Source organism: Ochotona princeps, chromosome X (genome assembly GCF_030435755.1).
Source record: "Ochotona princeps isolate mOchPri1 chromosome X, mOchPri1.hap1, whole genome shotgun sequence".
Lineage (NCBI taxonomy): Eukaryota > Metazoa > Chordata > Mammalia > Lagomorpha > Ochotonidae > Ochotona > Ochotona princeps.
In genome coordinates this window covers 59548017-59692195 of record NC_080865.1, presented here as the reverse complement: position 1 = coordinate 59692195, position 144179 = coordinate 59548017, and the positions used below count along the sequence as shown (strand labels likewise).

Sequence of the window (144179 nt, the reverse complement as noted above, 5' to 3'; positions counted from 1 at the left end):
ACCTATATATATGTAAGCATTATATATGTGTGTAGATACATATATATGTTTATTTGTTTATTTGTTTATTTGTTTATTCATTCATTCAAAAGGGTGAGAAAGAGAGAATTTTTAAGAACTGGTTTACTTCCCAAAATGGCTGCAATGACCAGGGCTGGCCCAAGCTGAAGCCAAGAGACTGCAAATTCACTCTGGTCTCCCATATGGGTTTAAGAACCCAAACACTCGTGCAATTTTTCTGTGTTTTCCCAGGCACATTAGCTGGGAACTTTATCAGAATTAGAGCAGCTGGAACTGGAAACTGTTCACATGGGATGGCAGCTTTGCACTTGGCAGTTTGGTCTAATATTCCGTGGTTTCGAACACAGTCTGTAGGTACAGATCACATTCAGTGTGTCAATTTTCTTTCCTTGCTATGGCCATGTATAAACCTTAATTTTAGAGCAACTTACATTTTTTTCATCAAATATAATTACATATACTCATATAATTAATTTGTTTTATCATTAAAAGGATATAAATGACAACATAAGGTGTAATTGCTTGTTTTCTTAATTTTTATGAACGTCAGCTACAAAATGTGTAGATACAGAAATTCAAAATGGATCAACATTACCTCTAATAGAAAGAATTATTTAGTAAAAAAGGCTCCTCCCAAAATGTACTAACCAGAACTGAAAAACACTAAATGTTCATTTTTTCTAGATCTTCCTTACATTTCCTTAAAGGATTTCATTTCAAATTTGAACAATCGTTAAATAACCAGTGCTTACTTGTAATTAGTTTCATTTTATCCCACATTTCAAACAAGAGCTTATATCCTAGGTTGTAATTTCAAAGACATTGTCCCTCTGCAGTACTTTTCATTTCTAGTCCTTGGAGAATCTCTGCTACCATTTATCATTAACCCCAGAAAAGAACCACAATTTGAAATTCAAAGAATGATTTCCACTGAATGTATATTTTGCACCAAAGTCAAAAATATAATAAATCAAATTACCATGAGAGATTTTTCTATACTCGATTTTCATGAGAATGTGCTGAACAGTCACTTTATATCTACTTTGTTAGTAGGCGTTGAAAATGAAAGTATCTTCTTAAAGCATAATTTATAATACCAGTCAGAATGTAGAATGCACATGTTCTTTTACCTTCAATGGGAGACCACCCAAATAAGTTATAGCACATATAATTAAGAATGAAAGTACTCAGCCACTAAAAAAATAAGATAAAACCAGACTTGCTAATTCGGTATATGCTCAAAAGGAAAATAAATTGCTGAATACTTTCTGTTTGGAAAGTAATCCTTATGTTCTTAACCACTGGGAAAGGATATGGTAGCAGATAAGTATGTTTTACTCTGCATTTTTCTGCTACTCTTTGTGTAAAATCTTCCTCTTGACCACATAGAAACTTTATCGTTATTTAAGGATAGGGTTGGAAATTATCTTGATGCTACAGTTGTTGGCTTTTTCTTTTCCTTTTGATGAAAAAGTGAACTGTATAATATCATTAAGCATGCAAATCCTTGTCTTTCAAATCAAATTAAAATAAATAAATAAATAAACTCTAAAATTAAGATTTTTAATTTACCCTTGAGACTTTAGCTTGCGGACAGATAATACTGAGCCTCTCTGAGCTTCTCCTTTATTTCTGCGAAGTTGGGATAATAATAGCACCTATAAGATTGTGTGAAGATTAAAGTAAAATAAACTTCTTAGCAGATAGCAAATGCTAACATGCGCTATCAACCATTAATATTCTTATTAATGTGGGTTAAATCATAATAGCTATTAAAATATTCAGCTGGTTAATTAATTAATTTTTATTTTGCGAAAGAAATTCATACTTTCATTTATAATGCTGTTACTATCTTTAATTCAAGTCTTTAAAAAAAAGCAGTGAACATAGTTACCTGGAATGAAATTATGTATCATTTATTTTTTGGAAAAATGCTAAGATATGATGGGTTTTTACATATTCAATTGGATACAGTTTGTTGGGGGATTAAATCCATTAGCCTAGCACTCTAATTTTCATACTGAGATGATTTTAGAGTGAGTCGTGAAGGAACTCCTTGCATACATTAAGACATCACCCATTTTTCTCAGGTAATAATGTGTAACTGTATATGCCTAAAATGTCCCCGTCTATTTACGACCTGGTAAAATCCTACTGTTCATTTTAAACTTAGTTCAAATAATTCTTTTGAAATCCCATTCAACATTCTGTGACACAGTGTTTTTCAGTCCATCCAATTGCAGTCTACTAATATCCATGTGATAATACTTAGCATATTTTTACTGTAATTAATCTGCTTGCATGTCTGCTTTTGCTCACTGCCTATGATATCTCTACAAAAGAAATTTTGTCTTATTCATTGTTGATTCCAAATCCCTCATGGCATTAATATAACTTGGAATTTCAGCTCCTTTGCCAAGAGATAAAGAAAATGGAAATATTTTTGTCCTTAGAATCAAATGAAAGAATTATATCCTGGATGTAACTGGCAATTTGTGAAATTTATCAAGGCATTTTTTGAACAAATAATTAAGTGATGGTGTAGAAATACTGACTTTTGGGTCAGAAAAAAAGTCATATTGGACTTCATAGGACTTTCTAATTTGGCCTTTAGGGTTGGCATCCTGGTTCCACTGCTTAGTAATTGTATACAACTTTTGGAAAGTTTCTTAATATTTTTAAAACTAATGTGGAAAATGAAGATCTTAACTGCATAAATATTTAAGAGTTTCTATTTGAAACGGTAATGAGAAAATAATGTGTGTAGTACTTATCACAATGCCAATACACCAAGTTCATAACAAGGAAATTTCTACTACCAATTTTGCACCTCAGCTTCTTCACTGATAAAACAAGACTATCAGTAATATCTCATTTATGCCACTGTTGCAATAACTAAATAATGAATTAATGCGGAAATCTTAGCACAGTTACTGGCAAATGTCCAGAACTCCATAAAATTTCATCATTATTATTATCATTATTCATGCTATCATCATCAATGAGTAAACAGAAGGATTATAACATAAACTTAGGTAGAATACAAGCAATACAAAGAATCAGCATAGAAAACTGAAGTAGTGTGGGATAAGCATTTGGCAGTGTGGTTGAGTCATCACTCGGGACTGTTATGTTCCCTTTAAGAGTGCCTGCTTTAAGTTTCAGCCAGTCAGCTGCTCATCCAGCTACCTGTTAGGGAGTACCCTGAGATGAAGCAGATAATGACTTAAGAATTTGGATCTTGTATTTTTCTAAACAGCAGCTGGCAGCCCATTTCTAGTCATCACATCGACTGTCATACACTTTTTAAAAATTTTCATTTTAGGACCATTTTTCTACAACTGAAAGGAAGAGGGATGGAGAAAGTATGAAGGAGAGAGGGAAAGGCGAGAAAGACAATCTTCCATTTTCTGGTTCAGTGCCCAATCACCCACAATAATCAGGGTTGGGGCAGACAGAAGTTAAGAAGCCACAGTTCCATCCAGATCTCCTGTATGATTGGCAGAAGTCTGTGTTCTTCAGTTATCACCACCATCTTCCGCTTTCCAGGTTGCATTATCGGAATGCTGAATTAAAGTTGAGTATCTGGGACATGAACTGGCACTCTGATACGGCATGAAGGTGTCACAAGTGGCAGCTTCACATGAATGCCAAAATGCCTCCATTTTGCTTTTTAATGAAATAGAACAGGACAGGATAACATAGAGTTAATTAGTTCACAGTTCACCATATTCAAGTGTGTTAAAATGAGTGAGTGCATGTGTGTGTATTGGGCCACTACATAAAATAAGTTTCTTAGTGTGGAATACATTAGATATTTTGAAATTTACTTTTCTAGATTATGGTGAATTCAATTAATTCTACCTTGTAAGGAAACTTTCCTGACAACTAGGCAATCAACCAAATGATTACTAAATTCTGTGTTAATCTTACTGAAATTTTACAAAGCAAGACAACACATAGTAAAACTAAAATACGTGTCCATTGAATGAAAATGAAAGAATGTGTAATATGCTGACTCAGGAGAACAAATTAAGTAATATGGATTGAAAGTCAGCTGATTAAATTAATATTATAGTTTTATTGAAGACCAAACTTGACCCTGGGTTTCCTGACATGAAAGAGGAATCTCCCACCCCCACCACTAAGAACTTTAAAATTTTACCTTTCCATAAAATTGAATACTGCAGAAATATCTGAAGAGTCATCATAAGGAGAGAAAATGAGTATAAAAATGTGAAAATTGGACCTCTCTATCCTATTGTAATGATGTTTGCTTGTGATTCTCCTATACTTGAAATTATACACAATATTTTTTCAAACACTGCAATTAACCTTGCAGCTTTCCTATACTTACATGCCCAAATTGGATAGGACTGAAAACTTTAACTGGTGTAAAACTTGTGCCACACACTGTTCTCCTGATGAACTATGCTCTTAGAACGCAAAATCCCAAACCCTCTTCTCATGTGATATTAACCTTTCATGAATAGTAGAAGCATTATTGGTACATTATCCTCAGTGAGATGCCCATAAGGAGCACTGAGACAATTTATCTTAAAGTCAGTCTCAGATGTATATCAAAAACTTAAATGGTTTTTTTAAATGCAAAGACTTACACTATGGAATATATATGTATTTTTCTATGCAATATATGTTGTATATTATATATCCCGTATTTATACTACGGAATATATCTATCTCTTCCTTTCTTTTTGTCTCTCTGTCTATATATATATATATATATATATATATATATATATATATTTTTTTTTTTTTTTTTTTTTTTTTTTTTGCTAGTGTTCAGTACCCTATTCCACTTGCTTCTATTATACTCCTTTGGGCTAGTACAGACTTTTTACTGTTTTGTATCTGGATGTAACATTTTCTTTCCTTCAAATCTCTCCTGTTAAGGTGTCCTGCTCTTTCTACAACACACATATGTATCCTTCATCATTCAACATTTCTTCCAGGTTTTCTTAATCATATGTCTTTTCTCAGAGTGTAGTGACTGAAAAGGCGTATAAGTGTGGACATACCATGCTTTTTTGCAGAATCAAAGAATTAAGGATAGTGTTTCCATTTTGGTTTTCAACATTCTTTCTTACAAATCAGCATTTTTCTGACTTTTTGTACTTACACAGTGAGCTTCACTTTTATAAGACCAAGAAAGCTACCATAGCAAATGTTTTGTTCCCACCTAAATTTCCCTTGATTCATCTAGACCTAGTTTTGATGAGATAAATCAGTCTTTCAACTTATTCATTTGATGTAAGGATGGAATTTAAAAGTTGTACTCTGTAGGATCTTTAAAGGCCCAGAATGTCATTCTTTCATATTAATTGAGGATATTTACACACCACAGTAGTGAATGAATGCTGTATTATATATTTGTATGTTGAGAAGAGAGAATGAGACTTAATGTTTGTTAGTCTCGATTAAATACCTGTATATTCTGATATACTGACAATAAGCATATATTAAAATGGATTAACTGTAATAGGATTATATTGAATAAAAGCAGCTGAAACTTTCTATCAAGTGTCTAGGATTTGTAATTATGCAGACATTTTCTTACTATACTAGCTCATAATTTTAATTGAAACTAGTTATATCTCTAAACATATTTTATTCTCACTCTTACCTTTGAAAATGCTTCTGTGGACATGTACTCCAATATGTATAAATAGATTTCTGTGTTACACATATAAATTAATAATGCAAATACAAAACTATGACTTAACAATGCAATATAATTCTTCTCAAGATTTGCATTTAGCGTTATAAATATCTTGCTATACTGAAATATCAGCAATAATTGTGAGAAAGTATAAACAAAAAAGCCACACTCTATACAACTTAAAAAGACTCCAACTATATATTTACAAAAAGACTTAACAAAGATACAAATGAAAAATGCGCACTTTGAAAACAGACACAACTCAATATAAGTACAGTAAAGTTGCACAAAATACATTGTCTTACTATCATTTTATTAAGATAATACAGCAATTATAAATTGCACCTAAAAGTTTCAACATAAAGAAAAATTAATCGAGTTAAAGTTAAGATAAGCAAACCAATATCAGTGGCATATTTTTAATCTATCTCTTTTAGCACCTCAGTAACATAATGGGCTGCAAAACTGTCAGTAAGAATACAGAAAATTCAAACGGTGTGATTGAGAGCTAGCCCTCAAGGGTAACAAACAAATATAACTCTATGGCAATGTACATTATTTTCAAATGTATGTGTATTACACAAAACTGACAACATCTTTGGAAATGTAAACACTTTTGCACATTTTTAAAGAATTGAAATAACAATAAATATTTTCCCTATTGCAAATGCTAAAACAAAACTGATAACTAGAAAAAAAGCATAATTATATAAATAAAACCAAACACATTTATGTAAGCCATAGGTGAAAAAATAATCAATGGAAATTAGAATATATATTAATGGGACAAACATTTGGTAAGTCTTTCTTCTAAGATTTATTTTTTTACTTTTATTGGAAAGTCAGATATACAGAGAGGAGGAGAGAAAGAGAAGATGGTGTTTCTTCTAAAACACTGCTGGGGATTCCTACATCTGGAATCAAAATATCTCCACGCCAGAATCCAGCTTTTTCCAGGTCACACCCTGGGAAGCAACAAGATGGCTCAATAATTGTGTTCCTGTCACCCACTTCAGAGACCTGGATAGAATTATCAGTAATTGCAAAAACATGGAAGCAACCAAAATGCCCATCAACAGAGGATTGGATAAGAAAGCTATGGTTCATCTACTCCATGGAATACTACTCAGCTATTAAAAAAAACAAAATGCAGTTCTTTGTGGCCAAATGGGCCAAACTGGAAACCATAATGTTAAGGGAAATGAGCCAATCCCAAAAGGTTAAATACCACATGTTTGCCTTAATTTAAGATGATATGATGTTATGTATAACATGTTATGTTTTGAATGTTATATGTTGTGTATAAACTAAAATTGAAGTATAGGTGAGGTGGTCACAGAAGGTGGCTGGGAACTCGCATTTACTTTTAACATATTGGTTACTCATTACTATGTCAATTAATTCCATAATGATGTAAATTTTTGCTGATATGTTGGAGCTTTCAATTGACTGGGATGATACTCTGCTGGCTCTGTCTTCAGACCAGAGAGGGTATACCTAAGAAGCCGTTGAACTTGACTGGACAATAAGATGCTGGACTCTATGTTTAGTATACGCTTGCAATGGGGGAATCTCAACTGAACTTGAGCTGTGGTTATGCAACAAGGTGGAGGAATCCACCATGGTGGGAGGGTTTGGGGAGGGGTGGGGAGAACCCAAGTATCTATGTAACTGTGTCACATAATACAATGTAATTAATGAAGTTAAATAACAAATAATTAAAAAAAAAAAGAATTATCAACAGGTCTTTGGTCTTGTCCAGTCCTAGCTGTTGTGAACACTTTGGGAGTGATATATACCAGATGGGAAAATGCATTCTATTCTGTGTTTTTCCTCCTTTCTCTCTCTCCCTTTCTAATACATTTAAAATATTTTTTAAAAATCAAAATACTTTGAAAAGAATGAAACAGTAGCATTGACTTTTGTGAAATGCAGTGAAAGTCATGCTTGGGAGGATAATTGCATTTATTAGAAAAAAATGTTGAAAAATAAGTCTAAATATGCACCTCAAGAATTTAAGGAATGAACAGGAATTGAAACCCAGAGAAAGTAAGAAATGTAAAATAAAGGTAAAATCCCAAATTAATGAAATATAAATGAAATTCTGTAAGGAAAATAAACATATTAAACTGTTTTTGAAAAGATGAATAAAAATATTAACCTCTAGTAGACTGGTCGATAAAAGAAGAAATATATTAAAAATGACAAAGGAGACATAGCTACAGAACCTATAGCAGTTGTAAAAATAATGTTTTCTATAAATGGTGTGAGAATCAGAGCAGGGAAATCACAGGGGACTAGCAGAGAGACTGAATGCTGAACGTAACATCATGCAGTCCTATTCAGTGCTGTACGTATGAAAATAAAATTGTTTTTATGCACCTAAAGATCATTTGATGGTCATGACCTCAAAATGCTGATTGTTTCTTGTGGATCAGTTTGTACTCTAATGTGTGAGGATACTTTCTTGAGCTGATGGCAATATTGTAGATTCTGATTGAGGTGTTAATTATCTTAATACATTCATTTGTCAAAATTTACCAAAGTACTTTGTTACAGCATGCAATATCACACTATTTATAAAGCATACTTAGCTTTTAAAGGTAGAATGATTTGCCATATTTCAAAATCAAGGCAACATTAACCAAATTAATTGTTTACTCTTTTTCCAGTTTCTCATAATATTTGTATAGGAGAGGGAATAGTGATTTCTTGGTAGTTGATGAAACTTGGAACACATTGAAATGTATTTGCTAGAGAAGGATGTTATTTACCTATTAATTTTATTTCATCAGTGCTTTCTAATTTATTTCATTTGTTTTAAATGATCACTTCTACTGTAGGAAATGTTTGTAGTTTAAAATAATATAACATAATACAGTAAATTTTTGAATTTATTGATATTGCTTTCTTAATATTTAAAATAGTTTTGATTTTGATCATGTGACCTTTGTATATGTATAATCTCTGATTTTTAACATCCTAGAATGATTATTTTATCCATTCTATTTTCCTTATAAAACTTTGATATCAGAATAATGTTGATCTCATATAATGAGTTAGGAATTGTTCATTATTTTTAGTCTCTGGAAGATGTTACTTAATATGTAACGGAATGTTGGAAGCAGCTGTCTTTCCATATTTATGTGGTTTCTTTCCCTGTTCTTGTAAAGCCACCAGTAGTCAATAATTTCAGCTCCACTCTAAAGACCTAATCCAATGTAATGAATTTCAAAGGCCTCTTCTCTAAATAGCACTGTCAAATTTTTGCACCCTTTAAATAATACCAACATAATATTTTAAACATTGGGGTAGTAGTGCCATCATCTCTTCTGGGTGATGATTCCAGTCTCAAATCTTCCACTTCTTCTTTTTTTAACAACTTATTTATTTTCATTGGAAAGGCAAATCAGATTTACAGAGAGGAGAAACAAACAGAAAGATCTTCCATCTGCTGCTTCACTCCTCAAATGGCCACAATGGCAAGAGTTTGGCCAATCCAAATCCAGGAGCTGGTAGATTCTTCCAGGTCTCCTACATGGGTGCAGGGTCCCAAGGCGTTGAGCCATCTACTACTTTTTCGTGAGACAATAAGCAGGGAGCTGCTTGGGAAGTGGAGCAGCTGAGACAAAATGGGATGACCATATGGGATCCAGGTGCTTGCAAAGTGAGGATTTAAATAATTGAGCCATCACATTGGGCCCAAATAATCCACTTCTTATCCAGTTCCTTGCTATTGTTCCAGAGAAAGCAGCAGTGCTTGGGTCCATGCACCCATGTGGCTTACTGTGAAGGAACTCCTGGCTTTTGGCATTTGCTTGGACCAGTGGCAGCACATGTGGACATTTGAGGAGTGAACAAGTGGATGGAAGATCTCTGTCTGTCTCTATATGTGTCTCCCTCTTTTTCTGTCTCTGTAACTTTGCCATTCAAATAAATAAATGCATCCTTAAAATTATTTTTAGATTTTGGAAATTAAACATTTACATAAATTCAAGGTAAAAATGCACAAATATATCCTATCAAATTCTTTTACTTTCTATTTTATGTGATGCTGCTTTTATTTATTTTCACTGTATTTGAATAACAGGTACATAATGAGACAGACAGAGATTTTTTACTGATTCACTTTCCAAAATACCCACTGATAGCCAAGGCTGGACCAGGCTGAATCTGGAGCCTGGAGCTCAATCTAACCTCAAATATGAGTGGTATGGACTCCAGTAAATGAGCCATCATCTGTTTATCAGCATGTGTATTGGGAGGAAGCAGGGGCAGATGCAGCGCTAAAGCCAAGGCTCTCCCTGCAATAAGTGACACAGGCATTTCAAGTGGAATCCTAACTGCAGTGGCAAATAACCACTCTATCTTGCTTCCTTTTATTTATACTTTTATTGCCTCACATTTCACATATACAAAAATGCTACAAGACATATTTCAAATAATAAATACTCTGATTAACTTATGTACTATATCAATACCTTCTATTATTGCAATTCACGTATTTCTGCTAAATTTGTTACTGCGGAAAATACACTGGTACATAAACAATGAATTTCTTCTTTTTGCATTGTGAAAATGGCTTTAGTTTGTTTACTCATGGACAAAAGTTTATTTAGCATAGATTCAATTGCTATTTTTTATTAGTGTTCCAAACGTATTAAATCATTATTTCAGCATAGATATTTACTGGCATGAATTTTTTTTCTGCTCCATCATGTTTATTGCAACACTATTAATAGCCAAGAAAAAAAATCACAAAAATGCAACCATCAGATGAATGGAATGGTCTTCAATGGCACTATAGCCAATTTCATGTCAAATGAAATCCTGTCATATGCAACAAAATGACTCAAACTATAGGACATTTTTCTCATTCTTTCCTTATTTTGTTGTCTGACTTTTAATTTCTATGATTATGATTATGATCATGATTATTTATGATACAATTCTATAGGTTCTGGGAATTCACACCCCCTACAGAAGTCCCCCGCCCATACTGTTAATTTCCCTTCTAATATTACGATGGGTAGTCCTTCATGAACAGTCATAAGTCTATCGTTGCACTATTGAAGTGTTTCCCAATATTGTAGGCATGGACAATGTCAAAGAGTGCACTATCCTACTATCAGGGTATATTCAGCAGTTTCACTGAAAGAACATCTTTGGTCTGGATGCAGAGAGACATAGTACAATATTTCTCCACAGCTGGACATGTCAGTCTCTGCTACGCTTCTATTATACATCCCCACACACAGTACATAGCAGTGAGAAAAACAGAAAATTTGCATCAACATGAAGTTAAGGAACATGCTACAAAGATATCAATGCATGGCTAGAGTGATACAAAAGAAAATCAAAAACACTGTTGTAGAAATTGATGCTACTGCAAGACCCATGTGGTAAAGAAATGACAACAAAATCAAGAACATCAACGCCAAAGAGATGTAACAAAAATGGTGTTGGAAGGGACACTTACAACATCAGGCGCTTACAAACACTCAAAATGTCTCATGCAAGTAATCTCTTAGTGATTCACAGTGACTTCCTGAAAAAGACACAAATGAATAGGAAGTGCGAAAAGGTAACAGTCGCAGGAAGAGTAACTGGAAAAGACACCAAAAACACTACAGATTGAAACAAGTGTCATTCCCTAAGATGAACAAAACAATCCCTCAGCCATATTAACAATGAGCGTCACAAGAGAACAACCATTTAAAATCAGAGATGAAAGAGAAATGGTTTTTATGTGGATCATTACACAGTTGGCATAGGCAATAGCAGAGATTTTAGTTTTTTGTTCTCTAGGTATATTTACAAGTTTCATTGAGAGTCTATTACATTGCTTAGTAGAGGAACATTTTGGTTGATTTTCCTTGATTCCTGATACTCTGGTCTCCATTACATCATTTGTTTCTGGAATTAAACCTTTGTATTTATACTCCTTTATTTATTTCTTTACTTTATATATTCTATGTAATTTGTCTTATACTAGAGTTAACATATGATATATGTTCTTTTGGGTTTGGCTCACTTCACCTAGCATAATGTTCTACAGTTGGGCCCATTAGATTATGTCAGATTAGTAATCATGTGGTTTTTTATTTCTCTGATACCTCTGAAGTATTGTATTTAATCCTTGATTCTCTAAAATTACATCAATCTGCATCTGGGCCAGTTAAAACTGTATTGATCATTCAGTGTGGAGTTCATTTTCTACCTGGCAAACCACATCTTCCTTTAATTCAAGAATTTTCTTTCATTTTCTTTTTAATTATTGCATTTTGTCACTGTGTTTTCCTTATTCCTCTTTTCTAAATTTAAGACCAATTTCTTCCAATAATTTCCATTTCATCAATTATTTTCTTCATTATGAGTACTTAGCCTTTCAACATTTTAACACTTAACCTGTTAAAAAATCATATTTCCATAAAATAAATGTGTTATTTTTCTTTGAATGATGTAAAATAGTGATTTCAAATTTTTCCAGTTTTAAAATATACATCTTTGTTTGCTGTGTTACTTTTTTTTCTTTACCATACCTTGTTTTAGCTGGGTGCTTTTAAAGTAATTTTCCAGTGGTGATTGTACTTGTCTTTTTTCTTCCAAAACAACTTTATTGAGAAGTAATTTACATACTATAAAATTGGCTATTTTAAAGTTTACAATTCAGTGACTTTAGCAGATCTCCAGAGTCATATAACCATTATTACTCTGTAATTTTAGAATATCCTTGTCACCCAGAAAAAAAATTTTGTACTCACAGCCAACTCCAATTATCCCCTTCCCTAGTCCCTGAAACTATTGACTTATCTTCTGCCTCTTGGCCTGCCTATTCTGAACATGTGATGTAATTGGAATTACATAATAGGTGTTTTTTGTATCTGGCTTATTTCATTTAGGACATTGTTTTCAAATGCATCTGTGTTGCAGTAAAAACAGTACTTCAGTCTTTGTTTGGTTTTTCTTAGTGTCAAATAATACACTCTATTTTGCTTTATTCTGCTTTGTAGGAATTGTACATTTTCAACAAAAATCTTTGGTGAGATTGCATCAAGCCAAATCAATTCACATTTATCTAAGAACATATGTTCAGTTGGTGTCTTTCCATCACATTTTGGTTATTATAGCAGTATTTCTATTTTATTTTCCATCATTACAATCTCTGTAACAATGAGAGTGATCGATGTTGAGTGATTGTCAATATTACTAATGGGATTGGCTTGAGCAAGACAAATCATGTTCTTGTAAGAGGATAAACTTGAAAAGTATGTGCTCCACATGCTAGCCATCCCTGCATTCTCTCTTGCTTTGGGGCTCCTTATATCACTAGAAAAAAGAAATACTGAAACTAGGTCAGTTAGTAACTGTACAATAACCTGAAAGTGATCAGGTGAAACTGAAGCTTGTACATCTCTCGCTTTAAATCAAAAGTCAAAAATGATTAGGTGCAGTGAGAAAGGCATGTCACAGCCAAGATAGAACAAATTCAAGGTGTCCTGTTCCAGTTATCCAAATTGTAAATGCAAAAGGGAAAGTTCCTTAAAGAAACTATAATTGTGACTCCAGTGATAAGGAAGTGAAATCGATTTATGTGGAAAGACCAAATAAGCAGTGGCATTTTCTTACACCAATCTATATAAAAAGAAGGTAATTTTTCCATTGTATGAAAGCTAAGGGAAGTTAAAGAATCTGTCAAAACTTATCCCTAAAATTAGAAGTTTGAAACTAGCAGTTTCGTTCATGCAATTTTAGAAAATAAGTCTTCTCTGTAACATAACATTACAAAATGAAAAAGCAATTGACATAGATCAAACAGCAATCTTGACTTTTACATGTTTCTATTTAAGAAATGCACTTCATAAATCTATGGGTGTAACAGTTAATGTAAGACTGCTTCATATTTTATGGAAAATCTAGCTAAGATAATTGATCAAAGTAACATCAATAAAAACAAATTTATATAGTAAAAGAACAATGTTATAATGAAGAAAATACCTCTAGGATTTTAGTAGCTAATTTCAAAATTTTTTTTAAAAATCTTACTCTATCATTAGGATCTAATGCTTTGAGTGATACTAAATCCTCCTGTAAGTGGCCTTAGGTGATCTGCAAAAATGATGCTCTACTAACTTGACCCAGAAATCCCTGCACTATCATGATAACCAAGAGATTCAAAATTTTTTGTTAACTTTACAAACACCCAAGAACCTTTGCAGACCATCAAGTGTATGCACATCTGAAAATTTACCAAAGATCTTTAAGGTATCACATTAAAGAAGGAATGTGTCATTCCATCCTTACAATGGTGAAATTGGTAGGTGTTTCCGGGCTAAGCAGTGGGACTGGACACAGGATTAGTGGCCCAAAAAGAGTGCTGAATTCCTGTTGCAGATGGTTAAAAATGCAAAGGGTAAATGCTGAACTTAAGGTTTGTATGAAAACACTCAAGTCATTGCACACAACCATGTGAGCAAAGTCTCCAGGACTTGCTGTGGCACCTACAGAGCCCCTTGTTGGATTGGCTCAAACATGAGCTCCCCATGCCTCGATGGAATGATCCTCACTAAAAAGAAGCAAAATGTTCTTTTATTTTTACATGCTTTTTCAAAATTAATTATTTTGCATTATGTGACATTTTCATAGGCTCTGGGAATCCCCCCACCCCTCCCCACGCCCCTCCCCCATGGTGGATTCCTCCACTTTGATGCAGTATTACAGTTCAAATTCAATCAAGATTCTTTCCTTGCAAACGTATACCAAGTGTAGAGTCCAGCTACTTATTGTCCAGATGGATTGAACAGTTTCTTGGGGAGACCATTTCTGGTCCGAAGTTAGAGCTGGTAGAATATCATCCCAGTCAATTAAGAGTCCCAATATAACATCAACAGCAATTTGCAACATTATGGAATTGACATGGTTTTGAGTAACCAATATGTTAAAAAAAAAAAAAAAAAGCAAGTTCTTAACCACAACCTATGATTAGCTCATTGACATTTCAATTTTAGTTTATATACAGGACTGGCTGCTATATACCTTAAAATGGCTATAAGGTACCATTCAGCTGTCTCGTGTCTATTTCATTTTAGTATTTAGCCATTTGTTGTGTTGAAGTATAATTTGAAGCAAATTGTTCTTAAACCAGATGAGGATATGGCACAGGAGAAAATCACATCGCAGAACAAATGAAAGAAATAAAACCAATACCCAAGAACAAATTCAGTGTAAAATAAATGCAACTTAAAAGAAAAATTAAAGCTAAACATCATTTCTCAATCCAAAATTTCTAGAGCTCTTAAAAAGTATACTAAATCAACCCTACCTATTCTCAGCAGATGGAAAAATAGAAGGCTGAATGACAGACACTGCAATTGCTTAAAACACACTTTACCAGATGTTTTACATCGACTAATGGGAATTATTGTTAAAGAAAGAGAAAGTTTCCTTTCAAAATATTTTTACTCATTGGCAATGCACCTGGTCATTGAAGAGCTTTTTTAGAGTTGCACAGTGCAATGGATGTTTGCTTTTACAGCTACTGAATAATGTCCATTTTGTAGCCAATGAATCAAACAGTAATTTTGAAATTTTAGTTTTACTGTTTAAGAAATGCATTTAATAAAACTGATTCATGCAGATAGTGATTCTTCTGATATCTAGCAAAATAAACCAAACACCTTCTGAAAAAAGTTCATCACTCTAGATACCATAAAGGATATTCATGATTCAAGCAGAGATAAAAAAAAATCAAGATGTTGAAAAAAGTTCATTCAAACATTCACAAATAACATTGAAGAATTAGTGGAGAAAGATATGGTGCAAATAGCAAAAGAATTAGGGTTACATGTGGCTTCTGAAGCTGTGACTGAATTGCTGTGCCAACATGATAGAACTTTCCAAGATAAGAACTTGCTTCTATGGATTAGAAAAAAAAATTGATTTCTTAAAATGAAATATATTCTTGGTAAATGGGGTGTGAATGCAGTTGAAATGGCAATAAAGGATTTAGAATATTACATAAATTTAGTGAATAATGCAGTTTCAGAATCTGAGAAGATTGCCTCCAAATCTGACTGAAGTTCTTCCATGGGTAAAATGCTTTAAAGGAACCCCAACTACTTCAAGATCAAAATGGGGTAAAACATGTGTTTATTTTCATGCAATTTTTAAATATTCTTTCATAGTTTTGTCCACATTATTTTCCATAACTATTTCTGAAGAATTTCTCTGTGCATGCATTTCAAGATTCTTTGAGGCAAAACGAATACATCTTTTTATAATGTTAACTATGAATTCATTGTAGAATCTCATATCAAACAGCATTATGTGACACAGAGAAAATTTCTATGGAAATTTATGGTCATCTGTGGCATACTCCATTGTTATCTTATTTTACTAAATTCCCACAACCACTCAAAACAACAACAATCATCACCCTCATAATCAGTAGTCATCAACATTGGGGAGCTCAGAATCAAATCCAGGCAGGTGTCCCAAATGGTACCCTACTCATCCAATAAATGCCTGCCTTCACAACATAGCATTTTAGTGCTTTATTAGATCAACAATTCATACAACTCACTTTATTGTATTATTGCAGAAGTCTGGAAATGAACTCAATATTTTCAAAGTATGTCTTCATTCTGCTGCATTAATATATATGACATTGGTTTTGCTCATTCATCAATTGATAGGCATTTGAGCTGTTTTCGTCTTATGACTTCTGTAAATCACAGTGCCATGAGCATTCATGTGCAAGTTTTTTCTTGGACATATTTTCAAGTTCCTAAAGCACATATTTAGGAGCACAGTTGTTCAGTCACTGCATCATTCTATGTTTGGTGGTTTGAAGGATTGTCAAATATTTCTGTGTTAGCTATTACTTTTGATTGTACCAGGCAGGAATGAGGATCCCAAATGCATTTCCATACCTTTTTTATTTATTCAGCGCATGTGAAATAACAAGATTTTCATTAATTTTAAAAAGATTTATGTATTTTTATTGGAAAGTTGGGTATACACAGAGGGAGAGAGACAGAGGAAGATCTTCCATCCGCTGATTCCCGCCCAAAGTGGCAATAGTGGCTGGAGCTGAGATGATCCAAAACCAGGAGCCAGGAGCTTCGTTCCAGGTCTCCCCTATAGGTCCAGGGTCCAATGGCCTTGGGCCGTCCTCAACTGCTTTCCCAGCCCACAAGCAGGAAGCTGGATGGGAAGTGGAGCAGCTGGTGCACAAACCATCACCCGTATGAGATAGTGGTGCATGCAAGATGCGGACTTTAATCATTAGGCTACGATGGCAGGCTTGCTTTTCATTTTTGATTTACATTTTGCTGGCTGGTGATATTGACCATTTTTCATTTGTTTACTGGTCATATAGTAAATATTGTTCAGTGAGGTGTCTATTCAAATTATTTGAATCTTTTATTGGGGTTGACTGACTTATTTTTGAATTTTAAATATTCTTTATGTACTGTGGGTAAAAATCTCATATCAGATATTTTATATGTACATACATTGCCCCATGCATTAGATTGACATTTTGTTCTCTTCATGATATTATTTTTAAAAGTTTCAGGTTTTAATCAAGTGCAACTTATCTATTTTCCATTTTCCATTTGGGCTTTGATGCTGTGTGCGGGTAACAGTGATGATGAAGGCGACCTTGGTTTATGTCTAACATGGAAGAATAATTTCGATGTGAGCATGGCAGTGAGCACAGTAATGCTTTTTTATGATGGAAACCTCTTGCTTCAACACTTAGTACAGGAGGATCCCAACAAACAAGACCTGCAAATTTTTCAAGGTGGAGTCTTAAGCACTATTTGTATGAGCATTCTAAGAGCCAAAAATCAGTCAGAGGGGGGAAAATCATTATAAGGCTGGAATTGAAATCCTGTCTAGCCTGCTCATGATGGAAAAGAAAAACGTAAATCAGCTTTCTTACAATAAAAAAAAAACTAAGAGGAGTAGAATCTGCACTTTTGTCTGGCCAAATGTAGCTTCTGGATAGGAGCAAGCATCTTGTCCAGTCTTAAAAATGCTTCCATATTTCTCACGCCAAAGAGACGTGACCTAATTGCCTATGAGTTCATCTGTTTCTCCAGAGTCATATCTAAGAAACTATTCTCTAATCCAATGTCAAGGCAAATTTCACCTGTGCTTTTCCAAAAGTATTTCACTGTTTTAGTTCATATGTTTGTGTGTTTGATCTATTCTGAAGTATTTTTTATGTATGGTTGGAGATAATATCCAACTTTCTTTGTTTTGCACTAAAGAGCCAGTTAATGCACTATGGGATTAAAAGCCAATTCTTGGCAGTATAGTTTTGCACCGTTTGTTTTTGATCGATTTCTGATGCTAAGATGAAACAATAGCACTGCATATTAGAGTGCCTGGGTTTGAGTCCTGATCCTCCTTCAAATTCCATCTTCCTGCTAATGTGCACCATGAGAGGGAGCAGGAAATGGCTCCAGTGGTTTTGTTTTATCCATTTCATTAAGGTAGGAGATCTAGACTGAGTCGTGGGCTCTAGGCTTCAACTTGATCTTGTCCTAGTCGTTGTTTGCCAGTGAACCAGTAAGTGAAAGTAATCTCTCTATATGTTTCTGTCTCCTTTTCTGTTCCTACAACTTTCAGATAAATGAACACAGATTATAAATATTGTAAAGGAATGAAACCAATAACCCTCAAATGCATTTTCCTAAACTCTCAGTTCTGTACACTGGTCTTTATATGTATTTTCATGCCAGCACTGCATTGTCCAAATTACCATTCCTTTGACCTGTGGATTATAACTTGAGAGTATGAACTCTTAGACTGTATGAACTCTATTGGGGATCAAATCTTGAGTTCATTTCTTAATGAATTTTAAAGTGTATTTAAAAATTAACCTGTCATTTTATGTTTAAACACGTACAATATTATGCAGTAAGCTATATAGATTCTGTAGATACATTTTTGTGGTGAGATCCCATAACATCTACTATCTCAACCCTTCAAGAGTATAGGGTATCATCACTAACTAGAGTTACCTTGGTATTCCATCCATTTCTTGAAATGTACTCATATTTAAAAGTGATTATATATGCTTTGGTAAATAGCTTCTTCTTTTTCATAACCACCATTCTACTTTGTACTTCTATGAAATGAACTACAGAAGTCTGATAATGAATATTCTAATTTATATCACTTTTGTAAAGGTTTATTTATATATTTGAAATTTAAAAGTTGCAGAGAGGAGATAGACACACAAAGAGGGAGAGGGAAAGAGAGAGAGAAAAACAAAAAAGGGTGCTTCCGTCTTCTCATTCAGTTCCCAAGTGGCCTCAAGAACCAGGACTGTATCAAGTCTAATCCATGAGCCTTGAAGTCTCTCCAAGTTTCCCAAATGGGAGTCAGGGAACTGAGTACTTGTGACATCTTCTGCTGCTTTTCCCAGTTGTAGTAGCAGGTATTGGCATCAGAAATGAAATAGCTAGGAATAGAAAAGGTGCTCATATAGGATGTCAGTATTAATTTTATTTATGAATGAAATCAAGCAGTATTTGTTTTCCCTTGACTGACTTAACTCACTTGGTAAAATCTCCTCCAAGTCCAGTTGTGTCATCGAGGATATGTGGATTTTATTTTTATGTCTGAATAATATTTCAGTGAGTGTGCATATGCATATCACACTCTCCTTTTTAAGTCACCAGTTGGTGAACACTTATGTTTATTTCATGTCAATGCTGTTATGAACACTGCTGCCATGAGCATGGCTGAGCACATATATCGTTGACATACTGATTTAATTTCCTTTTGGATATATACTCAGTTCTGAGATCCACGCATCTGATGGTTCCATCTTTATGTTTCTGAGAAGCAGATCTTCTTCTCCCATGGAATTACACGATTTTGATAACCCCTGGGACATCCTTATACTGTTTTTTCTTGGTTCAATACAACTGATTATCTTGGAGGATAGTTGCTTTTGCATTGTAAACCATATGCTCTGCCATAGTATGGAAATTTGTTTCTGCTCTTAGTTTACTAAATATTTTTTTTTAAATGTCATCTCAGGCCTGGCGCTATACCCTAGCAAATAAAATCTTTGCCTTTCATGCCCTGGGATACCATATAGGTGCCAGTTTGAATCTCGGCAGCCCCATTTTCCATCCACCTCCCTGCTTGTGGCCTGGGAAAGCAGTCAAGGATGGCCCAAAACCTTGTGACTGCGCAACCCATGTGGGAGACCTGGAAGAAGCTCCCAACTCGTGGCTTTGGATTGGTTCAACTCTGGCTGTTGGAGAGTGAGTCAACAGATGGACGATCTTCCTTGCTGCCTCTCCTCCTCTCTATATATCTGCTTTTCCAATTAAAAAAGTAAATGAATAAAATTTAAAATAATAACAAAAATTATTCTTGCATTTTAATTTTTCTTTACTTGACACTTCATGTAGTTATTACAATCGTGCTTTCAATACCATTGCTCTGTTTATAGATTTCAAAAGGATTCTTTGCGATTCTAACTTCATGAATGGTTAGAGTCTCCTTTCTTGACTCCATTCTACCACCCATTACCCTGTGCTTAAAACACTTCTAGGACACCATTCAGACACATTGCATTTGTAGAGTCCATACACAAGGACAATTTATTCTTCAAAATAAGGGTGTATGTCTTCCTTTTTGTTCTCTGATTTAGTCACTAAAATTTTTCATCACAACACTAGCTTCTCCCTCACTTCTCCCAGGGAAGAATTATTTAGTCTTCTGGAAAAAAAAAAATACTGGTTCTGAAAGCATGCAGGAGAAAATTTTCTTCTGACATTTAGGTTAACTCTTCCATTTTACTCTTGATCTCTGCTTTACTGTAGGTCAGAGGAAGGAAAATATACGATGAGATACTGTTGACAGAGAAGATGGTCAAAAGAACCTAGAGAAAATGAACAGATTGACACTTTGAATTGCAAGACTAGATTTATATATTAGTATTTTCTCAAATTTATGATGGGTTTACATCCTGAAGTATCTTTCTTAAGTTGACAATATTGTAAGCTAAAAGTAAATTTAATATATCTAACCTTCAAATTTTAAAATTTTATTTTCTAATTAATTCAGATGGCATTTGCATCATAAAGTGGAAATATCTTAAATAAAACGTTGTATAGGGCCCAGAGCAGTAGCCTAGCAGCAAAACTCCTCACCTTACACACTCCAGGATCCCATACGGGTGCCGGTTGTGTCCAGGCAGCCCCACTTCCCATCCAACAACCTGCTGGTGGCCTGGGAAAACAATTCAAGGATGGCCCAAAGCCTTGGAATCATGCAACCTGCATGGGAGATCCGGAAGATGCTCCTGACTCCTGGTTTCAGATAGGCTCAGCATCGGCCCTTGTGGACTTGGGGCACGTATCAGCAGATGGAAAATTTTCCTCTCTGTCTCTCCTCTTCTCTATATATCTGACTTTCCTATAAAATAAATAAATAAATCTTAAAAAAAACATATATGATGCCATAGGCATTAAATTAAATACGGTGAATTGAACACATGTAGTGGCCTGAAGACTTGAGCCAGCCTCTGCTACTTTCCCAAGCCACGAGCAAGGAACTGAATCAGAAATGGACCATATAGGACATGAATGGTACCACAGGTGGAGGCTTATGCTATATCAGCCCTCTCAGGCTTTCCTAACCAGCAGGCCGCACAACCATTAAGGAGATGAGGCAGTGATGGTGTTCCTCAGCAGAAACCACCAGAGAGTCGGCTTGAACTTGTCCATTTAATTTAAAGCAAGCACAAATTTATACATGCTAATAAAGGGGAAAGGCAAAAAGATGGCTCCCAATAATGCTCCCACCCAACAAGGACACATATTGTTCTGCATCCCTATGAACCCCACATAGGCCAAGCAGGCAGAGATCCAAGGGTGATTTCCCACACAGCCTCGGTTGATTTAATTATTTTAATAGTATTTAGAGGGACTTAATTCATTTTTTATTGGTAACCTGTTTTGTTTAGTTGAAAGGCAGAAAAACACACAGAGTGACAGAAAGAGACTCAGGAAACTCTCTCATATTTTGGTTCACATTCAAAAATGCCTGAAACTGCAGTATGTGGGCAGAGCTGAAGCCAGGAGCCAGGCCTTAATTTGATATTCCGTGGCGTATCAGGGATCCAAATACTTGAGCCATCATCTGTTTCTTCCTAGGCAGTACAGCAAGAGAAATCTAGAATCAGAAGAAAACTCTAATCTAGGTATTCCAATGGAGTCATCCCAAGTGCCATCTCCATCCTGTGGTGAACACTTGCCCAAATATATTTTTGAGTATGTGAAAATTTTATATGGTTCAATAGAAAATTTTGCAAATTGTCAGACTATTCCTTCCTTATGCCTTCTACTCTGTTCTTGTGCATCCTTAACAGAGTATCATTGTTATTCATTGCTGTTTTATTTTTCATGTGCTTTGCATGGTGGTGGCAGGAGGAGAGGAAAGGAGGTGAAGACAAAAACATATGCCACCTTTTGTTAACTTGTAAAGATAATGTCCTTCAAACAAATTCCTACTATTAGCACGACAATGTCAAAAGATATATGTATAAGGTATTTTTTTTAGTATTACCATGTTCATTAAGAAAAGGGTAACAAATGATGGAATGATGGCCAATACTGCATGTAAGGATTTTGAATTTAACACCATCGTGTCTTTTAAGACAGCTTACAAGTCTTATGGACCTCTTCTTCATATGTGTGGGAATTTTTAAATGGCTGGAGCCAGGGAGCAAACTGCATTCCCTATGATCTTGAAGTAATAGGACAAATAGGGCTTTCTCCTTCTCAGTATCTATAATGGAATATGTGAACGAGTGATATGGCTAAGGAAAAAAAATATAATCCTATGACCAGCAGGTTGACAACTTCCAAAGGGGGCAGACACCAATGGACTTATGATATGTTGGTTGGAGAGGGGCAGTGAACTACTACAGTGCAGCAAATACAATTAACTCAAGCTGTGCTCACGAATGTATGGGACACAATAGTTTGTGCATGGGAGAAAATTCAAAGTGCTTCTGAATTTGCAGGCAGTTGTACAAAAGATATTCAGGGAGCTAGAAAAGCTTATGCTGATTTTATAGGACATTTGACTGCTTCCAATGGAAAAACAAGTTGGAGGAGACAGCACTAAGAAAATGTTATTAAAGCAATTAGCCTTTGATAATGCTAATGAAGACTGTCAAGCTGCTATTTGTCCTATAAAAGAGACAGAAGATCATATGGGTTATATGAAAGAGACATTCAAACCGGCTGCTGTTGCTCCCTACGCCCCAGAATTCTTTTCAACATGAAGTAGCCAGAGCAGTTTTCACCCCTTGTCTCTAACAGCAGTTGAGGTCTATTATTCTGGGGGAAGAAATGTTGTAGAGTCAGATGAGATAATGGCAGTCAGGGTCTCTGGTCCCTGCTGAAGCTGTTTTTGTAAAAAATATAAAGTCTTACTTCTTCCCATTTCTTGCCTTTCCAAGAGCATTTTTCCCTAGCTACATCCCTCAGGCCTTGTTTACAAAAGAGAAGGAGGATCTGTAGGTGACAGTTCATTATATCTGTAAGGAAACAGCTGATCAAAAGGAGGACATTAGGAAGTCTTGCCAGTGTGGAGCCATGGCTATTTACAATCTTGTGGAGAAGTCTCTGGGAACAGTTAATATGGAAATGAACAGGGAAGAAATTCCCTAATCCTGAGGTTTAAATAACAGATCAGAAAGGTGCTTTCTCTCCAAGGCAGAGGAATAGGAACTAACAGATCAAGGAAAGGCATCTGCTAGACTAACAAATCCTTTACTATTAAACTCCCTCTTGCTGTTGATATATAAATTCCTCAAACCCTCCTCTCTTGTGTCTGACACTCTTTCTTCAAAAAGTCTGTTGGTGCTAATAAACTTTGGTTATTGAGCATCAGTTAATAGTCCATGTGTGTGATTATCAGCTCCATGCACCAAGTCCATTGCTGTCAAACAATGAACAATATAATTTTTGCATACTCTTCTTGATTTTAGTATTTCTATATTTGAGGCATTTAAACACAAACTATTTTAGTTTTATGTTGGGTTTCTAAAATTTATTGTGATTTTTTTTTATAACACAAGGTATAGTCAGTTTTTATCACTACCCATATATACTTGAGGAAAAGTTATATTTCCTCTTTGAAATATAAATGTTATTGCAATACTATGACAATTATATTATCAATTTTATCCAATAGTCTTACTTATTTTTCTCATCTACTTAACCTTCTTTTACTTAGATCAGCAATATTGTTACATTGAATTATTGGTAAAAATTAATCTTCACACTGTTTTAACATTATACATTCACATCACATGTTTAACTACTGAGCAACTGTTGTGCCACCTACTGTGAGTAGTGCACATGTCCTCATTCTCCTCCTTAATGTTAGAGTTGGCTATGTGACACATGTGAGTCTGGAATATTTGTCAATGTAAGATTATTATAATCTTTAACCATGTTTTCATGGTATGGCTTGCTCTTTTGCATATCTCTGATCTTCCATGAGAAAGAAATGCTGCAGGCAGTTTACCAGTCTCTGCAAAAGTGATTTTTTTAAAGCTCTAAAATAAAGAAAAATGGAACAGATCCATGTACAACTTATAATTTAGATCCAGGGCATGTTTTGTCAGTTTGTGACCTTGTAATATAGTGTTGTCATTGTTTAGGGACTCTTTTTAAATTTTTGTTTGCTTTAGTGAAATCCAGCAGGATAGCGAAGAATGTATGTGATCCCAGGAGGTACACTGGGTAGCAGAGCACACATGCTTGGGTTCTGGCCCATAGGCATCAACAAGACGCATTCCAAACATTGGGCTTATTGTTTAGTACTTACATGACTTCAGCAGTTTGAGACACAAGCTGGGACTTGAGCCCAGACTAGTGACAGCGACCAATGCACCAGCACCATCAGCAGTGACTGTAGGAACTTAGAGCATTCACAAAGAGGCAACATCAAGCTTTTGTGGAAGGTTGGCTTTATTGTCTATCCTGGAAACCGGCTGCTATGGCATCTGCACATATATGAGCTCTTTGGACTAGTGCTCACGTAGAAACTGCCAAAAGATAGACAGTAAACGTTCTCAGTAAAATATTGTAAAATGCAAATGTAGACATGAACATTTGAATAAAGAAAATCAATAAATGATCCGAAAGTATCAAAAACATTTAATTCCAGATATTGAAAACTGCAACATTGAAAAGTCCAACATCAGTGGCTTTTAAATTGGATTTATATTTAAAAATCATTGCATTAGATAAAAAATAGAAGCTTTCATATGAAGTTTAGAAAGAAATAACTGTTAATTTTTAATGACGTTTCCTTGTAATGGAAATTACATAGGAGGATTTCTAAATAGATTGAATTGCACAGATACCATGCAATCATTTTGACTTTCATAAATGAATTCTATAAGCTGCAGGAATTGTCAAGGAAATATTAGACACCCATTGTATTAAATCCATGCTTATGTGAAACTTGTTTATATATATAATCACAAATTTTTAATGAACTATTTTGAAAAGCTCATATACTACAATTTGTATTTTAAATAATTGGGTAGAAAGTATGCTGATGTAGTCACAGTCTATGCAATACTCTTAGTATCAGTGATAGTTGAGTCAGTGCAAGTATCTTTAAACTAATAGAAAACAAAACAGAATGCATTTGCATCTCACCTTAATTCAAATCAAATGATGTCAATTATGTTTATTGAAATGACATTTTCTAAAACTGTGCATTTTATGACATAATAAATTTGCAGAATGGTTTACCAAAATATATTCTATTATTTATAGATGCAAAATTATCCTTATTACTGATTATATAAAATTATAACATCAAAGTATTCTGTAAGACTGGATTGCTAGTCATGTTACTATTAACCCAATTTTATCTTTTAAGTAAAACAAAGTCTTTATAGAAATAAAGATTTTAAAGGAAATTTATTTACAATTCAGTAAGTTCAATATAAAAATTTCCCCCTGGTTTTTAAACAAGGAGTCTCACATTTTCATTTTGCACTGGTTTCTACAAATTATGTAACTGGCCCTACCTTTAGCAGTCAAGTCAACCAGCAACCTGAAGCAGAGTGCAATTAGCTACTGCAGAGGTATAAGAAAGAAAATGTGTAAAAACAACTCTGACTTTGGAATTATTTTATGTATAGCATTGTTGAAAAAATTACTCACTTGTTATGGGTTTATTGTTATTGTGCTTTAATTTCTTCTGACATGGCATGTCATTTCTGCTCTGTAGAGGCTTTTGTTATGTTTAATATATTTTATCCTGAGTTGTTCTTGGTATGATACCAGAATCATAAGCATTTTATAAAATTACCTGATATATCTTTGCTAATTTTAGCTATTCAAAGCTACCTCCTGGCAGATGTTTATCTTAGCAGTTATGGAACTCACATTCAAAATACAGTGTTTGAATTTAATATACAGCCCAGGTCTTAGACTCCAGAATCCTGTTAATGTGAGATAGGAGTGCTAGCTCAAATGGTTGGGTCCCCTGTTTGGGGACCTAGACTGAATTCTTAGCTCATGGATCCTGCTTAGGCCCAATCCTTCCATTTACAAACATTGGGTAAGGAACCAGCAAGTGGAGATCTAAATCTATCTATATGTCTTTCTGCTTCTCAAATAAAACTTCAATAATTTTTGTTAAAGTAAGGTGCTGGCACAATGGTGTAGCAGACAACACCAATATTTCATATCAGAGCACCAATTCAAGAACTGGCTATGCCATTTCTGATCCAGCATCTTTCTAACGCACCTGAGAAGTCAGCAGCAGATTGTCCACCCGTCACCCACATGGGAGACGTGGATGGAGAGTCTGGCACCTGGCCTCAGCACGGCCAGTCCCAGCTATTGTCTGGGGAGTGAACCAGGAGGCAGGATCTCTATTTCTCTCTCTTTTTTTTTTTCTCTACCTCTTCTTCCCTTCCTATTGCTCTACTTTCCAGGTAAGCCAACCTTATGGGAAAAAGAGAAAAAAAAAAAGAAAAATGAACAAAATTATTTGGTTTCTTATGTTCTTAGAATGGGCAGTGTTTTATTTTGATTTGTGATCCAACTGGAAAATTATTTCAATCAGGATAGTAAGACAATTTACACTTGTTGATTTGACCAATATTTTCATTTCAATCCACATTATTTTATATTGTCCTACTTTCCATGTTATCTTCTATTATTTTTGTATTTATTATTAAATTTTATTTTTAGAAGTTATTCTTATAACTAGCAATGCTTTGTATTCCCTACTTGACAGCATTAAATAATACAATCTGACTCCTACCTTCATAGGTGGCATTCCCTACTCTGTGTTTACCCCTCTCTGTCCTTTAGACCTCACTTGTTTAATTATGTTATTTCTGTTAGAATATGCAGATAAAATACTTTAATGACTTCTCTATGCATTCATTTCAAAGACAGGGTGGAAGAAAGAAGAGAGAGAAGAGAGAGAGAGAGAACTTTATCATTTGTTCATGCATTACCCAAATACATAAAATAGCCAGGGTTTAGCTAGGACCCACAGACTCCATCTGTGTCTCCAGCCAGCATAGGTGTCATAAGCCCAAGCACCTGGGGATTTGCCTTTGCTTCCTATATGCACTAGCAGGAAACTGGATCTAAAACACAGAATATGGGCTAGTGTGTGGCACAGAAGGTTAATCTGCTAATTGTGAAAGCAACATTCCATACGAGAACACATTTGAATCCTAGCTTCTCTGCTTTAATCCAGATTCCTGCTAATGTGTCTGGAAAGTCAGAAGATGGCTCAAGTAATTGGACTTCTGCCCCACATATGGCAAATTGAGGTGGAGTTCCTGGTTCCAGGCTTCAGTCTGACCCAGCCCTGGCCATTAATAGCAATTTGGGGACTTAACCTGTAGATGGAAAACCTCAGTTTTTCCTCTGTCTTCCCTCTTTGTTATTTTCTTCCCTCCCTGCTTTTTGTGACTCTGCTCCCCAAATAAACAAAGCTAAATCTTTACAGAAAGGAAATGCGAAGTACCTGGGATTCGAACTGGCAGTCTTATATGGGAATTGGGTATTCCAAACAGCAACTTAACCAACCATGCTGTACTTGTCAAACAGGAAATACATTTTTCCTGCCCATTTATCTTCACCAATATATTCAAGCTTTGCCCATCAGTTCCTTTGCTGAATTTTCCCCTACTCATGCCTTGCTTTGTTGTGGGGTAGGCAGCTAGGGTCATGAGCTTGGAAGCCACTCCCCCTACCACCTATGCGGTCCCTTCTACCCAACTGTGATGCTCATCTATCATCACCTGGAACCTGAGAGGGAGCAGTATTGCATTGTTATGTAACCACTCCCATCATAAGCCCTCATAAAGACTCATGATAGAGAGTGACTTGCTCTCTTGGTCGTGTGCTTCTATCACTCTGGCACTCTGAGTCCTGACCTCACCAGTATCTGCTTGCTCTCTCATTTCACATGGACAGACTTCCTGTATGTCTGTGTCCCTCACCCTCTCTTCAATTCTTGGGTGGGACAGTAAAGATGTTAATGCTAAGATGCTTTGTATTTCTAATTTTAGTGCTTTGTATTCTATGTATTCTAGATGGACTTCATGGTAAAGACCATTTGTAATTTCCAGGGTTTTGACTCAGACTGTGTTACCAGAACAGCTTGGTGTGTTCTTTCTTCAGCTTAATATAGAAATAAAAAAGGTAGGAACCAGTTGCATGCAGGGAAATTTATTTGCCAAGTGACCAGATGAGTGAGGAAGAGAAGGGAAGGGGAAAGCATCTCCCAAGAGAAAGCTGGGAGATAGGGTTCCACTCGAATAAAGATGAGGAGAGACATCAAAGGTTTGAGGAAGGGTCTTGAGGTTTTAAGCCTTCGTTGACCTCACCTTGTTGGGCAGGAACCTACAGGTAGAAGTTTCCCCATTGGTGGTCTCTTAACCAGTTAGGAATTGGTGGGCAGTACTTGTGCCACCCAGGCCAAGATTTTAGGAGGTTTGAACCACCATCAGGCATGGACCACATCCTACTTCTGTAGGGGTAAGGAGCTATGATATCTTCTAATTACTGCCTGCTGAAATGAGGCATCATTCAGGTAAAGGACCCCTTGAGATGTGGAACCAACAGAGCAATGGTCTGGATCATTCAAGTAGCTGTGACATAATCCAACCAAACATAACCCCAAGAGAACAAATGGTCATTACCCCTAAGTCCATCCATTAAGCAGAATACCTATGTCCTAGCTTTCCCAACAATTTAAGTTATCCTAACAGACATGCAACAAATAATCTGTACACACTTACAAAGCTGCAGACATTCACCTTTCTCTGGCCACATTACATTACTGCTAGGCCTCACCTCTCCTGCAACTCCTGATAGCACACAAGCCAGAAATAACATTGCTATATCCATTGTTCCATCTAAGCAGCACACAGGGACCATGCTGAGGGGATTACCTGTCCTGGGTCAGCCAAGATTCGGGGTGCCAGAGTAATGGAAGCACCTGACCAGAAAGAGAGCGAGCCCCTGCTTCATGAGCCTTTTAAAGAGGCTTATGGGGGGCATGGTTACACAATGCAATAGGCCAGTCACAGGTGGGCAGGAGCAAATACCTAGGTGGTGGTGGGGAATGGCTGCAGATGGAATTAACATTCCCTTGCTGTTAGGACTCACTTTCAGGACAGAGGGTAGGGCACACAGCCACATTCCATTTGCCCACTGTGGATGCGTGCTGGCTATCACTGGCTGCACCCCATAACAAGCACAGAAACAAAAGGTTGAGACTTGTGGCTTCCTTCTCTCATCCTAGTGATAAGCTCAGAACTAACGTGCCATTCCTTTGACAGTGACCCAGAGATGAGATTAGTGTGGGCCAGTCTCCTTGCTTTTGATGTGACAACAGCTCTAACAGACAGGGATTGATGTGTTGATTCTTTCCCTTTGTTCTCTCCTCAGAGAGGGAACATGCCATAGGATGGTTATGGAAATGAGAAGCATCCGTTTTACATTTTAAAGGTTAACTTACCAGGGACTGAACATCCTCATTGCCTATTATCCTGACTCCACACATTGATGCTCTGTTTTTCCTGAGAATTCTTGAATAATACACTTCACCTGTAGACACATCTTTCCAGTCATTTTCCACCTTCATCTTCATAGAGATCTCTTCTCTGTCTGCTCATTTATGTGTCATGTCCTCTGCTTATAATGGACATCAGTTATAAGGAATTGGACCCATTCAAATCCATTATGATCTCATACTAACTTGATATATATTTGCAAAGATGCTTTTTTTCAAATATGGTCAGGCTTGTAGATACCAGGGTTATCATTTCAACCTATTTCCATTAACCTGTCTCCTTCACAACTAAAAATGAATAAGCTATTATGCTTAGTAATACTTAATAAAGCAGTCCCCCAAAAGATAAACATCATATTTTGCCACATCTGTGCTTACATAGAATATAAAAACATGAAATCTACATGAGTAAGACTGACTTCTTGAGATTTGATTATTGTTCAAAGCCTGTGTCTGCAATCTTGAAGAACAGTAAGTTTTATTTTTTTTCTGTTATTTGCTGAAATGTTTACTCAATGAAGTTTTAACCCTGTAATTGTGAAGTGAAACTATAGTATACCCTTGTGAAAACTGAAATAGTAAGAAGGAGAAGGATGTGAGGAGTGATTCAAAGGTCATCACGGATAACCTGGACCCGGCGCCATTCCTTCTTCCTCACAGCTCATGAAGTTCGCCCCGGCCTAGCTGTCCACCAATCAGATGTAACCTGGCATTCCACCTGAGAATCCCACCCCAATCTTCCAGCCCCCTCCCCAACCCCGCCCACTCGTCAATCATCCCTAGGCATTCACTTGCAGGCACCAATCCCCTGGGGGCCTGGCCTCAATCCCTCCCAATCCCCACCCCCTACACCTGGCTGACAAAAGCCCCCCCAGGTGCAGCTCTCTCTTCTCTCTCTTGCTTTTCTTTGCTCTCCCGTCTTCCTCCAGCCTCCCTCCCCCCCTCCCCTTCCCCTTCTCTTCCACCCTGTTCCTGCCTCATTGGAATAAACCTCCTAAGATACCTCGTTGCGTCTGGTGTTTCAGCTCACGGTAAAGAACCAGGTTGTGGGAATTAACTGCGCATAATAATATCGTAATAATATCGTAATATCGTATGAACTAGAACTCTAACATCTTTTTAAATAATTAACAAAGGAGAAGGAGAAAAAGAACAAGAAGAAAAAGAAAAAAGTTGAAGAAGAAGGAGAAAAAGAGGAAGAAATAAGAGGAAGCTGGATAGGAGATGGAAGGATGGGTGAAATTCATTATTATACAGCTAAGTATGAAAATTGTTCATTTTATATAAAACAACAATTTTTGAATATTTATGGAGAACAAAATATGTTTATTTTGACTTAAAGGAGATACAAGTTATGAAAAAAATATTATGCATGGGCTTCAATATTTGTATAACAATAAGACAACTTTCAATCTATTTTCTGTGAGCAATTTTAGGTACTTACACTATATTAGGTCACTTTCTTTTCTCTTGTAATGGAATCTTCGTTTGTGGGATGAGTTTTTCTCTACCATTTCACTTCTAAACTCAGTTAATTCTGTGTATTTTCCTATTTCCTTCCATTTATCTTCTTAAATCTAGAATTACTATCTCACATGGTGTTCCTTTATATCAGATATATATGATAAAAGTTACTTTAGGTGGCAATGCATTTAATGCTCTTTCTGTGTGCTCTGAATTATTATTACTATTTTTTTTATGGTAAGAGCTTTCATTAGCTGAAGGATGTTGGTTCTTATCACATTCTGTTTGTTTTGAAATGCGTCATGCTTTCCTAACCTAACAATAATATTTTATTGGGGTTAGGAACAATTTCTTTAATTAATATAGGGGTGATTCTATAATTGGTGTCATCCTTGTACAAGTGGGAGCACATTAATATCATCATCATCATGCTCACCATCATCATCATTTTAAGATTGTTTGCTTTTGCCATTGTGAGAGGAGTCAGACTGGGTAGTAGGCAGTTAGGGTTTTCTGGGTCCCCAAGTCATTTTTTTCTCAAATATAAAGGGGTATTTTCCCCACCATGTCTTGGATTTACCAGAGCAGGTCTCTTTCAAGGGACAAGGGTGTTATTAGCATATCAATTCCCCACCTGAAGCACCAGCCATTACCTCAGGCCATTGGGTAGGAGGGCCACAGGCCAATCTCCTTATCATTGAAAGGAAGGCAGGAAGAGGCAATACACATGTCTAAGGCCTGGAATGTCCTATGTCTAGCACCTCTCTGGTCTCTTGTCCCAAAGCCAAATACCAGAGGGACCAGGAAATTCCTTTGTCCTTGGAAAACCCCCTCTTTAAAGTAAACCTTTAAAAGGCGTGTTCACCACCATTAATAAGGGTTTTTTTTACTTTTCCTCCTGCCACTATGGCAGAGGATTAGGGTCTCTCTTTTTGCTTTTCCTCCTGCCACTATGGCAGAGGACTAGGGTTTTTCTTACTTTTCCTCCTGCCACTATGGCAGAGGACTAGGGTCTTTTTACTTTTCCTCCTGCCACTATGGCAGGGGGTAAGGGTCCTTTCTATCTCAGAGCCCCCTCCCGTCACTAGGATTGGAGTCTCCTTTCTCAGCTTTTCTAATAAATCTTACTTTAAAACTAAACTGTGTCCGCATGAAAATTCTTCTTTCCTGCGAGACAAGAATTGAGGTTGCTGCCGTATTCGGGGTCAAAAACCCTACAACACCATGAGCTATACTTTTTACTTTTTCACCCACCTTTCAGTTTATGCCATCAGACTGCTTCACTGGGAGTTCTATATCCAGAATTTGAGTCTGTTCTATCCTAATTTGAATTTGGACATGTTCTTTTTCCTAGTTATGTTGTGGATATGATTTTGGGTGGCTTTATCTGCTCTCTGATTTGATCTCTGTGCATTTGGGTGTGTGAACGGTGAGAAGTGTTCGCATTTAGAGAATTCCATTTTGGCAACCGTCATTGTCCAACGTGAATCTTGAACTAATACATCAATCTTTATCAAGTATCAACAGTAAAGGGCCACCTGACAGTTCTGAAAATCCGCAAGCAAAAAACACATGAAACAGACAGAAAAAAAGTCACCTTAAAGAAAAAAAAGATATCATAGACCGGAAAACTACTCTTATGGGGGAAGAATTTTGTGCACCACTTGAGTTGCTGCTTGTAGCCCATAGCACAATGCTTGGGTTTCAGTACCAGATTGACTCCTGATTCACATTTTCTGCTAATGTACACCATGCAAGGCAGCAAGTGATATGGCATGCATGGGACATGTGTATGCCCCATTCACCTAAATGGATTTTCATTGATTTTCCAAAACCTGATTTTGGATGGCCTAGCTGAAGACCGCTCTGCATATTTGGGGAGTTAATCAGCAGATGGGAACTCTTCCACTTTGTCTCTATTTCTGTTCCTCATAATTATGTGTGCGTGTGTGTGTGTCTTTCACTTTTTGTGTTTCTACTTTTCAAATAAAATGAAACATATGTATGAAATTAAAGTAAAATTTATATAAAAATGAAAATAAACAAAAACAACAGTGATACTGGAGACCAGCTCCAACTTACTCAAGAGCTTGCAAAGGATGCGTGAATCGGCGAGAAGATGAAAAAAAGGCAGAAGAGGCATGGACCATTATGGCATGATGCTCATAATGGACAACTCAGAAAAGTTGCCTTCTTTATATACAAATCATCACAAGCTTTTGCACAGCATCCAATTGTTTCATTTTTACTTCATCATAAAAGAATGATTACAAAATCAAACCTAAGAAAACATTATTATTATTTTACTTCAGAAAAAATATTTTCAACAAGCTATTACTCATTCAAACCTGCAGTGACCTGGCTGAAGCCAGGAACTCCACAGTTGGCAGCACATGCGGTTACACAGTGACAAGTGGTTTACTTATATTCAAAATCAATTTTCACTAAACAAACTAATATTGCTTAACATATCAAGAGTACAGAGTTAAAAGAAAAGATCATAAATGAAAAGAATTTATAAAAGCATATAACATAGATTCTTTATTAAATCTTATAATCGATCATGCATTAATTACAACCACCTTCACCTAGTGCTGATTCAATTGTTTTTGTTCTTAGTGCTGATTTAATTGTTTTTTGTTCTTTTGTTAAAGGGCAATGAAAGGGTTCGGGGCAACTCAGCCATTCTACAAACAGAGGGCCTTTACAAGAAACTTCTTTTTATCTTTATAAACTGTTTTCTTTCCTTAAATATGAGTGACAATATAAGGTAGAAGTTTTTATAAACAGTTTTCTTTCCCTAAATATAAATGGCGTTATTAGGTAGAAATTTAAAGCCATTTTTTGAAGGGGGGGTTCACATTTGTCTCCCTTTAGAAAATGTCTCATATACTTTCTGCTTTCCATGGCGAGAAACCAAACTATCATTTTATGTGTTGTAACAGTTCGAGGTGCATGGTAAACAAACTCTTTGTACCTCCACGATTGCCGCAATGTGTTCCAAGATATTATCCAGCCATTTCTTAAGGAAAACATTACTTATATTAGGGCAAGCTCCAGGACAAAGGTGGGCACATAACAGGATGGTTGGGGACATTGCGGGCTCAATTGTACTATTGCATGCTTTTAGCTGTGTGTCATTACCTTACGTGGCTAAAGATGTTTTTTATCACAACATGATTGATCAGTTTGTGGCATTATACCAATTGCAGGAATCATTTCACTTTTGCAGAAAAACAACACCACCACCCTCAGGAAAATTCTATGAAACATCAGAGAGGTGACTGAGTGTCCATACAATGGGTGAGGCAGCAATGAGGTGACCAGAGACAATCTGTCGGGCCTTGCCACGCAGCCAGAAACTCCTCCTAGCCTTGCTAACAGAGGAGCGGTGATCATCACACACCTATGCCATCCGACCCAACCGCATGGCTTCCTCCACAGTGGGAGATTTATTTATCTCTTATGCATACATTTTCCTTTCTAAGATAATTCTTGAATATTATGTATTGCTATGATCAATTTCATAATAATTGAATTTAGAATTGTGAGAATGTTCTTATAATGAGAGTGGTCAGGATTTCCCTTGCACTATACCACTCTGCCATCATTAAGGTTTTGGACTTGTAGTATTTTGTCAATTTGTTTGTTGGTTTTTAGTCTGCAACAATGACTTGAGAGTCATGGTGCAGGGACTAGAACCAGCACCATTTGGGATAAGCACGTGGAAGGTGAGGACTTTAGCAACTAGACTACCACACCAGGTCCTTTATTCCATTTTTTTTTTAATCAGAGGGAAGATCTTCCTCTCTGTATATCTGACTTTGCAATAAAAATAAATAAATCTTTTTTAAAAAAGACAAAATTGATATTCAAACTCACTTCCACGAGCAAATACATTGTGTGTGATCCCTGGGGTTGCTCTTTCAGGATCTGAAGACTTTCCCATATCTTCAACTATGCTCCAAGATTTTCATCAACATCTTTCCCTTATTTGGATCTGAATTCTGGGCCTGGTGTGGGAGCCTAACAGGAAATTTCTCATACTGCATGCTCCTGTATCCCATATGTGCATCAGTTCTAATCCTGGCAGCCCTGTTTCACATCCAGATCCTTGGTTGTGGCCTGGGAAAGCAGAGGAGGATGGCCCAAAGCCTTGGGACCCTGCATCCACATGGAGGATCCGGAAGAAGCTCCTGGCTCCTAGCTGCGGATCGGCTCAGCTCTGGCTGTTGTGGTCACTTGGGAAGTGAATAAACTAACGGAAGATCTTCCCCTCTATCTCTCCTCCTCTCTGTATATCTGACTTTCCAATAAAAACAAATAAACTAAAAAAAGTTCAATTCCTGAGAACACTGCATTTTTGGAAAGCATCCTTGTCATATAGTCTCTTCATTTTCTCACCCAACATTACCCTATCTGCAAATAAGTTCAGCATCTTCCTAAATTGTTGATCAGCAATATCATTGCAGGCAGTAGCACTTTGGGGTGTGCCTCAAAGTAACAAATATTCTTATACAAATATTAACAAGCAAGTATCATCAGTGGTCCCTTGGTGTATTTTTCTGTATCACTTTCTGATTTTATACAACTAGTGTTTCTTAGGCCTCAGTTCGTGGGATAATTTCTGAGCTCTGATTTTTTTTTTTTTTCTAAAAGAGTGCACCAGATTAACTCAGGGATCCCCATACTGTTCCATAGGCTATGTTACAGGCTAAGTGGCTGTGATAATTATACCCCATAATTGAAAGATTCATACAAGTATTAGCCTTTGACTTTCTCTCTTACAATGGTTCAGAGGTGCTCTGGAAGTGATGTTTTGCCATACTTCCATAGCAAGCTTCTGTGCCTGAGGCCAAAGCAACTCTCCAATTGCTGCCATTTCCCGGTTGGCAGGAAACTGAAAAGATAAACAGGAAAGCAATAAATTTTCTTATTAAGGATACAACTGTATGTTTCATACATTGCTTTTTCCAGCCATACCTGATTTCAAAGGAGGCTACCCACACGTGGTCTGTAAGTGGATGGTAACATGCATGGTTCAAACTTGGGAATTGTATTACTAAAAGAAATGGAACATGAATGTCAGCAAGATAATATAATGTAGAGGTTCCTACACAGACTGGAATAGACTGCGGGTTAGAACTCCATCTGAATCAAGTTACTTGACTGAAGGTCTAAGTGTATAGCAAAACCCAGCTTCCACAGAGAAAACGCAGGAGCTAGTGGCTGAATTAACATGCTCAGTCGTTATTAGAGCCTTGTCTTCTGGTTGCCTACAGTTTTTTGTGCTTTGTTCCAGCAGTGATGGTCATTGAAGAAAGAAAGTCCAGTGGTGGTACAGTTCTGTTAAGGAGTCTGATGATTGTTGAGCCGTCTTCCTCTTTCTTTTCCTCTTTTTAACAACAACAACATGCTGTGTTTACCGCAACAGTTTAGTCAACTGAGTTTTGGAATTCATATTAATAGTCTGCAGTAAAATGTCCCTGATTTATTCAGGAAACAACCTAAGAAAACAAATCCTAACATAGCTGTGTTAATTATGTAAGTGGGAGGAAGATTTTTATGAGGTTGGAGAATGGATAAAAATCAATAATTTTTTGTTACCTTGATGGTTGCTCTAAGAGTCATCCCTTCAGTTGTAAGTTTTGGATTTTTCTATGCTGTGGTGGTGGTGGTGGTGGTGGTGGTGGTGGTAGTGGCGGTGGTGGTGGTAATGGTGGTGTGTGTGTGGTTAGAGAAAAAGCCAGTTTAATTATACCTCAGAATAGGAGACTGTGGGTTTGTTTGTGCTGTAGATTTCTCAGTTATGATAACATTTTCTCTTAATTTGTTCATTTATTTTATTTCTTTATAGTTGTAAAATATTTTAAGCATGCTGAAAAGTATTTCAACTGTTTTATATTTCCTCAATATGTCCCCAAATTTTCTGGATATTTACAAGCATGGTTTCTTATTGTTCAGTTCCATAGATAGTTTATCTGATTTGTTTTCATTGTAATGAGATTGTTACATTATGCCTTATCAATTAGGCATAGACATGGCTGTGAGTTTCAGATAATTCAGAATAAGCATGACTCAAACATGATAGGTTTGAGTAAATTTTTTTCACATGAACAATAACCAGGACTGAGACGAAGTACCAAGATCATTGGTGACCACAGATCTTTCCATCTCTTTTTTCTTAACTTCTCAATATGTAACTTCTATATCACTACCTAAGACAGCTCAGCTCAGTCACTGTATTTGAAAGTTAGTCATATGGTAAGCAGAAATCACAGGAAGTATGCCTTCATTGTATTGTGTCCCAATAGCAAGATGGTAATCATTTTGTTATGTAGTGTTAAAACAGGAGAAAGCATACCTAGCTGAACATTAGGAATTATATTAGCAGGGAGAAGGAAAAAAATAAAAATGGGGAGAGAAAAAACTGTATTTTCCAGTGAAGGAAAAATGAATATTCAGTCTCAATTTACTGTTTTAATCCAATCTTCACATCATTTCTTGAAATTCCTTGAGGATAATACACTAACAAGGAAAATATTTACAATAGTATACTCTTAGTAATGAATACTGCTGTCTATGACATAATTTCATATGAACAAGATATTTCATCTGTGAGTTCTTTATCCATTTTGTTTTTACTTGAAAAAGACAATAACCATAGATAATACATATGGATGTAGTCTGTAAGGAGATTGTGTTGTATTATTTAAAATTTGAAACCCCCTTTGCTTGAATATTTTATGTCGCATGCATATATTTCCTTCACAAGGACACTAACAAATTCAATTTTTTGTTTTGTTTTTAAAGAGAGATACAGACAGGCCTGGCAGTTAAGATGTTAAGATGCAAGCATCCCATCTCAGAATGTCTAGGTTCAGTGCCTGGTCCTGCCTCCCAATTCCAGTTTCTTGCTAATGTGGAGACTGGGAGGGAGTGATAATAGCCCAAGTGATTGATATGTGCCACCCAGGTGGCAGATTCTCATTGAAGTCCAGCCCAGCAGCTGAAGCTCCAGCTAGGGGTTTTTTCAGTCATTCTGAGATTGAGCCAGCGCGGAGCTCACTCTGTCCCATTCTATGTCTTTCAAATTAATGGAGGAAAATAATGAAATTTATAAAGATAAAAAGGTAATTTAGCTTGAAAGAAATAAATAGATTTATATTACAGTAACAGTATTATCATTATTGCATAGAAAACAGTCCTGAAGTCACCTTTTACCTTGGGGTTGCGAGTATCATATGCTGAAATATAAAAATCAGGAAAAAACAAGAGACCAAAAAAAAAAAAACCCAACAAAACAATAAACAAAAAAATGAAACAAGCAAACAAACAAAAAATGTCCAGGTAAGTTGTGCTTCAGCAGCACAACAGAAACTCTTTTCAGGGTAAAGCTTAGGGAGCATGAGATTAACACATTTTATGCTGATGAACACCGGGTGAAAGATCTTGCCATGGACACTGCAGTTTTCAAATAAAAAGCTTTTCAGCTAGTACAGGGCCATTATGGCAGAGCAGCAGCCTAGCCCTCTTGTCATTTGTGATAAGGACATCAATATTAGTCTTTGTCAACCTTCATTATGTTCAGATCTTACATTCTTCCATCCCTAAGGGTGTGTTTCATTGATGTTTTTCTTAGCAAACAACACAAGGACACTGGGACACAAGCTCATATCAAGCTGGCATTTAGAGGTTGATTTTTTTTCTTCCTCCATGGGACATTGGCTACAAAGGAATATAACTTGTTCTTAAGAATTCTTTCAATTTTATTAAAGTTATTAGGATGCCTAATATTTCTCAGGAAATGAGCTAACCTACGTATCCCTGATATGTGAATAAATATGATTTACAATATAGGTGCTAGCATTGTTTCTTTACGTAATTTTTTTGAAAAGTCATGTTTAGAAAGTGTTGTAAGGATGTATTTTTGCTGTGAACCTTTAAAATAATATACTTGACAACTTCTTTAAGTCAATTGAAATTTCATTTTTTACTACCACTCATCTGTTAAATGATGAACCTTTTTAACTTTTGAACAAGAATGAAATCAATGTATTCTGCTAAGCTATGTAAAAGCCAGACCTCCATATGAGCAATATTTCTCACTATGCATGCTGTATGAAAGAGACACTCATTAACAGCTGGAAAGTAGGGATATCTGGAAGGGACTACAATAGAACCACACATAAATAACACAGCCTCAGCCTGCAGTGGATCTTCCAGCAGGTTTCTGAAAAGTATCATAACAAAAGGAAAAGAAGCAAAGACAAATGGAGGAAGCAGTATAAATAAAGTGGTTTCCACATCTTTGTCTTTGAAAAGTTGGCTTTAAATTGGTTCAAATTCTTCACAGGGACTGGAGTTGTGGCACAGTAAGTTAAGCAGCCACTTGTGATGCTGGCAACCCATATGAGCAAGACTCCAAGTCCGGACTACTCTGTTCCTAACCAGATACCTACAAACGCACCTGGAAAAAGATAGTAGAAAACGACTGATGTCATTGCACTCTTGCCACCTACATGGGAGACCCAGGCTTAGATCCAAGCTCCTGGCTTCAGCCTGGCCCAGCCCTGATTTTTGCAGACATTTGGGGCACGAATTAAAGGATGGAAAACTTTCTCTCTCTCTCTCTCACTCCCTCCCTCTACCCCTTCTTCCTTCCCTTTCTCTTTCACTCACACAATGTATCTTTCAAGCACATAAATACTTTTTAAATTCTTAAAATATAAGTAGATATTATTTAGTTGTCAGCTATCAAATATTTTCCAAATACTTAAGATGAAATGGATAGTTTCTGTAACATGCATGTCTGTTTCTTCAAGATTGTACTTGTCTGATTCTTGCACTTTCAGTGTTCAGGTTCTGATTTGAAAGAATCATGGCATGAGCCAATAGTTAGAAAAATTTACATTCTTCCTACTTTAAATTTGGCAGGCTGATATGTGGTGAAATAAAGAAAAAAATCTACTAAAAATAATTCCAATTTAAAGAAGGATAAGAGGAGGATAGTGAAGAATTATGACAAAACTAGGAGCAAAATTACTAAATGACGTCTTAAATCATTTCTGTGCTGACTCTATTTGTTCCTATTCTTAAACATGAGCATGTGTTCCAATGGTATATTTGCATAGGCTTCATCAATTGCATCAGTGTGATTATGTGACTCAGTGTGGCTGTGACTTAGCTTTACCTTCTTTGGTGCATATAACTATTACTGTAATTTATGTATGTCTAAATTAAAACTGATCAGAATTAACTCTGCCAGCTCCTTGCTTGATGTACACATCCAACTCACTCTCCAGCAAGAATTCAGAATGTGCAAAGTCCTTTGCTTAGGAGCACGGTGCTGCCACTCCCACTGCATTTTATGGAGCCGCTTTCTATTTCTAAGGTTCTAGAATTCACGGTTCTGTCTACAAATATGAACATTAAAATTCTTTGTAACAATTACAGCACAACAATTACTGTAGGGATGGGAGTTTGTCGAGGCATTTAGGATGCTGCTTGAACCCACACACATTTCGTGTTGGAATGCTAGGCTCTTGCCTCAGTTACATCACTCCTAACCCAGCTTCCTATTGATATGCACATTTGGAGGCAGAAGATCATCATTCAAGTGCTTGGGTCCTGGGACCATATAGGATACCTGGATGGAGTTCCTGGTTTTTTTTGATTCAGCCAACAGTTGCAAGTGTTTAGGCAGTGATCCAGGCACAGAAAATTCTCTTTCTGTCTCTCTCTCTCATACACACACACACACATACACACACACACAATACATACACATACGTATACACACACACTTTCATGTCAATACTTACGAATATATAAGTAAACCAGTCTGGAAAAAAATAATAAATGTATGTAAGAAAATTCTGCAAGGCATTCTGTCAGCCATGTACATCAATTAAAATCCAATTCAATCCCACGCAGATCACAAATGGCAAAGCACCTTGACTTACCTCTTAAGAATAATTAAAATTCTGAGAAGCTGCACCTACAAAGAAGATTGACTTAGTAAAACAACCGGTCAAATTTAAGTCAATACCTGTTCATTTTGTCCATTCCTACAAAGAGGCCCAAGGGACTTTCCCTGCTTCGTTCACAATACCCTTTGGGTTTCTTCACCTTCAAACAGACTGTGGATGAATGATATATTATTGAGCTCTTCCTTTCTGTTTGGTACTCTTGAAAATAAAACTAGCATTTACTTTAACAAAAGAATGGCAGCAATTACAATATCAAACACGAGAAAGTGACAAAAATTAGCAAATAACTGAGAAATTCTTACACTTTTATTCCTTGATCTGGGGCTTGAGGAACTTTAAAGACATGGGTCCTGGAAGCTCCCTGGAGTGCCTTGTCTCTTCTACTTTGAACAGAAGAACTTTGTAAAAGTCTCCTGATTTTAAGAAATAGGCATTATGATATGGAAAGGGCAGAAAAATGGGCAAAACATAGCAGCACTAGACATACACTTACTTTCTGTAGATAATTTTTACTTCAAGGAAATTATTGAATGAGGGACATTTATTTACACATTTAATTGCTTTAATTTATGCAACAGTGTTTTTTAAACTTTCTCCTTTTAACTGGGAAACTATCTTATTTTTTTAAAGATACATTTGTTTTTATTGGAAAGTCAGATATACAGAGAGAAGAAGAGACAGAGAGGAAGATCTTCCATTGGGTGACTCAATCCCCAAGTGGCTGTGATGGCCAGAGCTGTGCCGATCTGAAGCCAGGAGCCTGGAGACTCTTGCGGATCTCTCATGTGGGTTCAGGGTCCCAAGGCTTTAGGCCGTCCTCTGCTGCTTTCCCAGGACACAAGCAGGGAGCAGAATGGGAAGTGGGGCTGCTGGGATTAGAACCAGCACCCATATGGGATTCCAGTGTGTGCAAAGCAAGGACTTTAGCCACTAGGCCACCATGCCAGGCTCGACTACCTTTCTTTCTAAAGAAAATATTTTTATGCATTCCAACACATAAAATTAATGAATTATGAATATTTTGTTTAAATCTGTGTAAAACAACACTCTCATGGTATTTCTTCCGAAGACTTCCCCAAAAATAAAATGGGAATTTACTTCAAATTATAGTCTAAAAGTCATCTGAGTTCATCACATAAATTTTAGAAAATACAGAAGAAAAGTTTTTAAAATGTGCATTTCCATTCTTATTTGAAAGGCACTTGCACAGAAACATATAAGCAGTTATCATATATCTACTACTTCATTCTTTAGCTCTGTATCTGCTATGGCTGGAGCAGGCTCCTGGAAATTTATCTGTGTCTTCAGCATGGGTTGAAGAGATCCTGTAACTTGAACCATCACCTGCTACTGCCTTCCAGTGTACGCATTATCAAGAAGCTGGATCAGTACTTGAGTAGCCAGGACTTAAACCAGACACTCAGATATGAAATGTGGGCATTTCAAGTGGTGACTTAACCACTGTACCAAAAGCCTACCCCTGGAAAAAAAACATTTTATCAACATTGAAGAACTGCAGCTATTATTTTAGAACCCCCAAATACAGACACCTTTTATGTTTTCTATATATATTTCCAGTCTTCAGTTTTTAATGGTTATTCTTTGTGAACTATTCCACCTGGGAAGCTTACATTCTAACCAAGATAAAGCTTAATAGATAATTTAAAAAGGTATATTTTTGAATCAGATAAGTCTTCACTCAATTTTAAGTTTCTTGAGTATATTAGCCTCTATGAGATTTAGTTCTGCCTTTTCACCTTGTTTTTAGATAAAACAAAACTGTCATTGCAAATGCTACTATGATGACTAATGAATAGATAGCAAATACTTCGAACAACAGTGACACAAAAATTATCCATCTTCAAATTTTGTCCTTTTTCTTAAATAAATAAAACCTCTACATTAACACAACGAAATGTCAAATAGTAAATAGGCAGCTGATCAAATTTTAAAAGGGAAAATGAATTTGAGATGAGGAACAATCCTTTTTGTGCTCTGAAACTGTCTTTTGGATCACCTTTGCTACTTATGCATGAAGATGAACAAATCTCTCAACAAAAACTGGCTAAAATTAGTCACTATGAATGTCTATGGTATTTGTACTCATCAGTGATTGTGCCTTATATGGCTATGGCTAATATAAACAGCAAAGTGGTTAATAAATAGTTCAAGTGTTAGCTCTTCTTTTTAGTAGTTCTATGACCTTGACAAATATTTAAACTTTCTGAGCCTTGTTATCTTCTTGTAAATAAAAACAATATATGATAATATATGTAAAGTATTTGGGATGATGCCAGGCATAATGATAGTTCTAAGTGAACTAATCATAAAACTAAGTAGTAATCATTGTCAAATTTATTTTAAATTTAACAAAAACTCATAGATAGCAAAGGACTGTACAGTATATGCTTAATACTATCAGTTATTTTGATAACTGTATTATTTGATTGATTCTATGGGTCTAATGATAGCATTTTATGACTATCAAGACATCACAAAGTGAAAAGTTGACAAAGGAACTACAATTTAAGTCACAAGGATAAAAAATTCAACCTGGAAATTACAAACTAGTTGATCTTGCCCTTGTTGAATAAAATTCAAGGGCATGTTAAATTGAAAATTGATTAACCAAGTAAGAGAAGAAAATAATACAAAGCAAAAAAAAAAAATCTTTCTTAAAGAAGGTGACAAATGGGTTTCCCAAGTCAAACCTGAAATCTCTTCCACCTAACAATTACCCACTCTTTCTGCCTGAAAAATATTTTTGAGATGCAGTACAAAGTTTCATCATTTTCAGAAAATAAACTGCAACGCTGGAAACCTATTAACTCTGGAGAGCAAATCAAGATGTTGCCTGAAAATATTCCTTCTACAAACCCTGCAGGGATTCAATCAGTTGCTGCTCTCTCTTATACACAAGCCGTGGTCAGCAGAAATGCTCATGGTAACGGTCCCAAACATTTAATGCTGAGAATAACATATACATGCTTTCTAGGGCAGAGAGAGCTCAAAAATAATTCTGTTTGATTTACTGGACTGAGTTTTGAGGCCTTAGTATACAGAAAAATTCTCAGGTATTTTCATATATATATATATATATATATATATATATATATATATGCCCTAAGCATATTGGGGTGAGTTTGCTGTACAGTAGTCACTATGTTTCCTCAGAACATTGGCACAGGTGAAAGTGTTCAGCATTTAGGATGCGTATAAATCAACCTGAAGAAACAAGTTAACATACTGATTCCTGGGTTACATTTCCTCCTTTTTTTTTTCATATGAATATCTATTTTGGAACCAGTCGTCAGCACTTTTTGCAAGATGTGGAGGAGATACAGAGAGCCCACACAGCACATTTTGAAAAAGAAAACTAGCATTACTGTTTCTTAGTACATGCGGTTACACAGACTGGCTGTCAGGACAGTGAACTGGATGAAAAAGCAACTTAGAAAACTTCAAAATACAAAATACAAATATGTACCTGGAACAAAGGAGTCCCAAAATGACAAGTGTCTACATCACTATTCACTGAAATTTGGGATCAACTAATTACATCATTGGAGAATAGGAAGGGAAATTTAAAACAAGGAATATGGTGAAGAGCCATAGATTAGGGTTAGATCATGGCAAGTCTATTTTTTTTTAAAGATTTTATTCATTTTATTACAGCCAGATATACAGAGAGGAGGAGAGACAGAGAGGAAGATCTTCCGTCCGATGATTCACTCCCCAAGTGAGCCGCAACGGGCCGATGCCCGCCGATCCGAAGCCAGGAACCTGGAACTTCTTCTGGGTCTCCCACGCGGGTGCAGGGTCCCAATGCATTGGGTCGTCCTCAACTGCTTTCCCAGGCCACAGACAGGGAGCTGGATGGGAAGTGGAGCTGCCGGAATTAGAACCGGCGCCCATATGGGATCCCGGGGCTTTCAAGGTGAGGACTTTAGCCGCTAGGCCACGCAGCCGGGCCCGGCAAGTCTATTTTTAACTCTGCTGTGCTTTGATCCAAATCCTTGCTACTATGCAAGTGGTGCATACGAATCAGGGAGAAAACTTCCTCAAATAAAGTCTTCTAACACCTACTTCTGGAGATTCCTATTTAATAAAGACAAACTGAAGCATAAGTGATCCTGATTAGAGCCAGCTTTGTGCTAAACAGTATGTGCAATGATCTCCCACAAGCTATGAGGGATATATTTCAAGATGCTTAATGTGAGCCTGGCTTAATCTTACACACACAGTACTATGTGTCTTTCCTATTTGCCTTGTAGCATTGCTAAATGGTACCAAAGTTAATTTGTTTTTTCCTATTTTATGCCTTGATGCCTTACTGACATTAGTACTCTTGTGGTTTGGGACCACTATTAAGTAAAACGAGGTTTGTTTGAATGCAACCACTGCCACACTGCAACAGTTGATATAATCACAACAACAGCTACTTAGTGACTTGCAATGCCAGTAACTGAATACACAGAGATTATTCACACACTAGATGTGACAGGGTAGGATTGTTTGAGATTTCATCGCATAACTCAGAAAGGTGCAAAATTTACAATTTATTTTGTAATTATGTAGTTAATATTGTTGGACTGAAGTGGACTTTATATAACGAACAACACAAAGTAAAACTGTGGACAAAGGTTAATTGCTGCAGTATATACAAAGGTAAGCTACTATAATGAAGAGTTCTCAAAGTGGAAGATTATTTTCCTTTCATCTACAAGGACATGTGAAATAAGTTTGTGAAATTGGAATTTTAAAAATAAACTCATTTTGCTGCAAAAATTGATATACATGCATAGATTTTTTTTCATAATCTGCATTTTTCCTTAAAGGTTTGTTTTTATTTGAAAAGTGGTTACAGAGAAAGGGAGAGAAAGAGATCTTCCATCCACTGTTCACTGCCAAGATGGCTACAATGGCCAGAACTCAGCTGGTCCAGAGTAAAGAACCATGAGCTTCCTCTATTCTCCCAAAGGGTGCAGGCACCCAGAGACTTGAACCATCTTCCACTGCTTTCTTATGTCGTAATCAAAGGCACTGGGTCAGAAAGGAAACAGTCAGGACCAAACCATCATTCATATGGGATGTGGACACTGCAGACAATTAACTGACAGTACTACGATGCTAATCCCCATAATACATATTTTTTTTTTTCACGAACATTTTTGCATCGCAACCATATTGTTTCAGAAATAGATAAGGTCTAGGGAAGATAGAGTTTTCTGATTCAAAAGATCCCACAGACATTGAGATTAATTCCACTTTATTGCTGCAGCTTATCTGAGGGTTTATCTTTACCTGCCAAGGTTTTAAGGTGATGATCACTTACTGCCCATAGGAAAAAGGAATAAAAGGAGTTTAGAGGCAAAGGATGTCTTTCTGTTTAAGGACATGACACAGCAATGAAACATGATTCTGAATCACATAAAAAATGATGAACATTTCGTTGCGATGTTATATCAAACTGTATGGGCATTTTTGAAATGTAGTCTCTTGCTAAACAGTCATATGCATTGCTAAAATGTCAGGAGGTATCTAATATTCAAAAATGAAGGGGATAATATATACTGGAGAAGAACTAAGAACTTATGTCATTACAGAACCCAGTTTTTTTTTTCTGACTGCTTACAAAATACATTGTAGGAAGTCAATTCGGCAAATACAACTGCAAAGGTTAGTTATCAGCCGAGGACCTGAGGAAATTTATGACTTAATTAAATCAGAACAATTAGCAGATATGTAATAATTAAGGCTGGTTTTTAAAGAAAACAGACACTTCAATGATTCTACACCAAAAAACACCTTATTTTGTAGAGCAGGTTCAAAAATCCATTCCTGAACTTCCACACTTACTGTAGGGTCAGTCCCAAAGTTCTTGATATGGGAAGTTATTATGCTGTAGCGAATAAAAGTGTCACTTGTGGTGCTGGCATCCAATTTGGACGGCAGTTGGAGTCTCGGTTGCTCCACTTACAATCCAACTCCATGTTAATGTGCTTAGGAAAGCACTAGAGGATGGTCTGAGTGCTTGGATTCCCATCACCATGTGGGAAATCCAGAGGAAGCTTCTGGCTCCTGGCCTCCAACTGGCCCAGCTTAAGCTAGTAAAATAGTGGATAGAAGATCTTTCTAAGAAAGAAAGAAATCTAATTAGGAGAACTTAATAGAATCTTCTTAAAGTTGATTTGTGTAACAGATCTTGAAGGATGACTAGAATTCTGACCATCTGAATTAAAGACGGGGCTCCAGCTCCAGTTCACGGAACAGCACCACAACATGAACAGAGAAGAAAAGAAAGAAAATAGCACACTTTAATTAATTTCTAATTCAACTCAAATGATGTGTAGAACACTCCAAGAACAATGTGGGAATTGTATAAACAGTGAGAAGCAAATATTAAAACTGATGCAAGCATTAAGCATGCAAACATTAAATAGCAAACATTAAAGATGGTTGCATTCCTTCGTTTATTTATTTGCATTTAAATTTTTCAGGGGTTAGGAATATTGTTTCAGATTCGTAACTAAATTCAGCATTTCACTGACTTGAGACTAGAAGAAAAACGTGCTACAGCAAATTAAGTGTGTATTGGGGGGAGGAAGGTTAAACACATCAGAGACTCTGCTTTACTAAACCTGTTGTAAATTATCATTAAACTGTCTCTTTAGTGCCTCTGAATTTGTGCAACGGACATCAACTCTATTGCCTTTTCTAGCTTTTGAAGCTTTCTATTCAAAATGGTAGTAATTTAATGTATTATTTTGTTATATGAATACACAGTTTGTCTTTAGCAATATTTTTAGTCACTCAGTGAATGGGCTGTGCACTATAAGTAGCTGAATTTCATCTGACTACATCAAGAGACATTTTGACAGTAGCTAGGGGCAAAGCTGAAGAGTGTTGCAGAAATTGTGAAATGCCCTAATCTTCATTGATGCAAGATTCATATAAAACTATTCAAATGATATTTTATCTTCCTTCTAATATACTGGCTCTATCTCCTTCTCACAAAGCAAATTTCCCACATGCTGTTACATCTTTGTCAAATGTATACCATGAGCTATTCTTGTCAATCATCCACATGAAAAAGAGTGGAAATCACTGGTTCAATTCATGTTGGATTTCTGAGTTAGTGACATTAAATAAATCCACATTTGTAACTTGACATTTCTGAAATACAAGATGACATTGACCATCAATTGACACACACTACACCTGTTATAAAGTAGAACACAAGGTTTGGAATCACATAAGCTGGAATTCAAACTCTGTTTCTATGACTTACAAAGTATGTGACTCTGGAAGAACTACTTAAACTTAGGCAAACCAACACACTTAATGATTTTTTTTTCTTTTATCTTGCTTGGATCACAGGAAATTGCTCAATAAGCAGTGATTTGTTTTAGTACTTGTATATTGCATATTAAAATATTTTTATCATTATGAGGCTTCTCAAATATGAGTATGTGACTATAGTATTTTTAACACCATTTTCTTAAAATCCTAAAGGCAGTAAGAATCTCAATATCATTTTTCAGAATAGATAGTGATAAATTCAGAAATTATTGCCCCAGGAGCTGAATCTCATTTGTATCAGATATTTGAAATGATTAAAATTAAATCATTTCTGCTATACTTAGAAATAAAACATTCAAGTCACGGCCTCCTTTTATAAAAGAAATTCATATGACATGATTCTCATTGTTTTCTTTTTCAAATGGGCTATTCTGTTTTTCCCTTTATAATGTTCTCCTTTGTTTTCGATATCAAGATTATATAATACAATGATAAACTTTCAGAAAATATAGAATCATGCAAGCATGTTTAAAAAGTAGTTAGGGGCCCGGCAGCGTGGCCTAGCGGCTAAAGTCCTCACCTTGAAAGCCCCGGGATCCCATATGGGCGCCGGTTCTAATCCCGGCAGCTCCACTTCCCATCCAGCTCCCTGTTTGTGGCCTGGGAAAGCAGATGAGGACGGCCCAATGCATTGGGACCCTGCACCCGTGTGGGAGACCCGGAAGACGTTCCAGGTTCCTGGCATCGGATTGGCGCGCACCGGCCCGTTGCGGCTCACTTGGGGAGTGAATCATCGGACGGAAGATCTTCCTCTCTGTCTCTCCTCCTCTCTGTATATCTGACTTTGTAATAAAAATAAATCTTTAAAAAAAAAGTAGTTAGAATACTGTATAGGATGTAACCACATTATAGAGTAGTCATAATATTTTTGAGGAAATTTACAAAATGATAAGATATGAATTTGATATAAATCTTTAAAACCCGAAATATTTTCAACTTGAGTTTTCTTCCTTTTCTTATAAAAAGATTTATTTTTATTGGAAAGGTGGATATACAGAGAGGAGGAGAGACAGAGCGGAAGATCCTCCATCCTATGTTTCACTTCCCAAGTGGCCGCAACGGCCAGAGTTGAGCCGATCCAAAGCCAGGAGCCAGGAGCTCTTCCAGGTCTCGCACACGGGTGCAGGGTCCCAAAGCTTTGGGCCGTCCTCTCCTATTTTCTCAGGCCATAATCAGGGAGCTAGATGGGAACTGGGGTCACTGGGATTAGAACCAGTGCCCATATAGGATCCTGGTGGGTGTAAGGCGAGGACTTTAACTACTATGCCATTGTGCCGGGCCCTCAACTTGAGTTTTCAATGTAACTTGAATACTCTTTTGATCTGACTTTGATAGCTATAAAAACAGTATAATTTTGTTTAATTAGAATTTTGCTTAAAATAATTTTGCTTATTTTATTCATGGTGAATAGACTTTTTACATTTACATATGAATTACTATTTGATTTGTGTGGATACATGTTTGTATGTGTCCTCATTCAGAAACTTCATTGAAAGGAAATATAATAGATCTTCCCAAAGTTCACAGAAAATGTTTATTATTAAAAAAATTGCTCATGTCCTACAAAAATTTTTGCACTAAAATAAATGTATCTTTTAGCAGTACTTCTCCACAAATATTTTGAAATAACTACATACAGCTTTGGAAATTTTTCTATGTTTAATTTTATGTATTATCCCCATACCACATCTCTGTCAGTAAAGTATGCAAATGCCAATATACTAAATATTACTTAGGGGTAAAAAAAATTAAAAAAAATATGTTGTAATGGAAAATGTTTCTCTTTGAAGCTGACCAGTATTGATTCAAATTCCCGTTCCTTCCATGTATGTGACTGTGAAACTTTCCAATCAAGTAAAATCTGATTTCTTTATGATAAGACCTATTATTATTAAGAGCAGATAAAGATGGATCATAGAAAGTAAAAATAATGAATAGCACATGTAAAGTAAAAATGTACTGCTAGGTCTATGAGTATTTTATACAACATTTTAGTAGTTTTTCTTTTCTTACATATTTATTTATTTGAAAAACAGAAAGGGGGGAGACAGAGAGAGATTCACTCTCCAAATGGTTAGAAGGGGTCAGGGGCATGAGTCATCTTTTGTTGGCTCCCCAGACACCTGCAGACAGATGGATCAGAAGTGAAGCATCCAGGACTCCAACGCAAACTCCTTTGTAATATGCTGGCATTGTAACTGTTTTACTCACTGAGACACAATGCCAACCCCAAGTCTTTGCATCCTAAAGATCTTTGCATCAACAGTGCAGAGATACTGGCATTGTGGGATGAAGAATTGAGGGTATCTGACACTTTGGTAGCTCATGTCATTGTCAGTTGGAGTCTGACTATTTTTCCCCCAGTCTGGCTTCTTTATACTGTACAATAAGTAAATAAGTGAAAAAAATGAATAAATACATTTTTAAGAACTTCTAGGGATCAATGCTACTGTGCACCAGGTTAAGTTAGTGTTTACAAGCTGACATTAATATTGGTTGGAATGCTTTCAACTCCACTTCCAATCCAATATATGGATATTGACCCCGGAAATATAATACAAAATGTCCAAGAATTTGGATCCTCACCAGCCACATGGGTGGTTCAGACAGAGTTCCTGACTCCTTCAATCTGGTCCAGAACTCATAATTTTGGCCATTGATATAATTAGCCAATAGACAAAACTCTCTCTCTCTCTCTCTCTCTCTCTCTCTCTCTCTCTCTCTCTCTCTCTCCACACACACACATAGTACACATACCCAATTTTCGAGATTCAAGGTCATGGAACCATCATTATTAGTCTGACTCTGGTAAGAACCTTGAGGCAGATGAAATTGCACTGTCAGGAGCGTATACAAGAGAAACAATCATCTTGCAAGTCAATAAGTCCAAGTTGAACAGTATTCTAATTGGCTCTTTTTATACCAAAATCCTTTCCTGAGAAACATGCCTGAGTCATATTAAGTTAGAATCGCCAATAACTCCTCATCAGGCATCATCTATTGAAGATCTCATCAACTCTGTTTACAGCCATACCACCCTGAACGTGCCCGATTTCGTCTGATCTCAGAAGCTAAACAGGGTCGGGCCTGGTTAGTACTTGGATGGGAGATCTGATCAACTCTATACTGCTACATTGTGGACCAATCCTCCAACACTGAACTTTTTAGAAACACACTAATTATCCAAACTACAGCAAAGCTATTCTAGGATTCAATGGGACACATAATGGGATTGTCATGGACAGAGAAGCCATTATAACCCCAAATATTCACCCAAATTATTGCCTATGGTGTCCTCAGAATTAATTGTAACGAAGGATAACTAAACATTTCTTCACTGAAAGAGGATGTATTCTATCAAAGACATGGTCAATTTGTGTAGCATTTGACAAAATTACTTAGAGGAATGATATAATAATGCTTCTAAAGTTAAGAAAAAAGAAACACCTGAGTATAATATTTGACCAGAACATAAAACTCAGTTTGCAGAAACAAACTATAATCATAACACTTAACACATATAACAAAATTATGGATAATGTAACTCTAAATTATGAAGAATTTTTTCTAGAATTATACAAAATAACCTTATGAGTAATTACCTCTGTGCAGCATTATTTGGGAAGAATTTTGCTGCAGTATTTTATAATTTTTTACGTTATTTCCTGCTTCTTTCCATTTTTTCCCTTTTTTCTGCTCATTTTACTGTATGACTGGAAAAAAATTAGTGGAAGTGGCATGTAAAATCAATTTAAAAAGCACAATAATTAAAAACATTGTGAAGTAATTAACTATAGGAAATAATATTCAATCTCTAAATTTAATCAAACAAAAATTAACTTCTAAGTAGATTAAATTTTAATATGCAAAATTGAATTTTTGAGATATTTGAAATCTCTAGATAGGGATGAGTTTATTTTAAAAACCAAGGCTCTAACCTAGGGAGGGAGGGTACTTACTACATCAATGAAGACGTGCATCATTATTGGAAAACTTGGGTTAATTCTAAATTATAGCTCATAGCTCAAGGTTCCTGGGAAGCAGAAGTGATGGCCCAAGCAGCTGAGTTTCTGACATCCATGAGACATGACTGGCTTCAGTTCCTGTCTCCTGGGCTTTACCCTGACCTGGGCATCAAAGAAATCTCAAGAGTTAACAAATAGCAATTTCTTTTTTTATTTTCTCTCTCTCAGAAATGCATCAAAACAGGAACAGCATTAATGATTAAATCACCATGTGTAATTTCAGAAAAATTAAAAATATTAAAGCAAAAAACACAAAATAAATAAAAGCAAACATTTTACCTGTCTTGCAGGACTGATTTTTACCAAGTTTACCAGGTCATCGTAACCAGCTAGAAAACTACTAAACATGTGGAAACAGTTATTTATTTCACTTTGGACATGAGGCATCCCAGGGATGTCATTCCTAAAAAAAAAAAAAATAAGTTATTGAGGTTTGCATTCCTATGGGCTATGGTTCTGCTTGGAGGCACATTCCAGGCCACAGTTCAAGGAAGAAGAATCCAAGCAGAGCCCATGGTACTGCTGAGTTGAGGAGGTAGACCTTAAAATGTAGGCAAGAGTCAGTGGCTTGAATTTGTTGCTACAGAAAACAAAACACACAGAGAAAACATGCCAGAAATATGATAGTGATGCCCACGAGTCTGCTGCTAAGTGTTAAGTTGAAAACACAGGATAAGATTCCAGAAAGTTGATGTAAGACAAATTGTGGAGCTAAGTCTGAACAATTTGCAGAAATCATAGTGCAATGGGAGAAATTTCAGCTCTAACATGGAGGGTGGAATTCATGTTTAACAGCTGGGAGAAACAGCAAATACTATAGTAGGGTCATACTATAGGAAATTGTCTAAACTTAGCTGTAAAATCACTTCAGCAAGCTGAAAATCATACTTCAAAGGGATCAAAGTGATCCAAAAGTAAATGTATTGCTTGTCAAAATGAAGCTTTAGAATCGCAAAAAGTTCAAAAAAATTCATTACTCCACTGTGAAGGACTCTGAAGAAGGTTCAGCATCTAGCAAGAAGCTAATATACATGTATGGCACCAAAATATTTGACATTTTTCCAGTAAACAAATGAATCATACCAGATTTAGAGTTAACAGACATGATAGAAATCACATACAGGGATCTTAGAAACAAATACTGCAGGCTATACACCATATGATGAAAAAAATGTGACTATAATGAGGAGGGCAGTGAACAATAAATCAACCAACAAGTGGAACCATTTAGTGAACATATAACAATATTTTAACACATAAACTTGTTGGAAATATGAAATATCATCCCCCAAGTATTTGTTATTAAGTTTCCATGAGCACTTGGTGAACAAGTTTTTGTATATATGGCCATGCATTCTGATTTCTCATGGGAAAATAACAAAGGAACTATTTATGCTCAGGTGGATATATACATATTTTGAGATTTACAGGAAAATTCAAGTCATTTCCATTTTTTGATTCATGCCAGCAATGTATGAGTTGGTTCACATACTCATTAATCAGTGTTGATATTGTCATTATTAAGAACTTTGATTATTCTAGTGAGTGTATAGAAATTTTGGTCATTTTAATTTGCACCTCTCTTACGTTCTTCAAATAGCACATGCCTCCAGGCCCTTATAAAATCATTTTTGTGAAATTTTGAAGTCATTTGCTTACTTTTACATTGAACGTTTCATTATTGAGCTGTCAGCATTTTTGTGTTATATATATGTATTTGTCTAATTCTTGCAACACAAATATCTTCATTCAAACTCAATTATTAATTATTTATCAGAGTAACTCAAACAATTTTATCAATATTGAAGAAATCAATTTTATTATTTTAATCACTTCTGGTTTATATTTCCACTTTATATCTTCACTGATTAAGTGAGTCATATTTTTAAAGCTATCTTCATAAAAGCACTAGTTTCCATTGACACATTTGGCTTTATGAATTTTAAGCTAAATCTTGTCTATAGTATTAGTTAAAAGTCAATGTTAATTTACGAATTAGTGTACATTTATAAATGCAAATATATAAATATATATGTTATTTTAAATATATATTTATATTTATATTTATATTTATATTTATATTTATATTTATATTTATATTTATATTTCTCAGGGTTTAGGCCTGCCAGCAGGCCCCAAGGTCACCGATGGTGAGGCAAATGGTAGCCTCCGGCCCCAAGAACCACCAGAGACAAGCTGGTGAGGAATGTGCTCTTTATTACACACAAGTTACAGGTTTTAAAGGGTAAGGAAGGGCAGGGCAGGAGAGAGCCTTCTGGCAGACCCCATGTCCATGAAAGACTCTAATTGACTGTATGACTCGTCCATTTCCCTAGACCTTCCAGTGATGTCAGAGGTCATGTTCAAGTATGCTTCCCTTGACCTTCTAGCCATGTTGGATGTCACACTCTACATGTAAGCCTGAAAGCTGTGCCTCAGGCCAAGGGGAGGGTTAGGCTTAAGCCATGCCCCCTAGGCAGCAGGGTAGGGGTCCGGGGTGAATGCGCACATCTCCCCACTCTGCTTTTGGAATAAATTATACCACAAAGACTTCCACCATAAGGCAGTCATAAATCCTGTGATTCCAAGATATTGGTTCAAATATCTGAGGGCAATTTTTTTCTTAAAGATTTATTCATTTTATTACAGCCAGATATACACAGAGGAGGAGAGACAGAGAGAAAGATCTTCCTTTCGTCCGATGATTCACTCCCCAAGTGAGCTGCAACGGGCCGATGTGCGCCAATCCAAAGCCGGGAACCTGGAACCTCCTCCAGGTCTCCCACGCGGGTGCAGTGTCCCAATGCATTGGGCCGTCCTCAACTGCTTTCCCAGGCCACAAGCAGGGAGCTGGATGGGAAGTGAAGCTGCTGGGATTAGAACCGGTGCCCATATGGGATCCCGGGGCGTTCAAGGCGAGGACTTTAGCCGCTAGGCCACGCTGCCGGGCAAAAATTTTAACATAGGAATATCTTATGCTATAGTATCTCATTGCAGGCAGAATGCCTATCATAAAAATATTGAATGCCCTTGATATTAAGTGCAATACGCTGTGGAAATTAAAAGGTAACTTCACCAGGGACCCAAGACCCTAACTGCCTATTATTCATCTGGCTCCTCATATCCCCCCAGGAGAATGGACTCTAGCTGCTGCCAGGGAATAGGATGGTGACCACTCTGACTTCTTCGTGCTGAAAAGGGGGCATTGAAAGTCTAAGGGCAGCAGCAGAACACTCTCCAGTGGTTCATTTCTACAGACCCCTGACAGAAGGCAGAAGTCATCTGGTGACTGACATATTCATTGGAGTTTAGAGGCTTCTCTTGCTGACTTTTGAGCGTTAAGATACTAAGGTCATTTTGCATCTAGGTAAGAAACAGGCAATATTAGATCCTCTAAAGCAATTACAGTATCCTAGAACATAGTACAATAACAAAGCACTTGTTAGAAAGACTTACATGAATCATATAGTAGCTTGCAAAGGATTTACAGAACAATCCAGCAGTTATTAGCACTCCAGTAAGATTTTGCAGATTTTTATATACTTATGGCAGAGACAAGTGGTTAAATGGTTCTAAGAGAATAAGCTATATATTGACAATTAGGGGACAGAATATTCTTAGGTAGACAAGAAAATCCTCAATAACTTAACAGATGAAGAAGACATGGACTTTGCATCACAGCAATGAAGGTATCCTACACCGCCATGGGTCTAGCAAAAAGCTTAAAGGGAGGCTGGAGAACAGCCCTGTAGAGGCCTGGTCAATGGAACAGGCTGGGTAGTAGTAGGCCAGCCAACTTTCCTGGATGTTCTAATCCTCTCTATTAGCTTCTGTCTCTGTTCTAAATGAGAACAGAGGTCTTTATCTGAGCTAAGCTGGGCTCTGACAGATCCTTATGATCACTCTAAGAGGAAAGCATACCAAAGCTAGAGCTAAGGAAAGAGAAAGCTGCTCTCCCATGTCCAGAGGGAAAACTTTATGTTTCCCTTTACCATGAGGACCATCTGGGGCTCCTGGGTGCCGGCCTGTTGTGGCACTAGAGTTTGTGGAGAATTCTGGGCTGCTTCAATTCTGAGTGGGAGATTCAATGGGGAGTGGCTGACCCCAAAGTTCTCTACCTTTAGGGACACTCAAGCCTCCATTGATCTCTTTGGCAATTGGGACACAGTCCTGGGTGTCCTTCTTGACAGCCTTTGGTGAAGAAGTCTGCTGCTTCTGCAGCAGAATCTCTGGGGATGCCTCTGAATGTCTCACTGGGACTGGGATTACAAACCTCGTCTTGTCCTGCTGCTCTGCTAAGGGATCCCTTTCTGGTCTATAAGAGACCGTGTAACCACCTTTAAGAGGTAATAAGGATGCTCAAAGGTCTCACTGTAAGTCTTTTCAGCTTTTCTTAATGTTCAAGCCAGTTAAGAATATGTCACTTACAAATCACCTGTTTCTCACAGAGTTAGGATCTAGCTGAGGATGTTAAAGAACTTTTTTACACATATTAAGGTGGAAGATTTCTCTGTGGTCCTCATCTGTTAGGGGTTGGAATACATCATGATGTCAGGGACAGTTTCTGTGCTTAATCTATCAAACCCTTAATATCCCCCATGGCACCCAGTGTTTGGAGGGGTCGGTCCTCCTCTTCCATTGTCTCCTCTATGGTGATGGATCTTTTAGGATGAGGTCGCAAGGTTGTTTTGCTGGAGGGACATCCTCCAGTGGATGGGGTCCAGGGCTTGACATTATGAGCAGGCACCCACACAGGCTGTGGCTCAGTTTCTGGGGAAAAAAACAAGCAAACCATCTTCCCACGGTCAGCAAGAGCTCGGTGCCTCTCCACTTTTGGGTGGCTGGGTCCCTCCATGGAATCAAAGGCATCTGTGTAGGGCCTGCAAGCAGCCTCCAGTGATGCAAAGTTGGAGGCTCACCAGAAGGTGAAATCTGAAGAAAAGTTAGGGTGAATAAAGCCAAGTTAAGATGTTCACGAGGCGTAGTATATTCCCCCTCTGCTTTTCAAGCATGTTCTTAAGAACTTGGTGTCTTGTTTCAACTATGCCCTTGCCTTGAGCATATAAGGCAGTGGCCTTAGATCTGAGCTACCAGGTTGCTTACTCTTATAAGGAACAGTAAAATGTAAAAAAACTGTTAACTAATAGCTTTGCAAAACATTTATCCCAAAGGCCTATTGCCTGTTATAAATGAGACAGGAGTACAGGTTAACAATAAATTTAAATATAAATGTATCAATGATAAAACAGATTTTGATAACAGCCTATTAGTCATTTAAAATACGTAAATCAAAGAAATCTGTGTTAACTAATAATCTTGTTACTGGACAAAATAAATCAGTTTTTAGCAATGGTTTAAAATCATTTAGATACTTTTACAATCCTATCGGAAAGCTCTAGGAGTGACTGTAGAATTCAGGCACTACCACAGTCCTAAGACAACCTACTCATGCTGCAGATACACAAACTGTGTGCCCTGCATTTGCAGCTGAGGATCCAGTTAGCTGATGAGAAAAACAGATGAATAAATTTACCAACTTTAAACTTAATTCACAAAAGCTAGAACATTTTCTGACCAATAAACTGACAGTAACACATGATAGCAATGTTAAACAACTTGTACAAAAGGCAAATGTTAAGACACACACGTACGTGTGTGTGCACACATACACAAAGACACACACTTTTAGACACTTAAAAATATTATTCTCAACCATGCTTAGTAGCAGTAGTGTTCACCAGAAACCAGTAAGTGAAAAGGCCACTAAGTTAATGGTCTTGAACCAACACCCTAAGAGAGAAAAGTCACTGCAATGAAATCCCTTCATCAAGCTGAAGATCTGAATTTCAGTCTTCCCAGTAATATAGTTATCCTAAGAATACATAATGAACAACCAGATACAACTATAATGTTAAATCATTAAAAGCGCACAAACTCAAATGTAAAACTTCACAGCTCCATGGATGTATACAATATAGACATGAAAAAATTTTACTCCATTTAACAATGATCTTAATATAATTCAATCAACCTGATATAGTGTCTCCACAAAATGGGAGATAAATCTGTTGGGATTCTTGAAGCCTCATAAGAAAACTAAAGGAAGTCCTGGGATTCGAAACCTTTGAATTCTTGGATGCTTTTTTAAGAATGGCTAAAAGTACCTGAAACAAGAAGTTTTTTGTTGAAGTTAGCACAACACATTATAGATTAGACTCAGTTATTGACATGAAATCATCACTCAAATCCTTTAAAACAGATGCAAAACCTTTGCCAATTTAAAGCAGAGAGAAATATGGTCAAAAGCACAAGAATTACTTTAATACATGAGAATACTTTGCAGACAATGAATAGCACATCGTTTCAACTTATACTTTGAAATAATTCAATAGTGCATTACAGTATAATTGCATACCAAGTTATTTATGATATAAATTTCACGTTTTTGAAAATGTCACAAGTGAAACCTTAAGAGTTACAATAAAGAAAAGTCTTATTTCAATTCTGAATTCCCCAAAGTTGCCATAGATATACAGATGTAGCTAGCTTGCTAACCATTTATCACAGCAAACAACCTTCCAAGGTAGAAATTACAAGCCTAGAGAAGTAGTTCTGCAAAATCGTTCTTTCTTCCTTGATTTTTTCTTCTTTATCATTTTATAAAAATGTTGAAGATGTGAGTAACCAGGCAACAAAAAACAGAGTCAGGCAATGGAAGTCTGGATGAATCAAAAGAGGCCAGTTGTTGACAATAGAAGGCCAGGCTAACAAAATCAGCATTCCAAGAATTGTTAACAGAGGAAAGCATTCAACCAAACTTCTGATAGGTGGGGTCTCACCTTTCTCCCATTCAAATTCGAAATGGGCAGCTTGACTCTGCACTTCTGATTCTGAGATTCTGGAATTCCTATGCCTCATGGCCACATACAAGCAAACAGTACCTGTTCTAGGAGCTTCACAAAAAGGCAAACATCCTCTAACACAGAAACCAAACCAAAGGTAAAAATCTCAAGAGCACAAACCAGGGGTGCTCACCTCTGGGCAAAATCTGAACCCACTGATTAGGGTGCAAATTCAGAGCCCACTGGTTAGGGCAGAAATCTCAGAGTCTACTGATTAAGATGGAAAACTCAGAGTCCACTGATTAGGGTGAGAACTCAGAACCCACTGATTAGGGTGGAAAATCTCAAGAACCTGCTGAGTGGGGCACAAAATCTCAGCCCACAACCCAAGGCTGTGGCCTCACCCAATGTTACCTGAGGTCCTAAAGTTGGGAAGTTTTGAAGTTCTGATGTCCTTGTTCTAAAGTCCTGACGTTTGGTTTCTTGAAGTTCTGGAGTCCCTGTTCAAGCACCAGTTCTAGGGGTTTTGGTCTGCCAGCAGGCCCCAAGGTCACCGATGGTGAGGCAAATGGTAGCCTCCGGCCCCAAGAACCACCAGAGACAAGCTGGTGAGGAATGTGCTCTTTATTACACACAAGTTACAGGTTTTAAAGGGTAAGGAAGGGCAGGGCAGGAGAGAGCCTTCTGGCAGACCCCATGTCCATGAAAGACTCTAATTGACTGTATGACTCGTCCATTTCCCTAGACCTTCCAGTGATGTCAGAGGTCATGTTCAAGTATGCTTCCCTTGACCTTCTAGCCATGTTGGATGTCACACTCTACATGTAAGCCTGAAAGCTGTGCCTCAGGTCAAGGGGAGGGTTAGGCTTAAGCCATGCCCCCTAGGCAGCAGGGTAAGGGCCTGGGGTGATCACCTATATGTATACACATACTTATTTTTGGGAAAACCAAGATGACAGAATAGGATAAAGGCATGTTTAAACACAGATGCTCATTAGCTAGGGTGGAGCAGAAAGGTCAGATTCAAGGAAATAAGAGAGGACAGGAAGATGCCTGAGGGGCACCTGAAGACTGATAGACATGGGAAAGCAGTAGAGACAGTATTCTGGTATGGCAGTGACCAAACACCCCTGTGGCAGTGAATGAATGGTGATCAGAGCTCCACTGGAGGCCAGAGCTCCACCATTAACCAGGTGGGAAGGGGAATTTACCAGGAGCTCAGCAGGTGAACTCAGAAAAGAATTGCTTGAACCTGCTGATTTGTTCAATTTGACCAGGAACAGAGACAGAGAAGCAGACCCAAATATGCAGTGTTGGAACAGGGTAGATTTCAGCACCCAGACACCACCCCCAACCAGGACCAAATAAGGTGTCATTTTGTATAGAGACCAAAGGCCTTGGGACAGCACTGTGCGATCACTAATCTGGGATTGAACTCATTTCTGGCTCAGTGCATTGCACCAATGTGGTCTCCTAGAGGTTCCACCAAAAATAGGTCTGGGTAGCCACCAGACCTAATAGCCAGCACATCCAGAACTCCACCAGTGGCACAGTAGGCTTTATTTTGTAGAGTGTGGCAAAGCATGTGAGATTGCAGGGACAATGGGCCAAGCTAGGAGCAAACTCAATTTCATCTCTGCATTGCACTGGTACCACACACAAAATAATATCCACTTTGGCAACCTATGGATCAAAATAGCTCCAGCTGGCCCTCATACCTAACAGCCAGTAGGTACTGGCAAGATCAGCACCACTAACAGCCTAGCTGTTTAGGACTCCTGATGTCTTCTTGATTCTGGCAATTGCTTGAAGTGGAAGTGTTTCATCGGCTAAATACTGCTACATTGGTTGGTAATCAGCGATTGGATCTCCACTAGTGACCAGCTGTAAAGGAGAGTTCATTGGAAGCGCAGAAGGTGAACTGCCATTCTGCTGAGTTGTTTAATTCAACAAGGAGTAAGTGGTGAGTGGTAGAGCCCAAGCAGGTGGGTACAAAAATACGATGAATTTCAGAGTTCAGCCTCCACCTAGTGCCACGTTGGATGCCATTTTGTGTACTGTTCTCACAGGGAAAAGAGTCCCAACTTGACATCCTACAAGTTGTGCTCAAAATAAGTCCAGGTGGTACCCAGAGTTCATAATCAGCAGGCCAAGACTCCCAGCAGTGTCATTTCTGGTGCTATTATTGCACTGAAGAAGAGGCTGTGTAGCTGCAGTTACAATGGTGAGTTGTGCATGTGTTAAGCCAGGAGAGAACTCACTTGTAGCTCAATACATTGTACTGATACCACAGGGAAAAGAGCACTGACTAAGAATGTTATAGTTCCACCCCAAATAGATCTGGGTGGCTTCAGACAAAAGAGCTAGCCGGTTCCAGCAAGACCAACATAGCTGACAAACCTGTGATTTAGGACAACTGGTGGCTTCCTTATCATGGGAACTGTTTTAACCAGGAGTGAGAGAAAGGCTGTGCAGGCAATGATGCAGCCACAGCAAAGGATCACAGAAGTCAAGAGGGGATGAGCAAGAAGCTGGGACTACAGAGACCATGGTGAAATCCTAGCTCAAAAGTCTGTGACTGAAATTCACTGTAGGGAGTAGCACAAGTGACTGTAAACAAAGAATCAGATAACAAAAGCAGTCAGTAAAATTGACCTGTAGACCTGTGGGCAAATTGATGTCTAGACCTGTGAGCAACACAGCTTAGAAGCTGGCCCTAAGGAGAAGATTGTGCTAACAAGAAGAGCAATGACCAAGAACAAAAGAAGAGAGAGCGAGCCACAGTGTGTAGTACTAATGTGTCCCACACAAATATGCAAGAAGCCCTTGCAACATAAAATTTAACTGAGAAACACATTGAGGAAATGAGGGATAAAGAATTTTTAAAAGACTATTACAGTTTTTTAACAACACCAAGAAACACTTTGAAAAAATACGTCACACAGAAAATAGGAACATTGTATCAAATGAAAGTTTGTATTTTAGAAATTAAGAACACAATGAATGGAGCAAATTGAAAATTCAGTAGAGACCCTCAATATTATAATGAATGAGGCAGAAGAAATTATCTCAGAGTTGGACAGATTTCTAGCTACAATAAGGATACAATTAAAAAGCTAGAAAAGGAATAGAGTCAAAATAAGAAAAGCATTCAAACATTAAGGGGCACTGTTAAAAGGAAAATATGAGTTGTGGGATTTCCAGAATGTGCAGAAAAGGAAGCTGGGCTTAAAGATGCGTCTAATGAAGTAATAAAGGAAAACATTCCTAACACGGAGAAAGTATTGGGAAACAAAATGCAGGAGGAATACAGAACTCCCAATAGGGTTGACCTAAAGCAATCTTCACCACAACATATGATGATCAAAATCTCTTCAGCTGAACATAAGGGGAAAAATCCTTAAATATGCACTTGAAAATAAATAAATTTACATATGGAGGAACTCTAATCAGACACATCCGACCTCTTAGGAAAAAACTCTACAGGCTAGTAGAGAATGGAGCGACTTATTCCAGATTCTAAAGGAAAGCAACAATGACAAATTGTCAGCTCAGACTAACTTATACAGCAAAATTTTCCTTTGTCTTTTAAAATCAAAGAAAATTATTCCACAGTGAACAAAAGCCCAAAGAATTTGCTTATTCCACACCTGCCATATATATGATACTTTAAAAAGTTCTATTGACAGAGAAAAGGAATAGCACCAACAAAACCCAAAGGCACATTTGGAGAATATCCCATAAATTGATGAAAGAAGGCTAAATCAATGAACGACCCATTGCTAAAATCACAGAAACTAATTACTACCTATGCTATTATCCCTGAATGTAAATGATTAAAATTCATTAATAAAGTATCATAGCTTAGCACACTGAATCAAAAAAGCAAACCAATTCTCTGTTGCCTACAGGAAACACATTTCAACAATAAATGTATGCAGAGACTGACAGCAATAACATGGAGAAAGATATCCCAGCCTCATGGAAAGGAAAAACTAACTAATGTGGTGATTTTTATTCCAGATGATATAGACTTTGATGTGAAAAACTTTAGATGAAAAGGACACCACAAAATGATTAAAGCACCCATTTAGCCACAAGAGATCAGCATAATAAACATTTATGCACCAAAACCCAGGGTATCTGGCTATGTGAAAGAAACATTAATGGATTTAAAGGGAGAAATAGACTTCAATACAATGGTAGTAGGAAGCCTAGACACCTCATTAACATCATGGGAGAGATCAACAAAAATGAAAATTCAGCAAGCAAACAACAGAACTCCCCGTGACAATAGAGGAGATTGACTTAATCGATATCTACCAAACAGTTTATCCTACAGACAGAAAATACACTCTTTTTCAGCTGTACATGGAACATTCTCCAGGATTCATCATATTATAGGCCACAAAACAAGCCTCTGTTGTTGGGGTCCGTGCGGTGGGTGTAGAAGACACGTAGGTGTGAAAAGTATTGTTTCATTGTAGGCAGGGCTGCATGCAATTTCCCACTGCTTGGCAGGGCCAGGCGGATGTCTCTACAACTACCTGAATGCAGCTCCACCTCCCTTTGCATGGACACCTATACAACCCCACTGAGATTTCGGTAACCTATTTACCAATTGTCTGACACTGCAAGGTAGAGTTGGTCTTTACTATCAACGTGATCTTGGAAGTTGATGCTGCTGATAACGTCTTAGCAAAAGGGCCTTTTACAATCCATGCTGTCTCTGTCTCTGATGCCTCCATTGACCTTCCTTGATCTTTGGCTCCCTCCTTCTGTAATGCGTTTCCTCCCTTAACTGATACAAGATTAAGTTGTAGAATGAGGATTGTAGTAGGAATGTGTTACTTGATTGATATGAACCCTCTATTGAAAACTTCCTGACCACAGGATGGATAACAACTTGCTTTAAGGTGAAACAAATGACAGAATTATCCTTAGAAACAACAACTTGACTGTGATGTAAAACGTTTGTGCCAAAGCTTGCAACTGCTTCTGTATAAATAAAGTGGACAGCTTTCTCACATTGTCCGTTATGATCTTGGAATCGTAGTGGTCTGTTTTGTTCCTCTTTGTGCCTCATCCACGCACCCATCTCGAGTTCTGAACTCAGCTGGAGCTGGAGCTGGACCCCAGCACTCCGTAAACTACAAAAAGAAAATCAAAATTGTACTATGTATCTTTTCAGCCTATGATTGAGTGAAACTGCAGACTAACACGCCAAAATACCATAGACAAAATGCAAATACCTGGAGTCTGAATAATACTACTAAGTGAAAAATGGGTGAAATTAAAATTAAAATTTGCTTGAAACAATTGAGGACAACAACACAACATATCAAAGCTTATGGGACATGTTCAAGGCAGTGTTAAGAGGAAAGTTTATCTAAAATGATGATGCTGTCAATAAACTGGAAAAGCACGAAGTAAATGAGCTAACCATACAGTTGAAGGATCTAAAGAAACAACAGCAAAGCAATCCCAAAATTTCTAGGGGAAAAAATAAAGTAAGGGACAAAATAAGCCAAATACAGAATAATGTATAAAACCAATGAATCAAAGAATTGGTTGTTTGAGAAAAATCAACAAAACATATTCTCCATTAACCCAACTTATAAAAAAAATCAACAGAATCCAAGATGAAAATGAAAACATAAAAACGGATATCTCAGGTATGCATAGAATATTTAGAAACTATTACAAGCAATTGTATTCCAACAAATCAAAGACCTAGAAGAAATGGATAGGTTTTTGGACACGTTCAACTGATCAAAACTGAATGATAAGACAATAATCTAAATAATCCTGTATCAAGAACTGGCATTGAATAAGTAATTAAATGCCTCCCAATAAAGAAAAGACCTGAACCTTTACTACAGATTTCTGCAAATGTTTCAAGAACATACAACCGTCCTCCACAGATATTCAAAGCAAGAAAAAGGGAGGAAATCCTTCCAAATTCTTTCTATGAAGCCAATATCATCTTAATACCATCACCAGATAGAGATGCAGCAGAAAAAGAGAACTACAGACCAATATCTCTGATGAACACAGATGCAGAAATCCTCAACAAAATACTAGCCAACAGGATCCAACAGTGTATCAGGCAGCTCCTTCACTCAGACCAGGTGGGATTTATCCTTGGCATGCAAGGGTGGTTTAACATTTGTAAATCAATAAATGTGATACACCACATCAACATATTGAAAAACAAAACCATATGAACATCACAATAGATGCAGAGAAGACATTTGATAAAATCCAACAAAACTTCGTATTAAAAACCATAAACAAATAGGCATAGAAGGAAAATTCTGAGACATAATCAAAGCAATATACAGAATATACAATATACATAAAATGCTAAATGCAGAAAGACTGGAAGCTTTTCCAGTAAGATCTGGAACCAGACAAGTATGTCCATTTTCACCACTGCTATCCAATATAGTATTGGAAACCTTTACTAGAGCTATTAGGCAAGAAAAATAAATTAAACAAATTCAAGTCTAAAATGAGCAATTAAAATAATCCCTATTTGCAAATCACATTATGCTCTATCTTCAGATGACATGATAGGAGAACCAAAAAAAAAATTTACTCAAAAGATTATTGGAACTCATAATAGAATTTGACAGGATAGCAGGATATAAAATGTATATAAATTAATGTTGCTAGTATATAAAAAATAACTCTATGAGTAAGAAAGAACTAGTATGTAGAGTATCATTTAAGATAGCAAAGAAGAATCTTAAATACATTGGAATTAACTTAACCAAAAATGTAGTAGACCTCAATAATGGAAATTGCAAAACACTAAAAATAGAAACAGAAGATTTTAAAAGTGGGAAACCTACCATTTTCCAGGATCAGAAAGATCAACATCTTCAAAATATTCATATTACTGAAAGTAACATATGGATTTAATGTGATGCCAATTAAATCCCAACAGCATTTTCAAGAAATAGAAAATATGATATAAAAGTTCATCTGGAAACACCATAAACCAAAAAGCTGGCTGAATCACAATTTCAGACCTCAACACATAATATAGGGCAGTGTTCATCAAAATTGTCTGGTACTGGTACAGAAACAAAGAAGATCGATGGAACAAAATAGAAACCCCAGAATGGAACCCAAACATGTACAGCCAGCTTATCTTCAATAAGAGAACTGAAGATCTGGGAAAAACGATTGCTTTCCTCAACAAATAATGTATGGACAATTGGATATTAGCCTGTAGATATAAGAAGCAAGACCCTCCCTTCTCACCTTATACAAAAATCAGCTCTAAATGGATCAAGGACCTAAATCTGCATCCAGAAACCATCAAATTATTATAGGAAACCATAGGAAGCACTCTACAAAATATGGGCATTAATAAACATTCATTTTAAAAGTTAACAAAGTTAGGCAGTCAAAGCCAAAATAAGCAAGTTGGACTACATCAAACTAGAAGCTTCTGAGGAACAAAGGAAACAATCAACAGAGTGAAGAAACAGCCAAAAGAATGTGAGAAAATCTTTGCACCATAACACAACAGAGACGGGGACAAAAATCCAGGATTTACAAAGGGCTTCACAAACTCAGTGACAGCAAAACAACAAATGACATTGTGAAGAAATGAGCAATGGAAATGAGCATGCATTTTTAAAAGAGCAAATTTAAATGGCTAATAGACATATGAAAATATGCTTAGGTTCCCTAGGCATCAGAGAAATGCAAATGAACATGACATGGAGGTTCCTCCTGTGGAAGTCAGTGTAAGAGTGCTCAGAGATATAAAAAATGATCTGTTGTATGATACAGCTATTCCAATTCTGGAAATGAAATTTGCATAAGAGAAAGTGATCTGTACTCCTATATTAAAGCATTACACCAGCATAATCTGCAATACCAAAAACATGGAAGAAACCCTGTTGACCATAAAAACAGGACTGGACAAAGAAAACAACGTATATCTACTTTAGGGAATACAACTCAGCCACTGAAAAGAATGAAATTCTACCATTTGCAACCAAATGGTCCCAACCAGAGACCATTTTGTTCTTTGAGATAAGCCAATCCCAAAAGGACACATATCATATATTCTCTCTGGTATAAGGCAACCTTCATGGAAAATACAGGATCAATAGATATATAGGTAAACATGTAAGCACATATATCATCTAGATTAACAGTATAATAGAAATTATCATGCTGACAGATGAAGATACAAACCAATATGCATCTCTACTTACAAATCAAAGACTGGACCCCCAATAGAACTCCATATTGTATCTTGACAATAAGATCTTGGATTTCTGTGCCTCTGATAGTACCTACAATGTCAGAATATACTTTAGCAGAATGATGGACTTAAGACTGTTTTTGAAGGATTATATTATTGCAATAAAATGGAGAAATTGGAGGGAATTTCCGGAGTATGCAACAGGGGATCCCAGCGCATATGGAACTGTATCATAAAATAAAGTATAAATAAATAGATAAATTTTACAAATGTATATATAATTATGAAATGCAAGAAAATATGCAAATGCATGAAGACTGAAAAATATGGTCCTAATTGAACAGTGAGTCATGGAAGAAACAAAAGGAAAACAAATTTTCCTTCAAGCAAAAGAATATGATAGCAGAACATAGCAACACTTGAAAGATACAATGAAAGCAATATTAAAGGAAATTTTTTAGTAATTAGTGCCTGCATAAAAAAAGTGGACATGTATCAAATACATGATTTAACTATTCCTCTCAAAGATCTAGCATTTTCCTTAGCCCCCTACCAAATAATTGAAGACCCAAATAAATAAATCATAGATAAAACAGATGTTACAACAAATACTACAAAAATAACAATAATCTTGAATTATTACAAACAGCTATCTAAAAATCTTAAAGTGGATAGATTTCTGGATACTTAGAATTTATCAAAATCGGGCCTGGCGGCGTGGCCTAGCAGTTAAAGTTCTCGCCGTGAATGCCCTGGGATCCCATATGAGTGCCGGTTCTAATCCCGGCAGCTCCACTTCCCATCCAGCTCCTTGTTTGAGGACTGGGAAAGCAGTCGAGGACGACCCAATGCTTTGGGACCCTGCACCCCTGTGGGAGACCTGGAAGAGGTTCCTGGTTCCTGGCTTTGGATTGGCGCAGCACTGGCTGTTGTGGTCACTTGGGGAGTGAATCATCCAACAAAAGATCTTCTCTCTCTCCTCCTCTCTGTATATCTGACTTTGTAATAAAAATAAAATAAAATCTTAAAAAAAAAGAATTTATCAAAAGCAGAACATGAAGAAATAGAAAACTTAAAAAAGGCAAATAAGCAGCATGCAGTTTAATTCTGTAAAAAAGGCACTCCCAACAACAACAACAAAAACAGCCCAGGGCCATGTAGAATATGAACTCACTGCATAATTCTACCAGGCTTTTTAAAGAACTGATCCCAATTCTTCGCAAACTAATTCCCAAACCAGAAGAAGATATAGCAAAAAGAGCACTGTACACCAATGCCACTAATGGATGTTGATAAAGAAATATGAATCAAAATACTAGCAAATTGAGTCCAGAATCATAGCAAAAAGATAATTCACCTGTACCAAGATGGATTTACCCTCAAAATGCAGGAATGGTTCAATATATATGAATCAATAAATATGGAACATCACCTGATCAAACTGAAGAAAAAAAAAAACATCTGATTAAATACTGAGGGAGCACCTGATAAAACACAACATAATTTCATCACAAAAACCTTAAGCAAATTCAGTATAAAGGAGCATTCTTCAATACGTTCAGGAAAATATGTGACAAACCCGCTGGCAGCTCCACAATGAGGAGGGGAACGCTGGGAGTGTTTCCTCCAAGTTGCGGAACTAGACGAAGACACCCACTCTTACCATTACTTTCCAGTACAGGTTCAGAAGTTTTAACCAGAGTCATAAGGCAAGAGAAGAAAATAAGAAATTCAAATGGGACATGAGAAAGTCAAATTATCCCTGTGTGTAAATGCTATGATCCTGAAAATGGGAGGCTAAAAGTCTCCACTAGTAGACTATTGGAATTCATAAGAGAGTTTGGTAAATTTTCAGGAGATAATATCAATAATCAAATGTCAATAACCTTTGTATACACAAACAATGCCACAACTTGCCAAAAAAACTTGTAAGATCACTCCCATTTTTAAGAACTACAAAAATTCAAATGCTTTGGGATAGCTTTAACCAGGAATATATTTAATTGCAATACAATTGGAAGACATTTAATTGAAAGCCTCTAAAATGAAAATTGTAAAACATTAAGGAAAGAAATAGAAGACATAAAAAAGTTTAAAGAAACAAAATTCTGTGTTTGTGACAACATTTGGTCTCTTCAACCACATTAATTTATTAAATGTCAACTTTACCTAAACCCTATTGATATGCAAAGTTCACACTTTTATTGTCTAATAAAATCAGTGAATTATTTTATTAAATCTTTTATTTCTTTATTACATGTAACGGTGAACATCAACATCTTTTTCATGATAATAAGAAGTAAACATGCATTGTTTCACCATTAAGCATGATGCTAGATATTGAGTGGTTTTGTTAAATTTTACCGAATTCCTTTCCTCAGCTATTTAGATGATACATACACATATTTTACCTTTATTTTGCAATATTTCAAATTACAATTATTAATTTTCATTTAAACATAGCCTTTAATTTTTAAAATTTATTTACATATTAATTAATTAATTAATTAATTAATTAATTAATTAATTTTAGGGACCGGTGTTCTATACAGCAGGTTAAGCCACTGTTTACAATCCTAGTATCCCATTCCAAGTGTCTGCTCTGCCTCTAATTCAGATCTTTGCTACTATTGCTAGTAAAACTGAAATAGTTAACCAAAGTCCTTAGCTCATTGCCATGCATATGAGAGACAGAGAGATGGAGAAACTGATTTGGGTCTCCAGCCAGACCCAGCCCTAGATGTTACAGCAATCGCTGAAATAAGCCAGGGATGAACGATCATTCTTTTCCCTCTGTCTCTTTTTATTTCTTCACTTTATCACTAATCACTCTGTTATTATATATATATCCCCTTAAGAGGGAGAGAAATTGAGAATTTTCCACATCCTGGTTCACTACTTAAGTGCTTACAAAAGCTGAATTTGGTCCAGTCTGATACCAGGACACTGGGTCTCAGGTAGTGTCTCCCACATGGGTGACAGAGACCCAAGTACTTAAGGAATCACCTGGTACAGCGCAAACGGAGCAGAGTATGAAAACAGAGCCAGAAATCAAACTCAGGCTCTCTAACACAGCATGTGATCGTGAAAGTGATATTCTGACTGCTGTAACATGCACTTTCACTAACGCCTAATTTTTAAATGCTGAGGTTATTTGTATGTTTTCTCAGTTTGAATGTGTTTACACTTTACTATGAATTTTTATTTGTACATGCATGAGTATTGATAATATGTAATCATGTTTTTTCTATAATGATTTCATCTTGTTTTGGTACCTAGACTAAAAAAATAATAATAATTTTTGAATCATTACTTCCCCTCTATATTCTTAAGCATTACCTATCTACATTATCTATCATCTATCTATAGATATATAATATGACGTAATTTATATATATGGTATAATTTATCAATGAAATAATTTAAATTGGAACATTTGCTTGTTTTCAATTATAACTTCAATTTATTTAAGAAAACACAGTGTTGTTTCGGTTATTTTAGTTTTCAGAGTTCTGTAATGTCTGCTCCTTTATGGGATTTTTAAAAGACATCAAAAAGTCCCTGATTTTTTTTGCACTATTCATAAATTAGAAATAGATTACATGACGATATCCTTTCTTCTCTATTAATATTAATAATGTGTCTTCTTTTTTTTTCACTTAGTTTTCTACTGGGAGGCATGATTAACATTTTCCAGGAACCCATTCTATGTATCTTTGATTTTCTGCATTCATTTTATCTCCAGTTTCATTTATTGTAATATTTCTTTCACTTTTATTTTGAATTTCATTGAAACTTTGTTTTCAGGTCTCTTAAAGAGAAATTATAGGTCTTTTATTTTGAACCTTCATTTGTAAGCATTTTCTACAGTAACATAAGAACAAAAACACTTCTTTAGTTATGCCCCATAACGCAAATATCTGTTTCAATTTTCATATATTTAAATGATTTTCAAATTTCTCTGAAAAATTATTAGGAATAACTCAGAAATATTCTTTATAGCTTTCCATGTATTAGACAGTTCTGCATATTTCATGGATATTGATCATTAATTGATTTCTCTTTTAGACATAAAACATATTTTCAATTGTCTATATTGATTTGCATTTATTGAGACTTGCTTTATTTCCCTATATATGTTGATGAAATTCATGTGATGTGAAAAATAATATATAACCTGCTGTGATCTGTTAGTGTGCTCTACAGATATCATTTATTTTAATTGGTTGACAATTTTTGTCATATCGGAAGTAAATTAAGTGGAACATTAGTCAAACTGTTCAAAATGATTTAGTGGGCCTGGCAACATGGCCTAGCAGCTAAAGTCCTCACCTTGAAAGCCCTGGGATCCCATTGGGCGCCGGTTCTAATCCTGGCAGCTCCACTTCCCATCCAGCTCCCTGCTTGTGGCCTGGGAAAGCAGTTGAGGACGGCCCAATGCATTGGGACACTGCACCCGCGTGGGAGACCTGGAAGAGGTTCCTGGTTCCCGGCTTCAGATCGGCGCGCATTGGCCCGTTGCGGCTCACTTTGGGAGTGAATAATCGGATGGAAGATCTTCTTCTCTGTCTCTCCTCCTCTGTGTATATCTGGCTGTAATAAAATGAATAAATCTTTTTAAAAAAAAAACAAAATGATTTAATAACTGATATCAGATGGAAAGAGCTGAATCAAATTTGATAAAAGTTGATCATGTTTATCAAGCTTGTTGATATTTTTAAAGAAGTATTTTTGGTGCTTTATGTTCTTTGTTCAATTATATATATGTATTTTCTATATGTTTATTATATATAATTATATTATTATAATGCATATATATATTCCTTTTCCTTACTTTAGGTTTCTCCTATCTTTCTATTTAAAGTTGCCTGAGGTTAAAGTTTGAGTTATTGATGCTATCATTGTTTCTTATTAATGTATGCATTTATATTCATATCCATGGAAATATTATGGTAAATGTTTTCCATAAACTTTTTTAATGTTCTTTCTTTATGACAATTTATGTCACAAAAGTTTCCAATCATTGTTCACTGATTTTTGTGTTGTTAATATTTCACATATTTCTGAGTTTTCAAGTTTTGCTCTACATATTTTTATTTCATTGTTATATAACTTAATTCATCTCACATTAATTACTTTAAATATATTTAGGGTCATTCTATGGTCCACTATACAGACAACTTCTGTTTTAGAGCACTTTCACATCAAACTTTTCTGACTTTATGATGATGTGAGAAAAGCAGTATGCATTCAGTAGAAATAAAACTTTTAATTTTTATTATTTTCCAGGCCATTGATATGTGCTACAATGTTCTCCCGATACTGCACAATGATGGTGAAGAATAGTTGTTATCCACCAAATCAAAAAGTTAGCAATAATCTGCCATGTGCTTTAACTAAGCTATAATATTTATCAGTTAAAGGTACAGTGAATGAACTTCTTTTTTTTTTTTTTTTTTTTTTTTTTTTTTAAAGATTTATTCATTTTATTACATCCAGATATACACAGAGGAGAGACAGAGAGGAAGATCTTCCGTCCGATGATTCACTCCCCAAGTGAGCCGCAACGGGCCGATGCGCGCCGATCCGAAGCCGGGAACCTGGAACCTCTTCCGGGTCTCCCACGCGGGTGCAGTGTCCCAATGCATTGGGCCGTCCTCGACTGCTTTCCCAGGCCACAAGCAGGGAGCTGGATGGGAAGTGGAGCTGCCGGGATTAGAACCGGCGCCCATATGGGATCCCGGGGCTTTCAAGGCGAGGACTTTAGCCGCTAGGCCACGCCGCCGGGCCCAGTGAATGAACTTCTAAGAATTCTTTTCACCTTACACTGTGGTTATAAGCATAAAAACCCATAGCAAACAAATAAACAGCTGTACGTCCAACATATAAAGTCTACTGTGTCTGATACAAAGCTTTGTATCAAAGTTTCGTATCATTGCACTTTACATAATAAATGCTTCATTTTTTTCTTTTCCATGATACAGATGCACATAGGTGCACTATTTCAACCATATTATTACAATAATATTGTCCTTCAGCATCAGTCACAAGTCAAACATTCTACTGTTTAATTGTATCAAGGCAGTATAGGCATAGGCAATTTTAGAAAATCTAATATTAGATTGTCAAGGTATATTAAACAGTTTCATGGGGTGTCCTTTTACTCAGGAATAGAGAAGCATGCTATAATATTGTAACAACACCTGTTCTCCTCTGCTTTCTCTTGACTTTTGGTTTTACTGTTTATCTTTATCCATTATGTTTGTGATTTGACAAAGCTGCTTTACTGAGGTTTATATCCCACACAATCTAAAGCTTTTGTTTTACGTTTTCAGAAGTATAAATTTGAGTAAACCTTAAATGTGTGGACAATCTTCCTTATGTAACAGCAACCTAAATAGGAACTTTGTTCAGTTGTTTATTTCCATAATCTCTATGTTAAACTGTTTGTCTCATTTGCTATCATACTTGCTTGTTAGGACTGACCAAATACAGCATGGCTACTCCATTTTTTTTATATACTATTTCTTTGGATCCCAAATACTCTACACTCTGAATTAATCAAACTGCACAGAAGTAATTTTTGAGAGACTAACAACAGGAAACTGACACCCAAACTAAACAGAAAATCTTTTTATTAATTACAAAAAGTGAAATGAAATATTCACTGTAAGAAGAAAACATTGGCGTGGTGAATAAAAATAAATGGCATTGGTAAAAGAAAGCCAAAGTCAATCTGAACAGTGCCTCAGACACCAATGAAGATGATGGAGCATAAAAGCTTGTGCTTAATTGAAATCAAGGAAGAAAAATGAAAAGGATAGAAGCAACATTTTAAGTAACAATGCTAAAATCTTCTGCAGTTTGGTGAATAAATTATTCTATGCATGTATGAAACTCAAAAGCCCCAATAATAAAATCAAATCGCATTTGCATTTAAAGACAAAATCAAACTATTAAAAGACAAAAAAAAAACCTACAAAGCCCCCAGAAAAAAAATCATATCACATGCAAAGTAACCTAAATACAGTAAACATAAATTTCTCCTCATATATTACTGATGGCAGAGGAATGTAGGATAACATATCAAAGACATACTTCTAAATGAAGCAAAACTAGGTTGAAACTAAATGATATATCATAAAAAAACAAACTGAAAAGATAAGTACAGTGGTTTCACTAGTGTCAGACAAAATAAGTTTTAAAATAAAGTACTACCAGGAACACAAAGTGTTTTTTTATGATGGTAAATAACACCACCCATAAGAAAATAATCCTAAAGCCTGGTGCCATAGCAGATTAGGTTAAGCCTCCACCTGCAGTGCTGGCATCATATATGAGAGCCAGTTGAAGCCCTGTTTACTCTACTTCCCATCTAGCCTGGGCCCCTGCACACACATCTGAGATCTGGGAGAGGTTCCAGGCTCCCAGCTTTGGACCGGCCTAGCTCCAACTGCTGTGGCAATTTGGGGCATGAACAAGAGGATAGGAGATCTTTTTATTTCTTTCTCTCTCTTTGTATATATCTCCTTCTTTCTATGTAAATCTGGCTTTCAAATAAAAAAAAAAGTTGAAAAATCTTAAAATATATTCACTTTAAAAAAGCTGTAAATTTGGATCTAAATTTGACATAATTCACTATACAAATAAATAATTCAATAGTAGTTGTTCAAGATACAAATATCGCTTCAGTATCTTAGGCGTAACAAGTGATTCTGTGATGTGTGATAGCAATTTTAAAAGAACTGGAACCATTTATCACAAAAGAAGGCATTTTCAAATTTATCTATGGAAAGCGGTTTTAGAGAATCATTACATGATGCCTTGAAATATATCAGCTTTCCAGACAAAGAAGTGGTACTGGGATTACAATAGAACATTCTAAATTTCAGGAGCAATAGGAGCAAGAGATGCCTGGGATACAATTCACCCTGTTGAAGCCTGAGTACTTTCCACAGATAGAGATTTTTGAAACATAAGATAACACTCGTGAAAGGAGACACTGAAGAGAAAAGGGAGATGGAAGAATTTGTGAAGAACTGTCTATGCCATACTTGAGCATTTGTACTACAGTTAATAACGATGCTACAAAGGTTTTAATCATGAATTTGCCCTGTTTTCAGCTTTTCATTTCTTTAAAAAATTTATTCATTTTATTACAAAGCCAGATATACACAGAGGAGGAGAGCCAGAGAGGAAGATCTTCCGCCCAATGATTCACTCCCCAAGTGAGCCGCAACGGGCCGGTACGCGCCAATCTGAAGCCGGGAACCTGGAACCTCTTCCAGGTCTCCCACAGGGGTGCAGTGTCCCAATGCACTGGGCCGTTCTCAACTGCTTTCCCAGGCCACAAGCAGGGAGCTGGATGGGAAGTGGAGCTGCCGGGATTAGAACCGGTGCCCATATGGGATCCCGGCGTGTTCAAGGCGAGGACTTTAGCCGCTAGGAAACGCCGCCGGGCCCCAGTTTTTCGTTTTTTGAAAGAGCTACACAGAAAAGAGAATCAGAGAGAGAGAAAGGACAACATCTTTTATCTATTGGCACACTCCTTAAACGGCTTCAATTGCTGGAACTGGGATGGTCCAAAATGAAAATCCAAGAGCTTCCTCTGGAACCTCCTTGTGGCTCCATAGACCCAATCATTTGAATCATCTTCTGCTACTTTCCCAAGCCATAATCAGGGTGTTAGATCAGAACTGGAACTACCTGAGCTGAAACTGGCACCCATATGGGATGCCAGTGTCATAAGCTGTGGCCCTACCTGCTGTGTTACAGCACTAGCTCTATGTTTCAACCACTAAAGACATGGATAAATAATTTGGTCGACTCTTTTCCACATGTTTTCTTGGGCTAGAAAAATAATTCTGTTAAATACTTCTAAGTAACATTCTTTTTTGTTGTTAAAAAAAACTTATGATCCTTTCTGTGGCATTAATGTAGTGAAAAAAACCTAAGTACTTCAGTAATAAAGAAATCATTAAATGTCAAAACTGTATATTTCAGAAGAAGATCAAATATTAAGAATAGTGAAGATGCAAATTAAGTTATAATGTGATATTACATAGTCATTTAAAAAGAGTGATCATGATGATAAAATAATTACAGAGAAATAGTTTCTTTAGAATGTTAATCTCAAAAGTATAATTATAAATTCTATTTGCTACAGGATTTCAGCTAAATAGAAAAAAAGGCCATCATTATAATTAGGTTCCAAAAAAGCCTCAGTGATTCTTTCTTCCTGTTATTTATTCCTTGTTTTCTTCTGTCTTATATTGAATAGGGCTATGTTGTGCAATCAATGAGATACTTCAGAAATTGGAATATGTGAGTTCTGAGACTAGGTGACAAAATACATGCAGATGTTGCTTCTCTGTCTTCGAACACTTACTCAAAGAGAAACACGTGATAACATCCATGAATGCTATGTAAAGTCTATGGAGTGTTCCACATAGAGGAAAATTGAGTCCTTCCCCCTCACTCACTAACATGCGCCATTGATACACAAACTATGTTTTTAAGCTATGGATTTTAGATCCTTCAGTCCTAGTCAAGCCTTCAGGTGACAGCATCTCAGGTAAATATTTTTACTATGGTTTAAGAGACCTTTCCCTATAGAAGTTCACATGTTGGGGTATAGTAGGAGGAAGTAGTGAAAACACAAATTAACAGAAATCAGAATAACCAAAAAAACTCTTTATGCAGAATATGAACTTCATCAAAAAAGGGAGGGGGGGCATGTTGAAGCAATTTGAAGCCAGGATGCATTTAAGGTAAAATCCAAAAATACTGCAATAAAAATTAAAAAAAAATGCTGAATTATTTCAACAGGATATGATTAACAAATTAATATATACTTAAATCTCAAAGTCATGTATATAGTATTAAGAGAGTGGATACTAGACTGAATATGGTATTTAGGCAGTAGGCCAAGTGAAATGCACCTTGTTCCCTTTTCTGCTTATTATTTTCTAAAAAAAAAATATTGTTTACATAGTTGAAACGGATGCATGTCCATGTGGGCCTCTGATTAAGGTGGGGAAATTCACATCTGGAGGTAGGTGAGTGGCACACGAGTTTTTTTTTTTTTTTCTGTGTTTGCAGAGGAGGCAAGGGAGAAGGCTGCTCCTTGCTGTCAAACAACATTAGCACCTGGAGATGGGAGACAGTCATCTGATGACACCTTAGAAACCTGGATGTGGGAAAGAGTGTTCATAGTATGTTACTTGATCAGTTTTAATAGTTATTAGTTGTTGGTTTCATTGCTCCAGAATTGAGAAAACATTTCCAAGGCCTGTTGGTTGATTGACAAAGTCTGCCATAATGCAGCCACAAATCCAGGAATGTGTTTCAAAGCTTGGCCAGAATTGTACAATCTGTTCTGCTTTCCATCCTCTGATAAGGGAGTTGACATTCTCTGCTGATCTAGATGAACTGACAATAATGTCTCCTGTATAGACTTTGGCATGCTATCCAGTGCATAGACATTAGGAGCTCAGGAGGCCCAGTTGCTATACATGTACTCTAACGTCAGACCATCAATCCTGTGATTTCCCCTATGGCCATTGTTTCAGTCCAGTGTTCTACTTGGCAAGTCCCCCAACAACTTTTGCCTGGGGTGACCTCAGATGAATTTGGTATGCAACAGCCAGTGCAGGGTCATATGTGATCTGTTACCTGCACCAGGCATCACACATTCTGGTGGATGCAGCTGCCTGGTTAGTTTTGCATCTGTCCCATATCTTAAATGAATCAAGGGATACTGCCCAGCCAGCAGGCCACAGACATGATCATCACACTTACCAGTAAGTGCCATGAACTAGTTGAAGCAAACCCACAATTACCCTTACTAGGCCCACACTCAGCCCAGGATCTTGTATTTACCATCAGGTGCTGTGGCCAGACAGAAATGGCCTGCCCCCAGTCTTGGCATTCAGCAACAGATGTAATAGCCTAGTCCAACGTGGTCCACCCTCATGTCAACTTGGGGTGTTGTGGTCCAACCCAGGCTGGTTTGCATCTTGTTAGGGTTCTCACTAGTTCAAGTGTGTGCTCTGGACTCACCCTGCTTTGGCCCATGCTCAGACTCAGCTCACATGTATGCCAATGAGTACTGAAGCCTAATCTGCTCTAGCCTGATCCAAGCCCAGCTCTCACTCATCAGTGGGAGTTCGATCCAGCATAGAAGTCTCCAGATTTCCCCATCCAGGGTGTTGCATGTGCTGGCAGGTACTTCAACCCAACCTGGTATGATTCATTTACAGTCTCAGCTCTTGCTGATGGTTGTGGCATTCCAGTTCAGCCAAGTGTGGTTCATACCCTATCCTAGATACTGTTCATGCTACCAGGTACTGAGGCTGGCCCATCTCAACTGGTCCCCAGGCATGGCTCTCACAAATACTGAAAAGTTCTGAAGATTTACCTAGCCTGACTTGATCCCAGCCCCGGGTCTTATGCTTTCCAGAAGCGGCTGTGGTCTAGAGGGTAATTCCCCAAATTCTCCTACCAGGTCTGCTCCCAGTCCCAGATCTGACACATGCTGGTGGGGCAGCAGCCATGCTGGCATGGTTTGCCTTTAATCTCATCCTTTGCATGTGACATCTAGTGCTACAGCCTGGCCCAGCCTGGCCCAGTCTGGCCATCTCCCTGTCCCAGCCCCTGTGAGTATCAGGTGCTTTGCTATCAGATAAATTCTGTGACTCAGCCTGGCTTGGCCAGTCACCACTCCAGCACTCTGCATAAACCAGCAGATGTTGCAGTCTCACAAAAGTGAACCCACAATTCCTCTACATGATCTGTGCCCAGATCCAGTGGGTTGTCACTATGGGCACCAAGGACCATATCCCACATGCTAAGGAGATCACAGGGAATTGGTGTGCCCTAGTAGGCCAAGAACTCTGAGGTCAGCCAGTTCTTATCAGATCTCCCACACAGGATTGAAGCAGCACAGAACCCTCCTCATAGGGTCTGGTGACATAGGAACAACAGCCAGGAGCCCTGAGTTGTCCTCAGATATAGAAGAATTATAAATTTCCTTCTGGACTCAAGAGAGGAGCTTTCTTTGGTCCTTACTTAGTTCCAACTTTGGCTCCCCATTCTCTCTTGCACTTACCATCAGGGTTGCTCCGGAGCCTCAACATTAGCTCAGATAGACAGAGAGAGACTAATTAGAAAGCTTAGAACAGGCAAGAAAATGTCATTTCCTAGACCTCATTAGGTAGGATGCAAATTTCAGTAATTCTTCACTAGCTAAGTTATTGGAGATTTCTCTGCACACCCCTCCTAAGACTGTTCTACTCTTCAATTGTTAATATATTGCTTGTTAGAGTTATATGTCTGTTTTGATTATTCTAAAATGCACGAAGTTCTGTAAAATCCTGCTTGAATACTATAAACTACTAAATATAATAAAAAACAAGTTTGAGATAACAAATCACAAACATAACTGAAAAGTTTTCTAAATAGTATTATTTTTTCTTTTCAGCTTAACAGAAATTTTATCTTTTTCCTCCAAGAATAAAACCAATAAAAGAATGATGCCAAAATATCCTCAAATAAATCCATGGTATCTAGAATCAATGGAAAGATTTGATAAACAGCTAAACTGTCGTATAGTCTAAAGCAAAATCCACCTATTTCAGTGCCTTGATTAGCTTGGCCTATCTTGGTATATCAACACTCAGGGCAGCCATATAAAAGCAATCACAACTTGTTAAAGGTTGAAGGGAACTCACAGGGTGATATTAAAGATATGGGAACTGACACAGGAAACATATTCAATAATTTGAAATAAGGAAATAAGGTCATTTGAATAAGTTACTTTCTCTAACCCTTTTTAGAGGAGAGTTCAACCCTTCATCTACATCTTCATTGCTTTAAAAAACAAAGCTTTGAAAAAAATGCAACTTTTTAAAATCACCTTGAGCTCATCAGTTATTTCTGGAAAATGTGAAGACATGAAGTACATCAGAAACTCCTTATGCTCCCACAGGAAAATCACATCAGAAACCCCTTATTCTCCCAGAGAGAAATCAGAAAAAGGAACACAGAAAACTATATTGAAAACAAAAACAAGACGTGTAGTCTTCTTAAGATGTTCTTTACTAGAAACTATTACTATAATTTATAAATATTTGACTTTACTGAACATTTTCTATGTTTCTGATAATAGAATAGGTGCTTTATTCATTTTATCTATTAACATATTTAGTCCTAGAAACAATTCAATGTAGTAGGAAGCACTATTGTCAGTCAATTCAAACTCAACAACTGTTAGATTGCCTTATTTGGACTTCTGCAGATCAGCTTAATATATAGGGGTTCAACCAGTCTGAATCTGTTTTTCCGGAGGGCAAGAGAAGCAGGATTGTATATAAATAAGCAGCCTTGTCCATAACAATCCCTTGCTAGGAAACTTCTATTGAAAGAATTAAAAGAGTCTTTAGATGGAAAGGAAAATTGTACAAAATAAGAGACGGTCAACCTCCTGATAATGCATCTTAAGCTTCTGGGTGCAACTTAAATTTCAAGTCATTCTAGACATCCCTTTGCCTGCAGTCAAATTCCAAAGTGACCAAAGTTCAAATTTCTGGACAGCAGCTTGAAAAGTGCATAAATACCACCTGCTAATGGCTTCATGACTGGATTTTGAAATGCTCTTTAACAGTGCTGTTACTATTAACCACAATTGATCTTCCTTCGATTTTTTTTTTTTAAAGATTTATTCATTTTATTACAGCCAGATATACACAGAGGAGGAGAGACAGAGAGGAAGATCTTCCGTCCGATGATTCACTCCCCAAGTGAGCCGCAACGGGCCGGTACGCGCCGATCCGATGCCGGGAACCTGGAACCTCTTCCGGGTCTCCCACGCGGGTGCAGTGTCCCAAAGCATTGGGCCGTCCTCAACTGCTTTCCCAGGCCACAAGCAGGGAGCTGGATGGGAAGTGGAGCTGCCGGGATTAGAACCGGCGCCCATATGGGATCCCGGGGCTTTCAAGGCGAGGACTTTAGCCGCTAGACCACGCCGCCGGGCCCTTCCTTCGATTTTTTTATAAATCCATTGTATAGATGATGAAGCAGAAAAATAAAATATTTCAACTAAATTGATTCAATCTATATTTGTATGGCTTCAAATTTTTGGCTAGTAAATGCTGTGCGATATAAGAGGTTAAGCAGTTGGTAAAGATGGTGTATTTTTAAAAGTGTATTCTGAGTTTCAGCTGGTGGGAGGGTATGCAGCTTAGCCTTTTGACCCAGGAATTTCACTGCACCAGCTGCTTAAATGTGGCTGGTGCCATCTTGGGTTGGTCTGCCAGGGCACCAATAGTGCCAGGCAAAGGCCTCTGGACACCCAGCGATGAGCTCTGGGGACTAAGGGATGTGGGACTACAACAGGGTTTGTAGTTGGCACAGGTGGGGACATGTAGGAACCTGAGAGTTCATGTCCAAGTCGTGAATGACTTCTTGACTGGTTTGTATATTCTGGATTTTAGCTCCCCATCTGTTGTGTAGTGTGCAAAGATTTCCTCTCACTCTGTTGGTTGCTTATTTTATTTTTTACTTTGTTGATTGTTCCCTTTGCTGTGTAGAATCTTCTTAGCTTGATGTAGTCACATTTGTTCATTTTGATCTTAATTGCCTTTGCTTTTGATGATTTTTCAAGGAAGTTTTAACCTGTGCCTATATTTGTAGAGTATTTCCTACATTTTCTTCTGATAGCTTGATGATTTGTGGGTGTAAGTTTAGATTTTTGTGTACGGTGAAAGGTTTTTTTTTTTTTTTTTTTTTTTTTTTTTACTTCTGTAAGTTGCTATCCGGTTGTTCCAATAGCATTTGTTGAAGAGATCATTTTTCTCTGGGTTGTTTTCTGTTCTCTTGTCAATGATTAGATGGTTATACACATGTAGGCTCCCTTCTTGTTTTATGATGTATTATTATTTTATTTTTGTTGGAAAGTCAGATACACAGAGAGAGGAGACAGAGGGGAAGATCTGTCTGCTGATTCAATCCCTAAGTGGCTTCGAAGGCCGCAGTTGAGCCAATCTGAAGCCAGGAGGCAGGAGCCAGGATCCTCTTCCTGGTCACCCAAGTTGGTTCAGCGTCCCAAGGTTTTGGGCTGTCCTCAAATGCTTTCTTCGGCCACAAGCAGGGAGCTGGATGGGAAGCGGGGTTGCTGGGATAAGAAATGGTGCCCATATAGGATCCCAATGTGTGCAAGGTGAGGACTTTACCTGCTAAGCTAACATGCCAGTCTTGTGGTCTGCTTTCTGATGTGTCTATTCTGCTCCATTGTTCTTTCTCTCTGCTTTTCTACCAGTAACACACTGTTTTGATTACCATCTCTCTATAACATGTCTTACGTTCTGTGATTGTGATACATCCAGCAAAGTTCTTATTCTTCAGGATAGTTTTGGCTATTTATGATCTCTTGTGTTTCGAGATGAACTTTGGTAATACTTTTTCCAGCCCTGTGAACAATATTCTTGGTATCTTGATCAGAATTGCATTGAATTTGTTTATTGTTTTTGGTAATAAGGACATTTTGATGATATTGACTCTGCCTATCCAGGAACATGGTATATTTCTCCACTATTTAAAATATTCCATTTCTTTTTTCTATGTTTTATGATTTATAGAGATCTTCCATATCTATATTTAAGCTTATATCAAGGTATTTCAGCATCTTCTCTGTCATTTTGAAAGTTAACATACTGATACGTTTTTTTCCAGTCTTGGAGTTGTCTGCATACACCAGGACAGTTGATTTCTGTTCATATATTTTGTACCTTGCCACTTTACCAAACTCTCTTATAAGTTCTAGACGTCTCTTTATTGAGTCTTTTGCTTCTCCTGTGTATAGAATCATGTTTTCTGCAATTAGAGCTTGACTTCCTCTTTTCGAATTTGAATTCCCTTCTTATTTTTTCTTTTTCTTGTCTAATAGCTCTGATGAGCACTCCTAGTACTATATTGAATAGCAGTGGTGATAGTGGACATTGTTATTTAGTTCCAGATTTAAGTGGGAGAGGTTCTAATATTTCCACATTCAGTATGGTCATGGCATTTGGTTTTTCATAAATCAATTTGATTATTTTGTGCAATGCTACTTCTAGCCTTATCTTACCTAGAGTTTTTAGCATGAAGGGGTGTTGGATTTTATTAAATGTCTTCTCTGCACATATTGAGACTATCATGATTTTTATTATTCAGTTTATTTTTTTAGGATATGCAGGTATGTACATATATATTATATATATATATTTTTATATCTATATTACTGGAAGTCAGAACTACAAAGAGAAAGACCTTCCATATGCTGATTCATTCCCCAAGTTCCTGCAGAGCTGGGCCTATCTGAAGCCAGGAGCCAAAAGTTTCCTCTGGGTCTCCCATGCAGATGCAGGGTCCCAAGGCTTTGGGCCATCTTTTTCAGTTTCACAGAATAGCTCCTGCAAACTTGTCACTCTCTCCAAACCTTCAGGAATTCCTGTAATTCTGTTATTCGATTTTTTTTGATGCTTTCATTCATTTCTTGGATAGATTTATTGCCTTTATTCAGGTTTTCTTCCATATGTTTAATTAATTTTCTGTTCTCGAATTGGTTATCTACCAGCTCTGATTCACTTTCTTCCGCAACATTCATTCTGTTCTTTAGGATTTCTGTTGTCTGCTTTAGCTCAAATATGTTTTTCTTTTTTAGGAGCCTCTTTTCCTAATTTTTATTTTTTTATTTTATTTTTGATGATGTTTATATAGTTAATCAGGGTGCAAAGTGTCAATGGTTAGAAGAAGATGCGTGAGATCATTGTTTCCACATTCTTCTTTTTGCCTTCCTGTATCTGGGGGAAGGGGTAGAAATAAGAGGAGAAACCACACCCAGCTTCCCAACTATTTCAGTACCCTGAGATGGGGGACAGCTACCCAATGTCATCCCAAAGTTCCCAGTGTCAGGCATGCTGCAAGGGTCCTATTCAAGTAGTTTTGATAGTTAGATAGTTCTGAAATACTTTCAATTTTGCCACACTAAGCACAAAGAAATCTGTCTGTATTCTACTGGCTGACATAGTGCAACTTAAAGTCTCCGATTGCCCAAATATTCACTGTCAGCTCTTGGCTGGGATAGTTGATAAATTTATTCTGTCCTCCAAGCTGTGTTATGGTACCAGGTGACTTCTGCAGGCTCCTTTCCTCCATGTGCATCTGGATATGCTGTCCATTTCTCTATCTAAGCCACTGAGGAAGCCGAATTCTGACACATGCACTCCAAGATTAGACCACAGAACTTGTGATTCTCCCCATGGTTGGAGTTTTGAGTCAATCTGTTCAGTTGGGGAAATCCCCAAAGAAACCGCATCTGAGGTGATCCCAGAGCAGATTCTCATTTGTGCTTGCCAGTACAGGGCCTGGCTCAGTCTGTCACTCATATCAGCCTACATACTCACTGATGGTTGACATTGCTAGGTCAGTTCTGCCTCCAAGCCTGTCTCCTATGCAAACCAATGTGTCTTGGAGCCCAACCTGATCCTGCCTACCACACACTCAGTCTTCACATTAACCAACAGGATCTGCATACTACTCAGAGCAACTCCAATTACCCCCCACCAGGCCCACCCCTTGCCCTAGTTCCCACACTTATCAGTATGTACAACAGACTGGTACAGTCTGTTCCATCACCCATTCAGCCCATGTATTTATCAATGAGCATTCAAGCCTTGCTAAACCTGAGCAGCCCCTCTATCCAGGCCAGTGTCATGCTGATGGCTTCCAGTCTCTCTAGACATGCCCATCCCCAGCCCTGGTTCTCATTCTTATCAGTGGAAGTGACAACCCAAGAGAGAGGTGCCCAGTTTCCCTAATGGGCCCATTCCCACTCCTGTATCTTGCATTCTCCAGGTGGTTCTGCAGTTTAGCATGGCAGAATTTGCCCCTTGTTCAAGCAACTGTCCTGTCAGCTGGTGCTGTGGCAAACTCCACCCAACCTGCACTCACTCTGGTTTATGCATGCATCACAGAATCCAGTCATCATCACCTACCTTTACCCTTCCCAGCTCACATATAGGTCAACAAGTCTTGTAGCCTTGCCTGGCCTAGTCTGCTCCCGAACGCATGCTCACCAGAGGAGTCTCCTGCAGCACTCCTACTGGGTTTGCACCTCTCCCCTACCCTCAGTAGGAGTGCGCTGTCTGAGCTCTACAGCACAGTCTGGTATGGCCCATATCACCTTGGCATTTGCCAGTGGGTGTTGTAACCTGGCCTGGCCAGGTCTGGCCCACCTTCTGTTCCAGCTCACATTGTTGGTGCTAGAACCTAGTCTAGCCCAGTCAGCCTCAACCCCAGGCTTAATGTGGACTGGCTGATATTGCAGCCCAACATGGTTTGCTCTGCATCCCATTCTGCTTCTTGGATCTGCCAGCAGATGATATGAACTGGCCTAGCCTGGCTTGCCCCCAGACATGAGTCAAATGTATGTTGGTGTGTACCGTAACCTGGCCTGATCTGGGCTACTACCAGATCTGGTTCTTGAGCTCACCTGCAGTGACTGTGTCCCAAGAGAGGAATATCCTCAAACTCCCCCATCAGAATCTTTCCCAATGCCAGGTCTTGTGGAAACTGGTAGGTCCATGGCCCAACCTGACTTAGTCCACCTCCTGTCCTAACAGGAACAGTGGTTTACTATGATCAGCCTACACCCATTGTGGTTTTCACTGTTGGGTGCTGGTTAGTATCATGGCCCAACCTAACATTATCCATCCCCTATTCTGACACTCACTGTCAGCTAGTGTGGTATAACCCTGACAGATAGGCTCCCAGCCATAGCTTTTATGTGGGCTGGTATGTTGTGGTGTTTTGCTGTGACCCATGTTCATGAACCCAACTCAGGGCTCCATGTGGGCTGGTGTATCAGTCTGACCTATAAAGGTCCTCTAGTCTCACCCCTTCAAACTGCCAGCTCCCAGTTCCCTCACTTACTTCCAAGAACAGTGGCCTTGTAGTTGGGAGTCCTTAAGGAGTCATTCATTACTCACTTGAAGCACACTCTTGCCACAGTCTTTCCTACCCCACATCCCTTTGCCCCTTTTCCTAATAAATCCACAATCCATGTGCCACAAACTCATGGGTTCTCCATTCCAGTCTTTGGAATCCAAGTGGGTGGTATACTGGTTCATAGCTCTGCCCACCCTTTGAGTCACAAGACCCTGGAACATGTGCTGGCCTGCTGCTTTGCCATTCCCCACACCCAAGATCCAGACTCATTGCAGTTTTCCAGGCATGGTCCACCAGCACGATAGGACAGCATGTTCCCCTCCCCCTGCTTAACTCACCCAGGACCAAGCACATGGGGAAATTCCCTGGTTTACTCAACTTGTCTGGATGTGAGCTGTCAAGTCCCCATGTGCTACATCAGTGCTATGCCCCTAGCTTCCCCCAGCAAGTCTGCATTCTCCGGCCTCCGCTAAGCCCATGCCTCCCCCTGGCTGAACTGACACTGGGATATGGCAGTGGTCGCTGCCCCCTGGTCAGCCTGGCACAGGGATATGGCAGTGTTCAACTGGCTCAAGTATTTCAGTTTTGAACTTTTTTTTATAGCTTCTATTTCTCTGGTGGTATATTCTTAAATTATTTGAATTCTTGCTACCGTTTTTCATTAGCTCTGAAGTGTTTTATGATGCATTTGTTTTGTTTGTTTGTTTGTTTTGTAGTCCCTGTCTGGGAGCTCCTCAATAATTTCATCCTGAAGCTCTAAGATTGATATGATGTTTTGTTCACTTTTGAGGGAGGCGCTAGCTTCCTCATCTATGTTGCTTCCTGTTTTTCTGTTGCCTTTCCCCTTGGCCTTTCTGATCTGAGGGCTTTCTTGTTTCTGTTGTTTATGTGCATGTCCCTGTGGGCCTTCAGTCTCTGGTGTTCTGCTAGTGTTTTCTGGGGCTCCTTTCTGGCATTTGGGAGGCTGCTAAGGCACAGGGAGAGCCACTGTGCCTGCGATTTGGGAGGGTTCCTCTTTGACCTACTTTCTTCAGAAGTAGATGGGGTCTGTGGGTCAGCACAAATTGGACAAGTGCCCATTGCCACGGCAGGAGCAAATATTGGGAGGGCACACTGACAGTCATGGCTTGGTGTGACAGGGGATCTGTACTCTCCTGCTCTTTGGTGTCTGGCCCCCAGGGATCCTGTGTCTCCCTCTTGGGTGGTTCTGTTATCTCTCCAGAGGGTTCAGGTCACAGAGCCTTCTGCTGTGGGCATACTCAGGTCTCACTCCACGTGTGTCTGTCTCAAATGGTCTGTTCCCCAGCTGCTCCCTCCCCAGTGGTGTGCCCTCCTCAGTCGGGGGAGGGGGCACCAATTCAGGTTCCTGTGGGTTTCTCCTCAGGTTTGCCTTCCTTCACCAGTGTTTTGTCCTATCAGTTCCTGCGTTTCCCACTGTCTCCTTGGGGAGGCTCTCAGTGAACGTCTGTGCCATCTTGGTTTCTCCCTCCTGGGCTGCCTGTTGCGGTCTTGAATCTTTTCAGCAGTTTTTCCTGGTATGCATGGCACCCACCTTCCTCCAGTGCATTCCACAGTTTTGGTCACCTTGAGTGGCAATACTTCTCTTCTTGCTCTCTGCTCCACCTGATCCTGTCCCAAACCTCTCTGCACTCAGCAACATCTGTCTTCCCAGATTGGCCATCTTATTGTCTCTCTGTAAGCACTAAATCTGATGCTCACTTGGTATTATCCCATTTAATCATTTAGACAATTTTATGAAACAGGCACTAATATTGTGCTCAATCTGGAAAAGAAAAGTTTAGAGCAATTTAATAAGAACAATGAATTTATGGAACTTGTCATTATTTTCCAGAAATACTCAGAAATACTAGGGGAAGAGAATTCCACATTTCTTGTAATCAGGGAGAATGGGTTTTTTAAATTCATGTATTATTAAAGAGAATTCATATGATCTTGAGAATTTCAAACTTGGAAATGTCTCAAAAGTGTAAGTCTAGTTTATTATTTTAGGATTTCTTTCCTTGGGTCTTTGGGGAGTGTCATGTGCTGATTCATATCAACTCTTACTCTATTTAACTTTTCTAACTGTTCCCTTATTCCCTACCCTTGCTTATCACCACATAAGCATCAAACACATTTTATCTATCTTTTTCATGTTTCAATATGTTAATCACTTTTACCTGCCTCTCATTAAGTCTAGCCTAGGATGTATTCTTTCCATTTTGTGACTTGGCATATGAGTTCTTTGACAAGTATCGATATTAACTGAACTTAATGCACAATTTTCGCATTAAGTACCTATTGCTATTTTGTTGTACACTTATATTTTCAAGTTTATCAAAGATGTTTCCAACTTGTGTATGCCTAACTTAAGATACAGAATTCATGGCATTGTAAAAATATTTTTGTGAATTAGATCAATACTATTTTGTATTTTAGTCATCACCAATAGATATATTTTAGCACTATTCAGTGCTTACAGTACCAGTTTTATCAGTCAGATTTCCTTGCAGTCCATATCTAACCACTATAGATGTGGATTAATGTCAAATTCATAACAACACTTGAAACTTACCATTTTCACTCCCCATTAAGATCATTTAATCAGCATGACCCATGATTTTTCTCCAGAAAAATTGCAATACTTTTCGGTTTGCTTTGTCTTCTGATATTTCTCTATACTGAGGTACTTGTGAATAAACACTATTATCCACTCAAAATAAGTAATTTATTTTGCTGAGTATTGAAAATTTTAGGAGGACATTAAAGATAATAATAATAAGGCTTAACCTTATTATCTTCAAGTCAAATTAAAAAGAAAAAAGAAAAACTGAAAACAAGTGAGAAACAGAGTAACCATATGAATCCCTGTACAAAAATTTAAGCCTTAATTAATTAATTCAGCATTTATTGCATCCTAATTAATTAATTCAGCATTTATTACATTTATACTACTATGTCAGGCAGCTTGAACCACATAATTCTCATTTCATATGGCATATTTTATAATAGGATTCACAAATTCCCATTTTTAAATTTTATTACAGATTTATTTATTTTTGTTTGGAAAGCAGATTTACAGAGAGAAGTAGAGACAGAGAGGTATCCCATCTGCTGGTTGGCTCCGCAAGTTGCTGCAAAGTCTGGAGCTGAGCTGAAGCCAGTGGCCAGGAGCTTTTTCCAGGTGTCCTATGAGGATGCAGGGGCCTAAGGCTTTGGGCCATCTTCTGCTGCTTTTGCAGGCAGGGAGCTGAATGGGAAGTGGAACAGCTGGGGCATGAACTGGTGGCCATAGGTGATGCTGTCACTTGCAGATAGAGGATGAGCCAGTTAAGCAACAACCCACTCCACTCCATTTATTTTTATACCTACAATGCATCAAAAACTGTACTTCAATCAGAAGCATAGAAGGAATCAAAATAATTACAGGGTTTGCTTATTAGAAACATATTCTAACATGGGGATATAAGGAACAATTGATTATTAAATGTCAAAGAATATTTGAGATGGTATAAGTATTATGCAGAAGAACAAACAGTAATATATTCTTACATAAAGAAATATTACATGCACAGCCTTAATTTGCCTGATTTTATGGACAATTCTAAAATAGCATCTCCTTAGGAAAAATAACTGAATATTTTTTTTTTTTTTTTTTTTTTTTTGCTAAGGATTTGATCTGGGAAAGTTGACTTTGGCATATGAAAGGCCAGGTGAGATTTTGAATTGACTAAATATTTTTGCTTTGTTTTAAATTTATTGATTTTAATTAGAAAGGCAGATTTACAGAGAGAAGGGAAGACAGGAAAATCTTCCAACTGCTGTCTCACTCCCCAAGTGCCCACAGCTGCTGGAGCTGGGCCAATCCAAAGCCATGAGCCCAGGGCCTTTTCTGGGTCTCCCAAATGCGTGCACGATTCCAAGACTTTGGGCCATTTTCTACTGTTTCCCAGTTCATAGGCAGGCAACTGGATGGGATGTGAAGCAGTCAAAACACAGGCCGGGGCCCTTGTTAGGTCCTGGTACATGCAAGGAGAGAATGTAACCACTTAGTGATTGCGCTGGGCCCGAACTGGCTGGGTTTTTAAGACAAAACTAGAAAAAAGGGAGTGACGTGAAGAAATTGTGTAAGTCATAAAACATTCTGTTCAGATTGATAATTGTGAATGTGGATGTCTTAGTCTTTCACTTCCTGGCTAACCTGGCTAGGATAGACAATCAGTCATTACAGTGTTCTTATACCAGCTCTATACAAAGTGTATAATCGTAAGATAGCTTCATTATCTCAGAAACACAGTTTATACTTGGGCTGCCATATGACTTTTGTACTACTTTGTCAAGTGAGATGTTGGACCATCTATTATGACATTAGCGACTCGACAGAATATAGGACCCTGGATAGAACATACTTGCCATGGAAACATACATAAAATAATAATAGCTAAATAAAGCTAAATTATATAGAACACTATGGAGCCATGATTCAAATGAACAAATCCAGGATAAAAAACATGTTCCTTGTTTGACCAAGCACTTCAATTTAGAGAGTGATTTTTTTTTTTTTTTTAATTATTTATTGTTTAACTTCAGTAATTACATTGTATTATGTGACACAATTACATAGATACTTGGGTTCTCCCCACCCCTCCCCAAACCCTCCCACCATGGTGGATTCCTCCACCTTGTTGCATAACCACAGCTCAAGTTCAGTTGAGATTTCCCCATTGCAAGCGTATACCAAACATAGAGTCCAGCATCTTATTGTCCCGTCAAGTTCAACGGCTTCTTAGGTATACCCTCTCTGGTCTGATGACAGAGCCAGCAGAGTATCATCCCAGTCAATTGAAAGCTCCAACATACCAGCAGCAAAAATTTACATCATTATGGAATTAATTGACATAGTAATGAGTAACCAATATGTTAAAAGTAAATGCGGGTTCCCAGCCACCTTCTGTGACCACCTCACCTATACTTCAATTTTAGTTTATACACAACATATAACATTCATAACATAACATGTTATACATAACATCATATCATCTTAAATTAAGGCAAACATGTGGTATTTAACCTTTTGGGATTGGCTCATTTCCCTTAGCATTATGGTTTCCAGTCTGGCCCATTTGGCCACAAAGAACTGCATTTTGTTTTTTTTAATAGCTGAGTAGTATTCCATGGAGTAGATGAACCATAGCTTTCTTATCCAATCCTCTGTTGATGGGCATTTTGGTTGTTTCCATGTTTTTGCAATTACTGATTGTGAGAGAGTGATTGTTAAACGTTAAATGTGACTGTGGTATTTATCCAAATGTAGATCTAGATAACAATTTCGGTAAAAGAGGATTCATTGTTGATTATTAGCCATTATCATGTAAATAAAATAAATTGGACTTTTCTATTGAAACGTTAGAGCTGTGGGTGCAATAAGGTAAAACTTTTACCAAGTTTGATAAAGCACAATTAGAACAGTAGGCATGAAATTGAATTTTGTGTTATTTTTCTTGGAAATTTTCTGTAGATGCATTTATTTTTTTGTTTCTGGATGCACTCTGCAAAGAAAAGTTTCCCGCATTATGTATATTGGTCTTGAATGTATACAATCTTTAATAATTATGCTGTATAAATATATCAAATTTGGGCCTGGCGGCATGGCCTAGCGGCTAAAGTCCTCTCCTTGAAAGCCCCGGGATCCCATATGGGCGCCGGTTCTAGTCCCGGCAGCTCCACTTCCCATCCAGCTCCCTGCTTGTGGCCTGGGAAAGCAGTCGAGGATGGCCCAAAGCTTTGGGACCCTGCACCCACGTGGGAGACCCGGAAGAGGTTCCTGGTCCCGGCATCGGATCGGCGAGTACCGGCCCGTTGCGGCTCACTTGGGGAGTGAAACATCGGATGGAAGACCTTCCTCTCTGTCTCTCCTCTCTGTATATCCGGCTTTCCAATAACAAAATCTTAATATATATATATATATATATATATATATCTCAAATTTATGTGAAGAATGAACAAGTTTGATGTCCACTTCAAAAATAATAACCCTATGACTATTGTATTGGGAGTGTAGACGTTATTAAACATGAAAAATATGCCTAATTTAGCCTTATTAGTGAAGTTAAATAATTTTAGTAAGGCAAGTTACAACATTTGTGGACAAAATAATCTACTACACAAGTTGAAAATGTAATACCATACTGAATCCCAAGTAAATTATGACAGTTTTATAATGAAAGAAATATTCAGTGTTGTGAAAGATTGGAACAGTCTCAGAGTTTGTTTTGCTTTAAAAATTTTTATGTATTTATTTTCAATGTATTTGAAGCCAGATTATCAAAGCCAAGCACACACCACACACAGAGAGAACAGGAAGATGGTGGACTTGTGTCCACTGGAACATGTGGCAAATGTCAGCAACAACCAAGGAAAGTTAGACCAAAGACAGGAGTTCAGAACATAACGCATGTCTCCCATATGGGTTGCAAGAACCCTTGCATTTTATCCATAATCTGCTGCCTTTTAGGAAGCACATTAACAGAAAGCTCAAATTGGGAGTGGAGAAAGACTGAAATCCATACCTTTGACATGCAAAATAAGTATGCCAGGCAGGATCTTCAAGATTGTACTGAATGTCCTTCCCCAAGGTATTACAACTTTTAAAAAAGGTATTTTAAATGATTAAAATAATTTTAAATGATTAAAATAATTTTTAGAAGATTATGTTTATTTTATTTGAAATTTGAACTTACAGAGAGAAAGAGAGAAAAAGAGAGAGAGAGAGAGAGAGAACTTTACTCCCCCAGTGGACATAATCCTGAAGTTGAGCTAATCCAAAGTCAGAGACCAGGAGCTTCTTTCAGGTCTTCTACTTGGATTCAGTGGCCAAAAGTCTTGAGCTATGCTTCATTGGATCCCCAGGCCACAGCAGAGAGCTTGATTAGAAGGGGAATAGCCAGGACACAAACTGGCCATAATATGAGGTACCCGTGCTGCTGGTGGAGGATTAGCTTGCTATGTCACTGTGTCAGCCTGATTCAAATAATACTTTTTAAAATAGCTTCATAGCATTGCCAAAAAGTTGTATATAATCAACACAGTTTCCTGTTTGTGTTCTCTGAGTCATTGAATCTAAGTTCATTCTTTTCACCAAATTGAGAGATACAGGGCCTTATCTTTTCATTTATTCTGCGAACTATGCTTTCACCTCTCTACTTGGAAATTTGAAGCAAAATGTGAGACTTTTTGCTATTATTACACATTCATTTGTACAGTATTTTGACTGATTTTCTCTATTCAGGTTGGGTAATTTCTGCTCCTATGTTTTTATGTGTAATGGACATTTTGTCACCTCATTATGCTTTTGAGTTTATTAAATAAACTTTTTGTTGTTTCTTTCTCTTGGTCAATTGAATTTTTGTGTAGTTCTAAAGTTCCCATTTGTCCTTTCTTCACATGTTCTAATTATTTGCTGATACTATATTTTTCTGTTTATTTTAAAACCATTTACATAATACTTATTTTAAAACACTTATAAGTTGGGTTTAAAACATGTGTTACCTTAGAGTTTGTGAATTTTTCCATGGGAGTTAATATTTTATCATTTTCATTGCCTCATAATTAAACATTATATCATAGAAATGTTGCTATCATGAGATTCTATGTCCTATTTAATATTATAGAAGACTGCAAATTTGATAGACAATTGATGCAGTTAACTTCAGCTCACAAATTTTACTTCATCTTTCGTGGCTTGTAGCTCAAAAGTTCCTTAAATTTTCATAAAATTCACAATTACTCAAATCCATTCAGTTTATGTTCCACCAAATGAAAGTTCTCAGATATGGGCAATAATGTGCCCATTTGGGCCCAGAGCCGTGGCCTAGTGACTAAATTCCTCCCCTTGAAAGCGACGGGATCCCATATGGGAGCCGGTTCTAATCCCAGCAGCTCCACTTCCCATCCAGCTGCCTGCTTGTGGCCTGGGAAAGCAGTTGAGGACGGCCCAGTGCATTGGGACCCTGCTCTCACATGGGAGACCCGGAAGAGGTTCCAGGTTTCCGGCTTCAGATCGCGCGCATCAGCCCGTTGCGGCTCACTTTGGGAGTGAATCATCGGATGGAAGATCTTTCTCTCTGTCTCTCCTCCTCTGTGTATATCTGGCTGTAATAAAATGAATAAATCTTTAAAAAAAAATAATGTGCCCATTCAGCTCTCAAAGCTGTTGCAATTTTGTTGGATTTTAGTAGAACCAATTTTTGAAGTCGGTCCTTTTCTCTTTTTGCTTTTCTAGCCTCCGTTTAATAAATTACTGACTTAATCTTTGATATTTGGTTTTTCTATCTGTGTGTTTCATGTTGCGTTTATGCTTCTTTTTCCATTTCCCCAATTGTTAGGGTAGATTAGTGTTTCCTGACCACTGCTTTGATTACAATCACGATAAATATCGATTTCATATCATAGAATGCAAAAAGACCCAGCAGAGGATTATCAGAGAAGCTCTCAACACTCATGGGCTTGCAAAGAACCCACTGATGATGAAAACATCACCAGATTTCAAGAATTTAGAGATACAAGGACAATCAATATTTTCTTTTAACTCATCAACTTAAACCAATGTGAGCCTTGGGACACTCCAGGACAGGGGCCTGACCAGTGCAGATTTGACCTAGATGTTTCAGTACATTCACCTCAGTAATGAAGACAGCTGCTTCTATTGGTGGGTCAATTTTACTGTCACCAGCAATATTTCCTTCATGAACATCTTTGATACCCTTGCGCTCTGCTTCGAAGGCCACGTTGTCCTCAAAAAGAACTTCAGTCAAAGCATCATGGTACATTTCAACAGACTTTATAATGTTGACTGGATCAAAGGTTACCACCTTGCCAAGTTTCAGAGCACCAGTCTCCAAAGGAACAGCATCAATACCACCAATTTTGCAGGCATGCTATAAAGGCAGCAGCAAAGCTTTTTCTGTTGGTCTAGTTGGATGCAATCCACATTTCCAAGCAGTGTCATTGCCCTGGCATAACAATATTTTGTGTGACTTTCCATCCAAGAACCATGGCATGTTGGCACTTGAAACAAGCATGTTGCCATCGTCCCAATCAGGAATTGGCACAGATGTTAATATGTCAGATCCACAGCCAATTTTCTTAATATAGGTGCTGACTTCCTTAATAATTTCCTTGTATCTCTCTGACTGTAGGGCGCTTCAGTGGAATCCACTTTGTTAACACCAACAATGATTTGTTTCACATCCAGTGCTGAAGCCAGAATTTCCTGCTCACAAATCTGATCATTCCGGGAGATCCTGATTTCAAATCCACTGGCACGAACAGCAGCAATCAGGTCAGCCTAATTTGTGTTTCAATCATGTTTTTGATAAAGTTTAAGTCCTGGGTCATCAATGACAGTCATGAAGCACTTTCTGGTTGCAAATCTCCACAGGGAGATGTTGATGGTAACACTACCTTCACACTCAGTTTTTATATTATCCAAGACCCAGGCAGATCCGAAGGAGTCCTTTTCCACCCAGTGGTAGTGGACTCTCCTGAAGCCATGTATTCAATGACAGTGAGGTTGAAATGAGCATTTTTCTTTTCCATTTTGCATTTGATTTAGTGCTGTTTTTCATGATGTGTATTTTCTAATGGCTAATCTAATTGTAAAAAAGTACATAGTTTTTTCATAGTAAATATATTTTCAGAAACCTTTTGAAACCCATCATATACATACATTTAATTTTATTAATATATTAATTCACTTTTGTGAATTTGATAATTTATTATGATTATGATTATTATTTTAAATTTGAAGAGCAGAGACACAAACAGCAATAAATTTCCCATATGCCAATTCACTCCCAAAATGACAAAAATAGCTGAGGTTGGCCCAGCTAGAAACCAGGAGCCCAGAAATCATTCCAGATCTCCTATGAGTATGGAAAGGACATCAGTACTTCAGTCTTTATCTGCTCTCTTCCAGGATCTACTTTAGCTTGAATTAAAAAGCAGAGCTAAGACTCAAACCCAGGCATTGCAATATGAAACCAAGGCATACTAAAAACAATGTCTTAAGTGGTATATCAAATGTTCTTCCTTTCTCTGAACTTTTGGGAGTGTTTTCATGCTATTGACATTCCTTTGTGTTCAAATAATGATTTTTCTTTTATTGCTTTCAAAAACTTGCCTTTGGTTGTCGGCATTTTTATTTTGATATTTCTATTTGCCTACCCTTCGTATGTACCCTAGATGTATGTAGAGATTGTTAGGTTTTCAGAACCTGTTGATCAAAGTTTTGCATCAAAATATGTAAATTGCATCCTTATTTATTCAAGTATCTTTTCTGATTTTTCTACTCTCCTTATATTCACATTATCTGTATTTTTGCTTAATGTTCTATCTGGTTACTCTCACACAAGATTTACATTCTTGTTTCCCCATTTCCCTAATCACAAATTTTCCTATTTAGTGTGTCTCCTGTTTGTAAAATCTATTAATTAATTAATTAATTAAAACTCTGCATTATGGGGAAAATATTTTAGAAACTCTTATTAGTGATCTTGAACCTCCAGAAATTACTATGCTACTTTTAATGTGTATTTAATGACTAGGTGAATAATCCTAAAGAAACCTATTTTTTCAATATCAAATAATTGATGCTTCTGAAAAATGCAGGTTTGGATATGTACACAATCACCTTGGAATATCAATGGTTTTGGTAAGACACTATGCATATATTCAACTTATGTTAAGCTCCATTGATTGCTAACTAATTTCTCTATTGTTTTCAAAAAACCTCTGAAGCATGCATCACTCCACTAACTGGTCCAATTAAGTTCAGACTTCATAAAAATATAGTTTTTGAAGTCAATATTGAAATTGGTACTGACCATATGAAGAATTTTAGTTCTATCATTTCCTAGTTCTTCAATACATTATGTGGCTTAAAATTTAGCCATATCAGTAGTGAATCTACCAGTCTTATCATTTGCCTTTTAACCACAACCTCTACTGTTTTAAAAGTAGTCTTAAGTTTGAACTTCTTACACTTTTGCACGTAAAATTGATTGTTTCACAAAGAGCTTCAAGTCTTTTTGTTTTATAGTTGTTTATACTTCTGTGGAAATTCTTTGAACCATGAACCTAGAGCTAGAGAGAGGGACGATGGTATATTTCACTCTGAGTGATAACACTACTTTTGAAAATAAACACTGAGCAGAAGGAAAAACTGTAGCTTCTTTTCTTTATTTCTGCTTCCCCAGGTGTAAAACTTGCAGTTTATAAACCAAATAAGCAACAGCTATTGAAGTATCAATATTTTCAGTAAACTTTTCCCAATGTAGAGCTTAATTCCCTATGCATAAGACTTGAGTAGAAGAAAGTTCTTACTTTACAGCTGTTGAGAAAAGGAGAAGTGGAGAGACAAGGAGAGACAGAGTCATCTTCCTTCACTGTCCAAATGGCCGCAATGGTCAGGCCAGACCAGGAGCCTGAACCTAACCTTCATCTGAATCTTCCACAAGCAATGGTAGGAGCTGCATTTCCTATGTATTATCAAAGACCTGAGTAAGAGGTTGAGCAGCCAGGACTCAAACCAGCTTCCATTGGGAATGCTGGCATTACAGGTAATCCTTAAACCAGTACATCCCAGCACTCGTCCTCAGAGTGGGATATTGTTTATGTTGAGATGGGAGAGTGGAGTTTAGGGAGGAATTGATTTTTTTTTAAGATTTAATTATTATTATTAAAAGACAGATACACAGAGAGGAAGAGAGACAGAGAGGAAGATATTCCTTCCATTGATTAACTCCCCAAGTGGCCACAATGGCCCGTGCTGAGCCAGTACAAAGCCAGGAGCCTGGAGTTTGATCCGGATCTCCCATGTGGTGCAGGGTCCCAAGCCTTTGGACCGTCCTCGACTGCTTTCCCAGGTCACAAACAGGGAGCTGGATGGTAAATGGGGCCACTGGGATTAGAACCAGTACCCATATGGGATCCTGGCGCATGCAAGGCAAGGACTTTAGCCAGTAGGCTACTGCGCCCGGCCTGGAAGGGTTAATTCTAGTGACACAGACTTTTGCTATTCTGTGCTTTACTAAGTTTTACTGAATAAATGCATCTTCAGTATCTGCCTACTTCTTTGAATTTTTTCCAAGAATATAAAATTTTTTTCTTTTTTTCTTTTAAAATACAATTTGCTTTATTTTAGTGGGAAAAAGTCCATACTTCCGAAAGTAAAAAGTCTACAGGTGGCTTCTTAACCAATAAGGGGCATTGTCTGCCTTAGTAGTTTAGTCCTACAATATGATGAGAAGTTGTTACTGAAAGTTTAACCTTGACTCTGTTTCTTTAGTGCTTCAAAAGAGTCTATAAGTCATACCCTTCAGGATATATAAATATATATATATATATATGATGAGTGAAATTTATTTCCTTCTCTGCAACTGATCTTTCACCGATCCACTTTGAGACAATAAAAAAATGTGATTCTACATTGATCTAGGCAGCTGGATTGAAGACTTAGTCCCACATTTACACATGTAATGTTGGCCTTTTTTGGATATATGCCTTCTTTTCCAAGCAAGAGATCTTAAAGGTATTATTCTAGTTTCTAGAATCATAGGAAGGAGTATTTCTGTCTGATATCTGTTCTCCTGCCAGTTGGTTTTCATACCTTAATGTCTTTGTTATAACCCACACAGTTATTTTGATTTGAAGTAAGATTAAACTAATTCTTAATTCGGCTTCTAGGAAAGCTCCATCTTCATTGTTAATCCAACGAACGGCTGATTACACTGCAACTTGTGTCTTGCTTACAATAAGAAAGGCAGATTTTTCACATGCCAGTTAACTCAATGCAATGATTGATTCTATTGTTGAATGGTAGATTGCGCTTTTTCCTGAAGTATAAAACAGGGCATGCAATTACCTTGGAAACATTTAACAGGAAAACTTAGCATTGAAATGTCTGCCACCTGCTAGGCTTTGATTTGTAATTATGTAAATGTTTAAGTCATAGAAATCAGATCATGTTCTTACTAAATCATAAGAATATAATTCTTACACATGTGTTGTTAAATGTATACTTACATATTTTGGTTTTGTGGGTGCTCACGTAAATGTTAAAATGTTATTTTTTTGATCTTAAAATTCCATTTGTTGGACAGGTATTTCACGTAGAAATTAAGCCTTTGCTTCGGACTTCCACATCTCGTATTGAAGTGCCTATTTCTAGTCCCATCTACTCTGCTTTGAATAAAGCGAACACCGTGAGAGGTAGCAGATGATGTTCAATTACTTGGATCCCTGAAATCCATCTTAGAGATTTCTGGCACCTGGCTTCTGCTGGGTTCAGGCTTGTCTGTTACAGGCACTTGGGGAGTGAAGCAGTGGATGGTAGCTTGATCTGTTTCTTTCTCCCTCTCTATCTCGATGACTTACTTTTTAGGAGTTATATTTATTTGTATTGAAAGCACACATTTACAGAGAGGAGAAAAGAAAGAAAGATCTCCATGTTGTTTCACTACCCAAATGGCAGCAATGGCCAGAGCTGAACTGACCAAAGCCTGGATCCAGGAGCTTTCTTCCAGATCTCCCACATGAGTGCAGGTCTCAAAAATTTGGGCCATCATCTGCCGCTTTCCTAGGCCATAATCAGAGAGCCAGATAGAAGTGGAGCAGCTGGGACATGAACTGGCACCCTTATGGAATACGGTCACTTATAGGCTGAGGGTATCCAATTGAGCCATCATACTGGGCCCATCACTCTGCATTTTAAACAAACAAAAAGGGAAATTAAAATACATACATACATACATGTAAAGTAAAATTTTTATTTGTTCTTTACAAGTTTATAGGGAACCATGATACATATATTAACCTTATATTGCACAATTTTGCTAAAGCTACTACTTCTGGGATATTTTAGTCATTCCTTTGGATTTTCAAAATAATTTGTCATGAAATCTGTGAATACATAGTTCTACTTTTACTTCACAGCTATCTTCCTTTTATTTATGTTTTTGGCTTTTTTTTTCATTACTTATGGCTTCAAAGACAATGTTGAAAGCCATGCTAAGAGGGGGCTCTTATTTTCTTTGGATCTTAGTGGTTAAGTACCAAGCATCTCACCGCTAGAAATGGTATTTTATCTGTAGATTTCCTGTAAATGTTCTTTTTCAAGGGGCAGTTTTCCTCTGTTTCTATTTTTATGGGAATTTTTGTTATAAAAGGATGTTAGATTTTGTGGAATGGTTATTTGTGTTTATTTTTAAGTATAAATTAATAAATTTAACGCTAATTTTCTTTTTTAAACTACTTAAGTAATGGATTGTGTGAATTGGTTCTCAAATGTTGGAATAGTCTTGCATATTTGAGATAAATTCCATTTGGTTGTGATGTATAATTGCTTTTAGGCAATGGGAAATTTGATTGGCTGATTGGTGATATGTTGTCGTTGGCTGATTTCTTGTTGACTGGCTGATTTGATTGGCTAATTGTTTTCAGACAATGGGAAATTTGATTGATTGTTGAAGGAAAATATAACGAGAGATGTTTGTAATTTTCTTTTCTTGCAGTGTAATTTTCTTTTCTTGGTTTTGTTATTAAGCTAATGTTGACCTCATCAAATGAGTTGAGTCATATTCCCTTAAATTCTGTGTTCTGGAAGAGATTGTAGAGAATTTGTGTTGGTATAATTTCATTCTTAAGTTCTAGGTAAAATTTGCAAATGAACACATTTGAGACTGATGCTCTCTGTTTGGAAAGTTAATAATTTCTTATTCAATTAATCTAATAAATACAGGATTGTATGCAAAGTTTGTCACGTTTTGTTTTTCAAACAATTGGTTTATTTTATTCACTGTGTCAGATTTGGGGATTTTTTTTAGAATATTAACATTTTAAATTTCAATGGAATTTGCAATGATGTTCCCATTTTCATTTCAGATAGTAGAAATTTGTTCTGGTTTTTATAGTCAGCCTGTCTGGAGGCTCTATATTTAGCATTTTTTGGACAGTCAACTTTTTTTTTTAAGTTTTTCCTTGCTTTACTCTTTTTTCAACAATTTTCATTGTGAATTTTATTATTTATTTTCTTCTGCTTACTCAGAATTTATCTTTTGTTTTCTAAGCTATCAACTTAAATATTTGATATTATATCTTCCCTCTTCCCTATACATACGTCAAATTCCATACATTTCTTTATAAGTAAAGCTTTGCCATAATTCCACCTATTTTGAAAACCTGCATTTTTACTTTCGCTTACTGTTTTAAACTTCTCTTGATAGTTCTTCTTTTAGTCAGCTTTTAATTAAAATGCTCTTGTTTAATCTCTAATTGTTGTGCTTTTCCAGCTCCTTCTGCAATTGATGCCCAGTTTAATTCCATTGTTATGTAAAAATAAATATCTAATGTTCAATTTTTAGAAAGTTGCTAATGTGTTTTTTTGTTGTTCAAAATGAATTTTTTTTTTCTCCAAAAGATTTATTTACTTTTATTGCAAAATCAGATATATATAGAGAGGAGGAGAAACAGAGAGAAAGATCTTCCGTCCGATGATTCACTCCCCAAGTGACCACAATGGCCGGTACTGCGCCGATCTGAAGCCAGGAGCCAAGAACTCTTCCGGGTCTCCCACACAGGTGCGGGGACGCAAGGCTTTGGGCCATCCTCGACTGTTTTCTCAGGCCACAAGCATGGAACTGGATGGGAATGGGGCTGCCGGGATTAGAACCGGCGTCCATATGGAATCTCTGCAAGTTCAAGGCAAGGAGTTTAACCACTAGGCTACTACACCGGGCCCCAAAATGAAATTTATTTTAGTGATTGTTCCTGATTATAATAAAGTGTCATTTTTGACATTATCCATCTTGGTGTTATCTGTTGAGTCTTTCTGTACCTGACATTTATTTGTAAATTTCACAATTAGCCCTGCTTCAAATAGATCTTGCATTCTGCTTTATTTTTTTCCTTTCTTATTTTATTGGATGTAATAAAATATTATATTCTGTTCATTCTTTCATAGTTCTTAAATATCTGGTTTTTTTTTGTTTCCCCATGTTCCTTTCTCCCCATTTTTTTCAGTTTTGGAAATATGTATATTTATATCAATTCACACAGAGATTCTTCAATGATTTTAATGTTTTCCCACTTTGACTTCAAATGTAGATGTTATATTTACACATACGTATATGTGCACATACTATTTTGCTCAAGAACAGATATTAATATTTCAAAGTGCAGGATTCATTAGAAGGACTTAACATGGGGGAAAGAATGGATGCTTTGGCAAATAAATTGAATGATTAAAGCAATATTTTAGGCTGTATGTCAAATGATTTGACATGCACACAATTAAAAAAAATATTATTTTATGATACAGTTCCGCTGGCTCTGGGATTTCCATTCTCTTCCTCCCCAAGTACCCCCCAAACACACACATACACGGGTTTTCCCTACATTATTACAGTAGTATAGTCCTTCAGACACAGTCATAAGTCCATGATTCTGCTATTTAAGTGTCTCTTAACATTTTAAGTATGGATAATGGCAGAAAGTCCAGCATTCTATTGTCAAAATATACCTAACAGTTTCAGCAGGAATCCATCTTTGATTTGGAAGTAGAGATGCATACTGCATTGTATCTTTACATATGGATATAATAGTCTCTATTGAACACTTACTATATACCCCATTAAATAAAAAGCCATAAAAGCAAGAAAAAGAAAAGAGAATTTACAATGACATGAAGTTAAATAACATGTTACTGAATGACCCGTGTGTTGCTGGAGAAATGAAAAAGAAAATCAAAAACCTTTTTAAAGAAAATGATGCTACTCTGTCACCTATGATTTGGTGAGGAAATAAGAAAAGAAAAACTATTTTGAAGAAATAAAAATATCAAAACCCTTGAGATGTAGCCAAAGCAGCATTGAAAGTGCTACTGAACTTGTATTGTGCATGAAGGTCGCCTTCTACCAGAGAGGACATTTAATATTTGTATTTTGGGGATTGACTTATTTCATTTAGTGTAATGGTCTCCAGTTGGAGCTATTTTGGTGAAAATGGTAATAAATGGTTGAGTAGTATTCTAAATAGTAGATGTACCGTTTCATTATGCACTCCTCTTTTGATGGGCATCTGAGTTTTTTCATGCCTTTGCTATTGTAGATTGATGCAAACACTTTTTAAAGACCATATATACAAGCTTCCACATAAAAGATAAAACACATATTTTTCTTTATCTCTATTTTTATATTTGCCATATGGTTCTGCATGTTGCCTATGATCTCCATTAAACCTTAGCATTTTAATTGTAGGGTTTTTTTTTTAATTACTGGTATGATAGTTTTGATATTGCTGTCATATCTGACTGGTCCCAGCAGTTACTCATTTTCTTGAAACTGCAGTTTTGGCTTTGGATTTTGTGTGTGTGTGTATTTTGCATTGAAAGAAGGACATGATGGACTTATTAAAGGAACTAAGGTAAAAAGACCTTTAAAAATAATGTGATAAGACTTAGGTGCTGGGGGGAACACTCCATGACACCATCACTTGGTCTCAGTCTTTTGGTGACCCTGTGCTCCGGGACTATTAACTCACTCTTGCTCAGTATTTTCAACCGCCTCTTCCCCTCCAAATATGATAGATTAGCTGGAATGGACTGAAGTTGTATGTTTCTCATTTCCCATGTGCAAGATCACAGCTAGATAGTTTTGAGTATTTGGTTGCCACTTCCCAATAGTTAGTTTATGTTCTGATAAACAACCACTGAAAGAATCAGATAATAAAATAGTAGGTATATACTACATTGCTGTATTTCAAAATGATTCCTTTCTCCCCTGGTGGAAGTTCAAGGGGAATTTTATCCTCTGATATGCACTTTGAAGACCTGACTGATCTTTGAGAAGCAAAATTCATAAAATGTGTGGGAAACCGTGGCACTGACCCATCCTAAAATTTTTAAATCTCAGATTCATTAAATGCCGAGTTCTCCAGCAATCTGTCCAAGAAGTTCAGTTTTTATTACCCCATCACTCACTGATATCCGTGGAAGTTGTTACTGGTGAGTTTCTTACGTATGTGTGATTCTGTGCATCTGTCTGTCTGTGTGTGTTCCCAGTCTGAGGAGCAGTCTATGAAGAATTATTGATTTTTCAGTTTGATCATCTGCATTCTGCATTTGCTGTTAGGACACAGTAGTGCAACCTAAGCTTCTCATATGATGGACCAGAAGTACACTTTTGCAATCTTAGAGGAAGAATACGCAATCAAATAATTATGAATCATAAATTGGCTGTTGAAAAGAAGCATTACACAAGGCAATCAATTTGAATACAATTTTTTAAAATGGAATACTTTCAGAAGGAAATGAGGTGCTATTTATGTAGAAATTAAAATTTAAGATATTTAGAATATGTATTTGCTTGCGGTTTTCATATCACATACTTTTTAATCTTTTTATCTATAAAGTACATTTTATGTTGGTTGGTTATTATATAAAATGAAATCTGGTTTCTTTTTGCAAATCCAATAATTACAATGTGAATTAAATAACTTTGTAAATGAATCATTTAAGGAGTTTTTTCAAAATTAATACAAGAAATATTTGGGTGCTGGTGTGGTGACTTCATTAGTTAATCCTCCACCTGCAGCACCACTATCCCATACTGATGCCAATTCCAGGCCCAGCTGCTCCATTTCTGATTCAGATGTCTGCTAATGAGCCTGGGAAAGCAACAAAGGCTAGCTGAAGTCCTTGGACCCCTGTACCCATGTTGGAGACCTGAAGAAGTTCCTGGCTGTCAGCATCAGAGCAATTCAGCTTTGGCCATTGCAAGAATTTGGTAATAGACAGTTTTTCTCTCTCCCACTCTCTTTATAACTTGGACTTTCAAGAAGAACAAATAAATCTTTTTTTTTTTTTTTTTAAGAAAGACTGTTTAAAAAGCTCTGTAAAATAAAGCATTCAGGAAACCAGTAACCAAAGATTAAAATGTATAATTTGGTTATGCAAAGAATTTTAGTTTCAATAATTCTACACCAAAGCAAAGCAGGAGTGAAAGCCAACTTTTACCAAAATAGCAGAGAGGAATGCCCATCAAATGCTTACACAATAGAAAAAAAATAGTATTTTGTGTGGAAGTCTGGAATAAGAAAGTGCATTTATCCCCTAGGATAGAAAACATTTCAATTACCAAGTCCTAGTACTGCTTCTCCTGAGTTATTACATCTCACCCAATAAATGCAAAAGATAAATCTCAGTCAGGCCAATAAATTACTTGAGTCTATCCTACTTGCTGGGACCAAAAAGAAGTAATAACCAACCAATGAAATTATTTTTAAAATTAAATTGCATTGCTCTGTCTCTGTTTAGGTGTTTTTAATGGTAGGGAATAAAAGTTAATTTTGGCAAGAAATTTTTAATTAACAAGAAAGGGAGAAAAATAAATTCTGTGAAAATAGTCTGAGACAGGAGAAAATAAATTCATATTGATAGACAATGGTTTCCTCCCCTTCCATAGAATATATAACAAATACAGGTAGAGTAGTGATTACCCCGGTGTGAGGTGGAAGGCAGGTATGGGAAATAGGAGGGAGAAGTAATTGTGTAAAACTCAGAGGTTTTCTACTGCTGTTGTAGAATTTTGTTTCCTAAGCCAATATGTGGGGATTCATGTAATCATTATTTACAACTTTTGCAGATCTTAAATATTTCATAAGAAGTCTTTTAAATTTCTTTTAAAGCAGTAGAATAATATATGTCTTGAAAATATCATCTCCTTCCCCTCTTCCTCCAAGCAGTGTTTTACCAAAGCCCCACTGCAAATGGTAGTGAGTCCACCACACATTTTGTGAAAATCAGAGATACAGCTTATTTTTAAATTTTAGTGGCTATCAATTCATATGGTCAGTGGAGGCTATAAAATCTAAATGAACCTTCTCCAGCTTCAAGGCTATTACTCCTTTTCCTAATGGATTCAAAGACTTATTTTTCGATGACATTTGCTCTTCAGAGATAAGGGCATGTTAAATTGCAAAGTTTTCTGAGACAGCTTTAAAAGATATGAGACATTTTTATTGAAAATATGTTAATATTAATAAAAGCATTGTCATTTGCTTTTATATCCCAGGCTCTAGCAGATGATTGTAGAATGCCTGCCTCGCCCATGTTTATTCCATTAGTAGTTGCCTCCTTAATCCCAGATGAAGACATTAATTTCATTAGTTTGTGCCCAAACCTTAACTCACCGAAACATTGACAGGCCAACAGGATCCTAACAGTTCAAACTAATAAATGTGTAGCCTGCTAATTGAAAAATCTAAGAAAAACCTGAATGTCAAATTTAAGGCCATGTGCTTTGTTGAGCAGAATGGAGATCTACACAGAAAAAGCAGAAGCAGTGAGTAGATACAAAAAAAAATCCACTGACATCAAAATACTATGAGCCCCCAAAATAGACAATTGTTATGTTCGTTACATATAAATATCCACATCATTCACAAGCCTTTTTTACATACTTTGACTACTTTTCTCAATAAATACTAAAAGCAACTAAATCATTATTACAAGGATATGTGGGCACAGATTTAGTTTGTTCATCTGTTTTATTTAATCACTTGAGATATTTCAGAGCCTAGAGAATATAAGGGCCTGGGGTATACATAGGGGGAGGCAAGTTATGAGTCAAACTGGTATTATCAAAATGAGAGGAGGTGATGATGTGGAAATGCAAGAAGTGCTCACACTGTCCACAATGTTACAATGTAGAGCAAAAGCAGAATTTGATGTGATAGAAATCTGTAAAGAGTTTGTCAAATGTGACTTCAAAATTTGGGATGAGCAGCTGAAGGCATTAATTATAAGATTAACAAAGACATGTTGTCCTAAGGGTGAGGAACTGACTTTCATAAATGATTAGGAGAATATTAATTGAGATAATGTGTATAGAAAACATTTGGCAAGTCACAATTACACTTAACCTTATAACTAGCAATTTCTCTTAAAAATTATCCTACAATTATAGTTTCACATGTATAAAAATATCTAATGCAAAAGATTATTCATCACAGCCATCAAGAGAAAACTGGCAAAAATAAATTATTACGCTTACGTTACACCCAATGCATTGTCCTAATACAGAAAATAGATTGTAGCAACTTATACATGGATCTCAAGCAAATCCAATATACACAAGTGGAAAAAAAGAAACAAAAAGAAAGTTATCAGTGGAGAAAAGGCTTCAAAACTCTGCAGAAAACTTACATTATCTAAATGAATTAAAAAGGGTAAGACTCTTAAAGTCCTTTCATATTACCAAAAAAAATAATTTGAGGGATGAGATTAAGGTATAAAGACAAAAAAATTGTTTTTATACAAGTGCAAATATTTATGGAGGGGGGGGGCTGCAGGAGGGAGCGTCTTGCTCGAGATTCCAATCCCAGCCACCATGTGCTCATGGTGAGCTGGGCCCAGGCCTACCTGGATTCGGGGACTGCTTCCTTTCGGGGTGAGCACACTGAGGGGGGGGAGTCTCCAGGTCTGGGTGGGTCCGGGGCCCCCCCACTGCCCTCATTGGGCAGTGGACGGGATTGGGGTGGGGCGCGACCCTGGGCCTGTGGGTTTAAACTTCAGCAGCCGGGAGCCTGCTGGGGGCTGCAGGAGGGAGCGTCTTGCTCGGATCCCGATCCCAGCCATCATGTGCTCATGGTGAGCTGGGCCCGGGCGGCCAGTGCGTCATTTGGCGCCAGGCTGTGCCTGCTTGCCACCCGGCCGGGGAGCTCTGGGGTATTGGTTGTCCGAATTGCTGCTTAGGTAGCTCCAGGCTGATCCCACTGTTTCTGGGATCTGGGTCAATCCTAAAGATTCCCAATGCCAGTAACTCTTGCTTTGAAGAACTTCTAATCACTTAACAATGCTGAGCTGTGAACACCTATCATGCAAAAGATAAGGCTCAGGGCTTGTCCAGCAGGATATTGTTTTGCCTGACATGATGATGGTTCAGGAGACTGGTCGCATTAGGCAGGGCCATAATATCAACTAGCACTCTAGAACCTTATCCTGGGGTAGATTCTGTGCAGGATGTGTGGGCCACACCCTGTAGAAAGTTTAGCCCCACTGGTAAACCTAAACGTTTGAGTGGTTATGGACTAAGCTAGGTGTGACCAAGGAGCCTGCCATCAATCACAGGTAAAGGGACCCACAACAGTCTGGACTGGGCAAGGCAGCAGCACCCAAATGTGCATCCTGAATAGGGTGTGGGGTGGGCCGGGCTGCAACATTCACCAGCTCATACAAGGCCAAATGGAATGCCAGAGTACGCCGAGCACTGGCCTAAAACCCAATGGCATGTATGTGAACTGGGTCTGAGAGTGGATCAAGTGGAGGAACTTGGGAAACTCCCCTAGCGAGTCATAGCTCTCGCTGGTGAACACGTGGTCCAGATCTGGGGGTCGGACAAGCAGGGCATAGTAGCTCCAAAATGTGTAAATTGGTAATGGAACAGAATTTACTGGGCAGGACTGAGCAAACCTTTGCCTACAAGCAAAACTAGAAACCAGCATGGGGCACAGGTCATACCGAGCTAGGCTCTTGCACCTACTGGTCCTCAGAGCACCCACGGGCAGGTGCGTGATTTATGGCTAGGAACAGGCCCAATTGGGGAGGTAAGGGGACACCCTAACAGGGTTGAGGTTCCCACCAAGGGACGCGTGTTCTGGAATGGGGGCTGCGTTCTATCTAGGAAAAGTTGTAGTCTCCCGAGGCACTAGTGTGGGCTGGGATTGGATGCATCAGGCCAGTTCAGACCCCAACACCATCTGGTGTCATGGAGAACCAGGGTAGATGTGGGACTGACTAGGCTGGGTCTCAATCCCCTACTGAGTCATGTGTGGGCTGTATGTGGGTATGGACGAGCCATGGCTGGGCTGAAACATCCAACAACAAGCACCAGAATGGGGTGAAAGCCAACCAGGAAAAACCACAGTTCCTGCTAGGACAGGAGGTGAACTGAGTAGGGTTGGCTCAAGGACCCCCTGGTATGGGCAAAATCTGGCATTGGGAGGGGTTCTGATGGAGGAGCCTGGGCAACTCCTCTGGCAGGACACAGTCACTGCAGGTAAGCTCAAGAATCATGATAGAAAACAGCCCAGAATAGGCCATGGAAAGTTCCCCACTGGTACACATTCGGCATGGGTCAGGGGCAGACCAGGCTGAATCAGTTCATGTCATCCACTGGCAAATCCGAACACCAGAACAGAGTGTGGGATGAGCAGGGTTTGGTCACGACAAAACCAGTACACATTATGGAATGCCAGGGCGAGGTTGCCTGTACTGGATTTGACTGCAGCACCCAACCAGCACACGTGAGATCCAGGAAGGGAGGGGCAGAGATGGCAGGGGATTAAGGGGCTGGTCCCCTCGCCGGACAGCTACTCCCACTGGAGAGCGTGGGCTGGGATGGGGACAGACCAGACTAAGCAAGGCTGCAACACCTGTGCGCTGCATGTGGACTAGATCAGGGAAAAGCCAAGCTGGGCTGATTATTCCTGTGGGTGCAAGCATAAATTAGAGTGGGTGAGGGATGTTTGGGCTTAGCCATAGCATCAGATGGCAGAAGCTGGCACTGGGGACTAATTCTGTCAAGTCAAATCACAGAACCACCTAAAGAGTGCATAAACCGGGACTGAGAGAGACCTGGGAGGGAAAAAGTGGGTTCTCCCCTCTTGGGTCACTACTCCCGCGGGAAGGCATGAAAACTAGGATGGGGGCTGGGGTGGCTAGACAGAGAGGCACTCAATAACATCCGTGAGGGCTGGATGGTTGAGTTGGTTAGATGGAACTAAGCTTTAATACCCATTGACAAGTACAAGAGCCAAATGGGATGGGGGACAGACTGGTCTACTGCTACACATACTGGCAAATCAGGGTAGGGGGCGGGCCTGGTGGGGGTTATTGTGGGTCGCCCCAACTAGGCTGCAGCTCCCACTGGTTGATGTAAGGGCCGAGTATGTGCTGGGCAGAACCAGACTGGACTGCAACACCCATTGGTTCCAGTGCAACTCGGGACTGAAAACAGAACCAACCCAGCAACTGAAACCACCAGCTGATCGGGGTGATGGACTGTGCCGGGCCCTGTGCTTGCTAGAACATACAAGAATCTGGTCTGGGAATACCTCAAAGTTTCTTTGGAGATCTCCCCAATCGAACTGCTGGACTCAGAACTCTAACCAAGAAAAGACAGAAGACAGAACAGGTCAATCATTCATCTCAGCTATATGTTGGCAGCAAAATATGGGGCAAACAGAGACTTTATGATGGACCATATCAATCAGTGGACGACCTCATCGAGCGAAACTCGCAGCGATTCATAACCGGAGAACTATTAAAACCACTTGAGCAAATATCTCAGAGCATGCCCCACATCTGGGACTTGGGGTGGGCGGGAAACCGGGTGGGGCTTCTCCCTCAATATCCCCCTTTACCTCAGATACATGATGGAAACAATATGGACATAATAGTATTACCCACTTCCCTATACCCGCTGAACTTTTTTTTTTAACTGTGATTAACTATGTAAAGATTGTCAACAACAGTACAATAAAATAAATTGAAAAAAAAAGAAAAAAATATTTATGGAATATCACAAATCAACACATTTTTTTTAAAGATTTATTTATTTTTATTACAAAGTCAGATATACAGAGAGGAGGGGGGACAGAGAGGAAGATCTTCCGTCTGATGATTCTTTGCCCAAGTGACTGCAATGGCCGGTGCTGCGATGATCCGAAGCCAGGAACCAGGAACCTCTTCCAGGTCTCCCACATGGGTTCAGGGACCCAAAGATTTGGGCCGTCCTCCACTGCTTTCCCAGGCCACAAGCAGGGAGCTGGATGGGAAGTGGAGCTGCCGGGATTAGAACCGGCGCCCATATGGGATCCCGGCGCGTTCAAGCCGAGGACTCTAGCCACTAAGCTATCGCGCCAGACCCGAAGATATCAATTTCTAAACAATTTACATATGCTCAGTCACAATACTGTAATTAATGGAAAATATTAAACATTTTTTTTAAAGATTTATTTATTTTATTACAAAGCCAGATATACAGAGAGGAGGAGAGACAGAGAGGAAGATCTTCCTTCCGATGATTCACTCCCAAAGTGAGCCGCAACGGGCAGGTGCGCGCCGATCCGAAGCTGGGAACCAGGAACCTCTTCCGGGTCTCCCACACGGGTGCAGGGTCCCAATGCATTGGGCCGTCCTCTCCTGCTTTCCCAGGCCACAAGCTGGGAGCTGGATGGGAAGTGGGGAGGCCAGGATTCGAACCGGCGCCCATATGGGATCCTGGCACGTTCAGGGCGAGGACTTTAGCCGCTAGGCCACGCCGCTGGGCCCTAGTATTAAACATTTTTTTAACTTTTATTTATTTCTGTTGGAACATCAGGTATGCAGAAAGCAAGAGACAGAAAGTTCTTCTGTCTGGTTATTCACAACCCAAGTGGATGCAAGGGCCAGAGCTGAGCCTCTCTGAAACCAGGAACCAGGAGTTTCTTCCAGGTCTCTCTCACGGGTGCAGGGTCCCAAAGCCTTGGTCCATCCTCAACTGCCTTTCCCAGGGCACAAGCAGGGAGCTGGATGGGAAGCAAGGCCGCAAAGACACAAAGCAGCACTTTTATGGGATCCCGGAAGGTTCAAGGCTAGGATGTTAGCTGCTAAGCTAATGTGCCGGGCCCTAAACAATTAAATTTTAAATAAAATCTGAAGTCATTAATGTAGGTTAAAACATGTAAAGACATAATTTGATCAGCTGAAGATTAGTTCTCTTTGACCAACAAGATGGAGGTTGTTAAAAAGGAACAGATTGCCCACGTAGTTAGAAAACAACAACCACAAGCTTGTATGATATATCTGATGTGTAAAGGAGCTGCCAAAGACATCAATATAATATGCAAACAACTGAAAGAATTATTTCTAACAGTGTTTATATATTTTATATATAGTTAGTCACATACTCCTATTGGTTTAACAACAACTTTAAGGTTTTATGTGCGAATGTGTATATATGTATAAAACATGTATATATGTACAAAATATGTATATATGTATAAAATACTACAGCCCTTATTCCAATTTCAACAAATACAAAAGAATTGTCTTTATAACAGCATCTGAATTGACCTAGATCTCATCCTTTGGCAATAATAAGTAAATAATATATAGTTCTCACTTTATAAGATATATTGATTGGATAAGTAAAACTGATATTCAAAGAATCAAAACTGAAATAGTTTCCTTAGAGCACACTTCAAGTAGACATATGATCATAACATAACAAGTGTGCCTCGATATTTGTAGACAATAAAATCAGAATCAGTTCCAGAGCTCAACATTGGAGTGTTTCAGTTTCAGTGCTAGCTCTGCTCATGGTTCTGCTCATGTGTAGCCCAGAATGGAGCCCTGATACGTCATGTCTATGCCACTCACCTGGGAGGCCTAGATTCAATTAAAGGCCCAGTTATGGCCTAGTTGAGTTCTGGCTATCATCAGGCATTTGGCAAGAGATCTAGCAGATGGGATATATTTCTGTGTGTATGTCTCTGCCTTTATAACTCTCGAATTAATAAATAAAAATAAGATTGAGTAGTATCCCATCATGTCTATGGAAGCACATTTTCTTTATGTAGTCATCAGTCAATAGACATCTGGGTTGATTCCATATTCTAGCTCCTGTGAATTTAGCTTCAATGAACATGTAGGTAACAGATACATTAAAACAATCAAACAGCTGATATTTTGTGAAATAAGTCAGACCCCAAAATACAAATACCAAGTTTTTTCTAAGTTGTCATGGATAATGTATACGATACATAAAATGTAATACTGTGATTGAAATTAATAGCTTGAGATGTGATTATTTCTTATATATCCCTTGTCAATATTTATGTGAAAGAAGAATCTCTCTGCTAGTTGAACTTTTTATTTGGTTTAAGTCTGCGTTGGGCCCAGCGCAATAGCATAGTGGTTAAGGTCCTCACCTTGCATGTGCCAGGATCCCATATGGTCACCGGTTCTAATCCCAGTGGCTCCGCTTAACATCCAGCTCCCTGCTTGTGGCCTGGGAAAGCAGTCGAGGATGGCTCAAAGCTTTGGGATCCTGGACCCATGTGGCAGACCCGGAAGAACTCCTGGCTTCAGATTGGCTCAGGTCTGGCCATTGTGGCTGCTTGGGGAATGAACCAATGGATGTCAGATCTTCCTCTCTGTCTCTCCTCCTCTCTGTATATCTGACTTTCCAATAATAATAAATAAATCTTTAAAAAAAATAAGATTAAGTCTGTGACTATAAAGTAAGTTGAAAATATTATTACATTGATATTTTTAAAGAATAGAAGGAGGATGGAGAGAGTGCAGACAGGAATTATCATATCTAAAATATGAAATATATAAAATATACATACTCTTTATACAGACACAGCTAATTAATGTATTCTATATATTAAAATTTCAAGATTATATATAAACTATTGGGAATGTTTAGAAATTTATACTTTTAAATTTTACTTCTGGATATCAATGCACATTTGTAGATTTTCCTTTTTATCCAAAATGAGCATACTTTCTATTTTTAAAATATTGTGTAAGATACATTTATAATCTATGTACTTTCATATTTGTCTCTTGGCAACAGGCATTTAGATGACTAGATACCAATAGCAGATTGCTTCATTTGTTCATTTTGTAGTATATCCCAGACATGTATCTAAAATATATTTTTTTAAAAAGCTGTAATGAATCTATTGGCTTAAGAATGCTCTAGGAAAAAAGTTGTTATCTATGTTATCATCCTAGCAACAGGAATATTAGACTTTCTCTCCTTGTTTTGCCTGATTGAGATGATTACTCAGAAAGTTAGAACTACTGATGCAATTTTTTTTTTTGGTTTCCCAATTCTTTTTTAACAATTTTATTCATTAATTTTAATTTTTAATTTTACATGACACAATTTTTTAGGCTCAAGGACTTCCCATTTACCCACCCTCCCTGCCACTATTTTCCCCTATATTATAACAATAGTAAAGTCCTTCAACAATAGTCACAAGTCCATCATTTTTCTTTTTAAGTGTATGCTGACATTGTAGGCATAGAAAATGGTATAAATCCCAGCATTCTATTGTCAAAATATATTTAACAATTTCTTTGGGAGTCCATCTTTTATTCAGAAGTACAATAGCATACTGTGATGAACCTCCACTTCATGTTATACCTGTCTGCACATACAGTTCTTCTAGATAAATATACGTATATACAAATACATACACATACATATAAGTTGTATTTTGCATGAAGTTTACCTTATATCAGTGAGAACGTATGATACTTGTCCTTATGGGATTGGCTTATTTCATTGAGCATCATGTTCTCTAGCTCAGAACATTTTATTGCAAATGATAGAATTACATTATTTTTAATGGCTGAGTAGTATTCCACAGAGTAGATGTATGTTAATATCCTTATTCATTCCTCTTTTGACAAAATTGCCTAATTCTTTTTTTAAATTTTTTTAATTATCATTTTATGATACAGTTCCATAGGCTCCTGGTATTTCCCTTAGCCCAGCCCCAATCCACCCTCCCCAAACCTGGTTCCTCCATATCATCACTAATGTATGATCCTTCATACACAGTCATATGTCCATTATTGAGGGCATGGACAATGGTAGAGACTCCAGCATCCTATTATTAAGATATAGTAAACAGTTTCGTTGTAAGTCCATACTGATGCAATTTTAAATCAGGTGCTGCCTCTATTCAGATGAGTTTACTTAAAGCAAGTAAATTTATACTTTTGAAAGATACACATGCTGAATGTGTGGCAGATGACTTGTGTGAATGATGCTGTACCCATGTGGACTCTGAAGTTTTGGTCTGATTTCAAGGAGTATAGTTTTATAGTTTCACTTGTTAAAAACAAAAACAAAACCAAGAAAAACCATATATATATATATATACACACACACACATATATGTGCGTGTGTGTGTGTACAATTTTCAAGGAAATTTTTTAAACATCTCTACATTGTCCACTCTACTCGTGACTAGTATAACCAGAAAGCAGATATGACGCGGAGAAGTTTTTGAAGTCACTTTCAGGTGTAATTTCCATAATCCTTTAGAACAAAATGACTTTCAATGTTGATGGCATGTTATAATTAACTGAAGAGCATTACAAATTGCTAATTCTTAGGTTGATTCTCAATCCAATGAGAGTGAAATTTCTGGGTCCAGTACAGTGGCTCAACAGGGTACTGCTCCATCTTGTGGTGCTGGCATCCCACATAGGAGTCAGGACATGTCCTGGTTGTTCCACTTCTAATCCAGCTCCCTACTAATAATATGGGGAAACAGAAGAGAATGGCTCAAATCCTTGGGCACCTGCATCTACCTGGGAGACCAGGAAGAAGCTCCTGGCTCCTTGCTTTGAATTAGCTCCACTCCAGCAACTGTGGCCATTTGGGGAGAGAACCAATGGATGGAAAATCTTACTCCTTTGCCCTGTAAAGATGGTCTGCAAATGAAAATAAGTAAATCTTTTATTTTAAAGCTCTATTTATTTTTATTGCAAAAGCAGATATACAGAGAGGAGGGGGGCAGAGAGGAAGATCTTACATCCATTGGTTCACTCCCCAAGCAGCCACAATGGCTAGAGCTGAGCCAATCTGAAGTCTGGAGCCAGGAGCTTCCTCCAAGTCTCCCACGTGGGTGCAGGGTCCTAAGGCTTTGGGCCGTCCTCGACTGTTTTCCCAGGCCACAAGCAGAAAGCTGGATAGGAAGCGAGGCTGCCAGGATTAGAACTGGCTTCCATATGGGATCCTGGCACATGCAAGGTGATGACTCTAGCCGCTAAGCCATCACACTGAGCCATTAATCTTTAAAAATTACAGGGAAATTGGAACTTCTGAGGTGTGGGACCTGGAAATAAGAAATTTGAAGACCTCCACTTGATTTCAATGGGTAGCTATCTGAGAACTACTGTTTTAACTGTTCTGAGGTAGTAATAACAAATTGGCCCAGTTGCATTTCTAACAGTGAATTTGTTTTGTTAGTATTTTAAAAAAATTGCAGTGACGCCTTATAAGACTATGATTAGCTTGATAATTAATTCAAATTGTGCCTAACGTAATCATTTGCTCAAATATCTTTTCAGAAAAACTACCAACAACTACCATAAAGTAATCATCACTCAAGCATCCCCTTGATATGTTTTGTTTTTATTCATAATAATAATTATTTTTCACTTTATTGGATACTACTCTAGTGTTTGTTTTCCATTATTCCTATTTTCCACAGAATTTAAACTTCATGAAGCTTTGGTCAATGTTTTCTTTACCACTATCCTAAATTCTGAGACAATGCCTAGTGCATAGTAGATACTTAATAAGGTTGTAGAATGAAAATATATAGTCAACCATATAGTCAAATATGCAGTCAACTATTCTCTTTTTTTATTGACAACATGTGGTATGAATGTAGCAGCTTTTCCACTACCTTTACTGATACAGAGCAAACATATATAAAAGAAACTGATTTTGAAACAAGATCATTTATTCATTGAATATTGCATTAGCATGATACAGATAGATAGAGATAGAGATAGATACAGCTATTTCTTAGTAGTAGTTGGGAAAAGCATGCGGTTAGAGAAGCAAATGTGTTCCTTGTATTTCAGAGAACAAACAGAAATGTAAAGATTTTTTCATTGCTTGGTCAAATTGCTTCCAAGCAGGAAAGTGGCTCTTGTATCTGAATGTCTGTAGTACAGTGTTAATTCCTTAGAAAAGAGAGAAAAGAGTCAAAGATAACTTTGTGATGGAATGGTATAAATTTAATATTTCAAAACAAGCCATAAGAAAATGTTATTTGTGCCCTAATTCAGAGGCATATTTCTTTTGTTTTTTTTGCTATGGAAAGTAACATATCTGTTTTATACTTAATAATGTTACAATAATTTAATATTTAATACCCAACAAATGCAGAGATTTTATTTCCATCAAATGAAAAATGAGACAGATTTCAATTTGCATGTGTGTCATAGATTTATCATTTTGTATGCTCTTCGTATAAAGTGACATTGACTCTCTTTCCATTAGACGAATGCCATTTCTTTTTTTTATTATTATTCATTAATTACATTGTATTACGTGACACAGTTTCATAGGTACTGGGATTCTCCCCACTCCTCCCCGACAAATGCCATTTCTTAAGGTTAAGAAATCCTGGCATTGTAGCAGAGATGATGATTCTATGTGACTTCAAAAGTCCAAAGATACATTTTTTTAAATTTGTATTATCTTTTAAATTTATGTAAAATATGTAAATATTTCACATTTTTACAGAATTTAGAAGCACAAGGATTTCTTCCTTCCCTCCACCTTTTCCCTCCTTGCATGCCACTGTTATTTCCCCCAAGTTATTACAATAGAATGCACATTTATTTCATAGTAAAAAGCTTGACTTTCTGATACATAAGCATATGACATGGCAAGTAGAAGAAAAGAAAAAAAAATAACATAAAGGAACAGACGATACTGATATTTACAGGTAACAAATTGTTTTCTCACTCCATTTTTAAGCTCCAGAAATATTCGGGCCTCCTTCAATATAGTTTAAGTACCCCAATTTTTTTTATTTATTATTTTTAATTCATTAATTACATTGTATTATGTGACACAGTTTCATAGGTACTTGGGTTCTCCCCACCCCTCCCCAAACCCTCCCACCATGGTGGATTCCTCCACCTTGTTGCATAACCACAGTTCAAGTTCAGTTGAGATTCCCCCATTGCAAGTGTATACCAAACATAGAGTCTAGCATCTTATTGTCCAGTCAAGTTCAACGGCTTCTTAGGTATACCCTTTCTGGTCTGAAGACAGAGCCAGCAGAGTATCATCCCAGTCAATGGAAAGCTCCAACATATCAGCAAAAATTTACATCATTATGGAATTAATTGACATAGTAATGAGTAACCAATATGTTAAAAGTAAATGCGAGTTCCCAGCCACCTTCTGTGACCACCTCACCTATACTTCAATTTTAGTTTATACACAACATATAACATTCAAAACATAACATGTTATACATAACATCATATCATCTTAAATTAAGGCAAACATGTGGTATTTAACCTTTTGGGATTGGCTCATTTCCCTTAGCATTATGGTTTCCAGTTTGGCCCATTTGGCCACAAAGAACTGCATTTTGTTTTTTTTAATAGCTGAGTAGTATTCCATGGAGTAGATGAACCATAGCTTTCTTATCCAATCCTCTGTTGATGGGCATTTGGAGCAGAATAGAAACACCAGAAGGGAGCCCAAACAGGTACAGCCAAATAATCTTTGACAAAAAGACAAACGACAATCCAGGCAAATGGGAAGGTCTGTTCAATAAATGCTGTTGGGACAACTGGTTAATAGCCTGCAGAAACAAAAAGAAAGATCCACATCTCTCACCATACACTAAGATCAGATCTAAATGGATAACAGATCTAAACCTACACCCAGAAACCTTCAAACTTTTGGAAGAAAATGTTGGAAACACACTGCAACACTTAGGGGTAGGCCCTTACTTCCTAAAAAAGACTCCAAAAGCAGTAGAAATCTAGACCAAAATAAACAATTGGGACCTCATCAAACTAAGAAGCTTCTGTACAGCTAGAGAAACAAACAAAGTAAAAAAGGCAACCCACAGAATGGGAGAAGATCTTCGCACACGACATAGGTGATAGAGGGCTAATCTCCAGAATATACAAAGAGCTACAAAACAACCAAAATGTCAAAACAAACAAGCCACTCAAGAAATGGGCATGGGAAATGGGCAAACACTTCACAAAGGAACAAACCCAAATGGCAAATAAACATATGAAAAAATGCTCAAGTTCCAAAAATTTTTTTTAAGATTTATTTTATTTTTATTACAAAGTCAGATATACAGAGAGGAGGAGAGACAGAGAGGAAGATCTTCCATCTGATGATTCACTCCCCAAGTGACCGCAACAGCCGGTGCTGTGCTGATCCGAAGCCAGGAGCCAGGAACTTCCTCCAGGTCTCCCACGTGTGTGCAGGATCCCAAAGCACTGGGCCGTCCTCAATTGCTTTCCCAGGCCACAAGCAGGGAGCTGGATGGGAAGTGGAGCTGCTGGGATTAGAACCGGCGCCCATGTGGGATCCCGTGGCACATACAAGGCGAGGACTTTAGCTGCTAGGCCACAGCTCTGGGCCCAGTATCCCAAATTCTTTACCACCACCAGACCTCTGCACCTATTGTTCCATCTAGCTAGAGTAGTCTTTCTCATGATCTGTGAGAAACTCACAAACACCGCTGAAATGTAAACACAAATGTCACTTCCCAAAAAGACCATTTGTTATTATCTGGTTTTTGTTGTTGTTTATATCCCTTTTCTATCTTCCTATAGGAAAATATAATCTTTCTACTTAACATTTGTTGGACACTATTTAGTTGAGCATCAAGGTTGTGATTTTAAAATAAGTTGAAACTATGCTATAGCCAAAATTATATGAGAAAAAAAAAAAAGAAAGAAGGAGGAGTGAGGGACGGGAGTAATCTTATATTCTTCTTATCTTATATCCTTAGAGTTGTATTCATAAAATGCAGGAAACCTATTCATATTAACAATAAAAATAATAAGAACCTCATTTGTTATTCCATATCATCATCAGATTTGCTTGCTTTATAATTATTGACACAATGTATAATTTTCTGAGTATTTCCTATCTCATCTATAACAACCAAGTGATATGTTTAATTTCTGTTTGCCTGTCCAAGAAACATTGTCAACAACAGCTTCCCTAGCCTTATCTTTTTTTTAAGATTTATTTATTTTCATTGGAAAGTCAGATTTTACAGAGAGAAGGAGAAACAGAAAGACTTTCCATCCACTGGTTCACTCCTCAAGTGGCTGCAATGTTCAGAGCTGAGCTGATCCAAAGCCTGGAGCCAGGAGCTTCTTCCAGGGGTTCCACATGGGTGCAGTGTTCCAAGGCTTTGGGCCATCCTCCACTGCTTTCCCAGGTACAGGCTTCAATGGACATGGAAGAACTGGGACATAAACAGGCTCCCATATGGTATCCCAGTGCATGCAAGGCGAAGACTTTTAGGCACTAAATCACCATTCTGGGCCCTCTGTGAATGTTTTATAATATGTACTTGAGCAAATGAGTTTTCAAATTATACGTCAAAATCAGTCTTATTTTTTAGTTTCATTCTTCATGAATTTTCTGAAGTGTTCTTTTATAGAAGAAATGTTAGAAATTGTAGCTAACATTGGTGCCACAGCCAACAAAACGATGTAATGTAAAGTTTCATTAGATGAGACATTTACAAGTGTATAGATAAGCTAAGTGAAGCTAACATGAATTGGTGAAGCACCCACGGATCAGCTAATGTCAACTGCTGCTTTAAAAATTCTTATTCTTAATCTTATTTCTCTCATCAATGCTTCCAATATAACATTTCTCAGAGGATATATATATATATGTGTGTGTGTGTGTGTGTATAATACATATATAGTTCATTTTGTTTTTACAGATGGCCAACTTCTGGTAACTGATCAGCATATATTAGGCAGAAGCAATATATTCAATTGACCAGTTTCAATCTATTACTATTCATCTCAGCCCAAACAAGGCCATCTTATTTGGTATGCATTACCATTTTTGCAAAAAATTCTACCTCCAGTCTAACAAAATTCAAAGAAATTTTACAATGAAATTATGGTGGCCACTGCAAATAATTTTTGGTCTTACTTTTATTGTTCACTTTCAAAGTGTGTTATAGTAAAAGAATAATGAAGAAAACAAAAATTTCTTATTATGTTATTGAGAGTTTTCCAGAAACTTTGCAGTTGCCCACCGATATTTTCTCCAGGATCCCCTTGCAGGTGCCAACATAGATATCGAACTATTTATATGTAATCATTGCACTTTAATGTCCAGATTATTTATAATACCTAATACATTGTAATGATACATACAGAGTTGCTATGCTGTATTTTTAAAGTGCTACAGACAAGCAAAAACACACATTTTTAATACAGGACCAATTGTTCTTTATTCCATTGAGAGGTAGACAGAGAAAGAGAGAAAAAGAGATCTCCCAAATTACTGGTTTACTCCTTTAAATTCTGCCAAGACTGGGGTGGGGTAGGAAACTGATCTACCATCTTATTCCCCTCAGGGTCTATTTTAGCGAAAATTAGAATGAGAGCTCAGATCTCAGATACTAAATCCAGGCTCTCATATCAGATGCTGATGTCCCTAATGGTATCATAACTATTCATATTGAATGCCAAATGTTTACAAATGCATACCTAGAGCCAATCTTTAAAGACAGCTTTAGTTCTAGGTTTGTTGCAGTGGGGAATCACACATTGTAAAAAGTTGAGAATTTCCATGATCTTCTGTTTACACACTGGAGGACCCAGCAAATCATTCATGTTGGTGAACTCAGTCTATGAAGGTCGCGGATAGAAATACTAACTTCATCCAGATAGATTCCCAGTGACACATTCAGAAAGGTAACCTGAGAAGGTCATGTTCCACTCAAATTGAGACAATGACTGATCATCACAAAAATACTTAATTGTACATTCTTTTAGATTGGTATAAAGAAGAAACTAAAATCAAATTTCATTGCTAAATACTATAATTATAATATGCTTTGGTCAAAGCTAGTGAAAATATCTTTAAATATCTCATTTTTGAATCCATTTTTATTTCAATCTTCTAGTGATTGCCCTTATCTGACACTAGTTCTTTTTTCTTTCTTATAAGTCCTCATTTTCAGTTGAACTTTCATTTCCCATTGGTCCAAAATTTCACCCTTTTCTCTTGAACTTTACCCAGTCATTTGCCATCTTCCAGCTATGATTCTTTCCTCAAAGCACAATTTTCTTTAAAAATAAGAGTGTACAAAGTTAAAAGTGAAATCTGACAGGTAAATCAGTTAAATTTTTGACACTTGTCACAGTTCATGTTAAGGAAAATCACTGAGAATTTTTTTCCAATTCTAACAATAAAGAAATAAATTAAACTAAGAATTCAGAATAGCATTGGAACTCCAAAATCTCATCTTCACTTACCTGCAATAACCAGTATATATGTTAGTAGTATATTCAAATCCTAATGCCTGAGTTAGTGAAGTAAACTGGAATGACCTGGTAAATGATTTAGCTATTCTTAAGCTTCACTGAAGAGAACAGTTTACTCAATGAAATATGTTATGTATGCCATTTCTTTTTTTTTTTTCAAAAAATAATGTGTTGAGTAGAAGGCAGAGAAATAGATTAACAGAGAGCTCTCATATTCTAGGATATTCCCCAAAAGTCTGGAACAACTGAGGCAGGATTGGGCCAAATTGAAGCCAAGAGCCTGGAACTCAAATTGTCTCTCATGTGCATGGCAAGAACTCTAGCACGTGACAAAACAAAAAGCTGCAATTCAAGTTGCACATTAGTGGAAATTTGCAAATGTGAGTAGCGCCAGAATTGAAAATCAGACAGGCTGGTATGTGGCCTTCAAAAAGAACACACTTTTAGTTGTTAATATAATTTTTGGTGATATGGTTTTGTAGGTTTAGAGATTCCATCCCCTCTTCCCCTTCATCCCTCTCCATCCCCAATCATCATTTTTTCTTCATATTTTTACAATAGTATAGTCCTTCAGCAACAATCACAGGTCCAACATTGTGCTGTTTAAGTGAATCATGGCATTGTAGGTATTGGCAATGGGGGGGCAGTTAGTGTGCTATTGTGCAGGTGTATTTAAAAGTTTTATTGGAAGTCATCCTTTTATTCAGGAGTAGAGACACATACTACAATGTATCTTTAATTCCAGGTAGGCTAGTCTCTATTTTATAGTTCATCTAAGAGAATATGCTTTTTCACATATATATCTACTTGTTTTGCATTTTTCATGAATGTTGCCTTATATCAGAAAGAACATATGATATTTGACCCTTTGGGAATGGTTTATTTCACTTAGCATAATGGTCTCCAGTTAGGAACATTTTGTTGCAAATGGTATTTCATCTGTTTCATAGTTGAGTAGTATGCTGGGTGTAGATGCACCATGGTTTCTTTATCCATTCCTGTGTTGATGGGCATCTTGATTGTTTCCATGACTTTGCTATTGTGGATCATGCTGCTATAAATATAGAGTTTCAGGTCAATTTCCGATATGCAGATTTCACTTCATTTGGACATATCCCCAGGGCTGGGGTAGCTGTTTCAAATGGTAGATCAATTTTTAGTTGTCTTGGCAGTCTCCCATCCAAGTACTAACCAGGCCTGACCCTGCTTAGCTTCCGAGATCAGACCTCAGCATTCTCTATACTGACTTCCATAGCAGCTGCACTAGCCTGTACTCCCATCACCAATCGAGTAGTGTATCTCCCTTCTTACATCCATGCTATCAGGCATTGTTAGTAGAGTTATGAATGTAGGTTGATCTCAGTGGAGTTAGGTGGAAAGTCAATGTGGGTGTTTTATTTTTTCTTTCTTTCTTTTTTTTTTTTTTTTAATCCCCATGATGCCTAGAGAGCCTGGACATTTCTACAGTTGTGTATTAGCCATTTGAATTTGTTCATTTGAAAAATTCCTGCTGATTCCCTTTGCCCATTTCTTTACAGGGTTGCTTGCTTTGTTGGTGTTGAGTTTGTGAAGCTCTTTGAACATCTTGAATATTCGTCCCCTATCTGCTGTTTAACGTGCAAAGATTTTCTCAATTTCTGTTGGTGATTTCTTCACTTTTTTCATTGTTTCCTTTGCTATGCAGAAGCTTTAGTTTGATGTACTCCCTTTTGTTCATTTTGACTTTGTCTATGCTTTTGCTGATTTTTGTAAGAAGTCTTTGCCAATATCTTGTAGAATGGGTCCTATGTTTTTCTGTAGTAGTTTGATGGTTTATGGTTGCATAGTTATGCCTTTGATACATTTAGACCTGAGTTTTGTATAACATGAGAGCTTGATGTCTTGTGTCTATCTTCTGCAGACCAATATTTAGTTGATCCATAGCATTTATTGAAGAGACCAGGCTTTTTCCTTGTCGAGGGTTAGTTGGCTGTATGTAAGCGTACTCAATTCTGGGGTTTCTACACTGTTCTGTTGATTTTGTCTGTTTCTCTACTTGTATTAGTCTTTTGATTAGAGCTGCTGTGGATTACATCTTGAGACCTGGAATTGTCATTCCTCCAGCTTCATTTTTATTCTTCAGGATAACTTCAGCTATTCATGGTCACTTGTGTTATCACATGAATTTTTGTATCATTTTTTTATTTTTCTGAGAAAAAATGCTCTTTCTTATTGGCATTGTGTTTATTTAAGTTTCCTTATATTGTCTTTGAGATGTCCACACTTACCTCTGGGTTGGGTAGGTAGTATTTCTTTCTCTGTCTGAAACACATCTTAAAGTAACTATGTAGGACAGGTCTAGTACAGGTAAATTCTTTCAACTTTTGTTTAGTTCAGAAGTATTTTCTTTCATTATCAAACACAAAGGAAAACTTTGCTGGTCGTGTTGTTCTGGGCTGACTTTTTTTCTTTTTCTTTCTTTCTTTTTTTTTTTTTTAGGATCTGAAAAACATCACTCCATTCTCTTTTATCCTGTATGGTTTCTTCTGAGAGGTCAGCTTGGAGTCTGGTTGGGGTTCCTCTACAAGTTGACTTTTCTCATGTGCGTATTTAAGTATCTTTATGTTTGAATGAAAAGAGCCTGATTAGGGTATGTTATGGTGAGGATCACTTTTGCTCAACTCTCATTGGGTGTTCTTTTTCCCTCTTGTATTTTGTTTCCCTATTCTGTCTCAATGTTAGGGAAGTTCTTAGTTATCTTTTTACTGAATACATATTTGAATCCAGCTTCTCTTTCTCCCCCGATTGGAATTTCCATAACTCTTTTGATGGTATTTTGACAGTGTACCTCAATTGCTAGCTGCTTTTCTTAGTTTATCTAAGTTCCAAATTTTGACTGTTTCAGAATTATTATAAGAGGTGTCTTCCAATTGTGATTTTGTCTTCTGCCTTACTCATTCTATTTTTGAGGCTTCCCAGTGAATTTCTGACTTGCTGTAATGTATTTCTCATCTCTAATAATTCAATTTGATTTTGTATCAATGTTACTATTTTCTATGTAACATATTCCTTAAATCACTTGAAGTATTTTATATGCTTCTCATTGTTTTAAGAAGCTTTACAATGATTTTTAAAATTCTTTATCCAGTATTTCCTCAATTTCCATTAACTCTGAGGTTGATACAGTCTTTTGCTCCTTTGTGGAGATGTCAGTTACCTTATTTATTGTGTCTATGCCATTTCTTTTGCCCTGGACCATTGCGACTCTGCTTTGTAGATTCTGTTTCTTGGAGCTGACTTTTAAGTTGTGCAATACACAGATCTTCAGGCTACTTTTATTGACCCTCTTCAGTGCCCAATTTTCCATTTTGCATCACTTGCACAATCCCTCCAAAGACTTTCTGTCCTCAAAACCCATGTTATGCTTTTGCCACAACCTTCAGAGATAGAGCTCCTGGGTCACCACTCTCTGCCCTCTATGATCCCATGTTGTGGCCACACTGCTTTCTGCTCAGCCTTTATCCTGCTCCTGTTTCCAACAGTATTCAAGATTAGAAAGACACCAGCTGTGAGTATAAACTAGACCACAGTACTTTCATTGACACCACTACATTTTTTTTCTTCTTTTTCCTCCTGGATTCTGTTGACAATTATATCTTTGGGCAACCTGGACTTCTTTTTGACACAACCCTTGTGATGCCAAGTCCATATTGTTTTCCGGGTGTAAACAGTGCAAAACTTTGAGCCAGAAGTGAGTCCCACCCCAGACCGGGTTTTGCCACCAAACATAAAATGGTACAGCATGTGGCACTGTTGGAGTGTTGGACAGTAGAATCCACGCTGCTTCCATGCACATCTTCTAGGACTCCACCACTCTGCTTCTGGTCATGATCTCACTGAAAGTGAGTTAGCCCACAGCTCAGCACGTTCACATGTCACTCTTCCTACAGTACAACACCTGATGTGCCACTACTAGCATTCTTAATCTGCTGGCTGTCATGTCTCGGGTCTACCTGGACCTGTCTTGGGTAGAACCTGTAGGATGCCACATTGTTGCAGTTCACTGAGCCAGAAATGAGTTCACTCCCGCCTCAGTGTAGACACAGTTTTGTCCCTATAGCCTTTGCCTCCTTACAAAATGGTGCCCTATTTGGCTCCAAGGGGCGAATTGGGCTGTGAAATTCACCCTGTTCCTGCACTGTGCATCTGGAACCTGCTGCTCTGTTTCTGCTCCTTGTCAAATAAAACAGAGCAGCAGGAGGAGCACTCATTTGTCTAGGTTCACCTCCTGAGCTCCCGGTGAATGTCCCTCCCCACCTTGGTGCTGGTGAAGTTCTGGTTGCCGCAGCAGTTCATGCTGCCACTTGCTGAACGCTGCTGGGGTTTTGGTCACTGCAACACCACACCGTTGTGTCTGCTGCTTTCCTGTGTCTGTTAGTCTCCAGGTACCCCTCTGCTGTTGTTCTGTCTTCTACTGTTTCCTGAAATGTTCCCTCTCTGCTTCACACTGGCTATTGTTTCTCTATCTGTTTAAACCTGTCCTTACCTTAATTCTTCCATCTTGATTCTCCCAACTGCAAGAAATGTTTAAACTTCTCCAAAGTAACACAGAAATTTTTGTTTTGTAAAGCTTTTATTTCCTCCAGGGCAAATTCTATTTGTTACATATACTTTCTCTTTTCGTGGTAGGATCTGGAAAAATGTGTTATAGCATCATTATACTGTTGTTTTTCTTAGTTTATTGGCTCAGCAGTTTCCTTTGCAGTAGATAATTTCATCGTCAGCCATTCATGGCTGAAGCACATAGAAATAATGATTTTTGGCAGAGGAATTCTTTAGATTACTACGTTAAGACAATAAGTTCACTTTCAATCTATTGTTTTAGGGATAGGGGATGAAGTTTTTACAATCTATACTTAGGGTCCCGTAGGTGACAATCCTTCCTATACTTCTAAATGTATATGGGAAATCACTTTTGGAAACACAACACATAGAGGTGGTGCGTTTAATTCCTATCCCCATAGATACCTATTATTTCTTTCCTTTAAGCTCTGTATATCAACAGAGAATATAACTGCTCTTATCCTCACAGTCTGAGGGTGTTTGGAAATGTTTGAGATCAGAGAAAGGTATAGATTTGGTAGAGCCTGATGTTTGTGCAATTTTGAAGTATTTTAAAACATTATTAAGTTGTAAATAGGTAAACAAAACTAGGTATAGGACTTTGGAAAGTATTTATGTACATTTGGACAGGAATCATTCCTGTCATTTGGGTCTAAATGTAAATTTCAACTTCATATTTATATCAAAAACATGGACAAAATATTAGATATACATATCATACAGCTTTTAACTTTTTCTCTTATGTAACCTACGTTTGTTTTCCATTATCTTCATCAATAAAATTAACAAATCAGATCCAACCTTAATCCCAATTCTGGCAGCCCTAATAATATACAGAGTTATTTTTGAAGTGTGCATTTTCCTCTGCTTTAAAATATCTTTATAATAAACATGTTTAAAATAATAATGAAAAATAAAATGTTTGCCAAACCATTCTCCATTCCATGAATCATAAGATCTAGACATGCTTGTAACGTGATTGTCTAAATGGTTTTCACTGAAATGTTTTAAAGCACATGTAAGACAAAATGCATTTTTTAGTGTCATTGATCCCCAACTACTCAAGGGTAGTAAATATAAGCTTCGAAACAAGAATTACACAGCGATTGCTCCAACCAAAGCAGCTCTCAGTATAACACCGTGAAAAACAACCTTATTAGATCTTTCTTCCAGCTCCAGGAACAAATCTTTACAATCAGTACAACAATACCACTTTTCATGGATTTGAACAAAATAAGTCTTTAATGACAGTGACAAATGCAAAATCCCACTGGGACTGGGGAAATTATTGCCCAAGATTAAATCTACAGTCGATTTTAGTTAGCTATGGTTTCAGCACAACATTTTAAATAATATCATATGGATTTCAAAATGACCCTTTTGCTAGAAAACAGCCTAAGAATAAAAGAAATTGTGAAACCCCTGTGAGAATAATGCAGCTTGCACGTCAAGCTTCTGGGCCCAACTTTGGTTTTTGTTAATAGTGATCAAAGACTGAACTACAGCTCTGCTATCCGTTAAATATGGCTTAGTGGATACTGAAAGCTGTCATTCAGAGAAGTCTTTTGCAATTACATGATACAACCACTAGGCATTCTACACATACATATAGAATTATGTATGAAACTATATATGTATATATGTCTGTACAGCTAAATATAAAATCTAATCAGAACTCATCAGCTATTGTAAATTAATCAAGACTGCCACCATTGAGGCACTGTAACTGGAAAATTCTCCTGGACAAAAAGCAAGTATCAAACAGTACAAGAAAGATCATGTGTAAGGGAATCTGGTCTCATACAACTTATGCATTCATTTCAAAACACTGTCATCAATGTTCTTATTTGTTTGCCCTCATAGTTTCCTAATTGCTTCATTTATATCCTCTGTTGCTTCAGGCTGCTCTTCAGTCTAATGCCCTGAGTTTCTGTGCTCATATTTTCTCTGATAAAAAATAACACTTAAATTACTATGTATTGGGTAGATTAATTAATAACCTTCCAGGTAACATGCATTTTAAAAGTGATCCTCTGAAAATAATAGCAGTCTTTAAAAACCTACAGAGTTTGTGTTCAACACTGAACTGCTCAGAACAGGTTTTAGCTTCACTTACTGGGAAAACTCTTAGAAACATATAAAAACACACTTTAAAAGCCTGGTAATAAAGATAAGTCTTCAACCTGGTTTCACTTGAAGCTAGCTCCACTAACATGAATAATTTACCTAGTCTCCTTCAGTTTCTTACGTGTGGAGTGTTATCAATAATGGTAATTATTAATACAATTACCAGATTACTTATAAACTGCTATCTGGCTATCTGTTTCCTGCTACTGCTTCTGACAGGTAGCAGGAGTTCAATATTAGTTTTCCTTTTCTTATGTTTAAAAATATTCAGGGAAAGTGGAATTACTGTCTAACTAAACCCAAGTTCACAAAAAGCACTTGAACTTCTCAAGCCAGAGAGGCCACCACTTAGAAGAGTTAATCAGGGGGCTTGGTTGCTACCTAATTAACGGAATGGCTCTAGCTTGCAAGCCTTTGTGAAGCCTTCACCTCTCAGGGACAATTATGTCTTAGGCTAAAGTGCCGACCTTGGTAAGTACTAACCATATTAGGTTCTACTCTTAAAACTCCCTTAATTTTCATTGCAATGAATCAGCTTTGTAACACATGACTAACTCTGATTTGTCAACCTTAGTGTCCACCTCTGACCTATCCCATTGCTTTATTTGCTCTACCAAGTCTCTGTTTCAGCATGAGTTGCTGCTTCAGCTGCTGCTCTGTCCTTTTTCTGCTTTGAAAATTTGGTCTTTTTCTGCCATATCAAACTTAGTTTATCTTGTCCTTCTCTAATTTCCTTTGGCAACTTGACCTAATATTGGATTTCTGTACTTATGAAATATTGCTGTCACCACTGCCTACTCAAACCCAGTCTCTGTTCCAAATCTGTTAATTATCATTTGTCCGATACTCTCTACAGAAATTCCTTGTTAGGAAACAAGTTTTGACAGAATGATGCTAGATCTTATCTGTATACTTAGAAACTGTATACAAAATTAATGTGCACTATGATAAGTGCTAAAGAGAGACACTGAAAGTAGAAAAATTTTTGTACACATTTCATATTATCCAACACAAATAGAAATGTTGACTTCCTTATAAATATGCATGCTTTCCATGAAAACAGAAGAAATTTGCTGGCTAAACATTTTCAAATGTTTAGGTGAGACCAAGTCTTTATTCTGTCAAAAATTAAATAAGAGTCTGTAATAGCTTTTTCCAAAATAGTACACAAAAATCATAAGATTATTTAAATATGAAATAATTCAAACTAAGAATTCAGTTCCTTCAGCAGCAATAACTGTATCTTAACTGTTCAAATGTGGATGGTGGCTACTCGATAGAAAAGGATATAAGAGTCTCAACATTGTGTTGTAGATTTTCCGTCAGACAAAGTATTAAAAATGTTGCAACTGGATTTCTTCCTCTAAATGTTACAGAACGATTTGGTTCTAATTGCTTAGATTTATACCTTATGACCAAAAAGAATGGAGAGCCTAGACAAGGAAGAGCAAGCAAAGAGGCAAAATCTATTGAAGTAGGGCCAGTGCAGTGGCCTAGCAGGCTAATCTTTTACCTGCAGCACCAACATCCCATATGGGCCCCAGTTCAAGTCCAGGCTGTTCCATTTCTGACCAAGTTCCATGTTTCTTATCTGTGAAAGCAGGAAAAGGTGGATTTATGTCCTTGGTCCCCTGTACCCATGTCGGAGACCTGGAAGATGCTCCTGGATCCTTATTTCAGATCAGCCCAGTTCTGGCTGCTGCTACCATTTTGGGAGTAAACCAGAAGATAGAAATTCTCTTTCTTGTCTTCTTTCTGTAACTTTGACATTCAAGTAAAATCAATCCTTAAAAAATAATGATGAATATGGGCCCGGCGGTGTGGTCTAGTGGCTAAAGTCCTCACCTTGAACGTGCCGGGATCCCATATGGAGCCGGTTCTAATCCCTGCAGCTCCACTTCCCATCCAGCTCCTTGCTTGAGGCCTGGGAAAGCAGTGGAGGACGGCCCAAAGCCTTGGGACCCTGCACCTGTGTGGGAAACCCAGAAGAGGTTCCTGGATCCCGGCTTCAGATTGGCGCAGCACCGGCCGTTGCGGTCACTTGGGGAGTGAATCATCAAACAGAAGATCTTCCTCTCTGTTTCTCCTCCTCTCTATATGTCTGACTTTGTAATAAAAATAAATAAATTTTTTTAAAAAATAATGATTAGGGCCCAGCGGCGTGGCCTAACGGCTAAAGTCCTCGCCTTGAAAGCCCCGGGATCCCATATGGGTGCCGGTTCTAATCCCGGCAGCTCCACTTCCCATCCAGCTCCCTGCTTGTGGCCTGGGAAAGCAGTTGAGGACGGCCCAAACCTTTGGGACCCTGCACCTGCGTGGGAGACCTGGAAGAGGTTCCTGGCTCCTGGCATCGGATCGGCGCATACCGGCCGTTGCGGCTTACTTGGGGAGTGAAAACATCGGATGGAAGATCTTGCTCTCTGTCTCTCCTCCTCTCTGTATATCTGGCTTTCCAATAATAATAAAATCTTTAAAAAAATAATGATTAATAAATAATTGAAATTCTACAGAAGCAAGAGAAAGTTCGCGAATGAAGAGAGAAGAGTTCTGAAGAATAGTTAACCTTAGAGGGATTTTGTAGGGAATGTTAAAGGCTCTTAGGGGGAGGTGCTTGTGATCGGCCTTCGAGGCCAACACAAATGAGGCATTAAGCAATGACTTTTGGTAGGTTCTTTATTGTGGTGATTGAGTGAAAATTAAGTCTTCAGTCATGGAAGCAAATCAATTGATTTCCCTCAGTCCTGTGAACACCCTTCTCCAAATTGATGGGAGTAGGCCCCCACCCCATCCTTGTCTTACCTAGATGGGGGCTGGTCTCTCTACCAATTTGCCTCTAAAGATATAATCCTAACTTCCCTCAGGAGAAGGGGTGACAAGCACTCTGATGATTTTGAGCTGTAGAGGGATAATGTGGAAGATAGCAGTAGGCTTTCTACTCCATAAGCCTCCCCAGGGGTTACCAACAAAGTATACAATCAAAGTTCCATCTACAGCACCATTTGGATTTTGATAGTCTCTAGACAATAGGAGGAAAGCCTTAAAACAAGTTTGAGTATAAGGGGCCAATATATAAGCAGTGTGATTACAATGTGAAGAGGAGCCAGGAAGGAAAAAGGTTTACCTCTGTATATCTGCTAGCCCTACATAGGACCAGAGGAACTGCAGCCAACTAGAAGCTGAGTTAACGTGTATTTCTATGTCAACTATGAGCCTCATATTTTTTTAAACCTGTAGGCTTTCTTCTACAGGATAATAGATGTTAATACAAAAGTAGTGTATTTCATTTAATATTAAATATATTCTGTTTTGCTTGTCTGTGAGGATATTTTAGGCCTGAAGCTTTTGCAAGACTATTGAAGCCTATTAATTGAGATTTTTTGAGCATCAGTTCAATTCATTGTAACCTTCATCACTGTTGAACCATGAAAGATTTAAAACAATTCTTTTAAAGATAGTGAAACTGGCAAACAAATAGAGGACTCTTTAAAAGGAGTGTCCTACTCCAGGTCTTTATAAGTCAAAGTTGCCACAGGCATGTCCCAAAACATACTAGGATATTTCCAATTTGCACAAGTTGGATATGCAGCCACAGGGATGACTCTATAAAGGATCTAAGATATAGTATCTGTCCAGAAGAAGTCAAATCTTTTGTGCTTAGGTACTTCAATTTGGGAACAACTACTACTTTTGTTCAGGAGCCCATCCACCTGAAAGACAGAATTAAATAGTATCTTATTCCACACAAAAAGAAAGCTATGGTTCTGATGAGAAAGGCACCCCTACATTTCCCCATAACTTTTCCACAACCAGGTATCCTGAAAGATCTATAGTTGTTGGAAAAGTTGCATGGAAAGGCTTTCACATATCATCATCATTGAACTTGGAACTTGTTTTTCAGTGGACCTCTTTTCTCTTGTTCTCTGAGCATGAAGGACAAAATTTTATGAGCAAACTTTGTTCTGAAAACTTTGCTCAAAAGATAATGTTGCCTGGATTGAGGCATAAATGGAGGAGTTGCAAATACTCTGGGCATGAATGATTCTGGTGTTCTGGCAAATCAGGAGGGTGTAGTTGAAGTGTCTGATCAAACATTGGCAGGTGTTGGTACAATTCAGCACTCCTTCATAATAAGTGTTTAGTTTTATATTCTGGCCAGTACATTTTGGGTTATTTAGTTCTGAGGAACTCAATGTTCCCATATCAGGTGACCCAATTCTGTTTCTCTTTTGACATAGGGTGCTGCTATTATAGTGTTTCATTTCAGTACTCTGGGTAAAGATGTATTACATGAAATATTTCAATATGTGATTGAAACAAAGGGGCACATTTCCCCCACATTTCATAGCATCTCCAAACTTAAATGCACTGATATATTATCTTGATTTTATGTCATCATCCTATTTAATAAGTAGCCTTATTTAGATAAGATGTTTCTTACATACAGCAATGCTCAGATCAGAAGACAAGTCCAAGTGAAGTGAAATTCCTGGGACAACTTACAGGATTTTTGGTTTTGTTTTCATTTTTGCTTAAAGATTTATTTTATTTTTATTAGAAAATCAGATTTACAAAGAGAAGAAGAAACAGAGAGGAAGATCTTCCATCTGCTGATTCACTCCCCAAGTGGCTGTAACAGCCTAAGCTGAGCTGATTTGAAACCATGAGCCAGGAGCTTCTTCCGGGTCTCCCACTAGAGTGCAGGTTCCCAAGACTTTTGGCCATTCTCTACTGCTTTCCCAGGCCACAAGCAGGGAGCTTGAAGGGAAGTGCTGCAGCTGGGACACAAATCAGCATCCATATGTAATCCCAGTGAATGCAACTTTAGGGTTTAGCCACTAGGATACTATGCTGGGCACAGACAATTTAGTGGTTTTTAGAGAAACTCTGCATGGGGGTCGTCTTCAAAGAGATTGCTTCTCAAATTGGTACTTGCACTACTTTTTGCTTTTTCAATCTTGTAAGAGAAGGCTATTGTGCAATTAATAACAGTGCCACAAAGTATTGAATTTTTCTGACATGGGCGATTTCTACTTGACATTCTTTTCCAGATATCATCTTTTTCTTTGTATTTCTAGAATAGTAGGGAGGGTTTTGATTTTTAAGGATTATTTCAGAGGCAGACCTCATAGACTCCTATAAACTGTTTTATAATTGTCAGTAGGCCCTTTTATGGGAAAAATCCTTGGACCTATTCTAGTATTGCCCCCGCCCACGTGGAAGGTCTGATGGAGAGTTTTAAGTATTTTTCATTGGCTGCATGTGGGAGATGGAGCCTTTATTCCATTAATTAGAGCCATTCATTAGGTTGGAGGCTGTTGTCTTGGGAACAAATCCATTTAATTTCCTTTGAGTAGTATCGTAGTAATTCACTGATGAGGGTTTTCCCAAATTAAGGGAGACTCTAGGGGCAGAAATGAAGGTTTTTTTTGTTTTTGTTTTTGTTTTCAGTTGCCTATTTGGCTATGAAGTTTGTTGAGTGATTTCTCTCCACTACCTCATTTGTTCTCTTTTAATATCCTTTACAATGAATAACTGCCATCTTATAAGGGAGAAATATTGTTGATGATGCTGACCTACCTCCTGAGGATATTCGATGTAAGATACATTTTCAGTAAGAAAATCTCTTTCACCCAGAAAAATGAATAACTAGAAAGACATATTTAAACCAGTGTGTATATTAGCTCTTTGGCTTCTTATTTCAAGGGCCCTTGTCAGAGCTATCAGTTCTGCTAGCTGGGAACTTGTGCCTTTGGGAGAAAACTCTCAACAATTTCTGTTGAAGTAACAATTGTATATCCTGCCTTGTATAAAGGAGCTCCCTCCTGTGAAAAGAATCCTTTTTGGGTTGTCCTCTCTGGCAGTGTACATCTGCTAAACCACCTGTTTGCAGTCATGGTCAGGCCTTTCTATTTCTTCTGAAAGGGAAGTAGTAGGGCTAAGAGATGAACAAATTTTAAAATGGATTTCAGGGCACTCTAGGGGTAATGTCTAGTTTGTTCATAAGTGAGTTCTAAGTAGAGGCATTGTTCTGAGCCTAGCACTATTGCAACATCATGGAGAATTTATACCATTAGATCTTGCCTCAAGCTTACTCATGGCAATTGCTGCCATGACACGGAGGAAGATTGGCCACTCCTTTGGCACCAGATCAAGTTCTTTATTAAGATATCTTATTCCTGTGCACCTATCTCCTTTTGTTGGGTCAATATTCCAAAAGCCATCCCTTTTATTTTTGTTATATAGAGAGTTAAGATTTCACTCATTGGGAGGCTCAAACCTGGGACCTTGAATAAGACCTATATAAGTAGGATAAATGCCTGTTGAGCTTCTGAGTCCCATGGAAAAATATGTGGCATGATGTCTAGATGTCTTTCATCACTTGGTAGAAAGGCAGAGCTAATTTTCTATGCCCAGGATTCTACTGTTAGCAATACCCTGAAATACCCAGGAAGCCTCTAATCTCTTTAAGGTTTGTAGAAGTGGAAAGGTGATCCATGGCTTGTCCTATCTTTTTTAGTGCCCATGTTCTTTGAGATATGATGAAGCCTAAAAACTTCATGGAAGACTGACATAATCAGGTTTTGCATTTTTATATTTTGAAGCATTTTCTACTAGAAAGTGGAGAAGAACCTAAGTATTCTTCTGGAAACTCTCTTCTATTTTAGCACAGAGTAAGATATCATTGGTATATTTTAGGACAATGGCTGATGGATGGGTAATCTCTAAGGTGAGGACTGTCTTCAAATCTTTGTAGTAACACACTACATGTCAACTCAGTGGGCTGAGTTGAGGGGCCCTTAATAACAAATACTAAATGTCAGTGTGTGTGGGTATTCCCAAAAAAAGTCATCCTTTAAATTTAAAGCTGTAAACTATCTAGTGCCTTCCAGGATTTGAGAAAACAAATTGTAAGGATTTGGATTAAAGGGTGTATAGAAATTACAGCATTGTTGACAAAACAGCAATCCTCTACCAGCCTCCATTTTCCATTTGGTTTTTGGATTTCAAGGATTGAAGTGTTTCAGGGTCTATTGCATAATTTTTGTAAATTCCTGTGACTTTTTAAGTTTTTGGTATTGCCTTGTAATCTCTGTCAAGTCTGAATGGTGGAAAAGAGGAAGGATTCTTAAGATGAATCCAGGCTGATTGAGTTCATAGAATTTGACCAATCTTTTATTGAGTTGCCCAAATTTCTGGCTTAACATCTGTTGTAATAAGGGTAAAATATATGGATTGCCATGTATTCATGAGGACAGTGGTTACCACCTGGCTGGGAAATCTCTTCATAAGAGTGGAGTTGATCTTTCATGTGTGATCAGGAAGATTTGTAAAAATAAAAGAAAAATAAATTCCCAACTACAGTTCAAGGGCTGAGTAAAATATCTGATGAGGGCTTTTCCAGAAATATCACACATAGTCATACTTAGGGAAGAATGGAGCCCTGTATTGGGGAGAAAGACAAAGGAAATAACTACAGTATTTAGGAAGAAGTTTGTTCCCCTCCCTTCTACTGTTAAAATCACCCTAGGTTCTTGAGTTCTGTTGTTCTAGGTTGTAAGAGCCTTAGGACAAGCCCTGGGCCCCATCATACCTGTTGTACTATATAATGTTGGTGGTGGGTGGGCGGTGGTGTTTGACCCTTTATGGCCTTAAACTCGGGAAGGACTCAGCATCCCATGGTTATCCATTGCAATAGGACAGAACCAGGGTTCTATCTCTAGCAACAGGTATGAGCTCACTCTGGCAATGTCCTAACACCCAGCCATAACATCTCAGAGACATCTGGTGTATAAGGCGTGGAAGGGATTGGAGGACTCAGTTTGGTATAATCATATACGCACTCTGAAAGCTGTAAAATATTTTCTTTGTTATTTCTTTTCTGTTATTGGTTTCATTCTGGTCCTGATTATAAAATATGCAAGTAATCTTTAAAAGATTTTCTAATGTACTCTGAGATCCACTAGCCTATTTTTGAAGCTTTTTTTTTTTTGATATTTGACACTGAATAATGAACTTATCCTGTGATACTATAAACCCCTTTACGAAATTTGGAGAGATGGAGCTATGTTAGACTGACTTGTCTCAGCCTGTTTTGAAAGACTGAAGGATAATTCTTGTTGTCCTGGTCTATCATAGATAACTGATTCTAGTTCTCCTCAATCCCTGTAAGACTCAAGCAGTGAAATGCTTTCATTTCCATTCGTATATAAGATCAATTGGTTTCCATTTAGGATAAACCTTTTCCTGAAGAATAACCCGCTTTCCTTAAGGGTTTACCAGTCCTTGGTCTCTCTGATCCAAAGAAGATGTGATTACCAGTTAAAATTGAAACTCAAAGCTTATGTAGCTTTGAAAATTTATTTTCTAGTCCTTATTAAGGTCCATTTTAGGCGTAACATTACATTATTTTTGCTGAGATTAAAGACCTGAGACAAATTCTGAACATAACATATTTGTCAAAGTCACCTGAAAATTTCCCGAAATTTCCCTTAATTTAAGATCCTGCAAGGAAAATGGAACTTGGACATGGGTAGGGCCACTGGCCCCTCTGGGAAACTCCTGGAGGAGTTAAATTGAGATTGACAGTTACAAGTATTATCTATGAATACTGAGAACAAGGGTCTGGATAATGAGAACAAGCCTGGGATCCAGGAGGTGGTGAGGAAACCTCAGGAAAGCAGTTTTTCACCTCTAAGCATAAGGAATTGCCAAAATTTTGGGGATTATGGTAGAAATATTTGTCTGAAAACCCAGATCTACCATGGAATGTTGGTCATAGTTCGAGTTTTCTGTGCTTGAACATAGAAAACCTCAGATCATTCCCCTACTCTACAACAGAGCAAGTCCAAATCCTGGATATTATTATAACTGACCATTTTTTCCAACATGTAGTTTGTACCTTATCCGTGTTGTAGTGCAGGAAAAGACAGAACTTTTTTTTCCCCCTCAAGGTTTGGGAGGCTAAGGAATTCCAGTACCTGAGAATGTACTGGAAGGAGTTGCATGCTGTTAAAGATGTCTTACTACTCATCTGAAATGAAGGGAGAAGAAGCAATGATGGTTCTAAATCTCTACCTCAGACTATTTGTGAACAGTGAGTTCCTTGGCTATGGGAGCATAGTGTCACATAATTCACCCATTCCTGTCTACATATCAAAGGTCTCTCTATATATGTATCAGTTGCAGAATATTCTACTGGACAGCATTGTTCTGGAAATAACACGTGACTCTCTGCCTATGTCTAATGAGTTAACATAAAGATCTCAGGATAGGGCCAATCAATAGTAAATAAGTCTCAGAAAAAAAATACAAAACCAAAAACTATCTCTGCTTACGCACACACACACCCACATGAACACACAATTTTCCCTCCTCCGTGTTCTTTCTATTTACTAATTCTCTATTTACCGAGGTCTTGCAATTTGCCAGGCATTGACACAGTAACTGAGTGCGCAATAATGGGCAAAGCATTGTTATTGTTTTTAGTTTCATTATGTTTAGCAATTATTTGGGTGCAGAAACAGTAATCAAATAATCACCAAAATGAAAGTGATGTGCACAGTGTTAAATGCGGTAGATGGAAAGTACATGTTGATATTAAATCATATAAAAATATGTCTATTGTAGTTAGGAAAGTCAAGAAACGTCTTAATGAGTAATGTCAAGTAAATGGAGTAGGATTAAGACAGAAGTTTGGTGTGGTAGATAAACCACCACTTGGAATACCAATGGCCTGAAATTTGTAGCATTTGAGTTTCAGTCCCAACTTCAGTCTTCTTTCCAGCTTCCCATTTACACACAATCTTGGAAATGTCAGATAATAGCTCACATATTTGGGTTCACACCACCCAAATGAGAGTTCCAGATTCACTTCGTAGTTTCTGGACATTGCAAGTACATTAAAAGATAGAGTTGTGCAAAGAGAGGTAAAGGATCCATCAAATACTATCTGTATATCAAGGGTTTTTATTTTGTATATTTCTAAGCAAATTGAGAATTCCTTGGAAGATTTCCAGCAACTGAGTGACAACAAAATTTGCAATTTTTAACACTGTTATTGGATGTAGAGTACAAAATATATCTGAAAAAGAGTAGATTCAGTTACATCAGCTGGAGGAATAATACATGAGTAGTCCAAGTTGGAGAATATGATAATTTGAAAACATTCTACAGTTGGGAATGCATAAAAGCAGGATTATCAGATATAGTTAGGATGTAAATTCTGTAAAACTTGATGATAAAATATAGAAGCAGGATGAGGAAAGTGAGAGGTTGTTAAGGAAAACCCCATATATACTTTAAATGTACTCCCATGGCAGTGCAAAGGATTGAGAAGAAGGATCATGTATATGGGTTGCAGAGTCACAGATCAGAAGTTCATTGGATAGTGTGAATTTGGGCATGCTTTAAATACTTAACAAAAGCTGTCAAATAAGCAGCTGGCATATATACTTCTTAGTTTTTGCCAATAATGAAGGCAGTCATCGACAAGATAATAAAATAGAGCAAGAAGTAAAATTATCAGTCTTACAATGATTGAAACTCATGAAAATAGGCAAAACAATTGTCTAAAATCTCTGGGAAAGTGTGGGAAGCCATGCAGTTGGGGAAAATGGTGTAAAGGTGTAAGAAGTACAGATTCCCTGTTGGCAAGATTATGAGGAGTTTTTGGCTGCATAGCAAGGCCTGGCCAAATGTCTTTCTAATCACCTCACTTCTGACTCATGGATCAAAAGCTCATCCATTGTATGGACACTCAATTACTTCTTTGATATTTCTTGGAATTCTCTTGAGGGTGTTGTTTTTTATCTGCAAATGTGAAAAGGTCTCTGTAACTGGTATAATGCTGAAACCAATTTTATCAAACATAACTTATGGTAAAAGGCTCTCTAGCAACTTAAGACAAAGAGACATGGCTAAAAGCATACAATAGTACAGTTGAGCCCACATTGTTCCAAAATGTCTTATTAAGTGTTCACCTTTGTCCTGGAACTTAGCCAAGAATGCAAAATGTTCTCCTTAAAAGAAATGGCTTGATAATATCTTAGAAACAAATAACAATTATGGAGGAACAAAGGGTTTATTTACTGTTAGCCTAAAACTGCTAGAACACATGGAGTGACACAGTCATTTTGGCTTCGCATCAGGTAAAGCAGAAAAAATATGGGGCACCTTTTAAAAGGGAGAGAAACATTATGAGCTGTTAGAGGAAAATGTTTTGAAACGTCTGCCTTATATTAGCACTTACATTTGGGGAAAGAAAATAGCTTGAAAAGATAAAAATAACTTTCTTGTGCAGGCCCTTCATTCATAGAAAGTTTAAGGACCCCTGATCCTTCCCACTGCCCTTTAACAAAATATCCAAAATAATATTACAAAACAATTGATTTAGTACTAGGTAAAGATGATGGTAGTTAGTGTATGATTGATTATAAGATTTAATAAGAATCTATGATATGTACCTTTAGAAATTCCTTTCATTTATAAGCTTTCTTTTTAATTTTGTATTCTTGATTTTAAAGTATTAGTTTAACTTTAGTGAAAATTGATTTTGTTTATAAATATACCACTGACACTATGTAACTACACGTGCTGCCTACCATGGAGTTTCCTGGTCTCATCCAGGTAACTGCAGATCTCATGAGTAATGGCTTCCTGAGAAAGTTTCTTTTAAGTAAAATGATTGTAAAGTTTTTTTGACATTATCTTGGTAATTACTTTTTTAACCATGAAGTAAAATTGAAACAATTAGATGTTTGCACAAAGGTTTGTGATGATTTCTGTATAAATAAAGAAGGTAGATTTCTGAGTTGTCCATTATGAGCATTGAGTTATAGTAGTTCATGTCTTTTTTTTCTCCGACTCCACACATCCTTCTTTGGTTTAGGAAAATCCATAAATAGTCTTGATACTAAGGCCAGAAAAAGTTGCAGGGAAAACCCCTATAAAGAAGACAGTAGTGTATTAACAGGTATCTTGAAAGGCATTGGCAACATAGACACAAATTTTATAAAATGGTATCTTACAGATTCGCGCTGAGCACCTGCGCGGCCGCGGCCGGGGTCCGCCGGGGTCCGCTGGGGTCCGCGAGCCACGGCGGGGCCGGCCGGGCCTCTCGCATCACTTGGCGCCCAGCGCAGCGAGCGCTGCCCACAGCCCCCTCGCGGCCCTCCCCACAAAGGGCTGCGGAGCTGCATGGCCGCCCTTGGCCACGGCTCGCCTTGGCGGGGGGCTGAAATTTGTTGCACTTCTTGAGGCTTTGTTTGTTTGTTGCCTCTGGGCTCTTTTCTGTCTTTTTTTTTTCCCCTCCTCCTCCTCCTCCTTGTTCTTTTGGACAAAATGTCGGTCAGTGATGTAAAAATTGAGCAAGGGACCTCGGTGGCATTGGGAGCTTTGCAGAAGTTTTCCAAGAGGTCACTTCACCAAAATGTCCAGTGATAGGCAGAGGTCCGACGATGAGAGCCCCAGCACCAGCAGTGGCAGTTCTGATGCGGACCAGCAAGACCCAGCCGCCCCAGAGCCCGAGGAGCAAGAAGAAAGAAAACCTTCTGCCACCCAGCAGAAGAACACCAAACTCTCCAGCAAAACCACTGCTAAGTTATCCACTAGTGCTAAAAGTGCTGGGCCTAAAGGAGATAACATTTATGAGTGGAGATCGACTATACTTGGTTCACCAGGTTCTGTATATGAAGGTGGTGTGTTTTTCCTGGATATCACATTTTCATCAGATTATCCATTTAAACCGCCAAAGGTTACTTTCCGAACCAGAATCTATCACTGCAACATCAACAGTCAGGGCGTCATCTGTTTGGACATCCTTAAGGACAACTGGAGTCCTACTTTGACTATGTCAAAGGTTTTGCTGTCTATTTGTTTCCTTTTGACAGACTGCAACCCTGCGGATCCTCTGGTTGGAAGCATAGCCACTCAGTATTTGCCCAACAGAGCAGAACATGACAGGATAGCCAGACAGTGGACCAAGAGATACGCCACATAATTGACATATTTGTATGCAGTGTGAAGGAGCGGAAGGCATCCTCTCACTGCGCTGCAAATCTTTATAGCCTTTACGATACGGACTTCTGTGTATATGTTATACTGATTCTACTCTCTGCTTTTATCCTTGGAGACTGGGATACTCCCCAAAAAGGTAAATGCTACCAAGAGTAGAACTTTGTAGCTGTAGATTAGTTATGTTTAAAACGCCTACTTGCAAGTCTTGCTTTTTTGGGATATCAAAATGTATTTTGTGATGTACTAAGGATATTGGTCCTGAAGTCTACCAAATATTATAGTACATTTTAGCCTAATACATTATCTGTATGAAGTTATAAAAAGTAGCTGTAGATGACTAGAAATTATGTCATTTGTATTAAACCCAGATCTATTTCTGAGTATGTGGTTCATGCTGTTGTGAAAAAAATGTTTTACCTTTGACCTTTGTCCGTTTGTAATGAGAGGATTTCCTTTGACCCTTTGTAGCTCAGAGAGCACCTGATGTATCATCTCCAACACAATAAACATGCTCCTGAAGGCATAAAAAAAATGATATCTTACAGAGTTCTTTAACATGAACAATATATCTTCCAAAAATTTCAAAAATTTGTTTTTAAGCAGGTGATATTAATATGGTTTATTTTCCAGTTTTCTGTGAATTCTTGAAAAAGATTTCAAACAATTATGTTGACTTATTGCATTTGATTTTCTATAATAGAACACTTCAGACTAGCTTGTGGATAATAACAAAAAGATTATATCACATAGTTCTAGAAGCTGGTAGATTCAGTGTATGATGAGAACCTGGTTTGCTCTTTCATAGACTGCCATTTTCATACTGCATCTTTATATGAAAGAAGATGTGAGGGACGAGAAGACTTTCTGGGGTTGCATTGATGAAGGTACTGCTTCCATGATTTAATTGCTCACAAAAGGCCCTGCCTAAAATGCTGTTATGTTAGTCTCCAATGCTGTTATGTTAGGGGTTGAAATTTCTATAAACACAAAGACATATGAATATTATGTGATTATCTTAGCATTTGATAAATGCCAGAACTCAATAATAATAATTGTGAACTTGTTGTGGTTGTCTAATGTTTCATAAAATTAATTTTCACATTGAAATAAAATGGCAAAACAGTTCCTTATTTTAAAATAAGTGCAGAATCTTTGAAAAACCTTACTTGTAATCTAAGCTGATTGCAACATTCTTGGCCATAAAAGAACAACAAAAAAATTAAATGTAATTGCTAAGATTCAGTTCCCTGTTGATATGCCTGGAAAATCAGCAAAAGATAGCTGAAGTGCTTGAGTCCCAGCCACTCATGTTGGAAGGATGGATGAAGCTCTTGTCTCCTGGCTTCCACCTAGCCCAAATCTGGCCCTTTATCTTATTTTAGGTGAGTGAATCAGCAGATGGAATCATCCTTTCTCTTTCTCCACTCTCTCTCTCCCCTCCCCTCCCCTGTGTGCATGTGTGTTTGCATGTGTGTTCATGTATGACTCTCTATCACTCTGCCTTTCTTTCAGTTATAACACTGAATAAGCATCTTTAAAAAATAATCAATCTTATTTTATCT

At 37.5% G+C, this 144179-nt stretch overlaps 1 protein-coding gene and 1 pseudogene across 1 annotated transcript; one reads left to right on the top strand and one right to left on the bottom strand.

Moving 5' to 3' along the window:
• Positions 1-95110: 95110 nt before the first annotated feature.
• LOC118760486 (putative elongation factor 1-alpha-like 3) lies at positions 95111-141800 on the bottom strand (annotated as a pseudogene).
• Positions 141801-141876: 76 nt separating this feature from the next.
• Positions 141877-143136, top strand: LOC101516615 (ubiquitin-conjugating enzyme E2 E3-like). Its single transcript, XM_036497857.2, has one exon. The coding sequence runs from the start codon at positions 142031-142033 to the stop codon at positions 142598-142600; it is 570 nt and encodes a 189-aa protein (XP_036353750.2). The 5' UTR covers positions 141877-142030; the 3' UTR covers positions 142601-143136.
• The last annotated feature ends 1043 nt before the right edge of the window (positions 143137-144179 follow it).

Bases quoted from the DNA above. Each gene is read 5' to 3' on its own strand.
- LOC101516615 (XM_036497857.2), top strand. From the start codon at position 142,031: ATGTCCAGTGATAGGCAGAGGTCCGACGATGAGAGCCCCAGCACCAGC.